The sequence below is a fragment of the Callithrix jacchus genome, chromosome 14 (assembly GCF_049354715.1).
Source record: "Callithrix jacchus isolate 240 chromosome 14, calJac240_pri, whole genome shotgun sequence".
Taxonomy (NCBI): Eukaryota; Metazoa; Chordata; class Mammalia; order Primates; family Cebidae; genus Callithrix; species Callithrix jacchus.
Window position 1 is genome coordinate 86,183,533 of NC_133515.1, and position 144,179 is coordinate 86,327,711.

Below are 144,179 nucleotides of genomic sequence, written 5' to 3' on the forward strand. Positions count from 1 at the left end.
TGGTGTCTCACGCCTGTAATCTAAGCACTTTGGAGGCCAAGGCGAGCAGATCACCTGAGGTTAGGAGTTCAAGACCAGCCTGACCAACATGGTGAAACCCCATCTTATAAAAGAAAAAAGAAAAATTAAAATTAAATAAAAATTAAACATAAACTTCCCATTCAACCCAACAATTCTGCTTCTAAGTATCTACCCAAAAGAAATGAAAACATATGTCCACACAAAAACCTATACATGAATCCCCACAGGAATATTATTCCTCTAGCAAAAAACGGTCAACAATCCATATGTCTATCAACTAGTGAATGGATAAACAAAATATGATATATCCAAACAATAAAATATTATTCAGCAATAAGCTGGACGAGGTGGCTCATGCCTATAATCCCAGCCCTTTGGGAGGCCCAGGCGGGCGGCTCACCTGAGATCAGGAGATCGAGACCACCCTGGCCAACATGGTGAAAAACCGTTTCTCCTAAAAATACAAAACTTAGCTGAGTGTGGTGGTGCACGCCTGTAATCCCAGCTGCTGGGGAGGCTGAGGCATGAGAATAGCTTCAACCCAGGAGGTGGAGGCTACAGTGAGCTGAGATGGTGCCACTGCACTCCAGCCTAGGCAACAGAGCAAGACTCTGTCTCAAAAATATAATTATTCAGCAGTAAAAATGAATGAAATATCAATATATGCTACAACATGGATATAGCTCAAGAATCTTAGGCTAAGTAAAAGAAATTAGATGCAAAACAACTACATATTGTACAATTCTATTTATATGAAATGTTCAGAAAGGGCACATTTCTAGAGGTAGAAAACAGGTGAGTAATTGCCTAGGGCTGGGTGGGAATGAAGAAAAAGTGCAAACAGGCATGAGAAAGCTTTTTAGGATGATAGAAATGTTCAAAAACTGGACTGTGGCCAGCTGGGATGGCTCAGGCGTGTAATCCCAATAGTTTAAGAGGCCAAGGCAGGAGGATCACTTGAGGCCAGGAGTTTGAGACCAGCCTGGGCAATGTAGTGAGACTCTATCTCTATCAAAAATAAAAAATTAGCCATGTGTGGTGGCACACTCCTGTAGTCCGAGCTGCTCAAGGGGCTGAGGCAGAAGGATCCCTTGAGCCCAGGAGTTCAAGGCTGCAGTGAGTTATGATCATGCCATGCACTGTAGCATGAGGGACAGAGGGAGACTTTATCTCAAAAAAAATTAAAAATTATAAAATAAAATTGGTTTGTGGTAATGATTGCACAATTTTATTAAATTACTAAAAATCACTGGATTTTTCACTTACTAAATGTCTAAATTTTATTAAAATTTTACAATTGTTAATTTTTATTGTATATAAATTAACCTCAATGAAGCTTAAGAAAAAAAGGAAAATCTTTCCTAAGATTGTTTTTTTATAGTAGTGCTAATTTTACAGAATCATCAGTGAGCATAAAACTAGTCTCAATGTATCTTCCCATAAATAACTTACGAATTTACAAAGTTAAAATAGTAAGTTTACAGTGCAGTTACTAGAATTATTCTGACTTAACTAAGCAACCAAAGTTAATATCACCAATATAGGTACAAACTGGTAACATATGACTCCTGATATGACGTCTTAGAAAGTAAAACTTCAGTAGCCTGTCTTTCTCCTTTCTTCCCTCCTTCCTTCCCTCCCTTCCCATCCTTCCTTCCTCCCCTCCCCTCCCCTCCCCTCCCCTCCCCTCCCCTCCCTTCTCTTCCCTTCTTTCCTTTCTTTCAGTTTCCCTCTTGTTGTCCACGCTGGAGTGCAGTGGCACAATCTCAGCTCACTGCAACCTCCACCTCCCAGTTTCAAGCGATTCTTCTGCCTCAGCCTCCCAAGTAGCTGGGATCATAGGCATGCACCGCCACCCCTAGCTAATTTTGTACTTTTAGTAGAGACTGGTTTTCTCCATGTTAGTCAGGATCGTTTCAAACTCTCCACCTCAGATGATCTGCCCACCTCAGCTTCCCGAAGTGCTGGGATTACAGGCCTGAGCCACTGCACTCAGCCTATTATTATTATTATTTTAAGAGAGAGTCTCACTCTGTCACCCAGGCAGGAGTGTAGCCTCAACCTCTTCGGATCAAGTGATCCTCCCACCCCAGCTTCCCAAGTAGCTGGAACTACAGGCATGTGCCACCAAAACTGGCTAATTTTTGTATTTCTAGTAGAGACAGGGTTTCACCATGTTGCTCAGGCTGGTCTCAAACTCCTGAGCTCACGTGATCCACCCACCTTAGCCTTCCAAAGTGCTGGGATTGCAGGCGTGAGCCACTGTGCCCAGGCTTCAGTGATATTTCTACCAAAAATGTATAATTCAAATCTAATCAGGAAGAAACATCAGCCAACTCAAAGCGAGGAGAATTCTATGGAATATTCAAAACTGTCAAGGTCAAGAAAATAAAGCAAGGCTGAGGAGCTGTTTTTTCTGGATTAAAGAAGGCTAAAGAGGCATGACAACTAAATGAAATGTGTGAATCTGGCTTGGATCCTAGGCTGGAAAAAACTGTGGAACACATTATTAGGCAAAATGACAAAATTTGAATGTGGCCTGTAGATTAAATAATAGCATGATAACAATGTTAAATATCCTTAATGCATTAATCTGCACTGTGTTAGGTGGGAACATGTTCTTGTTCTTAGGATATACCCACTGAAGTATTTAGGGATAAAGAGATGCCATATCTCCAATCTACTTTCAAATGTTTCGGAAGAAAGTGTTCATGTCTGTGTTGTGTGCATAGAGAAAGACAGGGAGAAGGAGAGGAAGACGGAGTGGGAGAGGGAGAGGGAGAAGGAAAGTGAGAAAGAATGAAATAGCAAAGGGATGAAAATGTAAACAGTTGGTGAATGTGGAAAGCAGGTATGGGAGACCTTTATGCAGCTTTTGAGATTATATCAACATAAAACTTACAAGAAAGGCCCGGCGCGGTGGCTCAAGCCTGTAATCCCAGCACTTTGGGAGGCCGAGGCGGGTGGATCACGAGGTCAAGAGATCGAGACCATCCTGGTCAACATGGTGAAACCCCCTCTCTACTCAAAATACAAAAAATTAGCTGGGCATGGTGGCGCATGCCTGTAATCCCAGATACTCAGGAGGCTGAGGCAGGAGAATTGCCTGAACCCAGAAGGCAGAGGTTGCGGTGAGCCGAGATCGCGCCATTGCACTCCAGCCTGGGTAACAAGAGCAAAACTCCGTCTCAAAAAAAAAAAAAAAAATTACAAGAAAGTCTTTTTGGATGCCCCCCTCAACCTCAAGCCGTACCTGCTTAGGGAATAATTGTCTGAGTCAGCACTATGTAGACTGCAATCATTTCATTCCCCACCCTGCATTCAAAGAGCCTGTTCCAGAGCCAGTCATTCCAGTGGTAGATAGCACACTCAGTACCTGAGTGGGTCATCTTTTTTTAAATCAATCTCTTTCTCTATAAAACAAAAATATTGGCCAGGCGCGGTGGCTCACACCTGTAATCCCAGCACTTTGGGAGACCAAGGCAGGTGGATCACAAGGTCAAGAGATCGAGACCATCCTGGTCAACGTGATGAAACCCCGTCTCTATTAAAAATACAAAAAATTAGCTGGACATGGTGGCGCGTGCCTGTAATTCCAGCTACTCAGGAGGCTGAGGCAGGAGAATTGCCTGAACCCAGGAGGCAGAGGTTGTGGTGAGCTGAGATCACGCCATTGCACTCCAGCCTGGGTAACAAGAGCGAAACTCCGTCTCAAAAAAAAAACCTAAAAAACAAAAAATATTTTTAGTAATAATAACAACATGAAACAAATAGTAAAAAAGATCATGAAAGAAACACATTGGTAATGTTCTTTTATTAAATTTCACATATGAAGCCCTGCCAGATAAAAAAACATAAATTAATAATAGATATCATAGCACAAAAAAGTGGGTTAGTATTTTTTAATTACATTGAAACATTTTTACAATATAGTGAGACCTCTTCTCTACAAGAAAAATAAATAAATAAAAGTTAGCCAGGGCCAGGTGCGGTGGCTTACACATGTAATCCCAGCACTTTGGGAGATGCAGGGGGGTGGATCATCTAGGCTCACTGCAATCTCCGCCTCCCAGGTTCAAGTGATTCTTGTGCTTCAGCCTCCTGAGTACCTGGGATTACAAGTGCCCACCACCATGCCTGGCTAATTTTTGCTTTTTTTTTTTAGTAGAGACGGGGGTTTCACCATATTGTCCAGGCTGGACTCGAACTCCTGACCTCAGGTGATCCACTTGCCTTGGCCTCCCAAAGTGCTGGGATTACAGGTGTGAGCCACGCATCCATTCAACAATTTATTTTACATTAAACAACATATATACAAGTAGTTAAGAAAAGTTTTAAAGATAAATTTGTCAGATTCATACAAATCCTGTTTCTCAATAAATTATAGTAATTGTAGTACTGTTTATGCCTTTGTTTCTTTGAGTAGCTTGGTAATTTATAGATGTCTCTATGGTTAAAATATTTTAAACGCAAATAAAAACACCAGTCACAGTATGACAGGATGAAGGTACCTCAAATTCTGCTGCTTCTTTATAATTGATGGGTTATTATTGTTTATTTTAAATCTCCTGTTTTAACACAGGCATATATAGTAACATAGGGGTACTATGAAGTGTGCCCATAGCAAAGCTCAAATGATTCTGAAACTTTAGGAACTTAAAAAAGAACTCTTGGAACTGCATCCACAGTGTCAGGGCCACCCTGCCCGGCCACAGCAGTATCTTTCTTAGGCTTATAATGTAAACTTGGGCTGGGTGCAATAACTCATGCCTGTAACCCCAGAACTCTGGGAGGCCAAGGCGGGCAAATCACCTTAGGTCGAGTTCAAGACCAGCCTGGCCAACATGGTGAGACCCCATCTCTACTAAAAATACAAAAATTAGCCAGATGTGGTGGCCCACGTCCCTAATCTCAACTACTCAGGAGGCTGAGGCAGGAGAACCATGGAGGCAGAGCTTACAGTGAGCCGAGATTGTGCCATTGCCCCCTAGAGTGGTCAACAAGAGCAAAACTCAGTCTCAAAAATCAATCAATCAACAAATAAACATAACAAATTGATGATTTATCACAAACTCATCATCAACATAATAGTTTCAGAGTGCAGGTTGACAATTTCACAGGGAAAACACAAGGAAAGAACAGCCGGCAATAGTAAGGCATACATAGTGACTTCTTTTTTGACTTAAATGCTTTCAGAGCATTGAAATTATGAATAAATAATATTATTTTCCAAAATGTACTAATGCATTTCATTACATGGTGTATAAAACAAAATACTTATAACATTGTGGCAGTTATTCAAACAATGGAAAGTGTTGTCATTTTCCATTTATAGTTTATTTTAAAAATCAAAGATATGTAAATTTACTTCCCATATTTTGTTAGTGTATCTTCTTTTTTCCAATTCCTGCTCCTTCTGAAATAACAGCTAAGTATCATCTGATAATACTTAAGAAATCATAAAGTAGGACCCGGTGCCATAGGCTTATAAAAAAAAATAATAAAGTAAGTATGATAAATTTGAAAACCATCAAAGGGCTCAGAGTTCAGGAGGTTCCAGCTCAGACCCATATTTGGCAATGATAATCTCCTTAATTTCAAGAATTTTATAACCAAAAATGACTTTTTGGTTATAGAAAGCCTATCACAAGAAAAAGTAGTGAGAAAAGCCGACAACTCTAGAGAATCTTGGTCATGAGAACTTTTCCCAAAGTGAGACATGCAGTTGGGGTGTGGAGAGAGCAGTTTCTTTATTCATTTTAGAATTAGAAGGGAGAAATCTGGCCCAGTGCAGTGGTGCACACCTGTAATTGGAGCACTTTGGGAGGCTGAGGTGGGTAGATCACCTGAGGTCAGGAGTTTGAGACTAGCTTGGCCAACATGGTGAAATCCCATCTCTTCTAAAAATACAAGTTAGCTGGGCATGGTGGTACGTGCCTGTGATTCCAACTACTTGGGAGACTAAGACAGGAGAATTGCTTGAAACCGGGAGGCAAAGGTTGCACTGAGCCGAGATCATGCCACTGTACTCCATCCTGGGCAACAGAGTGAGACTCTGTCTCAAAAAAAAGCAAGAAAGAAAGGAAAAAAAAGAAGGGAGAAATCCTGTTGATGGAGTTAATGGTGGCTGATGTTCTAGACAGTACCAATTAGAAAGTATTTATGTCTTAGAAATTAATAATGACTGGGCACCATGGGCACTTTGGGAGGCCGAGCAGGGCAGATCACGAGATCACAAGGTTAGGCGTTTGAGACCAACCTGGCCAACATGGTGAAACCCTGTCTCTACTAAAAATACAAAAATTAGCCAGGTGTGGTTGCGGGCGCCTGTAATCCCAGCTACTTGGGAGGCTAAGGCAGGAGAATAGCTTGAACTGGGAGGCAGAAGTTGCCGTGAGACCAGATGGCACCAATGCACTCCATCTCAAAAAAAAAAACAACACACAACTATATATATATATGGAGAGAGAGAGAGAGAGAGAGATAGTCACTCAGGCTGGAGTGCAATGTAATGACTATATATTATATATATTTGGAATTTAAGTTCAACTGTACTGTTGACCAGTTTTTCCAAGCGGTGTTACAGTACAAAGAGCATGGGCTGCTGAACTAGACTAACCAAACAGGAAACTCTGCCATGCCACTAGTCAGCTATGGATCTTGACCAACTTATTATTATTAATATATATATATATATATATTTTGTAGATGGCAATCTCCCTATATGGCACAGGCAGGCCTTGAACTCCTAGGATCAAGCAATCCTTCGGCCTGGGCCTCCCAAAGTGTCGGGGTTACAGGTGTAAGCCAACATGCCTGTTTGCCCAAATTATTGAATCTCCCTGGGCCAGTTCTTTTACTCATAAAGTGGCTTTGCTACGGAATTGTAACAGACTCTCCATAAACTTTTGCCCAGTGAACCAATATCCAGCAAAGAGGCTAGTGAATTTTTTTTTTTTTTTTTGAGAAAGAGTTTTGCTGTGCCACGCAGGCTCGAGTGCAAAGGTGGTTCCATCTTGGCTAACTGCAACCTCCGCCTCCAGGGTTCAAGCTATTCTCGTCCGTCAGCCTCCCTTGTAGCTGGTATTATTACAGGCGTGCACCATTGCTCCCGACTAATTTTTTCCCCCGCGGAATGGAGTCTAGCTCTGTCGCCCAGGCTGGAGTGCAATGGCGTAATCTAGGCTCACTGCAACCTCTGCCTCCTGGGTTCAAGCGATTCTCCTGCCTCAGCCTCCCTAGTAGCCGGGATTACAGGCGCAAGCCACCATGCTCAGCTAATTTTTGTATTTTTGGTAGAGACGAGGTTTCACCATGTCGGCCAGGCTGGACTCCAACACCTGACCTCAAGTGATCCGCCTGCCTAGACCTTCCAAAATGCTGGGAAGCTAGTTATTTAATGTTAAATAACTTTGGGCTCCAAAGGTATGTTTCCATTTTAAGCCGCTTCTATTTTGGGAGGTAAACTAGTTATATTTTAATCATAAAAACATCTATTACGTAAGCACATAGTGAATACGCGAATAGACCTTCCCGGATGGGTGGGTGAGGGGACCGGCAGATGTTCACAGCCCCGTCTAAAAGGACTTGGGGCTGGGGGATGTCCCGGTCAACTGGGAAAGGAGAGCCGGTCAGCGAGTAGCCCGTCCCACGCCGTCTGTCAAATGCATGCCGGGGTTAGCTCTACTCATACATCTTGGGGGTGACTAGGTAACTTCCGTGTTCAAGAACACAGCGAGCTAAGCCTGGGACTTCACAGCTGCACAGCGCTTTGGCCAGTTTTGTCTCTCAATCTTCCGGTCCCCAAGCGAACCTGGAGGACGTCTGTTAGCGGTAAATTCTTCCCTTTGCCCACATTCCTAAAGTGAAAACGGGCGCCTGCGCGCGAGGACATACTCCTTTGAATGGTCACTAACCCAGCAACTCACGCGACTTCTGCGCCACTGCTCCACTAGGCCGACCGCCTCCTTCGCGACGCAGGCGCAGTCGCGGAGCTGTAGAGCCCTGCGCAACTGTGGGAGCCTCGGGCTGCTGAGCCGTGCGCGCGACGGTGAAAGGAGTGGTCGCGCGGGGCCTGCGTCACTCGTCTGCGACGGCGCCTGCGCGAAACACTATGCTGATGGCGGCGCGTTGCGGTCCTGTTTTGCTATCCCTGCGGCAGGATCTCGGAACCAATTCATTCCTGCGCCGCCCGGGGCAAGAGCCCTTCAAGGGAGCTCGGTCACTGTGTTGCAGGTCCTCGCCTAGAGATCTGAGAGACAGAGAAAGAGAGCACGAGACAGTACAGAGGAAAACCCCAGGAGCAGAGTCTTGCCCATCTCTTCCTCTGAGCATCTCGGACATTGGGACTGGATGTCTTTCGTCAGTGGAAAGCCTCAGACTTCCGACGCCGCGGGAAGAGTCATCCCCTCCAGAGCGCGAGGACTCGAGCGGAGACCGGGGCCGGTGCGGTCCCGCACAGCAGGGATCCGAGGATCCCTCGATGCTGTCGCAGGCCCATTGCGCTATCGAGGTCAAAGAGCCTCATGTCTCCTCTTCTTGTTCAGCTTCCAGAGAGAGACCCTTCCAGGCTGGGGAACTGATTTTAGCTGAGACTGGGGAGAGAGAAACACAATTTAAGAAATTATTTAGGTTGAGCAACGTCGGACTCTTAAATAGTAACTGGGGGGCAGTCCCGTTCAGCAAGATCGTGGGGAAGTTCCCTGGCCAGATACTGAGGAGTTCCTCCGGTAAGCAGTTCATGATGAGGAGGCCAGCATTAGAAGACTATATATTATTGATGAAAAGAGGGGCTGCCATAACGTACCCAAAGGTAATGCGATGGAGATAAGGTGTGTATTGGTTCCAGGAGGAGCAAAGACAGATGCAGTACTCAGTCCTGATCAGTATACTCAAAGGACAGCTCAGAACGTTTGGATTTTTTAAAATTATACTTAGCCTTTTAAAATAAACCAATGGATATAACTTTTACATATCACGATGAAAATTAGAATTAGCAAACAACTAGATTTTAATTTTAACTGGGAGTCTCGATTCCCTTGTTTGTAAAATGTGGGTAATATCTCAACTTTCTGTTAGTGTGATGTGAACTCAGTAGGTACATAATAAGCACTAATTTTGTTCCTCGTTACTCAGGATTCAAGAGAATGCTGAACTCTTAGGGAACAATTTTGTAACACTATTATGGTGATATTTTAATCATATTCAGTAGGGCATGTTATGAGAGTATATTTTATCAACAATAGATACGGTGCTTTTCTTGTTAGGGAAGAAATAGAGTTTTGTATTAACATAGCTAACAGTCAACACTAAACATAAAATGACTATTCTTTATTAAAAAGTTAACTGCCTAGAGCCTACTTTCAGTCTTTTTTGAGACAAGTTCTCACTGTCATCCAGGCTGGAGTGCAGTGTCATGATCTTGGCTCACTGCAATCTCTGCCTCCTGGGTTCAAGCAATTCTCCCACCACAGCCTCCTGAGTACCTAGGACCATAGGCGTGTGCCACCACACTGGGCTAATGTTTGTAGAGATGGGGTTTCTCCATCTTGCCCAGGCTGGTCTCCAACTCCTGATTTCAAGTGATCCACCCACCTCAGCCTCCCAAAGTGCTGGGATTACAGGCGAGAGCCACCGTTCCCAGCCCTAGTTTGAAGTTTATGATAATCATCTATTGCTAGCAGTTTGTTTCAATCCTTAGTCACAGTCACAGTCCTTGAGTAGAATGTTCCTGTGTAACACAACTCTCCCTCCTTCTCCAGATCAGGATTCATTCATTATTTATTCAGCAAATAATTGACTGCCTTCCATATTCAAGGCACTATTTAGGGCGGTATAGTGTTGAACTGCAGTCCTTGCTCTCAACGTAGACCTTACACTCTGGAAGGGGTGACAAAGAACAAACATGTAAATGAAAGAATAAGGTCATTTTCAGTAGTATTGAGTGTCACGAAGGCAAATAACATTAACAATGACATCGTTTTGGGTGACCTGGGGTAGGAACATAATTATGTCAGGTGAGTAGAGATGGTCACTAAGGAGATACACTTGATAGGAATCCTAAATAAGGAAGAGCTTGCCTTGTAAAGATCTAGGAACAGAATTGTTCTTGCAAAGGGAGGAATACAGCAGCATTCCTGTTGTGCCTGAGTGGGTCAGGTGAGGGACCCAGTATGAGGTGTGGTTGGAGTATTTTATTCCATGTATAGTGAAGGACCATTGGAAGGTTCTGAGTAGGAATCCAGTCTGTATTTTAAAAGGTGTACCCAGGGACTAAGAAAACTTAGGCTGCTGAGGTATCATAAGCTTTTTTGTCTTTAAAGACAGGGTCTCGCTGTGTCACCCAGGCTAGAGTGCAGTGGCTCAATAACCTCTTACTGTAGCCTTGACCTCCTGGCCTCAAGCAGTCTTCTACCTCAGCCTCCTGAGTAGCTGGGAGCACAGGCGCATGTCACTATGCCTAGCTAATCAAAAAACATTTTTTTTGTAGAGTTAGGGTCACTCTAATTTGCTCAGACTGGTCTCAAACTTCTCTAGGCTCAAAGGATCCTCCCTTGAGGGTGCTGGGATTACAGGTGAGGACGACTGCTCCTGGCCATGGTATCATAGCTCTTGAAGAAAACTAAAAGACTTCTGTAATTTTATCTTGCTTCCCCATGTCTGCTTTCTCCCCATTAGACAAAATCAAGAGAGATTAGTTCTATTTCATGAAGTTATAAATATGCATCTTTAATGTACTTTCTGCCTTTCCATTTGTCACAGATAAAATTCCATTCTAAGAAGGAATTTAAATACTGAATTTGCTAGGTGCTGACTTCTCTTTATGGCCTCCAAATAGGCTGCAGATAGTTTGACTTCAACTTTTACAACTTTGAAATGCTTAAGAGAATACCTCCACTGATTTTTAAAAACTGATCTCCCTGTAATCCCATCTTAGTATTAAAAATATGACCAGAGGCTGAGTGCAGTGGCCACGCTTGTAATCTCAGCATTTTGGGAGGCTGAGGCAGGACGATAATTTGAACCTGGAAGTTTGAGACCAGCCGGGGCAACATAGGAAGACCTTGTCTTTAGAAAGAATAAAAAATTAGCCAGTGTGTTGGAACACACCTGTTGTCCTAGCTACACAGGAGGCTGATATGGGAGGATTGCTTGAGCCCAGGAATTTGAGGCTGCAGAGAGCCATGATCTTGCCACTGCACTCCAGCCTGGGCAACAGTGTAAGCCCCTATCTCAAAAAAAATGTTGGGGGATAGGTGTAGTCACTCACACCTATAATATCAGTGCTTTGTGAAGCCAAGGCAGGAGGATTGCTTTAGGCTGTGAGTTCAAGACTAACCTGGCCAATATAGAGGAACCCCATCTCTATAAAAAGTAAAAAGTAAAACATTAACCTGGCATGGTGGTACATGCCTGTGGTCTCAGCTACTTGGGAGGCTGAAGTGAGAGAATTGCTTGAGCCCAGAAGTTCGAGAATGCAGCGGGGTACTATTGCACCACTACACTCCAGTCTGGGCATCAGAGTGAGACACCGTCATCAAAATAATTTTTAAAATAAATTTTAGGCTGGGCACGGTGGCTCACGCCTGTAATCCCAGCATTTTGGGAGGCTGAGGTGGGCGGATCACAAAGTCAGGAGATTGAGACCAGCCTAGCTAACACGGTGAAACCCTGTCTCTATCTAAAAATGTAAAAAATTAGCCAGGCATAGTGACACGAGCCTATAGTCCCAGGTACTCAGGTGGCTGAGGCAGGAGAATCACTTAAACCCAGGAGGCGGAGGTTGCAGTGAGCCAAGACCGCACCACTGCACTCTAGCCTGGGCAACAGAGTTAGACTGTCTCGAAGAAAAATTTTTTTTTAATTTAAAAAACAGCTGTTATTACTGTCATCCATGATATTCCTGTTGTGTTAACAAAAACAATTCTTCCAATTATATGTTTGGCAAACGGGTCCTCTGATCTATTTCTAGCATAGTCTCTTTTTTTTTCTTATATAGCAGGGCTCCCTTACCCCCAGGCAGAGGATTGGTACCAGTGCGTGGCCTGTAGCAGGGAACTGGGCCACACAGAAGGTTAGCAGTGGGTAGTGAGCGTTTACCATCTAAGCTCCATCTCTTGTCAGATCAGCCATGGAATTACATTCTCATAGGAGCGCAAACTCTGTTGTGAACTGCGCACGAGAGGGATCTAGGTTGCACACTTCTTATGAGAACCTAATGCCTAATGATCTGAGGTGGAACAATCTTCATCTGCGGAAAAATTGTCTTCCACGAAACAAGTCCCTAGTGCCAAAAAGGTGGGGACCGCTGCTATATAGTGTCTTAATTCTAAATTAGAAGTTCATCATTTGGCCAGGCACAGTGGCTCATGCCTGTAAACTCAGCACTCTGGGAGTGTAAGGCGGGCAGATCACCTGAAGTCAGGAGTTCGAGACCAGCCTGGCCAACATGGTGAAACCCCATTGCTAGTCAAAATACAAAAATTAGCCAGGCGTGGTGGCGGGTCCCTATAATCCCAGCTACTCAAGAGGCTGAGGCAGGAGAATTGCTTGAACCCGGGAAGAGAAGGTTGCAGTGAGCTGAGATCGCTCCGCTGTACTCCAGCCTGGGCAACAGAGCAAGACTCCATCTCATAAATAAATATATAAATAAATAGGAAGTACATCATTTTATGCAGAGATTATATAGTAAATTCTTAACTGGTCTTCCTGCCTCTTGATTTTTCTCCAGTAGGTCCTGTATTTCTTCTGCCAGATTAATTCTCATAAAATGCCATTTATATCACCTCAGTGACATATCCCAGTTGCTTACTGGGCCAAGTTCTAATGCCTCATACTGGCATTTAGTTCTCTCCCTATCTCTCCTGAGATGAACAAGCTGGGCTCATTCTACCTCTGCTTTGTTTAAAGCTGTTTTTACCTTGTTGTTGTTCCCATAAATTGTCTACTCTTTGTCTTTAAATTTGGCCATCCTGCTGCTTCCTCCTTTCTCTGAGCGCCTCCTGATCTTATTGTCTGTAATTTTGGTATTATTCTGAAGTGTTGCATTATTTGTTAATTGATTCTTGGATCTCTCATTTCGTTAAGCAAAATATAAACTCTGTAGGCAGGTCCAGAGTCTAATTTGTTTTTCACTCCCTTCTTCTCCATATCCCCCAGTGTAAGATAAGACTAGGTGCTTAGTACATATTTATTGGTCTCTGAGTCACCCATACTGTTTTCAATCATAGGATATTAATATGCTTCTCTCAATGATGGATATCAGCCCAGGTGATACTGTTTTGGAAGCTGGCTCAGGCTCTGGTGGAATGAGCTTATTTTTATCCAAAGCAGGTAAGAGATTGGATTGAGCTGGATCTCGATAACAAAGAAAATGTTCAATTTGTTCATTAATAACAACAGAAAGTTAGAAAGATATTTGGGAAAATACCTAATACTGAGATAGCATTCTCTGAGAAACCGAATGTAAGCAACTAAGCAACTGTCTTTTTTTTTTTTTAATTAAGACAAGGTTTTACCATGTTGGTCAGGCTGGTCTTGAACTCCTGACCTCAGGTGATCTGCCCGCCTTGGCCTCCAAAGTACTTGGATTACAGGCATGAGCCACCACGCCCAGCCGCAGCTGTCTTTCTTTCCATTTTGTACATTTATTCCATTCAGTCTCTTTCTTTCTTTTCTGTTCTTTCTTTTGTTTTGTTTTGTTTTTTTTTTGAGATGAAGTCTTGCTCTGTTATCCAGGCTGGAGTGCAGTGGCACAATCTCAGCTCACGGCAACCTCCACCTCCCGGGTTCAATTGATTCTCCTCCTCCCTCAGCCTCCTGAGTAGCTGGGATGACAGGTGTATACCACCACACCTGGCTAAGTTTTTGTATTTTTAGTAGAGACGGGTTTCACCATGTTGGTCAGGCTGGTCTCAAACTCCGCACCTTGTGATCTGCCTGCCTTGGCCTCCCAAAGTGCTGGGATTACAGCATGAGCCACTGTGCCCAGCCCTTCTAGTCAGTCTCTTTCTAACCCTCCCTCCATTTTCTTTGCTCTGTCTTGTTTCCTCCGTGCTCTCTAATGCTGCTGCTTTTTTCTTAAGTATACTTTTTATTGGAATATAACATAGCTACAGAAAAGTGTGCAGGTCATAAGTGTATACCTCAATGAATCCTTGTATAGTGACCACTCGTGCACTTATTACCCAGATCAAGGTAGGGAGTGTCCCTGCCCCACAGACGCCTCCTCATGTCCCCTCCCATAATAAAAGAAATGCACGTTAAAAACTACATTAAAAGGCTGACCATGGTGGCTCATGTCGATAATCCCAGCACTTCGGGAGGCCGAGGCAGGCAGATTGCTTGGGCTTGTGAGTTTGAGACCAGCCCAGGCAACATGACGAAAACCTGTCTCTACCAAAAATATAAAAAAATTAGCTGGGTGTGATGGGGCACACCTGTTGTCCCAGCTTCCCAGCTGATGTGGGAGGATTGCTTGAGCTTGGGAGGCAGGGGATGCAGTGAGCTGTGATTGCACAACCACACTCTAGCCTGGGTGACTGAGTGAGACCTTGTCTCAAGAAAAAATGAAACAAAACTCAAAAATCTACATTAAAAATGTAAACTTTATTCACTTTTTAGATTGACACAGATGAAAAGTTCAATAACTCTTTGTCAGGGAGAGTATAGAGATATGGGTATTCTAATACATTGCTGGTTGGCATATAAGTTGATACCACTTATGTGGACAATTTAATATTGTATGAATAACTTCACATACCCTTGAGCCAGCAATTCCATTTTTAGGACTTCATCCTGTGGGGATATACTGGCTTGACACAAAGACTTAGGTACAAGAATTTTCATTGTAGTATTGTTTGTATTAGCATATGACTAGAAACAAGCTAAATGTTCATTATAGCCATACCCCAGAATATAATGGCTGTTAAAAAGAATGCAAATTTTTTTAAAAAGAATGCAGTACATCTAGACTCACTGAAATGACATTAGAAAGTAAGAAGGAAAGTACAAGACAGTGTGTATAATACACCACAATGTGTATTAAAAACAGAGAGAGATACTTGCATGCTTGTATGGGTAGTGACTATCATGGGAAGGGTAAATAACTGGTAATGTGGTTGCCTCTGAAGAGGGAGATTAATTGGGGATCAGGGATGGGAGGAAGACTTGTAACATTGAACTATTTGAATTTTTTTTTATATACATGTACCTTTGCAAAATAAATTTTTGACACGTTTTAATAAAATGATTAATCCTATGAAATATCAAATTATTTTTTACTTAAGTTGGATCACAAGGACGAGTCATAAGTTTTGAGGTACGAAAAGACCACCATAATCTGGCTAAGAAGAATTACAAACACTGGCGTGATTCATGGAAATTAAGTCATGTAGAAGAGTGGCCAGACAATGTGGATTTTATTCATAAGGATTTCTCAAGAGCGGCTGAAGACATAAAATCTTTAACATTTGACGCAGTAAGTTTTCTAACATGGGTCCTGTGTTATTGCTTTGACTGCAAAGAAAATAGGGGTCAGGCTGCTTTTGTATGGGCAACGGTCTTCCTTCATTTGCTTCATATCTATCTCTAGGGACGGAAAGAATATTTTTGTTTCATGCCTTTTAATCTCACGGTGGAATTTCGGGCAGAGAGACATACTGAGTTAGCAAGTTGGGTGATAAAGTTATCAATAAATGTAGGATAATGACCAAAAACTATGGCCAAAGGCTAGTTGAGCACCACGAACCTCAGCATTCCCAGGATAAAGAAATCGTACTTCATGGTTCCTATGATATCAGTTTCAGAAAAAGAAAAAAGAAAACATACTTTGGAAGCAGCATTGGAAGCATATTGAACCCAGCACCTAACCTGAATTGTGAGATTTTGGGGGAATAAGTAGCTTCCATTTGACAGGAAATAGGCAGAAGGCTTTCGACCGTTAAAGTCAGGATGTAAGGGCAGTGTGTTCATTGAAGATGTTGAGGACAGAGGTGTTTGTCATGGACAAAGCTCCAGAAAGTGGAGCAGAGAGATTGTGAGGAAGAGAAATAGTAGGAGGTTGACTTAGGGAAAAGAAGCAGAGTAGATGAAGGTAAAAAGATAGATGACAAGAGGCCAGGCGTGGTGGCTCACACCTGTATTCTCACACTTTGGGAGGCCGAGGCAGGTGGATCACCTGAAGTTGGAAGTTCAAGACCAGCCTGACCAATATTCTCTACTAAAAATGCAAAATTAGCTTGGCATGGTGGTGCATGCCTGTAATCCCAGCTACTCAGGAAGCTGAGGCAGGAGAATCGCTTGAACCCGGGAGGCGGAGGTTGCAGTGAGCTGAGATTGCACCATTGCTTTCCAGCCTAAGCCACAAGAGTGAAATTTCATCTCAAAAAGGAAAAAAAGATAGATGACAAGCTGTGGTGAGACATGGTGGAGATCTGACACATGGAGGTATTTGCTGGCTTCAGAGTTTCAGAATCCCAGTGTAAGTTGCCCTGTCTTTAGTGATCCCACTTCACAGTTCTTAGCTTCATACTGTGGACTGAGGTCTTGGTCAGGAGTCTTCCTTGCTTTCCTTATTTGGCTACTGGAAGGGTGGACTATTTTGGTGAGAAAGGAAGCAAAGTTCAAAGAGGAGAGAAGTTTTTTTTTTTTTTTTGGGAGACAGAGTCTCACTCTTGCTCAGGCTGGATACAGTAGCACAGTCTCAGCTCACTGCAACCTCCACCTCCCAGGTTCAAACAATTCTCCTGCCTCAGCCTCCCAAGTAGCTGGGATTACAGGTGCATGCCACCATGGCCAGCTAATTTTTATATTTTCAGTAGAGATGGGGTTTCACTATGTTGGCCAGGCTGGTCTTGAACTCCTAACCTCAGGTAATCTGCCTGCCTCAGTCTCCCAAAGTGCTGGGATTACAGGTGTGAACCACTGTGCCTAGCCACGAAAATGATTTTTATCAACACTGACTTCTAGCTCTGATATAACTAAAGCCTGTAGTATTAGTGGCACAGCTTATGGACACAAAGACCTCAGTTCTTTTTTCTCATCTTTGGGTTGCATGTTACAGCTCAATAAGGGGAAAAGGCTCTGTTAGGTCATCCATAGGAATGTCAAAAATACCTGGGAGATTAAATTGGTCATCAGAAGTTTGCTTGATGAGCATGAAACACAACAAAGGATTTTAATGATATCATTGGAGCTTTGTAGAAGCCTGCTGAACCATTCCTGATCTAAAAAGAATACGCCTTTTTAGATTCATTCAGTTAATCTCTCTTGAATAATAGTGCCAGATGATTACTCATTATGAGGGAATAGAGAAGGAGGAGCGGTGTCAGCTGCTGGGGGAGAATTATATACTGCTAGGGCCAAAGAATTATAGCTGGTGTTCATAAATATAATACAGAACTGTTAAATAGAAGCTAGATCATGAATAATTTCCTTAAGAACATTTCTAAAAATTGTACATTGGTAAGAGTATTGCTTGTGGGTAGGTGTTTGATCAAAGATCAGAAGGCATATGTTAAACATAAATTTCTTTTCACATTCCCACCATTGTTTTTTTAGTTGCTCCCTTTGTCTACTTAATTCTTCTCCTAGCTGCCATCTCACCTCCTGGGCCTTCCCTCTTCTAACCCATTCCCCTCATCTCTAGATTAATCTTCCTAAAATATACTTCTGGACTGGGTGTGGTGGCTCATGCCTGTAATTCCAGTACTCTGGGAGGCCAAGGTGGGTGGATCACCTGAGGTCAGGAGTTCGAGACCAGCCTGGCTAACATGGTGAAACCCTGTCTCTACTAAAAATACAAAAATTAGTCCAGTACGGTGGTGGGCGCCTGCAATCCCAGCCACTCGGGAGGCTGAGTCAGGAGAAACGCTTGAACCTGGGAGGTGGAGGTTCCAGTAAGCCAAGATCGCGCTACTGCACTTCAGCCTGGGCAACAAAGCAAGACTCCATCTCAAAAAAAGAAAAACCAAATATATATTCACAAATATATAAATTCACATTGTATTAAATGTTTTAATTTTTTGTGTTATAATGGCATGTTTTACATTGGCAATATTATAATACAGGAATATAGGAATCTTTCTTTGGTTATATTCATATATACATACATAGCCAAATGAATATTTCCATATTAATATTGCCAAATACAAGACATATCATTTTGATTTTTCAGTATCATCAAGTATTATGACAATTTTTTCTTCCCTGAGACAGGATCTCACTCTTGCCCGGGGTGGAGTGTGATGGCACAGTCGTAAGTCACTACGGCCTCGAACTCCTGGGCTCCAGTGCCCCTCCCGCCTCCGCTTCCTGAGTAGCTGGGACTGTGGGCTTGTGCCACGGCACCCAGCTAATTTTTTTTTTTTTTTTTTTTTGGTAGAGTCAGGGTCTCACTATTTTGCCTGGGCTGGTCTCAAACTCGGCCTCAAATGGATCCTCTTGCCTCAGCCTCCCAAAGTATTGGGATTACAGGCATGAGCCGCCTAGCCCAGCTGTATAATAACTAACATATCCTTTTGGGAACAGTAAAATGATCGTTAATAATACAACATTCTAAAACATGAAATAATTTTGAGTAATTGCTTTCCAAAAGTGTGTCATTTTACCACGGTAAGAAAACTTATGCTTTATTTAAACAGAATCAGACTGATCCAGTTCTCTTCCCCCCCACACAGGTAGCTTTGGATATGTTAAATCCTCATGTTGCTTTGCCTGTTTTTTACCCACATCTTAAGCATGGTGGTGTATGTGCTGTATATCTAGCAAAGTGAGTAACAGAACTGTTTTTCTTTGCAATGTGACTTTTAAATGCACTTTTGCTTAAGTACCAAACTAAGATATTTTTTCTTTTTGGAGATGGAGTCTTACTCTGTCACCCAGGCTGTAGTATGCAGTGGTATGATCTCAGCTCACTGCAACCTCTGCTTCTTGGGTTCAAGCAATTATTCTGCCTCAGCCTCTCGAGTAGCTGGGATTATAGGCGCCCACCACCACACCCAGCTAAATTTTTGTATTTTTGGTAGAGATGGGGTTTCATCATGTTGGCCAGGCTAGTCTCAAACTCCTGACCTCAGATGATCTGCCCATCTGCCTCCCAAAGTGCTGGGATTACAGGCATGAGCCACTGTGCCTAGCCAAAATACTCATTTGTAACTGAATAAAGTGTATGTGGCATCTTTTAAAACTGTTATAAAATGACAAGTCCCAAGTTCGTTAATATTACTAGTATTTAGTTTTAATTTTTTTCATTAATTAATTTATTTTATTTTTTCTGATATGGAGTCTCGCTTTGTCACCCAGGCTGGAGTGTAGTGTTGTGCTCGGCTTGCTGCAACCTCTGCCTCCCAGGTTCAGATGATTCTCTTGCCTCAGCCTCCTGAGTAACTGGAATTACAGGCACATGCCACCATGCCTGGCTAATTTTTGTATTTTTAGTAGAGATGGGGTTTTGCCCTTTTGGCCAGGCTGGTTTCAAACTCCTGACCTCAAGTGATCCTCCCGCCTCAGCCTCCCAAAGTTCTGGGATTACAGGTCTGAGCCACCACACCCGGCCCTATGTTACTGTTTAAATCATTCTTTACATAAATAGTAATATAAGATGCATATTTTCTTCTGATAATCTGGGAGAAAAGTTTTAAAAGTATAATGGGATTGATCAGTAATGTTATAGTCTCTGTATTGATTTACTGAGAAATCTGTGAAAGTACTTATTTTGCCTTCTGACTTGCATATTTAAACCCTCTCCTGCCTTCATTTAACTATAGCATTTAAATTTGGACACAGGGTATACGGAACTTAAATAAATGTAGTTATTATTTTAGTAGAAATGTAAAGTACATTTTTCACTTTTCTGAAAGCATCACACAGGTTATTGAACTTTTAGATGGAATTCGCATCTGTGAACTTGCTCTTTCCTGTGAAAAGATAAGTGAGGTCATTGTCAGAGATTGGTTGGTTTGCCTTGCAAAACAGAAAAATGGAATTTTAGCTCAAAGAGTAGAACCTGAAGTCAACACAAATGTACAACTACATTCTCAAGAGAAAATTGGAGTTGAAGGTGAGCCGTTTGAAGAGGATGACGATGGTGAGCTTCAGTTTTACTTTATGTATGCAGTAATAAATGGAGAATGAGCTCCTGAGTATCCTGACCAATAGATTATGAAAATATTCCTCAGTGATTTTCTATAGAAATTGAAGTGTGATATTTTTATTCTGCTAAAATATATAAGGGACAGAAAAATGACTTTTCCTGCCTTTTACATAAAACTCTAATACCTTCGAATAATTGAATAATTGAATTTTGTTTTGTGGTTTTTGTTTTTTTTTGAAACGGAGTTTCACTCTGTTACCAGGCTGGAGTCAGTGGCACGATCTCAGCTCACTGAAATGTCCACTTCCTGGGTTCAAGTGATTCTCCTGCTCAGCCTCCTGAGTAGCTGGGACTACAGGCACACACCACCCAGCTAAGTTTTGTATTTTTAGTAGCGACAGGGTTTTGCTTTGTTGGCCAGGCTGGTCTTGAACTCCTGACCTCAGGTGATCCGCCCGCCTCGCCCTCCTAAAGTGCTGGGATTACAGGTGTGAGCCACCGCACCAGGCCTAGGATTGAGCTTTTTATAGTATTCATGTTTTACTTGTCACAAGGAGCTCGACTTGTGAAATAATTTAAATATACTAAGAATGTTTTAAATTTAGATAAGTGATTATTACTGAAGGGAATGAATTTAGTGGGACCTGATAGGCAAATAGTTAATATTCCAAAAAGCAACTTCTAAGATGCTGCTGAAATTCTTGAAAGAACTAAGTTTAGGTCTTTGTTGTATATACACATTATTTAGGCCATGAACATGTTTTCAAGTATCCATTGATTTATAATATGGGCTTATCCATTTGGTTATGAAATCATCTATATTTATTATATAATCATTGACAAATTGTTTCTGTATAATAACTGGCAAAGTAGTTCTAAAATAAATGCAAGGAAAAAATGAGAGAAAAAACTTTATTATGAGAGTAATTCATATTTTAACAGTTTTTATGAAAAAAATTACAAAACATTTTATGTAGCTTATAGTACATATATTTTTTACAACAGAAGGATCACATTCTGATTTTCCATATGGATCATGTCCCTATATTGCTAGACCAGTACACTGGCAAGCTGGTCATACAGGTGAGTAATGTTTTCAGACCATATTAAATGGTGTTTTTTCATCTAATTAATATAATGACTTTACGTTTTTCTTCTCTTAAATTAGCTTTTCTTGTCAAGTTGAGGAAGGTCAAACCACAACTTAACTGAGTACTCCAGATGACAGCAACTGACTTGAAAGATGGAAAAATATCAAAATAGAACTTGTTACATTGAAAATGACCACTTTCATAGATTGGTATTTTTAACTATTACTATGACTTATATAACTTTTACATATAATTTTGAAAATAACAAATAAAGATGTACAACATGGCAAAACTGCTTAAACATCCCATTTGACACTTGTCTTGCAGTTGGTTTGACATTTTGTAGTAAAGGTTCCAGACTGGTTTAGTTGAGCCATCTCATTCTTCACTTCCTGTAAACCACTCCATAGATTTGTCTTTCTTCAAGAAATTAGTTTTTTTTCCTTTGTTTGATTGATGGTCATTGACTACTGAAATATAAAATATGCATTTAAAGATAAGTTTTATGTATCTGTCCATTTTAAATATATGTTATAATGGCTTATATATATGTCTTACAAAATAATAAGGAAATCTGGGTTACAGTAAATAATGGGAGGAAACTTAAGAATGATATAATCACCTTAAATAATGGGAGGAAACTTAAGAATGATATAATCACCTTTTGTTACAATTTTGTTAAAAATTGTAACAAAAGATGTAACAGCTCTTGAATCTATTTTATTCCCTTCAGAATTTTTTTAACCAGCTTGAAAGAACATAATCATTGTTCAGTGTTACTACATAAATCAGTGTTTGGGGGTCAGGCAGTGGCTTACACCTGCAATCCCAGCACTTTGGGAGGACAAGGCAGGCAGATCACCTGAGGTCAGGAGGTCAAGACTAGCCTGGCTGACATGGCAAAACCCTGTCTCTACTAAAAAATACAAAAATTAGCTGGGTGTGGTGGCGGGCGCCTGTAATCCCAGCTATTGGGAAGCTGAAGCAGGATAATTGCTTGAACCCAGGAGGCGAAGGTTGCAGTGAGCTAAGATCATGCTGCTGCACTCCAGCCTGGGTGACAGAGCGAAACTCCATCTCAAAAAAAAAAAAAAAAGTTTGGAGAATGCATTTTAGAAACATGAATTAATTATAAATAGGACTTATTATTATTCATAGATACCAGTTATTTAGCATTTAACACATACCATACATTGTTTTGAAAACTTTGTATGTTTTTCACTTATCTTTCAGGTTATACATATTTTACAGATAAACAGTGAAAATGATTAGGTTGCTGTTTAAATATGGATGTTTTATAGGTTTTTGGTTATTTTTTTCTGCTGTTGGTGCGTAATAAAGGTTTTTTTGTTTGTATGTTTTGTTTTTGAGATAGATTCTCATTCCATCACCCAGGCTGGAGTGCGGTGGCATGATCATGGCTCATTGCACCTCAGTCTCCCAAGCTCAAGTAATCCTCCCACCTCAGCCTCCCAAGTAGTTGGACTACAGACACATGCCACAATGCCCAGCTAATTTTTGTGGGTTTTTTGGTAGAGATGGGATTTTGTCATGTTTTCCACGCTGGTCTAAACTGCTAGGTTCAAACAATCCTCCTGCCTTGACCTCCCAAAGTGCTGGGATTATAGGCATGAGCCACCATGCCTGGCCTGTTTTATGGGCCTTAAAATAGTAATGCCGGCCGGGCATGGTAGCTCACGCCTATAATCCCAGCACTTTGGGAGGCCAAGGCTGGTGGATCACGAGGTCAAGAGATCGAGACCATCCTGGTCAATATGGTGAAACCCTGTTTCTACTAAAAATACAAAAAAATTAGCTGGGCATGGTGGCGCACTCCTGTAGTCCCAGCATTTTAGGAGACTGAAGCCAGGAGTTCGAGACTAGCCTGACCAAAATGGAGAAAACCAGTCTCAACTAAAAATACAAAATTAGCCAGGTGTGGTGGCACATGCCTGTAATTCCAGCTACTCAGGAAGCCGAGGCAGAAGATTCTCTTGAACCCGGGAGGCAGAAGTTGTGGTGAGCCGAGATTGTGCCATTGCACTCCAGCCTGGGCAACAAGAGCGAAACTCTGTCTCAAAAAAAAAAAATTTTTTTTTAAAGAAGATGCATTTAATATAGCTCACCACCAAACATCACAGCTTAGCCTAGACTACCTTAATGTGCTCAGAACACTTATATTAGGCTACAGTTGGGCAACATCATCTGGTAGTAAAGTACACTGTTGAAAATAAGTCATTTACTCTCATGATTTCATGGCTGCCTGGAAGCTGCAGCTCACTGCCTCTGCCCACCATCAAGAGAGACTATGATACAGCTTTCCACTGAATTGGTATAGTCACTATAGGTAAGTCAAGGACCAGATGTATTTTCAAACTTCTGTCTGGTATTCAGAAGCCCCTTCCTTTAATTCTCTGGGCAAAACAGGACTCAGTCAATGCCCAGCTAACATATTACTTTGATAAGCCTTCCCCAGGGCTGGGCACGGTGAATTGTGCCTGTAACCCCAGCACTTTGGGAGGCTGAGGCAGGCAAATCACCTGAGGTCGGTAGTTCGAGACCAGCCTAACAAACATGGAGAAACCACGTCTCTACTAAAAATACAAAATTTGCTGGGCATGGTGGCTGGCACATTCCTGTAATCCCAGCTACTCAGGAGGCTGAGGTAGAGAATCGCTTGAACCCAGGAGGCAGAGGTTGTAGTGAGCCAAAATCGTACCATTGCACTCCAGCCTGGGCAAAAGAGTGAAACTCCATCACAAAAAAATAAATAAAAAATAAAAAAGCCTTCACCAAAGCTCTCACCCACAGAATTAATTCTAAAATCTTTTGTGCTCCTCAGTGTTGATCATATACTTAGCATAGCCCTTATTAACTTATATGCCCTGATTATGCCTTCATTACGTGTAAAGATCTACAACCTGGATGGCTAGTATGGTGGTAATGATAAAAATAAATAAGAAAATTCAAAGAAGGATTTATTTCTGAGGAAAAGTTATTTGGTTTTAGATTATTTAACAGTTGGAATGTTACATGCCTGCCTATATGGCATAGGGTTAAGGCTTGGTATATTTTTTTCCCTTGCCTTCACTCTAATATTTCATGGGTCCTCAGGTAATACATAATATATACCTATGTTTCACATGGACCAGCCCAGGTATCATAAAGCTTACAACAGCTTATGGTAAGGAGAAACAACTGTAGTTTAGTTATTATAAAAATGTGCTATGTATTCAGATAGAACTGAGTTCCCATCTTGTTTTTGTTACTGTTTTACCTGGTCATGGTGTGACTTTTCTGAGTTTGTTTTTTCATCAGTAAAATGAATATGATAATGCTGCTTCAAGATTTCTTAGGAGCTTGGGTGTTAAATGAGATTAAGTGTCTAGCATGTGATTGGTGATTGTGATGTAAATAAATACGTAAAGAATGCTTCATCTATCCCTCCCAAAAGTAATTTTTTTGTTTTTTGGTTTTTTTTTTTAGACAGAGTTTCAGGCTGGGCGTGGTGGCTCATGCCTATAATCCCAGCACTTTAGGAGGCTGAGGTGGGTGGATCACAAGGTCAGAAGATCGAGATCATCCTGGCTAAAACAGCAAAACCCTGTCTTTAAAAATTAAAAAAAAAAGAGTTTCACTCTTGTTGCACAGGCTGGAGTGTACTCGGCTCACTGCAATCTCCACCTCCCAGGTTCAAGTGATTCTCCTGCTTCAGTCTCCCACATAGCTGGGATTACAGGCATGCACCACCGTGCCCAGCTAATTTTTGTGTTTTAGTAGAGACAGGGTTTTACCATGTTGGCCAGGCTAATCTCGAACTCCTGACCTCAGGCGATCTCCACCCCTGGCCTCCCAAATTGCTGGGATTACAGGCATGAGCCACTGTGCCTGGCCTCAAAAGTCAAATTTTTGACAGTCGTTTTACCCCATCTTGTCAAATTGAAAAACATTTTGTTCTTAATAAATGTCATAAACATATTTATCTACAACTTTTATTTAAATGTGTTTTTAAGCAAAAAATTTTTAAGGTGGGAAAACATGTTTTTACCTGAAAATTGAGGAGTTGCTGGCTTGTGTTTGAAAGAAAGGTGGAAGCACTGATTACCATCTTTGCTAAGTTTAGTATAGAAGTCTAAAGAAGAGCATAAACTTTGTGTGTCTTTCTTGGAGAATTCTGAATTCAGTTTTTTGTAACCACATATTATCAGATGATTCCAACCTTACATGGACTAGAGGAAGAAAATTTTGCTAGTAGAGGTCACTAAATCAGTAGCTGTTAGGCAGTGAGAGATTCATCCTACTCCTGTAACATCGTGTGTCCCTATTATCCTGCACTCTCCCCTCTACTCCTAAGTAGCTCACTTTCCATTAAAATTATTGGAGGAAGGCCAGGCGCGGTGGCTCACACCTATAATCCCAGCACTTTGGGAGGCCGAGGCAGGTGGATCACGAGGTCAAGAGATCGAGACCATCCTGGTCAACAAGGTGAAACTCCGTCTCTACTAAAAATACAAAAATTAGCTGGGCGTAGTGGCACGTGCCTGTAATCCCAGCTACTTGGGAGGCTGAGGCAGGAGAATTGCCTGAACCCAGGAGGCGGAGGTTGCGGTGAGCTGAGATCACGCCATTACACTCCAGCCTGGGTAACGATCGAAACTCCGTCTCAAAAAAAAAAAAAAAAAAAAACTATTGGAGGAAAATGAATGTATATTTTTAATGGTCAAATATGTATACGATCAATAATTTTCCTTTATACTGCTTACCTTCTGACATCCTGAAACCAAGAGATTTACAGTTAACCATGGGTTAATACTCAGAATAAAATGGCTATAGGTAAATATTTGTTCCTTCCTGTATAGGACCTATAAATCCTAAATCATGGCTTTTATCCAGTGACAGGATGAAAGCACACAGTTCCTTCTACAACCCCCTAAGTTAATACCCCACCTTTCATCCACAATCCCTCAAGGACCTTTATTTTTTCTCCAAAGTATACTGACTGGCAGAGCCCCTTTTTCTCTGGGTGCACTCACATTTTCTGTTGAGATGTCAAGGACTATACTACGGAGTGGTGTTACTGTTGATCTCTACAGAGGGTGGTCTGAATTATTTATATATATGTATATAAATAATATATATATAACTGCTCTGTTTTGCTTTCTGTAAATATCTGTTCAAATTCTTGGAATTCTCTCCCAGTTCACTTCATGTAGCCTTTCATAAGGGACTTGGTTCTTAATGCTTTTGCCACTTCCTTAGTAGTCTGCTAGAAGGCTTCTGTTGCAGCTTATTTTCACTGCCAATGGCAGGATATCATCAAAAGGGCAGTAAAACATAATATTTAGGAATTCAGGCTCTAGCTTAGAGTCAGAGACCTGGGTTCATATGTCACTCCAGCTCCTTGGGCAAATTATCTAACTTCTCCAAGCTTCAGTTTCCTTATCTGCTAAGTGGAGATATAGTATTTACCCTACGGTTGGCTGTGAATATTAAATGATATTATGAATATAAAATGTATTATATATTGCCTTGGACATTGTAAACATTCAGTAAAGCTTACCTATTATAAGGATCAAAGACTAAAGGAAGCTGGCAGAGGAGGGATGCTAAAAGACAATTTTTTTAAGAGATGGGATCTTGCTGTGTTGCCCAGGCTGGTCTCAAACTCCTGGCCTCAACTGATCCTTTGCCTCAACATAATAAAAAATATGCCTGAAGGTGTTGAAAGGGAAGAGACTATACTGTCATGCAAATTTGTTGAGTAATTACTATGGCCAAGAAATGGGACAATGACTGAGGCATAACCCCTACCTTCAGGAATCTGAGAGTCTAGTTTCTCCCTTAGTAAAGCTTAAGTAGCCACCATTAATCTCTTTGTAGCAAAAACAAATAGGTAAGATTCTGAAATAATGCAGATGTGTTAATTTCTCATGATAGAATTAGAAAGGACCATTAAAAAAAAAATCTGTCTACCCTGTCTTAAGATTGGTGAAAATCTGGAAGGCTTTATTAGTAAAAAGGATCACTGATAGAATATTATTCTAGTACTGTTTCTAGACATTTCTAGAAAAGAAATGTCAGCGAATACTATATATAAAAATAATTTGAATGAAATTACGGTGCAGTTGAATTTTTTCCAGCTAATACGATTCTTTTCTAATACGCTATTGTTGAAAGCCACTTAAATTCCAACAAAAATGAAATATATGAAGAAATTATGGTACTTATACCATGTCAGGATTAAAAATCAGGTTTTGGACTGGGTGCAATGGCTCACACCTGTAATCCCAGCAGGCAGATCAGTTGGGGCCAGGAGTTCGAGACCAGCCTGACCAACATGGTGAAAACCCTCTCTACCAAAAACACAAAAACTAGCTGAGCATGGTGGCACATGTCTGTAATCCCAGTTACTTCGGAGGCTGAGGCATGATAATCACCTGAACCCTGGAGGAAGACACTGCAGTGAGCCAAGATCATGCCACTGCACCCAGCCTTGGCAACAAAGTGAGATTCTGTTTTAAAAAAAAAATGTTTTTGGAGGACTCAGTAATGACATGGGAAAATCCTTTCTGATAAATGAAAAAAGCAGGCCTAGGCCGGGCACAGTGGCTCGTGCCTGTAATCCCAGCACTTTGGGAGGCCGATGTGGGAGGATCACAAGGTCAGGAGTTCGAGACCAGCCTGGCCAATATGGTGAAACCCCATCTCTACTAAAAATACAAAAATTATCTGGGTGTGGTGGTGCGCACCTGTAGTCCCAGCTACTTGGAGGCTGAGGCAGGAGAATCGCTTGAACCCGGGAGGTGGAGGTTGCAGTGAGCTCAGATGGCACCACTGCACTCCAGCCTGAGCAACAAAGCAAGACTCAAAAAACAGAAAAAAAAGAAGAAGAAGAAAAAGAAAAAAGCAGGCATAGATATAGTGTGGTTCTAATTTTGTTAGAAAAGTATACAGAAAGAAACCAATAGTTGGAAGGTGAGGTTACAAGTAAATTTATTTTCTTCTTGAAACACTTGAATAAAATAAACATTTCAACAAAATGATTCAGAAAATACTTGAAGCTCATGGTGCATTAGGTTTCAACTTAACATAGGTCACATTAAAAATCTGTTTAGGTGTTCACCACAAAACAGATAGGTACACAAAACAAAAAGTAACTGAAAGGGGAGAAAGTTTCAAGACTAATTTAACTTAAATTGTTGTAGTATGTAAATTATTATGTATCCATGACAGCAAGGGCTGACTAGAGCTCAGTAAACGACATGCATATATCTAATTCTGGCATATTATGAAATCATACCTTGAGAACAGGTATAAACTTGAGAAGGATCACCTGTTACGTCCATTGACAGTGAGTTGTGTAATTCCCGAGAATGTTTTTCCAACACCTCTGCTGTATGACTGGATAAAGACGATGATGCAGACAATCCCAGTCTAACATCTCTTCCTTTTTTACCGCAGACTGAACAATCTAGTGGTGTGGCACTAGGTCCCCGGGGCAGCTGAACTTCATCTCTGTTGTAGTTTCTGACAGCTCCACTGTGATGAACAGAGCGTTCTCTTTGCCAGATATAATGGGTTGGTGCAATGGCCATAACCTATAATGGAAAGCTTACTTTTAGAATTTTAGTAAGATTTCAAAATTTACTAAAGTTCAAAAATTGTAACTCAAAAAATGTCTCTAGGCCGGGTGCGGTAGCTCAAGCCTGTAATCCCAGCACTTTGGGAGGCCGAGGCGGGTGGATCACGAGGTCAAGAGATCGAGACCATCCTGGTCAACATGGTGAAACCCCGTCTCTACTAAAAATACAAAAAATTAGCTGGGCATGGTGGCGCGTGCCTGTAATCCCAGCTAGTCAGGAGGCTGAGGCAGGAGAATTGCCTGAACTCAGGAGGCGGAGGTTGCGGTGAGCTGAGATCGCGCCATTGCACTCCAGCCTGGGTAACAAGAGCGAAACTCCGTCTCAAAATAAATAAATAAATAAAAGTATCTAAAGTGAAGATAAAAATCCAAATCGCTGATTTAAAACCAGAACATTTTCAGATAGGTAATATTACTAAAAAGTGACTCATTGCTTGGATCTTTAACACAATAATTGACAAAGTAAATTATTTTAAACAGGAAATAGGACTGAAGCAAGCTTCCAGGTAGTCAGGGTATTTATTTTTAAATTCTGAATATTCTAAGTTTGGGAAACATAATACAGTTACTCTTAAACAATATGTAATTCTTAACTTTGCAATGTATTGGGTTAAAAAAAATTAGATGTTCCCAGCTATGTGTGTTATGTTAATCTTAAAATGTTTGCAATTATGGAAAGAGATATGGTAAGGCTGGGCGTGGTGGCTCATGCCTGTAATCCCAGCACTTTGGGAGGCCGAGGTGGGTGGATCACGAGGTCAAGAGATCGAGACCATCCTGGCCAACACAGTGAAACCCTGTCTCTACTAAAAATACAAAAAAATTAGCCAGGTGTGGTGGCACAAGCCTGTGGTCCCCGCTACTCAGGAGGCTGAGGCAGAAGAATTGCTTGAACCCAGGAGGCAGAGGTTGCAGTGAGCCGAGATTGTGCCACTGCACTCCAGCCTGGTAACAGAGTAAGACTTCGTCTCAAAAAAAAAAAAAAAGAGAGAGAGATGGTAAATAAGAACATAGGTAAGTTATTTAATCTTTCTGTTCCTCAGCTTTGTCATCTATAGTATGGAGATAATAAGTGTCTATTTTAGAGGGTTGTTGGGGAGGATCAGATGAGGCAATTTTTATAAAGCCTCACTATCTACCAGTCATTGTTCTATAAAGTTTGTTAAATAAAACATGGGCTTTAGAGTCAGGGTATACTTAGTTTCTTACCCTGGCACTGCCACATGCTAGCTGTATGAAACTGGACAAGTTATTTAGCCTTCCTGGGGCTCAATTTCTTCATCTCTAAAATGGGCATACCATCTACTTCACAGGATTATTCTGAGGACTAGATGATTTGTAAAATCATCACATAGTAAGCATCTGGCAAATGACAGTCATTTAAGAAGTCAAGCTAGGGAACTGTATGTATGTGCCAACCTCATTGCTAACCATTCTAAGCAAAAATATTTAGTTACAGTAATCCATGACCGAAAGTAAATGAGAACTGTAACATTTGAGAGCTAGGCAGAGCCTTATTAATTACCTAGACCTAGATTTTCATGTTTAGAGAGTCTAGGTGCAATGACCCACTCCTGTAATTGCCATCACACCCAGCTAATTTATGTATTTTTAGTAGAGATGGAGTTTTGCCATGTTGACCAGGCTGGTCTCCAACTCCTGCTGACCTCAAGTGATCCACCCACTTCAGCCTCCCAAAGTGGCGGGATTACAGGTGTGAGCCACCGTGCTTGGCCAAAAGCTGTTATTTTTGCAACAAGTGCATCAGTCTCTCCACAAACTAACCCAGCTAGAAAAATACACAACCACACTTATTTACTTTTTAACATGTCTACATATATTTTATATACACATAATCATATAAGTAGAATTTACTGTGATGAGTGAATTAAAAATAAAACTGTACCAGGGTCAAGAGAGCTAGATTTTCATCTTAATCTGTTATTCTGGTGGGCACAGTGGCTCATGCCTGTAATCTCAGCACTTTGGGAGGCTGAGGTGGGCAGATCACTTGAGTCAGGAGTTTTGACACCAGCCTGGCCAACATGGTAAAACCCCATCTGTACTAAAAATACAAAATTAGCTGGGCATAGTGGTGCATTGTCTGTAATCCCAGCTACTTGGGAGGCTGAGGCAAGAGAATCATTTGAACCTGGGAGGCAGATGTTGCAGTGAGTTGACATGTATTACACTCCAGCCTGGGTGACAACAGCGAAAATCGGTCTCAAAAAAAAATTCATTACTTCTTGGGCAAATTACACAACTTTCTAGGCCATTGGGTGTCTTTTATATGAGAAAACAGATCACTTAAAATCCCCCAATGCTGTGATTCTATGAAAGGGACTTCTCTGAAACACTAGTAGCAGTTGATCTACTAGAAATATCCCCCTTTTTACTTTATCTTATTCTTTCATCATTTTAATTAATTTATTATTATTATTTTTTAAAGTTTCATTATGGCTGGCCTTGAACTCCTGACCTCATGATCTGCCCACCTTGGCCTCCCTCTTTTCAATATTTGAAAAGAGCACATGTTCTTTCTTATGTCAGTACCATATAATGCAAAGAGTACTGAGTTTAAGTATGTTGGGTCTGCTACTTATTAACTTCATGGCCTTGGACAAATCACAATCCTACTAAGCCACAGTTTTTGCATCTGTGAAATGAAGAGAATACTGAAGCTATTTTTTAATTCCCAAGACAAGATATAAATGCATTTTTCTAAACTAATCAATGAGAGGCTAGATGTCACAGAAAAAAGAACACTAGGAAGTCATTAGATGTTCTGGCTCTGCCATTTCTATGATTTTGAGTAAATCCCAACCTCCTTGGTCCTCAGTTTCATCAACTGTAAAATGAGAATGCCACCACCCTCACAGCTATTTGGGTGATAATTTCTAGGAAAACATTCGTAATTTATATAGCACTATGCAAATGTATAGTATTATTAGTGTAAGCTAGTTTGTAGCTACTATCCTAACTTATTTTAGGATATAGGACTAAAGAAATGTTTTGTTTGGCAGTATGTCAGGCTTTCAGTAACAAATTTAAACGCTTAAATTTTCAGAAGTCTGTCTTACTACTTCAGGAATGGGAATGGGGTGATATAATGCTTCTTTGCAATACACTCCCAGGGCACTGAACTTGGTATGTTATTTATAAAGTAGTTGTCCAGTGAACACTTAACAGTATGAAATCTACTAGGCAAATACCTTTTCTATATGCCAACATGATTCAAACATAGGTGGTTGGAACAGCCAAAAGAACAGCTTCTCTATCTGCCACTGGAGTAAGGGGCAGTGCAAAGTGAGCTCAGTGAAGAATTATTTCATAGTTTACTGTTTCTCTATTTCATGGATAAGAAGGTATGAAAAGAATTGGAAGTTCCATTCATTTTATCAGTCAACAAATATTTATTGACTACCTACTATGTGCCAGGTACTGTTCTAGGCACTGGAGATAGAATAAGAACAAAATAAGCCTGGGGGCAGTGACTCACTCCTGTAATCCCAGTACTTTGGGTGGGTGAGGCAGGAAGATCACTTGAAATCAGGAGTTTGAGACCAGCCAGACCACCATGGTGAAAACCCTATCTCTACAAAATAGCCAGGCGTGGTGGTGCATGCCTGTAATCCCAGCTATAATCCCAGCTACTCAGGAGGGTGAAGCAGAAGAATCACTTGAACCTGGGAGGTGGAGGTGGCAGTGAGCCGAGATGGTGCCACTGCACTCCAGCCTAAGTGACAGAATAAAACTCCATCTCAGAAAAAAAAAAAAAAAAAAGGTCAGGCACTGTGACTCATCATGTCTATAATCCCAGAACTTTTCGAGGCCAAGGTGGGAGGACTCTTTGAGCGCAGGAGTTCAAGGTTGCCGTGAGCTATGATTACATATTGCAGCCTGGGTAACAGACTGAGACCCTGTCTCAGGGAAAAGAAAAAAAAAAAAAGCAAAACAAAGACCCTGCTCTCTTGGAATCTGTATTTTAGTGGGAGGAAATTTATTTTAGCCAGATAAATAAATAAAAAGGAGTTTGTTATATGATGGTTGAGTGATTTGAGGAAAATTGGAAGTGAGAAAGGGAATACAGAGTAATAGTGGGAGGAACTACTTTAAATTTTAACAGCTTTGAAATTTAATTAAAATACCTTACAATTCATCCAACTGAAATGTACAATTCAATGATATTCAGTAGATTCAGAGTTAAGCAACCATTACCACAGTTAATTTTGAAACATTTTCATCACTGTATAAATAAAGCAATCACACTCCACTTTCTCCCTTCCCTCAACCCATAGTAACTACTAATCTATTTCTGTCTCTGAATTTGTCTATTCTGGACATTTCATATAAATAGAATCATACAATATGTCATCCTTTGTGACAGGCTTCTTTTATGTAGCATAACATTGTCAAGGTTATCTGTATTGTAGCTTGTACCAGGTACTTCATTCCTTTTAATTGTCAAGTAATATTTCATTGTAGGGATAGACCTTATTTTATTTATCCATTCTATCAGTCGATGGACATTTAGGTTGTTTCTACTTTGTCTATTATGAATAATGCTATGAACGTTCATGTTAAAGTTTTTGTGTGGACATGGTTTTATTTTTTTCTTTTGGCATATAGCTAGGAGTAGACTTGCTAGGTGATAGAGTAACTCTATATTTAGCCTTATGAGGAACTCTAGACTGTTATGAAAAGAAACTTCACCATTTTGCATTTTCATGAGAGATGTATGAGGGTTCCAATACCTCCACATCCTCTCCAATACTTTTATTTTGTTTATAGCCATCACAGCAGGTGTGAAGTAATAGCTCATCATGCTTTTGATTTGTAATCTCTGAAACGGCTAATGATGTTGAACATCTTTGTGTGTGTGTGTGTATTAGCAATTTGTATACCTTCTTTGGACAAATGTCTATTCAGATTCTTTGCTCATTTATTGATTGCCTTTTTACTATTAAGTGGTGAAGCTCTTTATATTTCTAGATATAAGACTCTTATCAATAGATGACTTGCAAAAAATTTTTTTTCATTTTGTGGGTCATCTCTTCACTTGGTATCCTTTGAAGGACAAAAGGTTTTAATTTTGATGATGGCCACTTTATATTTTCTTTTGTTACTTGTTACTTTTGGTATCATATCTAAGAAACCTAATTCAAGGTCACAAAGACTTACTCCTATGTTTTTTTCTAAGAGTTTTTTTGTTTGTTTTTTTGAGACAGTCTCGTTCTGTTGCCAGCCACCAGGCTGGAGTGCAGTGGTGGGATCTTGGCTCACTGCAACCTCCCCCTCCCGGGTTCAAGCAATTGAACCTGCCTCAGCATCCCGAGTAACTGGGAGTACAGGTACGTACCACCACACCCAGCTAATTTTTGTATTTTTAGAAGAGACGGGGTTTCACCATGTTGGCCAGGATGGTCTTGATCTCTTGACCTTGCGATCCGCCTGCCTCAGCCTCCCAAAGTGCTGGGATTACAGGCATGAGCCACCATGCCTGGCCTCTTCTAAGAGTTTTATAGTTTTAAGTTTTACATTTAGGTCTTTGATCCATTTTGAGTTAATTTTTATATATGGTATAAACCAGAGGTTCAGCTTCATTCTTTTGCATGTAGATCATCCAATTTTCCCAGCACCATTTGCTGAAAAGACTACACTTTCCCCATCGAATTTTCTTGGTACCCTTGTCAAAATTCAATTGAATATAATTGAGGGTTTGTTTCTGGACACTTCTGTTCCATGGAGAAAGATACTACTCTATATAAGGTGATAAGGAAAGGTCTCTCTGAGGTGACATTTAAGCAGAGTCCTGAATGTAATTAGGAAGTGAAACATACTGATATCTAGGAAACAACATTCCAGGTTATGGGAATAGTAAGTGCAAAGACCATAAGATAGGAGTGTAACTGGTATCTTTGAGGTAAGGAGACCAGTGTAGCTTAAGTGGAAGAGCAAAGAGATGAGATCAAAGAGATAAGGGAGGAGGGCTGCTAGGCCATGTAGGACCATGACTAGGACTTTTTTTTTTACCATAGGCAAGGCTGGAAGCCACTGGAGCCTTTTGAGTAGAGGAGTCATGATTTGACTTACCTAAAAAAAAAAATTACTCTGGCTGCTGTGTGAAAAATAGATTATAGCTGCATATGGTGGCTCACACCTGCTATCCCAGCACTTTGGGAGGCCAAGTTGGGAGGATTGCTTGAGCACAGGAGTTCAAGACCAGCCTGGGCAACATAGTGAGAGCCCATCTCTACAAAATTAAATTAGCCAGGCATGGTGGCACATGCCTGTAGTCCCAGCTACCTGGGAGGCTAAGACAGGAGGATCACTTGAGCCTAGGAGGTTGAGGCTGCAGTGTGCCATGAGCACACCACTGCACTCTAGCCTGGGTAACAAAGTAAGACCCTGTCTTTTTTTTTTTTTTTAAGAGTCTTGCTCTGTTGCCCAGGCTGGAGTACAGTGGCGCCATCTCAACTCACTGCAACCTCTGCCTCCCGAGTTCAAGCAATTCTCCTGTCTCAGCCTCCTGAGTAGCTGGGATTACAGGTGCACACCACCACATGTAGCTAATTTTTATATTTTTAGTAGAGGTGGGGTTTCACCATGTTGGTTAGGCTAGACTCGAACTCCTGACCTCATGATCCACCTACTTCGGCCTCCCAAAGGGCTGTTATTACAGGCGTGAGCCATCGCGCCCAGCCAGACCCTGCATTAAAAAAAAAAAAAAAAAAAAAGGTGGGAGGTAGGAGAGACTGTTTGGAAATTTATGACAATAATTGAGGCAAGAGGTGACAACAGTACAGTAGTCTAGTGGTGAAGGTGGTAAGAAATGGTAGAATGCTGGATAATTTTTCAAGGTACGAATATAATAAAAAGAAGTCAATGGAAATAGTATCTTTTTGGGCCTGAGCAACTAAAAGGATAGAGTTGCCATTTATGAATATGTGGAAGACTGCAGAAGGAGCAGATGTGGAGGTCTGTGTCAAGGAGTCAGAATTTTAATTTTAGGCATGTTAAGTTTGAGATATCAATTAGACAAAAAATATCAGGCCATTTAGTATGCAGATCTGGAATTGGGAGAAAGTATGAGTTGTTAATGTTAAAGCCTTGAGAGTGAATGAGGTCACCTAATAAGTTAAAACCAATAGAAAGGAGAAGAGATACTAAGTCTGAGCCTAAGGGCACTCTAATGAAGTTGGTGAGGTGAAAAGGAACTGGCAAAAGTGACTTTAAAAAACGCTGGTATCCTCAAAACCAAGTGGAGACAGTGTCTCAGGAAGAAATGAGGGATAATGTCAAATGCTGTTAAGTTGAGTAGATTGAGGACTAATAATTAACCTTTGGATTTTGCCATATAGAGATATTTGGTGCCCTGACGAGTTTCTACAGAATGATGGGAAAAAGACTTTATATAACAGGTTCAAAGAGAATGGAAAGAACAGAAGTAGAGACAGAATACAAGCAATTCTTCCAAGAGTTTAGTTACAAGGGAAGCAAAGCAGAGAAATGTAGTGGTAGCTGGGGGATAAAGTTTTTGTTGTTTTTATTGATGGACATCTTAGAGCAATTGTGTATTCTGATGGCAGTGACCCAATAAAATAAAAAGTGTAAAATGCTGGAAAGGGGACAATTACTGGAATGTGATGTCCTTGAGAAGGTAAGAAAAGATGAGATCTAGTGCACAAGTAGACTTGGACAGGAACGAAGATCATTCTTTCACAGTAACACAAGGAAGGCAGAATATATGGGTACGCATGTAGGTAGGATAAACGATAAAATGTGAGCATACTGACAGTCTGTTCTACTGCTTCTGTTTTCTCAGTAAAAGAGAATAATGCATGATTGTTGTAATTTAAGTGTGAAGACAGAGATGGGAGATATTAGAAGTGTACTAGATGTTTCACTTCATTACATTTGCAGTTTATTGTTTAGACAATAGACAGGCAAATAAATAATTACAAATTTTGTTTAGTGATATAGAAGGAAAACAAAGTATTGTGATAAGGATAAAGGGACTAAATTCATTTAAATAAGGTGACCTTTTTGAAGAGGAAAAATAAGTTCCATTAATCTTTTTTAAAATGTTGATAAATTTGGGTGGTGGCGGTGTGAAAAAATGTTGATAAATTTTAAAATTATGAAAAAGCATTAGGAATAATATAACAAATATCTATATTCCTACTGCCTGGAATTAATACATGTAATATTTCTATTTTTGCTTCAAGCCTTTTTTTATTTTTATTTTTTGGGACAGGGTCTTGCTCCATTGCTGAGGCTGGAGTACAGTGGCATGATCACAGCTCACTGCAGCCTGAACTTCCTGGACTCAGGTGATTCTCCCACCACAGCCTCCCAAGTAGCTGGAACTATATGTGTGAACCACCACCCCTACCTAATTTTTTGTATTTTTTGTAGAGACAGGGTTTCACCATGTTACCCAGGGTGGTCTTGAACTCCTGGACTCAAGCGATCCAGACACCTTAGTCTCCAAAAGTGCTGGGATTACATGTGTGAGCTACTATGCCCAGCTGCCCTTTTTAAATTAAAAGAAATAATATAGTTTCTAGTAGATATTTACTAAGTACTCACTAAATCAATATATAAATGAATAAGTGGCCGGGCGCGGTGGCTCATGCCTGTAATCCCAGCACTTTGGGAGGCCGAGGCTGGTGGATCACGAGGTCAAGAGATCGAGACCATCCTGGTCAACATGGTGAAACCCTGTCTCTACTAAAAATACAAAAAATTAGCTGGGCATGGTGGCGCGTGCCTGTAATCCCAGCTAGTCAGGAGGCTGAGGCAGGAGAATTGCCTGAACCCAGGAGGCGAGGTTGCGGTGAGCCGAGATCGCGCCATTGCACTCCAGCCTGGGTAACAAGAGCAAAACTCCGTCTCAAAATAAAAGAATAAGTTAATTCTATCAAAACTATTTGCAAAGTGCATCAAGTAGCCCACATTTATCAAATTTTTCTGAACTAATACTAGAGCTTACAGTGGCCACTACTTTCCATTTAATTTTCTACTCTAGAATTTTTCTGTAGTTTGAAATACTGACTTTATTAAAAGCCAGAACATTTGATAAAATAACTGTTAAATTTTTAGTGTCCTGCTGATTTGTCCTAATAAGATTTCTTTTTTTTTGAGACAAGGGTTTCGCCATGTTGGCCAGGCTGGTCTCAAACTCCTGACCTTGTGATTAACCTGCCTTGGCCTCCCAAAGGGCTGGGATTGCAGGCCTGAGCCACTGCTCCTGGCCTTGTCCTGATAAGATTTGGCATCAAGAAAATAATTTATTCTATGTGAAAAGAGTTATTATTTTAAAGAATATTTAAATTGTATACCATTTAATATATGTGTTTCAATTTTGGGAACCTGAAATTTCACTAACTTTATTGAACAGAAATTATTATTCAACTCCAGTATTATTGTAATCCTAAATAAGACATTTTGATCTGTTCATATCACCCTTTGTTGATATATTGATGATATAGACAGAAGAAATACATTAAAAGTACTTACTATAGAAATAGGCTGCTCTGAAAAATAGAAATGACAATTTTTTGTTTGTTTTTGAAATGAAGTCTCACTCTGTCACCCAGGCTAGAGTGCAGTGACACCATCTCAGCTTACTGCAACCTCTGCCTCCTGGGTTCAAGTGATTCTCCTGCCTCAGCCTCCCAGGTAGCTGGGATTACATGCACCTGCCACCATGGTTGGCTAATTTTTGTATTTTTAGTAGAGATGAGATTTTACCATGTTGGCCAGGCTGATTTTGAACTCCTGCCTGACCTCAGGAGATCCACCTGCCTCAGCTTCCCAAAGTGCTGGAATTACAGGCGTGAGCCACTGAGCCCAGCCAACAGTTTTTAATTATGGTGATAATAAGACAGCAACATTGTAATACACAAGTTGTATTCATGGTAATGATCAATGGTCTACTCTACATATACAAAAACAAGAACAACAACAAAAAAAAACCCCAGAATACCAAAACATTAGAAGCACATTAAAAAACAAGTATAATTAGATAAACAGAAAACAAAGATTACATATATAAAGCATTTTAAAATTCTTACCTCCTCACAGCATCGTCTGCTTACAATAGCCCTATAGTCAATTCTATCCCAGAGCTGGTCCCTTAACTTTAAGAAATTAGGGAACAATTTTCTCCAGTTTTTCCCTAAAGCCCATGGAAAAATTTCATACTTGGTTTCTTCTTCATCTTCTTCAACTGTATTAGCCAGATACCTAACAAAGAAGATCACAACCCAAAAAAGAAATGGGTAAAGGACAGAAATAGGTTGTTTATACTAACAAAAAGACATAAAAGTGACTTATAAACACATGAAAGGTGTTCAACCTCACTTAAGGCAATGCAGTTCAAAAATAGAATACAGTTAATTTTACCTTGTTGGGTTCTAGGTATTTCTTATTCCTATAAATCTTGAACTTTGTTCTGGGATGCAGTTAAAGTTACTTTGAAATAATCTGATCCTTTCTGATGTTGCTTTTATGATTTTTTTAGGTGGATCTAGAGCAGTGTTCAGTCTGGGGCTAGTTATTCCTCACTACTGAGGCAAGATCTTTTCAATTCCCCATGAATTATAAATCTTTCAGTCTGGCTGGTGGGAACAGGTACTATTTGCAGCCCTATGTGAATGCTAGGCACCTTTCCTCCTAATCTTTTCTTAACATCTTTCCCCAGATTCAGGTAATTTTCTTATACACATATGAAACTCAGTATTCTGCTAAATACTTCAGGGGGACCAGCCATGCACAGAAGCAGGAAAACATGACTCATCATGAGGCGAATAACAAATCAAAATCAGCCGGGCACAGTGGCTCTTGCCTGTAATCCCAGCACTTTGGGAGGCGAGGCGGGTGGCTCACGAGGCCAGGAGTTCAAGATCAGCCTGGCCAAGATAGTAAAACCCCATCTCTACTAAAAATACAAAAAATATAGCCAGGTATGGTAGCACACACCTGTAGTCCCAGCTACTCAGGATGCTGAGGTGGGAGAATCGCTTGAACCCGAGAAGTGGAGGTTGCACTGAGCTGAGACCTGTACCATTGCACTCCAGCCTGGGCAACAGAGCAAGACTGTCTCAAAAAAAAAAAGAAAAGAAAAGAAAAGAAAAAAGAAATCAAAATCAACCCAACACTGATACCCATGGTTGACATAAAAGATAAGGACATTGTAACAGTTATAACTATTCTGTATGTTCAAAAAGTTAAGTAGACATTGAAAATATACTTCTAGAGATGAAAACAACAATGTGTACAATGAAAAATACACTGATTCGGATTAATGGCAGATTAAATACCACAAAGAAAACATCTGTGAATTGAAGACATAATAGAAACTATTCAAGATGAAATACACAGAATAAAGAGAAACGAAAATAATAAACAGAGCATCAGTGCGAGGTGCTGTGGCTCACACCTATAATCTCAGAACTCTGGGAGGCCAAGGTGGGCGGACTGCTTGAGACCAGGAGTTCAAGACCTGCCTGGCCAACAAGGTGAAACCCCATGTCTACTAAAAATACAAAAATTAGCTAGGCATGATGGGCCATGCCTGTAATCCCAGCTACTTGGGAGGCTGAGGCAGGAGAATCGCTTGAACTTGGAGGCAGAGGTTACAGTGAACCACTGAGATTGTGCCACTGCACTCCAGCCTGGGCGACAGCGGGAGACTCTGTCTCAAAAAAAAAAAAAAAAAAAAAAAAAAACAAAAAATAAAGAAAGAAAAAAATAATAAATTAAATTAAGAAAAAATAAACAGCATCAGTTTGATGTGGGACTTCAGTAAATAGGTGGAACTGGAGATGCTGACGGCCAGTATCAATAACAATGCAGGACTCTTTCAATGCCCTGTAATCTGAAAAGGTCAGACAGAAAATCAGGTAGACAGAAGACATTTGAAGGAATAACAGCTGAAAGTTTTTGAAATTTAATAAAAACTATAAACCTACAAAGCAGTTTAATGAACTTCAGAGCACATGAAACATGGAGAATTAAACCAATAAACAGCATAATCAAATTGCTCGAAACCAGTGATAAAGAGTAAATCTTAAAAGTAGTAAGAGAAAAAATAAGGATGGATTAGAGTTCTCATTGGAAATAATACAAATCCCACAGATGACGTTCAAGAAAAATGGTCAACTTACCATAAAAATATTATAAAACACATAAGGGAACAAGATACCAAGAGCAGAAACAGATACTGGAATAGACACAAAAATATAAGAATAATTATCTCCAGTATATGTAAAAAAAGTTAAAAGTACCTTGATACTATGATAAATGAATAAGTATATTTGAAAAATAAGAAAATAGAACTTTTATAAATGGAAAATTATATAATGAAATTAGCATATTAGACATAAGATGAAGATAAAATTAGTGAACTGAAAGATAAATCTAAATAAATGATCCAAAATGCAGCCCAAAGAAACATAGATAGAAAATAGCAAAGATGGGGATGGGTGCAGTGGTAGCTCATGCCTGTAATCCCAGCACTTTAGGAGGTCAAGGCAGGTGGATTGGTTGAGTTCAGGAGTTTGAGACCCAGCCTGGGCAACATGGAGAAATTCTGTCTCTACAAAAAAATACAAAATTAGCTGGGTGTGGTGGTGCATGCCTGTGGCCCCAGCTATTTGAGAGGTTGAGGTGGGAGGATTGCTTGTTCCTGGGAGGTTGAGATTGCAGTGAGTTGAGATCACACCACTGCACTACAGCCTAGAGTGAGACTCTGAGGAAGGAAGGAAAGATGGAAAGGAAGGAAGATGTAAGGAAGGAAGGAGAAGGGGAGGAGGGAGGGTGGGAAAAAGAAAGAAGCACTCCAGCCTAGAGTGAAACTCAAAGAAGGAAAGAGAGAGAGAGAGACAATGAAAGAAAGAAAGTGAAAGAAGAAAGAAGGGAGGGAGGGAGGAAGAGAGAAGAGAAAGAAAGAAAGAAAGAAGAAAGAGAAAGAAAGAAGAAAGAAGTGAGGTGAGGGAGGAAGGGAGAGGAGGGAGAGAAGAAAAAGAGAGAGAGAAAGAAAAAGAAAGAGAAAGAAAAGATCAAAGGTAAGTGATGTGGAAGACTGAGTGAGGTGTAACAATAACCGGTTTCAAAAGGAGATAGCAGAGGAAGGGGAATATTTGAAGACAGTGGATAGAATTTTCTGAGTTGTCTGTTGAAAGGCATCAATCTTCAGGTCAGGCACGGTGGCTCACACCTGTAATCCCAGCACTTTGGGAGGCTGAGGTGGGTGGATCACCTGAGGTCGCAAGTTCAAGGCCAGCCTGGCCAATATAATGAAACCCCATCTCTACTAAAAGTACAAAATTAGCCAGGCATGGTGGTGCATGCCTGTAATCCCAGCTATCTGGGAGGCCAAGGTGGGCGGATCATGAGGTCAGGAGATCAAAACCATCCTGCCTAACATGGTGAAACCCCATCTCTAATAAAAATTAAAAAAAAAAAATAGCTGGGCATGGTGCCATGTGCCTGTAATCTCAGCTACTTGGGAGGCTGAGGCAGGAGAATCACTTGAATGTGCACGGACGTTGTAGTGAGCCAAGATTGAGCCACTGCACTCCAGCCTGGGAGACAGAGCAAGACTGTTTTGGGGAAAAAAAAAAAAAAAGAATATACAGAAAGGAAACATTATAAGAAACTATGTCGAAAGGAAAAAGAACTTGAGCTTTAGAACTATGGCTGAAATATTTAATGAGGAGAACTATTGAGTCCATACAAAAAGTACGATAAGACTTAAAATGGAAATTATAATACATGTTATTTTTAATATGGAGCTTTATAATACAACATGCAATAAAATCTGACAGATAATTGTATTGCATAAACTGACTAGTGCTCTACTGATAATAACTTTACAAAACAAAAATTCATTTTTAGGCATCTAGTAAGATTTAAACTAAAGCTTCTTTTGGTTTGTTTTTAATTCTCAGGTGAAAAAACTACAAAATAAATATTGCATCAACATACAATACTGAAATATCTAAACAGAAATTTAACTTAGTGGTTGATGGCTGAATTTGGTCATTGATAAACCACTCCTGAGTTTGTGCTCCTGCTTTGCTGCTTACTAACTTGTTTGCTCTTAGAAAGTACTTAATCTTCAGCTGGGCACGGTGGCTCATGCCTGTAATCCCAGCACTTTGGAAGGCCTAGGTGGGTGGATCACAAGGTCAGGAGTTCGAGATCAGCCTGGCCAACATGGTGAAACCCCGTCTCTACTGAAAATACAAAAATTAGCCAGGCATGGTGGTGGGCACCTGTAATCCCAGTTACTTGGGAGGCTGAGGCAGGAAAATCACTTGAACCCAGGAGGCGGAGGTTGCAGTGAGCTGAGACCAAGCCATTGCACTCCAGCCTGACTGACAGAGCAAGACTCCATCTCAAAACAAAATAAAACAAAGTACTTAATCTTCCTAAGTCTCAGTTTCCTCATCTGTAAAACAGAGTTAATACAAAATTTCATAGGGAAGATTAAATGAGTTATTATATTAAATTTTTTGTGGTGCCTTGCACATAATAGTATTAGCTAATACTATTCTATTTTTCCAATATAGCAATCATCCCCAGTTTTCAGTTCATTTTTCCCTACGTACTGGAAAACATATCTCCCAAATACATGTAGAAATCAGTTTTTCCTAGTCCTATTTTTTTTCTTTCTTTTTTTTCTGACAGTGCTTTGCTCTGTTGTTCAGGCTTGAATACAGTAGTGATCAAAGCTCATTGCAGCCTTGAACTCCTGGGCTCAAGTGATCCTCTTCATCTCAGCCTCCCAAGTAGCTGGCACTACAGGCACATGCCACCATGCCTGGCTATTTTATTTTTGTAGAGACTTGCTATGTTGTCCAGGCTGGTCTTGGACTTCTGGCTTGAAGCAGTCCATCTGCCCCAGCCTCCCAAAGTCCTGGGATTACAGGCATGAGACACTGTACCCAGGTTAGTCCTATTTCTTTAATAAGTCTTTGATTCTGAATTAAATACACTTTGAGTAAAAACTTATTCTTCAGTGCTGACAGCTATTGTGGTATTCAACTTAAATATGTTTTATATGTGTTCTCTAGTTAAACACTTAAAATTATATTCATGTGGCTGGGTATGGTGGCTTACGCCTGTAATCCTAGCACTTTGGGAGGCTGAGGTGAGTGGATCACTTGAGGTCAGGAGTCTGAGATCATCCTGGCCAACATGGTGAAACCCAGTCTCTACTAAAAATTCAAAAAATTAGTTTGGTGTGGTAGCAGGCTCCTGTAATCCCAGCTAATTGGGAGGCTGAGGCAGGAGAATCACTTGAACCCAGCAGGCGGAGGTTGCAGTGAGCCAAGGTTGCACTATTGCACTCCAGCCTGGGTGACACAGTGAGACTCCATCTCAAAAAAAATAAAATAAAATAAATAAATATATATATTCACACATTCCCAACTGCAGTATTATATCCAAATATATATACATGTATATATGTATGTGTGTGTATACATATATATATATATACACACATACATTTTTTTCTGAAATGCAGTCTCACTCCGCCTCCCAGGCTGGAGAGCAGTGGTGTGATTCTGGCTCACTGCAAACTCCACCTCCTAGGTTCAAACAATTCTCCTGCCTCAGCCTCCTGAGTAGCTGGGATTATAGGTGCCCACCACCATGCCCGGCTAATTTTTATATTTCTAGTAGAGACGAGCTTTCACCATGTTGGCCAGGCTGGTATCGAACTCCCGACCTCAGATGATCCACCCACCTTAGACTCCCAAATGCTGGGATTACAGGTGTAAGCCACCACACCTGGCCAGAAATATATTCTTAAATTATACCGATTCTAAATGAATTCTGATCTATAGATTGGAAAACCATTTCACAGATTACAATGATAATATAAACTAATATAAAGTCAATGGAAGAAATGGAAAACAAACCGTATTCCTTTGTCACAGCTCAGTGTGTTTAGTAAAGAAGCTAGTGAATACTAAAGGTATCAAATATGGACAATGCCTATGTTGTAGATATAGATCCACAAAGACTATGTTTAGAGCATTTTCCACACATTGTTCAATGTAAAAGGGGAATGACAGTGATTTTTACTATATATTAATTGAAAATTTCAGAGAATATTCTGGTTTTTAAAAAATATCTAAGTCACAAAGAGGAGAATTTGGGATAATTTATATGGAAGCATTCTGGAAAATGTAAAACATCCAATATAGACTGAAGTGGAATACTAAACAAGAAATCTTAGGCATATAGCATGATAAGGTAAGTGAAAAAAAGCATAAAACTATCCTAATAAAGTAAAGAATGTATAGCATTTATACAAGACTATTCCAAGATATACATAAGGTTTTAGACAGCCTCTGTTTTAAATAAGGTGTCATATTTATAATAAATAACACAAAAAGTCACTTAGTATAAAGTATACTTACAGAGCAATAAAGAAATTTATCCTGGTATGCTCACTTATAGTAAATTTAGCCCTCTTGAAATAAACAAAGGTCATAGCCAAAAGATACTATAAAGAAAAAGGTTAAAAATTAATATTTTGCTTTCATAAATAAAACTTCTTTAAAATAGTTAACTTAAAATTTTCTGATGAATATGCTAAAACAATAAAGTGTTACTTATAATTGTGTACTTACATTTTGACTTCCTGTAATCCACCATGTGAACAGTGAAAAGTAGTTCTTGACTATTTTTTATATCATTATTAACTAGAATGGGTTTTATTATAGCCAATAGTTTTTTGAGCTAAAATCCCACTTTTACTTAATTTAAACTTTAAACCTATAGAGAAATTGAACAGCAAAATGAATAGCCATGAATCCTCTTAGATCCACCAAATTTGCCATGTTTAATACCTCTACTATTTGTGTATATGTATGTGTATATATAATTTTTTCTAAGCTCTTTGAGTTAGTTGCAGACATCCATACTCATTTTTTAAAATGACTTTTAAAAATGGCTTCCAAATGACTTCAGAAATTAGAATAACAAGGCTCTATTTTCATGGGCAAGACTGAGTTTTAAATGTATTATTAAGAGAGATACATCTCTAGCCTGATAGTTAGGATATATGCCAGGTTTTGTCCAAATTAAAAACAAGTTATAATAATGTATCAGATTATCTCTCATAAGACATTTATTCATCCTATTGTAACAGGATTTGCCACAAAGGTGATACCAAGTTTTCACAGTAACTTCAGTAAAGGATTCTTGGAATAGTGTTAAGATACAGTACCCTTGGTTAGTTACTTTTCAAACACTGCCCCCTTCTGCGCAGCAACTTTAATGCACCTTAAAATCACAAAATTTAGCCGGGCGCCGTGGCTCACGCCTGTAATCCCAGCACTTTGGGAGGCCGAGGCGGGTGGATCACGAGGTCAAAAGATCGAGACCATCCTGGTCAACATGGTGAAACCCCGTCTCTACTAAAAATACAAAAAAAAAAAAAAAAAATAGCTGGGCATGGTGGCTCATGCCTGTAATCCCAGCTAGTCAGGAGGCTGAGGCAGGAGAATTGCCTGAACCCAGGAGGTGGAGGTTGCGGTAAGCCGAGATCGCGCCATTGCACTCCAGCCTGGGGAACAAGAGCGAAACTCCGTCTCAAAAAAAAAAAAAAAAAAATCATAAAGTTTAAAACCATAACTCCACATGAATTGGATATTTGATATTACAGCATTACTGTTAATTTTTTAAAGTGTCATGACATTGTAATTGTTTTAAAATATCCCTTAACTTTTAGTGATACATTATGAAATGTTTATGGATAAAATGTCAGAAAGTCTGGGATCATCCTCAAAACAATCCAGTTTTTTTGGTGAGAGGCATTAGAAAAAACAAGAATGGTCACAGTTGATGATCTATTGTAGCTACATGAGAGGCACATGGAGGCTCTTTGCTCTATTCTATTTACTTTAAATTGTGTATGTTTTAAATTTCCCAAAATGAAATTTAGAAAATGGTATAAACCTTCTTCTAGTGTATCCCTGTCATCTTAAGCTTAAATAAAAATGTTCACCCCAGTGCTAACTTTGTGAGTATAATCATAAGCTAACCTTCCATTCATTCCCTTTACTGTTGGCTAGCAGTGATGTAAAGTCACACTTAATTTTCAAATATGACTGCCTGGTATACAAAGGCACTTACAAAGCTGAAAATTCTTTGACTAGATAGCATGAGGAAGTTTTCTCTAAAAGAAAAAAATTGAAAAATACAAAGCTGAAATTTTATTTCATTACTTATTTATTTATTTTTGAGACAGAGTCTTGCTCTGTCACCTTGGCTGGAGTCCGGTGGCACAGTCTTGGCTCACTGCAACCTCTGCCTCCTGGGATCAAGCAATTCTCTTGTCTCAGCCTCCCGAGTAGCTGGGACTATGGGGGCAGGCCACCACAGTCCAGCTAATTTTTGTATTTTTTAGTAGACACAGGGTTTCTCCATATTGGCCAGGCTGGTACTGAACTCCTGACCTCAGGTGATCCACCCACTTCAGTCTCCCAAAGCACTGGGATCACGGGTGTAAGCCACAAAGCTGAAATTTTAACCATTCAACAAAATCTAAAGAACATAGAAACATTGCTGCTCCCAGTGTGTAAGTTAGACATTCTTTTATAAAACACTGATTCCTAAAGAACATGTTAAACTAATTTTACCCTACAAAATTACTTAGATTTGTTTTCTCTGAGTTACTTACAAAATATTAAAATGCAGACTGCCTTAGTAAAGTAAATCTCAAGACTATTTTTTCTCCAGAGCCTGATAAAAGGTAATAACTGATTAAAATGTATTGTCTATAGTGATTTTTTGTTTGTGGTTTTTATTTGTTTGTTTCTGAGACAGGGTCTTGCTCTGTTACCCAGGTTGGAGTGCAGTGGTGGAATCACAGCTCACTGCAGCCTTGACTTCCCTGGCTCAAGCAATCCTCCTGCCTTAGCCTCCTAAGTAGCTGGGACTACAGGTATGAGTTACCATGCCCAGCTAATTTTTTTTTTTTCCTAGAGCCCAAGTCTCCCTATGTTACCAAGCCTAGGAACTCCTGGGCTTAAGTGATCCTCTTGTTATGGCCTTCCAAAGTGTTGAAAATCCAGGTGTAAGCCAACACACCTGTTTTATTTTTCAATCAGATACAGATTTAAGGTCATTTAAATGTAATCAATAATATTCAACAATTCCTCAAGTATAGGCTGAATCTATGCTATATGCTAATTACAGAAATTAATGTGTAGGGATTCTACTTTGAAGGAACAGTGCAGGCTAGCTCTTTTTTAAATTTTAACTTAATTAATTCATTTAGAGACAGAGTCTCGCATTCCAGTTTTCCAGGCTGGAATGCAGTGGCACAATCGATCATAGCTCACCGTATCCTCCAACTCCTGGGTTCAAGCAATCTTCCTACCTCAGCAGGGTGGCTGGGACTACAGGTGCATGCTACCACACACGGTTAATTTTTAATTTTTTTGTAGAGATAGGGGTCTCACTATGTTGCCCAGGCTGGTTTCCAACTCCTGGCTTCAAGTGATCTGCCCACCTCAGCCTCCCAAAGTGTTGGGATTACAAATGTGAGCTGCTGTGCCTGACCGCTAGCTCTTTTCTTAACCATAACTAATAAGATAGAAAGTTCCTATAAGGTCTCATTAAAGCTCTAATGGTTACAAACCACAGGAAAAAAAAAAAGCAGCCCCAATGGTTCAGTTACATTATAATGCTGGTTAATGGTTATACTGTTACAAAATTTACCTTGTCTGCAATTTTACAGCAGCAGTCCATCCACAAGAAATCTTGAATTAAATCGTCATCTACAACAAAAGACAGCTATAACTTCTCTTTTAAAAACAGAATGTTTCTTTTGAAGAATTAATTTTTATGTCAAGAGATTATACACAGTACTTAGAAATAAAACAAAAATGAATGAACTAGGGTTGCCTAAGGTATGGTTTTCAGTTAATGGGTGTATTTACCATTGCAAGGATTGTACAAAAAACTACTGTCTTATCCTTCATAATCTCATCTGATTTGCCTTAATATATGTCTCCGATTGGAAGGGGAATGGTAGAAGTGTTTGGTTTACTGAATATCCAATAGTATTTTTAGTTTTGCATTCTTCTCTCCTATTTATTTCTGTTCCACTTTCTGTTACTCAAATACATATGAAAATGTCTATATAAAAATGATTCATAATTCATTAGTTATTTATAATTAACATTTTGAAAAAAAACATTAGGATAAAATAACCAACAAACACATTGTTTAAAGTAGTAACATCTAGAAAGTAGGTAAAATATTTATTTCAATTTTAAAGGGCTAAACTATATAATCTCAAAATATATTAACAGTTATCAGAATGTAATCTAGAAAAATCTGCTTTTTTTCCATCCCCCCCTTCCCCATCTTTTTTTTTTTTAGACACAGGGTCTCACTATGTTGCCCAGGCTGGCGTTGAACTCCTGGGCTCAAGTGATCCTCTGGCTTCAGACTCCTGAGTAGCTGGAACTACAGGAACATGCTGCCATGCCAGGCTCCTCTCCCTCATTTTAAGAAAAAAGGCATAACTTCTATTCATTTGTGTATACTAAACTATCATCAGTGTTGTCAAATACATGGAAAGCTCCAAGAATAACTACTGATTTCCCAAGAATAATAATTTCTGCCATGTTAATTTTTTTTCCTTTTTTAAACAGGGCCTCACTTTGTTAACCAGGCTGGAGTGCAGTGGCATGATGTTGACTCACCTGTAGCCTCAACCTCCTGGGTTCAAGAGATCCTCCCACCTCAGCCCTCCAAATAGCTGGGATTACAGGTGTACGCCACCATGCCCAGACAACTTTTTTTTGTATTGTAAAGAAGGGGTTTTGCCACTTTGTCCCAGGCTGATCTCGAACTCTTAAGCTCAAGCAATCCACCTGCCTCAGCCTCCCAAAGAGCTACAGGCATCAGCCACCACACATTTTCTTTTCTTTTTCCCTTTTTGAGAAAGAATCTTGCTCTGTTGTCCAGGCTGGAGTGCAGTGGCATGATTTCGGCTCAACTGTAGCCTCAACCTCCTGGGTTCAGGTGATTATCTTGCCTCCCTCCCAGGTAGCTGGGATTATAGGGGTGTGCCACCATGGCTGATGGGGTTTCACATTGTTGGCCAGGCTAGTCTCAAACTCTTGGTCTCAAGTGATCCACCCGCCTTGTCCTCCCAAAGTGCTGGGATTACAGGCATGAGCCACCTCGCCTGGCCTAGTGATTTTGTTTATATTTCTTAAGTTATCTAAAATGGTATAGCCAGGTATTTTCCCTTGTATCTCATGATGAGTTTTGGGTACTAAAAAAGTTTGCAGGTAGTAATTTTCTTCTGCTCTTAATGAAAAGGAGAACTTTTATTAACATTCTAAATCCTGATGGGGAAGCATCTTCATATCTTTTTCTACTTACATTCCTTATATTTTTCATCTTTTTTTGTCCAATCTCATTTTTTCATTTTGCTTTTCTTTGAATCATAACTAGCTTGTTTTAAGGCACCTGACCTTCCTCTAGAAACAAGGAAACTTGTTACCTAGATCTACCAGACTGTAGCATCTACTTGACTTGATTCATGACTTCAATTATTTTTCAGAACTCATCTATCCTACCCCTTTTTCTACCTCAAAAAGAAAATTCCTCTCTTTCTTTGTTAGGAGTTCAGTACTATAAAGAAATTTCTTTTTGCCAGTGTTACAAAATGTATCAGTAAAGTAGCACTGTCTCATAACCGAAACAAGTTCAAACGTAATTTCATTATGTGGACATGATAAAGCATAATTTTTAACAATATTCCCAGATTGTTATCCTGAAACTTCTCTAGTGTGACCAAGCTCCCTAGTTTTCTTGGGTTTAGCAGAGAAAGTCCTGAGAAACCCCTTAGGCTCAGTCAAACTGGATCAGTTAGCTCACCTGTCTTTATGTAGTATTTTACTTTAGGTCAAACAAACCTCATACCATGGGCTATGAAGTTGAATTGTCCAGAATTTACATTTGGCATATGGATTTAAGTAGTCTAGAAGCTAGATGAATATGAATCTTTAATTCATAAGAAAGCAAAACAAACAAAAACCCAATATTAAAAACAAAAAAAGACTAAGTAAAACAAAAACAAATTTGGTTGGAGATGGGAAATTTAATACAAAAATAATGATATCCTCTTTGATCAGTATGAAAACAATTAGGTGTTTACATTCTAGGTTTTTAGTTCTTTATAACTACCGCTATTACAATATTTTAAACCTACCAAATAATTTAAAGAAAGCAGTCATTTCCTGACGCTGTATAACCAGACAAGGTCCTTTGGGGCGTTTAGATTTGTTGTTATTATGTGTATTTTTATCAGATGCTTGCCAATTATCTTTAATAATAGGACGCTTCAGGGTAGTGGCCTTTTTAGGCGGATGTGATCTATTTGACCCTGATTTTACATAAACAGTGACGGTAGGTGGTGTCTCACAACACAGCTGATTGTGCCTCATTTTGGTTTTCCAATATTCCTGTAAAAATAAAACATACAATTATTCATCACATGCATACATTTTATATAAAACAACTGGATGATACTACCATATGAAGTCATAAAATGTTACTAAACTTGCCATTAAAATGTTATTTGTGACAGTGACCCCCATAAAAATTGCTTTTGAAATTCAGTGCTAGGAAAAGCTATGCTTCCTTTGAGTAACAAATATACATCCTCTTCCTAAATAATAAGATACTGTATGCCATTTTGCTTTGGCTACAGAACTCAAGACCAAACTGAAAGTTAATTATAGAAATGATGCTGACTTTATAATTTATTTGTGGTCTTTTTTCCTGCTAATATTTTCTATTCTGTTTGAACTGACATAATTTTATCAGAAGGTTGTTATAGGCTACCTCAAATTTTTTATAAACAAGGAAAACTAGGCTGGGCACGGTGGCTCACGCCTGTAATCCCAGCACTTTGGGAGGCAGGCGGATCATGAAGTCAAGAGATCGAGACCATCCTGGCCAACATGGTGAAACCCCATTTCTATTTAAAAATATATATATATATCTCTCAAGGAAAACCATTTCCAGAACTTATTATCAAGTATTATATTACAAAGCACCCCCCTACACACAAAAACCCAATATCTCCTTATTGGTAAACTCCTTGATATATTATAAAATGCACCTATTTAATAAGCATTTTTTGGTATTTGTTTAAATCAATTCTAGCAAAAAACATAGAAGTGCTTTGAAGGCTTTTCATAATTGGTCTAATTTTTATTTTACTTATTGACTTGTTTTCTTCTTTTCCTTTTTTTCGTGTGTGTGTGTGTGTGTGTGTGTGTGTGTGTTTGAGACAGGGTCCTGCTCTGTCACCCAGACTAGAGTATGCTCGCATGATTACAGCTCACTGCAGCCTCAACCTCCTGGGTTGAGGAGGCTTCCTTATAGCTGGGACCACAGGAGTGTGTTACCACACCTGGCTAATTTCTTAATGTTTTTGTAGAGATGAGGTCTCACTGTGTTGCCCAGGCTGGTCTCAAACTGTTGGGCTCAAGTAATCCTCTTGCCTCAGCCTCCCAAAGTACAGGAATTACAGGCTTGAGCCACCATGCCTGCCCTGGTCTAAAGTAAGAGTATGACAAAGGTATTTGAGTGACTGATTATAAGTGTATATGAATGAATGTTGTTATAATCTAATAAAATTTGAGACATGGCTGTGCATGGTTGATCACGCCTGTATTCCCAGCACTTTGGGAAGCTGAGGTAGGTGAATCACAAGGTCAGGAGATAGAGATCATTCTGGCCAAGATGGTTAAATCCCATGTCTCCTAAAAAAAAATACAAAACTTAGCTGAGTGTGGTGGCATACACCTGTAATCCCAGCTACTTGGGAGGCTGAGGCAGGAGAATGGTTTGAACCAGGGAGTCAGAGGTGTCAGTGAGCTGAACCTGGTGCCACTGCACTCCAGCCTGGCGACAAAGGGAGACTCCATCTCAAAAAAAATTTTTTTTTGAGACAAAGTTAATCTATCATATTTAACAATATATATAATCATCACCTTCTTTGGTGGTGATTAGTTCACATAATTACTACAGTTAGTATTATTTTTGTGGTCAAATATTTCTAGCATAATGGGAAGTGGAGGTATGAATAAGCAACACAGAAAGCTACTCTAGGACCCTATTGAGAACCTCTGAATGCAATTTCACAGTGGCTCAGACAGCCATACTTGGTGTTCAAGGAGTGAGGTACAGATTCCCCTTCCTGACTCTCAGAAATTTCCCTGTTGAAGGAAGGACTGGAAAATAAGATTGGATACAGTGAGGCTAGAGCAGCCCTATCCGATACAATGCAAGCCACATATGCAATTTTGTATTTAGAGCCACCTTACAAAACAGATAAAATTACTTTTAATAATATAGTTTATGTAATCCAATATGTCCAAAATACCATTTTAACAAGTAATCAATATAAAAATCAATGAGAGGCCGGGCGTGGTGGGTCACACCTGTAATCCCAGCACTTGGGGAGGCCAAAGTGGGTGGATCATGAGGTCAGGAGTTCGAGACCAGCCTGTCTAACATGGCAAAATCCCATCTCTACTAAAAATACAAAAATTAGCCAGTTTTGGTGGTGAGCACCTGAAGTCTCAGCTACTTGGGAGGCTGAGGTGGGAGAATTGCTTGAGGTTGCAGTGAGCCAAGATTGCACCACTGCACTCCAGCCTGCGCAACAGAGCAAGACTCCATCAAAAAAAAAAAAAAACCAAATCAACAAGATAGTTAACATCCTGACTTTGAAATTTGCTGTATATTTTCCACGTACAGCATATATCAATTATTTTTTTTGTTAGTTGAATATGATTACATACAAATCTCAATTCTGACACTAATTTTTCAACAGTAAAAGTGAAATCCAGTCCTATTTAAAAAATAATTTGTAAGAAAAAAATATGTTCCTTCAGTTTTCAGGTTTAAAGTAAAAATTAAATTATTCAGTTTCAAGTGTTTAATAGCCACAAGTGGCTACCATGTTTTTTAAAAAATTATTTTTTGTAGATAGAACAGGGCTACATTTTGAAGAACTAGGCAGAGAAAATTATACTTATTTAATTGCTCCTCTCATCCCATCTTTCTTCCTAGATCCTAAGGTCCTGCCAAATTGAAGGCAATTATGTACTTGGGGTGTGGGATATAAACTCCATAGAAAGAGGAATAGGTGGTAAATTGAGCCTTGAGACTTAAGAATTTTCTGCTCTTTTCCGCCCATCTCGTCTGGAAACAGCTGGAGGCCTCATCTGCACATTTTTTTTCAAATTAAGAGCAGCCTTAAGTCTAGATAGAAAAAACTAAATAGTCAGGCTTCTCAAATTCTAGGGTGGAGTTATCAGTGGTACTGGTAGCTAAGAATTCTGCTTCAAATTTGAGTGTTGGGGCTAGACTTGGGTGGAATGTACCAGAACACAAACAACTGTGGTACATTTTCCAGGAGGTTTTATTCAATGGTAAGTAACCTAAAATAGTGCTTTTATATTAAAACCACCATGGATATATCATAAATTATAATCCAAATTTTTGATCAATCAAAAAGTTTAAATATGTCCACAGTAGGCGTCCTTATTCCACTAAACCCTTGTGTATGTGTTGGGATATTTCATACAAAATTTCAGAAAACTGAATGAGAAAAAAATGTCTGAAATTCTCCAAGTAGAAATTCATTGATGTTAATAAGCAAATACTGGCAGGAAAGTTGTGTAGAACAAGCTGAAGGAGAGAAGCTATCAATGCTACACAGTCTTGGTAAAGTTCTACCTAGGGGTATCTTTTTTTTTTTTTTTTAATTTATAAGACAAGAGATTTAATTAGCTCACAGTTCTGCAAGCTGCTAAGGATATCTTTTAATTTTGCTCTTCATTTAGATACACTAAGAGAATGAGAGTTCTGATAGCAAGAGGAAAAGTATGAAAATCAAAATACGAGGCATTTTTGAAAGGGCAAGAGATAGGGAAAGAAGTAGGAGAAACTATGCTCACCAGTAAAATCTTTCTGTCTTTCTGAGACCAAGTTTTGCTCTTGTTGCCAAGGCTGGAGTGCAATGGCACAATCTCACTGCAACCTCCGCCTCCTGGGTTCAAGTGATTCTCCAGCCTTAGCCTCCCAAATAGCTGGGACTACAGGCACCTGCCATCACTCCTGGCTAATTTTTGTATTTTTAGTAGAGATGGGGTTTTGTTTCTATTTTTTATGTAGGACTGGATTTCACTTTTACCATTGAAAAATTAGTATCAGAATTGAGATTTGTATGGAAGCATATTCATCTAAAGTAACAAAAAACTTTGCCAGACTTCCCAAAGCGCTGGGATTACAGGCATGAGCCACTGCACTTGGCCTCCTTTAATCAATTTTTATATGGATTCCATGAACATTAAAAAAAATCATGCCAGAATTCATACTTGAATAGGATGTCTAGATTTTTTCCTTCTCTCTCTCTTTTTTTTCTTTTTTGGTAAGTAAATCACAAAAATTCTAGAGGCATCTGAAATAATCTGTTCTCTTGGGGTTAATATAAAGGGTGGTGGTTCACAGCCATAAAAGGAAACAAGCAGTTGTTTGGGGATTCATTTGCCTATATGAAAAACCTACCAGCAATATCCATTGGCAACTCAGTCAGGACAGGCAGGTAAGCTTTTCCTTATGAGTGCAGTCACACACTAAGAGTATGTACCAGACATTCTTGAATATGTTACATGCATTATCTCATTTAATTCTCAAAACATCTCTATGTAGTAGGTATTATTTTATCCTTATTTTCTAGATGAGAAATTTGAAGCTTAGAGAAGAAATTTGGCTCATAATTAGTAAGTGATAAAGCTAGAATTTGAATGCAGAACTGATATCAAAGTCCCATATTCTTTAACCATTAAATAAGTTTTAAATATTAAATAAAATCACGTGTAAAACTCTTGACACATAGTAAGCAATCAAATTTTACTTATTGTCTGTTACTCTGCCAAGGAAACAAAACCAGCTAACCGTAGCTATAAGGCTACTCATTCATATATATATATATATATATATATATATATATATATACTTTTTTTTTTTTTTTTGAGATGGAGTCTTGTTCTGTCACCCAGGCTGGAGTGCAGTGATGTGATTTCGGCTCATTGCAACCTCATCCTCCCGGGTTCAAGTGATCCTCCTGCCTCAGCCTCCCAAATAGCTGGGATTACAGGCAAGTGCCATTATGTCAGGCTAATTGTTTTCTCTTCTTTTTTCAATTGTTTTTGAGACGAAGTCTCCCTCTGTTGTCCAGGCTGGAGTGCAGTGGCGCAACCTCCACCTCCTGGGCTCAAGAGATTCTCCTGCCTCAGCTTCCTGAGTAGCTGGGATTACATCCCAAGTTTCCTGTGATGATTAGTATCCACCCTCGACCACACCTGGCTAATTTTTGTATTTTTAATAGAGATGGAGTTTCACCATGTTGGTCAGGCTGGTCTCGAACTCCTGACCTCATGATCCTCTCCCCTTGGCCTCACAAAGTGCTAGGATTACAGGCGGTGAGCCAAGCTGGCTGCAAATGTAATTTAAATGTTAAAATTTTATTGATAACAGAGATGCTGTATTTAAAACATAATATAATTTGTAAATAGATATGATCCTAGTGTCTGCAGAGCATGGGCTTATCAGCGTTTCAAAGACTGACTGACAGGGTCTCGCTCTGTCGCCCAGGCTGAGGTGCAGAGGTGACAACATAGCTCACTGCAGCCTCCGCCTCCTGGGCTCAGGTGATCCTCCCGCCTCAGCTTCCCGAGTCGCTGGGACAACAGGTGCATGCCACCGTGCCCAGCTAATTTTATCTTTTTTTTTTTTTTTTTTTGAGACGGAGTTTCGCTCGTTACCCAGGCTGGAGTGCAATGGCGTGATTTCGGCTCACCGCAACCTCTGCCTCCTGGGTTCAGGCAATTCTGCTGCCTCAGCCTCCTGAGTAGCTGGGATTACAGGCACGCACCACCATGCCCAGCTAATTTTTTGCATTTTTAGTAGAGACGGGGTTTCACCATGTTGACCAGGATGGTCTCGATCTCTTGACCTCGTGATCCACCCACCTCGGCCTCCCAAAGTGCTGGGATTACAGGCTTGATTTTATCTGATTTTTCTGAGATGGAGTTTCACTCTGTTGCTCAGGCTGGAGTCCAGTGGCACGATCTTGGCTCACGGCAACCTCCGCCTCCCGGGTTCAAGCGATTCTCCTGCCTCAGCCTCCGGAGTTGCTGGGAGTACAGGCGCGCCACCACACCCGGCTGATTTTTTTAAACATTATTTCTTGTAGAGACAGGGTTTTCACTGTGTTGCCCAGGCTGCTCTTGAATCCTGGCCTCAAGCCATCTGCCCGCCTCAGCCTAAGGCTTTTTAAAAGTTTGCGGCTAGGGGGGCCTCCTGTTCTACTGGTTGTCATGTAAGAGAATCATTAATTCTGAGACATGGTCTAAGGGCCTGACACTGAGACACAGCAGCTCAGATCTCAAGATTCTGGGCAGGTGTTTAATGGGACACAGGAGGCAGGATTTATTAAAAACACCCCCAGAACTCCATTCCCCCCACAGTAAAGGCGGCGGGCACACGTGGAGACGGGAGCGCCTGCCCAGGGCCCTCCCTCAGGGCAGGCAGCCAAGCTTCGGGAGCAGCCTCGGGTCTCGGCCCTGCCCATTCTCCCCCTGGAACCTCCGCCCGCTACGCCGCCAGGCAGAGGGCAGTCAACGCCCCAGCCTGCGCGGCCACTGCCGCCTTCGCCAGGCCCCGCAGCCCAGAGCCCGTCGCGGGGAGCGCGTGTGTGATAACCGCGAAGGCAGATGAGGGCGCCCAAGGGAGGCGGCGTGAGGATGAGGCCGGGGAGCCGCCTTCTCACCCAAGGCGGGCGGTGGGGTCGGTGGCGAGAGCGAACTCAGGGACCTGGCACACTCGAAAATGGAGATTCGCCTGCGAGGCCCGTCCCGGGGGCGAGCACGGGTACCTGAGTAAGCCTGGGGCTGCGCGGGAGAGGGCCGGGCCGCAGCGCGGTCAGCCTCCGCCGGAGCGCTCCGGGCCTCAGACGGTTGGTTGCTCGACGGTCGCTGGCCGGCAGCTGGACCAGCTCGAAGACCTCCCGCCAACCCGGAGCGAGTGAGCACGAGGCCGGCAGGGGCCAATCAGCGTGCAGAGCCGGACGAGGGGGCGGGGCCTGCCTGGGGGCGCTCTTCGGCGAACAGCGGCCCTACCCGCTACCCGCCCGAGCCTTGGCCGCGGGCCGCCCTCTGCCGTTATCCCGTCCACCTGCCCAAGCAAAACTCATACCACCCTGCTCATTCGACCACCTCCCCTTGGGCACGTCTCGCAGTCAGGCTTGCGTTGGGGCCGTTTACTTCCCTCCGACTAGACGGACAGGCCCCGCGGGGCTGGGGCTGCGGCTTTCCCTGCCCGCCCGGCACGCGCGGGCACGGCGCGGTTACTGCGGTTACTCAGAAGGAAGAGGTCGGCTGAGCAGAAAAGCACAGCGCGTGAATACGGTGGCTTCTTGTGAGAACGGGCCAGTCTATTGTGACTGAATCTGCAGCAGGAATCTTTTTGGCTTCGTCCTAGCCTTTGGCTAAGTAGGTGCTTAACACATGCATGTTGAGTAAGAATTCTTCACAGCTTTTTGATCCCCCCCCCATCCTTTCCTTATGTCCCTTCTAATGTATACCCGGCTTTTTTTTTTTTTTTTTTTCTTTTTGAGACAGTCTCGCTCTGTCGCCCAGGCTGAAGCAATGGCGCGATCTCGGCTCACTACAACCTCCGCCTCCCAAGTAGCTGAGACCACAGATGCCACCACGCCCTGCTAATTTTTAAACAAGGATTCCTTGTAGAGCGGAGTCCTGCTATGCGGCCCAGGCTGGCCTTGAACTGGACTCAGGCGATTCTCCCACTGGGATTATAATCCTCAGCCACCACACCCAGTGTAACCTTTGCGGTTTTTTTGGTTTCCATATCACAGTTTTCTTCATGCTGCTAGTCTTTCTAAACATTTTCCATGAGTGCCTAATATTCCAGAGTGGATGGATCATTTGTCATTTCGATATTTGGACTGCTTCCAGATTTTTTGGTTAATACAATTACTCTTTTTTATAAACAACTTTTTATTTCTTTTAAAAAATAGAGACAGGGTTTCACTATGTTGGCCAGACTGGTCTCGAACTGCTGACCTCAGGTGATCTGCCCGCCTCGGCCTCCCAAAGTGCTGGGATTACAGGAGTGAGCCACCAAGCCCGGCCTATGATTACTCTTAAAAGGCAACCTGGCTCTGCTACTTGTGGTACTTCCAGCAAATAGATCCTCAGTCAGCAGTTCTGAAGAACGGGCTAATTCCTTCTTTCCTGTACTTCCACACACATTATGATAATGGTAAATTCAACAAGTATGAGAAGGGGGCCAACTGGGAACCTATTTTTCCTTACATATGCCTTTGACTCTTTCTCCCTGGCCTGTAAATGGGAGAATGGGCCAAGAAGCCCATTCACTGGTTGTTAAAATCTTGAGGAAAATGGCTGCTTCAAGCTTCATTCCTCTGGCTTTTCCTAAGGATCCTTCCTGACTTCTCCCTGCCCCTCCCCCTTATTTTTGCAAGGTATCAGTGTTTCCTGTGATGATTAATATCCAGCCTTGAGTATAAAACACTGACTGAACAATCAATGTCCACTACATGGAAAACACAAAGTGGAAGGCATGCAAAGTACCACAATGACGCAGCCATGGCCTTACCCTTCTAGAACTTCCAAGCTAGACTGATACAGACACAACTAAAATACAAGGCATGCCGAGTTGTGCCATGAGGAAAATGCATGTGCCTGTATAATGCAGAAAGTATAGTTACAAGAAGGTTCCTTAGGATCCCAAAATCTTCACAAAGGAAATGTAAAATTGGCATATAAAAGTCAGCAAATACACATAAATGTTCATTAAGCTATTAGGGAAGCAGCAGCTTAACTGCTTAAGTTTTGACTTCAAATAAAGTGTTACTACCAACTAAGCCTTCTTGAGTGTTCTCATTCCTGAGGTTTTTGTTGTTTTAAACTATTGGTGTATGGAGAAAAGTGAATATATTTTAGAATAATACACTTGGTTTTAATTCAGGTACTTCCATTTTACTAGCTGTATGAATGTGGTCAAATCATTTAACCCCGGCACATCTCACTAAATGTCAAAGTAGGGTGATACCATCAACTCTGTAAAATCATCTGGGGCAAAATTCACAGTGAGCAAACTAGCAGTGCACTGGTCCATAGTAGGTGTTGTTAGTTTCCCTCTTGCCTCTTTCATTTGACCTGGGATTGGATGAGGAGAGCTCAAGCATGGCTTTCCCCCGATGAGGAAAGCACTGATTGTCCGTAACTTGATCATCTGCACTGTGACCCGCAGTGCCTCCAGTCTGTCACCATTTTATTTTCCTATCTCTCCTTTCCTAAATGTATCTCCCCCCTATTATCCAGTAAGAATTGTTTACTCCTGAGTTACTCATACTTGGTTTCTCTGAATATTTTGAACTTTTCCACTTTTTTGACCTTGCACATATACTGGAGTGTGCTCTCTTCATCATTCTCATTTAAATTTTCTCTCTGGTATCCATCCTTTAAGACCCTGCTTAAATTAATCAGCCCATCATTTGAGTGCCTACGAAATGCAGGCTCTGTGCAACTCTTGAATTCCTGTAGCATTTTTTGAAATTCCCATTTAGGTAATCATATTAACTAGCTATCTTTTAAATAGAAATGTGTATACAGATACAATAATATAAATCAGATCATAAACACACTTTAAAAATGTACAAAATAATACATGTAGACTATGTGGAAGCTGATACATACTCAAAATGTGATGCACCACCTACCAAAACACATGAACCTAACATCCGAGAGACAGGACATCAACAATACTGTTGAGATTCTATATGCTCCTCCTTCTCCCATAATGATCCCAGGAGGTGACTGTTTCCCATTCCCTTGCTTTTCTTTGCATATCCTAAAACACGTTTTATTTGTGAACTTTTTTTTTTTTTTGAGTGAGTTTTGCTCTTGCTGTCCAGGCTGGAGTGCAGTGGTGCGATCTTGGCTCACTGCAACCTCTGCCTCCCAGGTTCAAGTATTTCTCCTGCTTCAACCTCCCTAGTAGCTGGGATTACAGGTGCATGCCACCACACGTCACTAATTTTGTATTTTTAGTAGAAATGGGGTTTCTCCATGTTGGACAGTCTAGTCTGTAACTCTTGACCTAAGGTGATGCACCCGCCTCGGCCTCCCAAAGTGCTGGGATTACAAGCATGAGCCACTGTGCCCAGCCTATATGTGAACTATTCAACCTCAGTATTCCTCATAAAGTTAGCCATGCTAATGCGTAACACTGTGAATCATTTCACTGTTGCTTTCTGTTCAAGAAATATACCATAAGAAGCTGGGCGCAATGGCTCATGCCTGTAATCCCAGCACTTTGAAAGGTCAAGGTGGGTGGATCACCTGAGGTCAGGAGTTTGAGAACAGCCTGGCCAACATGGTGAAACCCCGTCTCTACTAAAAATGCAAAAATTAACTGGGTGTGATGGTGCACCCCTGTAATCTCAGCTACTTGGGAGGCTCAGAAGAGAGAATTGTTTGGACCTGGGAGGCAGAGGCTGCAGTGAGCTGGGATGGCGCCACTGCATTCCAGCCTGGATCACAGAGCGAGACCTCATCTCAAAAAACCAAAAAATGCAACAATCATTCTAACAAGATAATAGAACTGTATTAAATTTGTCTAGAAGTTTTCTCCGCTGTATCACTTTCTTACTCCTTACAGAAAAGATACTGTTGATGTTTCTTCATACTGCTTCTGCCTAGCCTATGACATAATACTTGTGCTAAATGAGGTTAACAGCCTCTCCAAGTATGATTCCTAGTTTTAAGCACTCATACTTATTGGGTGAATTCTGGAAGACAAAATATTACACAAACTATACAACTTTCCAAAAAATGTGAGGTAGCTCACTACAAAGGTGACATTAAGATCAATAAAATAGAATTGAGACTACAGAAAAGGGGAGGCAAGAAAGTAATCCTAAGGATCTTGCAATGTGTGTTCTCAGTAACAGACAACTTCTCTGTGGCTGTCAGGTGCTAGCTGCAAAATGCTCTAAGTAACTGAACACTTTTGGCTTCTTCGTTTTTTTTTTCCTTTGAGACAGTCTTGTTCTGTCACTCAGGCTGTAGTGCAGTAACATGATCTCAGCTCACTGCAACCACCACCTCCCAGGTTTAAGCCAACTCTCCTGCCTCTGCCTCCCAAGTAGCTGGGATTACAGGTGTATGCCACCATGCCAGGCTAATTTTGTATTTTTAGTAGATGGGGTTTTACGATGGCCAGGCTAGTCTGGAACTCTTAACCTCCCAAAGTGCTAAGATTACAGGTGTTAGCCACTGTGCCCGGCCAACTTCTTACACTTACCAATATTTTACAAAATAGGGGCCAGAGTTTTAACAAACCATTTATTTTGGCAGTACAGATTCGAAACAGCTTTCTCTATGAGACTTCAGCATTCTTGTCCTAAGAGACAAAAGCAGTTACATGAGGATAAAGAAAACCTGGAATTGTATTATTTGTGGTTAATTTCTTCAGGTCAAGGTGTCAAAATAGTAGGACAAGTAGACATTTTTGAGACTCATTTGCCATTCATTAAGCGAATATCTGCATGCCTCCTATGTGGCAGGTGCCACTCTCGGATGAGGAGATATCAGTGAACAAAAAAGGAAAAAAAAGACCTGCCTGGGTGCAATGGCTCACGCCTATAACCCCAACACCTTTGAGATGCTGAAGTAGGGATCACTTGAGCTGAGGAGTTTGAGCTAGCCTAGGCAACATGGTAAAACCCCTGTCTCTACAAAAATTAGCAGGTGTGGTAGCACATGCCTGTAGTCTCAGTTACTAGGCAGGCTAAGGTGGAAGGATGGCTTGAACCCAGGAGGTTGAAGAGAGCTAAGACAGTGCCCACTGTACTCCAGCCTGGGCACCACTGCAAAACCCTGTCTCAAAAGAGAGAGAAGGAAAAAAAAAAAAACAACCCTGCACATAAGAGCAACATTCTAGTCATATACAAGACTTATCTAGGCCTCATGGCTCTTAGAGACAAATATAACAAAGTTTTAAAGGAGAATTCAACATCCTAATGGATCTGTATAAGGAATAATTGATGATTTATTAAGATTAAAATAGGCTGGGCATGGTGGCTCATGCCTATAATTTCTCCCAGCACTTTGGGAGGCCAATGGAGCAGGACCACTTAAGCCGGGAAGGCTGAGGCTTCAGTAAGCTGTGATCAGCCTACTGCACTCCAGTCTGGGTGAGACAGTAAGACCCTGTCTTTAAAAAAAAAAAAAAAAAAAAAGGATTACAACTTTTGTTAATCTGTCAGTGAGCACACCCAAAGAGTTTGGGGAATTCGCTAAAGATTAGGGTCTCCCACTCAAAGTGAGCTTTTGAGTACAGTAATAAAAAATTTTTAACCTAGTTCTTTAATATGACAAATTCGGTGGACTTATCAAGCTCCAGTTAGAGATGTGCTACAAAATCTGAGGCAATTATACTGAGAGGCAGAGAACTGTATTTCTAAGATTTCTTAATCAAGTCAGGTAAGTTATAATGTGCTGGGCCCAGTTCCATGTTAGATCCTGTGCTTCACAAAATACTTCCTAATTCCTTATTAAATGTGGTAAGCTATATTTCCTAATATGTAGCTTATTAATTTTTAAGTTGGTAAATTGTGTAGTTATGAGTTCTACAAGACATTTTCTCCAGCAACTCCACCCTACACATCCTCCTTTCTCAGGAATTTTTATTAAACTAAGAGCTAGAGAGACAAAAGTTTGTATTTATTCAAGACTGGAATAGGTGTCAGTCTGTCCATAACCTGCTGGTAAGCATCAGCACTGTCAGAAACTATGCCAATTACAACTTTGAGTTATATATTGGAGGTAGCATTTCATACTCTGGTTTTGTTTCCTTGCATTTTTTTTCCCCCCCCAAAAAAACTTACTAGGAGATTTAAAACTGACTTGAAATTAAACTAGTTATATTCCTGGCCAGGCGTGGTGGTTCAGGCCTGTAATCCCAGCACGTTGGGAGGCTGAGGTGGGTGGATCACGAGGGCAGGAGTTCGAGACCAGCCTGGCCACCATGGCGAAACCCCGTCTCTACTAAAATTACCAAAATTAGCCAGGCATGGTGGAGGGCACCTGTAACCCCAGCTACTCAGGAGGCTGAGGCAGGAGAATTGCTCAAACATGTGAGGCGGAGGTTGCGGTAAGCCGAGATCGTGCCATTCATTGTACTCCAGCACAGGGGACAAGAGCAAGACTCCATCTCAAACATTTTTTGGTTGCACTGTATTACTTGCCTTTATGGCTTTGTTGAGGATCCATGTTTACATGCTAGACCACAAATTAGTGTGCCTTTAAATAAATTTGTACAATAATCTATGAAAATTCTAGATGTTCAGCTCTGATGTCACTGCTTTTGGAGAAAAAATTTGGCCTGCAAATCTGTTGAATCATTCCGATTAGGCAGCTGTAAAAATTAATACACACTTTAACCAGCGGATCCTAGGGCAGGCTTGACTGAAAAGCCTCCAGTAACAGACCTTAGGTTCCCACCTTTTGGCATGTAACAACCAAAAGGAATGCTGAACCTATTAGCCTCAGGCAGTTTCTTCTCTCCCTTAAACATACACACACACCCTCCCTACACACACGCCCTCCCTACCCGCACCCCCTGTTCACTTGCTTTCTACCCTATATACCCCAATTTGGTGTTATAAGATTTCATAATCGCATAAGCTAGCAAAGATCCTTAAGAGGAAAGAAGCAAAGATTTGTGGTCATTTTTGTAAAAATAAGGTTTAATAAAACATCGGCAATCTGCATGAGAAGGCAAATTACAGTGAAAAACTTAAAAAGCTATAGTCTAAGTCAACCAATGTAGAAGGTAGTGGTTGAAGAAAACAAGTTTTGACTTTTAAAATTTCCTAACCAGGGGAATTTATTTATAAATTCTGGCATTCAAATTTACAGGTAAACTTCAATTTAACAGATCAAAATTGTTTACACTAAGTTTCACTTAGTATCTAAGTATCCAATCACAATTGTATCTAAGTTTTACTTTCGTTGAAGAAACATTATAAAGGCAATTAAAACTCTAGGTGTATACTTACATGGAACTAGTTTATTTCCTATTTAACTATTGATCATTGTGTAAAGTATGTTGTCCTAATTTTTAGATGTTTTAAGAAATTATAAAACATTAAGATCTACTAGGAAGAGGGACGGCCTATTTCTAAGCAATACCATTAGTACAGTCAGGCTTGTATTAAGTCTCTTCTCAGGTGCAGCTTTGATTTAGGCATGGACTCACAAGGAAAACAGGAAGTGGATTTCATTAGGGAGCAACAGCAAATTCAGCCTGACCATTTTCCTACTCTAAACACGTTTTCAGCAAAACGATGTAAAAAAAAATTCTTTTTGGTTCAAAAGTTATGGTTGCCATGGAGATAAAAAGAATATACCTGAATTTATAAACTGAGACATATTTCAGCTCCTTGGCTTAAAATAATACATATTTATATTCTTAAGAGACATATCTCAAGATGTTCCTTGCTTTGCCTTGAATAAAAATTTTTTTGAAAAGCATATGCTTCTCCTGAATACACTCATACTTCAAATTTACCACCTATTTTAAGCTTTAAAATTCTTCTTGCCGGCATTTTTGAGTTAAAAAGAAACTTCACAAATGTTTAGGTATTTTATTTTTTACAATAAAGGGATATGGCAGCATGAATACTGAGTAGTCGGCTAGGCTCTTAATACCTGATGACTCAATGCTTTGCACAAACCAGTCTTGGTGATGATTAAAATTTGTCCCTGGGCAAAATTAAAGCAAAGAATGTTAAAACTTCAAATGCAAAGGATTCACTGTAGTTGATTCTTTCAAGAATAGAAACTGACCATAATCTTGCTTTATAATTCATGTGATACACCACATTATAAAAGATATCTACCGTGTTTCATGATTTCTGAATGTTGTAACATCTGGGTTAAATTGTATACAAAAAAAATCACTAACCTAGAAAATCAGAGGGAAGAACAATATAAATTAGTGACACTGGAATTACAGAATAATTTTGTCCTAAGAAACAAAGTTTTATTTATTTCAAGTAGCATTACCAAGCAAATGTTTGTAAAGAACACATTTTTATGACTGGAGGCTAAGTGGTTTTAAGAGTACTTAAATGATTTTTAAACATGATAAATTTCCACCCTTTAAATTTAATGACCAATATTAATTTGCTTAAGTAGTGATTATTTTTTCACAGTCTTAAAAAAAGAAAAGATTCCTATTAACCAACATACTTAATCTTGACCTGGATGAATTTATAAAAGCCAGACAATGGGATGCAGATCAATGTGGTTTAACTAACACTGAGATTAATCAACACTGCCCTTTTTCCCTGCCAAAGGCTTATTTTCTGGACCTGCTTCACTATGACTACTAAAAGAGCATAACTAAAGTTTTATTAGAAATTGCTCAACTTACACACTCCAATCAGGAAGTTAATTAAATCACCTCAGATAAAAGCCTGTGTGACCTAACCTAACACATCATATGCAGATCATGAACACTTTCAGAAAAGAATCATTTTAATATACGTCAAGGACATAGTAACTGTGAATAAAATGTGTGTTTAAAGGTCTCACTGTAAGAAAAAAAATCAGTCAAGCTTCATATCAATTAGACAACTTTTACTAAATGAGAAAACTACATTTAAAATGTGTTTTAAAACAAAATGGTATTAGAAAAAAAGACATATGCATTTTAAAGAACTTTTGCACTGTGCCGAAAATGAAATATCTCTTGCAGTAATACAATGCGCCAATTCATAAAATGTAAGTTAACAGGTTTCTCAATTTAACATTTTCAAAGACGATATTAAGGTCAAAAATGTCACATCTATGGTAGCACATATAGAAGAAGGGCATTATAGATATGATGTCCATCCCTATGCAGCTTCCAAATTTGACAATGCTCAATAAAAGCTTTTAGAAACACATCCAATAGTGTCACAGCCAAAGAATCACAAATCCGTGTCCTGTAAGTTCTCTCCTTCTAAGATCTTTATGTTAACTTTTCTACTCGTTGCCATTTGTTAATACTAATCCTTAAAAAAAGAGAGAATAGGAAAAGAAAGGCTGCAATAAACTCTTGATCAGGTACAGAAATTATTGCTACTATAGTTCACTACAAAGCATGTCTATACAATATCATATGACCTTTGATTATGAAAAATCAGAATAAAATCTTTAGTGACAAAAGCCTTACAATCGTATACAACATTCACATGGCAATATTAGACAGTTAAGCACCCAATACCCATAGTTGACAAAATGTCCCACTGACCAGCATTCTTATTTAAATACATCCTTCGTATAGAGGGAGAAAAAAGAGATAGTGTCAGCTTTCCAAGGCTTGTCAAAAAAGGATTCTCATGTACTGTGGATCTAAAAACAAACAACAACAGTAACAAAAAACTCAAAAAAACAAAACCAATGTAGGTGAAGGTGTTACCAGGAAGTTAAGCATGCCAAAAGGTGTTCCGTGCGAATTAAAACCTAAAGCCAAGGTACCACATAATCACATTACCAACTAGTTGGGTAATACTATATGAGCCTTATCTTAAAGTTAAATGAAATGCTACTGCACAATAGAGCATCAATAAGTTAAAAATTAGAGTGCACAAATCCAAATCAGTGGCAATTTCGGTATAAAGCAAAATATTCACTATCAGCTGTAAAGTTTTCCCAGTCAAACTGTATGATTAAAATCACTGGATTGGACAGTGTGCATATTTTTTAAAAATCAATCAATCTCTAAAATTCCTTTTTAATGTACTGAGGCATAAGTTTTCTTAGTAAGATTAAACAGGTATCTAAGTAGATAAGCAAGGGAAAGTAATAGTTGGTGAATGTCTTTAAAGCTCTTCCCGTATTTCACTTTTAAAAATGTTTACGGAAAAAAATTATAAGTATTTGCCATTATTCTAGCGAAAAAAACAAACAAACAAACAAAAACAAAACAAGCTAAAAATAAACAACCAAGCAACACTAAAACCACATTACACAGATGGATCATCATGCTTTCATCTGGTTTAACTATCACATCTAGTTTAACTGGGATGCTTTTCAACTTTAAAAATTGTGATACGTGAAGATGTAACTTTCATGGATAATTTTGAATTTGGATTTAACTTTGTTGACTATAACAGAGTATACTTATTACAATACAGTGTAGCACATCTTTCTATTAGAAAAAAGTTTAAGATCCTTTACCCGTCTCCTTAAGTTAAAGGTGTGACATCATAAAGGGTGTCAAATGGCTGGATGGTTTTACAGTGCACACTTATATATTATGAAGTATGTCCTTAACAAATCTGATGGTTTCTTTACAGAATTCCTTTCTTCACCTTTTCTTCGGTGGATTAGCTGTTCGAGGTGGAGTGACAGGACGTCCTGAATTCAGTCCACCATACTGGTACTTAGCTTTCTTTTCAGATGGTTTCAATATCTTAAAGTAAATTATTAACAAACAACGTTATTCTTTCAAGTACATAGGTTTAAGAAAATTGTTACAATTGTTTTTTCAATAAACGACATAAATTGCAAAAGTGCAATAAAAATGTAGAATAGCAAAGTTCCATAAACTTTCTTATGTTTAAAGAGTATCCAAATGTCTCAACTCTGTTGTCACTCCACTCATATTTTATTTCTTTATTTTTAATTTTTATTATGTTTTTTGAGACGGAGTCTCACTGTCACCCAGGCTGGAGTGCAGTGGCAGGATCTCAGCTCACCGCAACCTCTGCCTCCTGTGTTCAAACAATTCACCTGCCTCAGCCTCCCGAGTAGCTTGGATTACAGGCACCCACCCACCTAGCTAATTTTTTCTTTTTCTTTTTCTTTTTTTTCAGGGCAAGGGTGGGGGGCGCTAAGGAAGGACAGCTAAACACACCACAGGATCCTAGATGGGATCCTGGGACAGAAAAGGGACATTATTCAGAAAAACTGGTGAAATTCAAACAATGTCTGTGGTTTAGGTAATAGGAGTATGCCAGTGTTAATTTCTCAGTTTAGATGATTGTGCTGCAGCATCCAAACTAAGAAACTAACATTGGCATACTCCCAACCCACTGGAGAAGATGGGTTAAGGAGGGTAGACAGGAACTCTAGTGATTTTTTTTTTTTTTTTAGAGGGAAAAAGAGAGAAAGAAGGGGAAAAAAAGAAAAAGAGGGAAAAAGGAATATTACTTCATTCCTAAAATGGGTTTCAATAATGGCCGATCAATATTTTGAGTGTTTAAAGTGGTTAATGCATATTTTATGTTTAAAATGGAGACCTCTATTGTGTTTATTTGTTCTGGCTCTGAGTTCATCTTTTTTTTTTTTGAGACGGAGTTTCGCTCTTGTTACCCAGGCTGGAGTGCAATGGCACGATCTCAGCTCACCGCAACCTCCGCCTCCTGGGTTCAGGCAATTCTGCTTCAGCCTCTAGAGTAGCTGGGATTACAGGCATTTGCCACCATGCCCAGCTAATTTTTTTGTATTTTTAGTAGAGATGGGGTTTCACCATGTTGACCAGGATGGTCTCAATCTCTTGACCTTGTGATCCACCCACCTCGGCCTCCCAAAGTGCTGGGATTACAGGCTTGAGCCACCGCGCCCAGCCAATTTTTGTATTTTTAGTAGAGATGGGGTTTCCCTATGTTGGTCAGACTGGTCTCGAACTCCTGACCTCGTGATGTGCCTGTCTCTGACCACCGCACCTGGCCTCCATCAACTGTCTAATCCTTAGATTTAAGTAAAAACTTTTTCGAATTAGTGTTATCTCTGTTGTAAGGAAAGAACACTGGTTTAAGAGTCAGAAGATCTATGTTGTCATCTTAATTCTGATATATTAAAATTTAGGACAGAAATTAACCTACAAGTCACAAACTCTTCAGACCTCATTATTTACATATAAATCGATCTTTTTATTTTAAAATAGCTTTATTGATATAAATCTAATTTTAGAACATTTCTGTCACCCTAAAAAGAAAGCTTGTTCCCATCAGTAGTCACTCCCCATTCCTGCTCTCCACACCTCCCCAAACCCTCCAACTCTAAGCAACCACTAATCTACTTTGTCTCTACAGATTTGCCTATTCTGGACATTTCATATAACTGGTATCATACAATATGTGGTCTTTTGTGATTGGCTTCTTTTGCTTAGGGTTTCAAAACCAGTTTTGAAGTATTAGCACTTCATTCCTGTTTACTGCTGAGTTGTACAGTGTACAATCCATTGTATGGATGTACCACATTTTATTTATCCATTCAGTAGCTGATGGACATTTGAATTGTGTCAATTTTTCGGTTATAAGGAATAATGCTGTTATGCACATTTATGTAATAGCTTTTGTGCCAACATGTTTTCATACATCTTGGGTAACCTAGAGGTAAAACTGCTGCATCATATGAGAACTCTATTTCCACCATTAATGTATGAAAATTCTATGCCTCCAAATCCTTGCAAAAACTTGTTACTGTATGCCTTCTTTTTTTTTAATCATACTCATTCTGGTGGATATAAACAGAGCTTTAACCTACATTATACATAAAAAAGTCATGATTTTCCAAAAATAAAACAGTATGGAAAGATTTACAAAGTAGTATTTTTTTTAACTATTTAGAACATAATTGTGCCTCAGTGAAAGAAATGTATTAATCCAACACCACTATGACAACTACTGGAAGGATAAGGTATGGTTACTGTATTTAATTTGTAAATGAGCAATCAACCATTTACCATTCAATTATACTAATTGATGGAAACAGTATTATACAACAATGAGAAAGAGAAATAGGAAAGCCCCAGTGCATTTTAAGAGAAATATAATGTGTATACATCAAGGATACAGAATAGCCTTTGCAGAAGCAAAGTACTGAAGCTGTTGTACTCAGTGAACAAGAATGATTTATAGTAGCACACTAAAGCTAAAACTGGTCTCCTTTTTAAGATGTAAATGTTGAAACCAAAAGTTGGTTCTTCAAAAGAATAAACAAGATAGACTGCTATTTACGAGAAGATCCAAATAAGCATAATCTGAAATTACAAAGGTGACATTACAACCAACCCCACAGCCATACAAAATATCTTGAGATTATAAACACCTCTGTGCACACAAACTAGAAAACCTAGGAGAAATGAATAAATTCAAAGACAACACACATGACCTCCCAAGAAATGAATAGATTCATAGAAACACACACAACCTGAACAGAAAAATAACAAGTTCCAAAACTGAATCAGTAATAAAAACCCTATAAACCAAAAAAAGCCTTGGACTAGAAAGATTCACAGATGAATTCTATTAGATGTACAAAGAGCTAGTACCAATCCTACTGAAACTATTCCAAACAATCCAGGAAGAAGTCCTCTCTAACTCATTTTACAAAGCCACCATCACTCTAATACCGAAATCCAGCAGAAGCATAATGAAAAAAGAAAACCTCAGGCCAATATCCCTCATGAACACAGATGCAAAAGAGTCTACAAAATACCAAGAAACCGAATACAGCAACACATCAAGCAACACTTGATTAACTTACCACAATCAAGAAGGTTTTATTCCTGGGTGCGAGGTTTCAACATATGCAAATCAATAAAAGTGATTCACCATATAAACAAAATTAAAAACAAACACAATATGATCATCTCAGTAGATGCAGAAAGGCTTTCAATATAATTCAACATCCTTTCAGGTGAAAAACCCTCAACAAATTAGGGATCAAAGGAACATACTTCAAAATGACAAACAGCCAACATCATACTGAAAAGGGAAAAGCTAGAAGCATTCCCCTTGTGAACAGAAACATGAGACAAGGATGACCATTCTCACCACTTCTATTCAACAGACTGCTGAAAGTCCCTGCCAGAGTAATCAGGCAAGATAAAAAAAATAAAAGGCATCTCTTTACTACAAACAACTCTATGCACATAAACCAGTAAATCTAGAAGAAATGGATACATTCCTGGACCCTTACACCCTCCCAAGACTAAACCAGGAAGAAGTTGAATCTCTAAATAGGCCAATAACAAGGTCTGAACTAGAGATAGCAATCAATAGTCTACCAACCAAAAAAAGTCTAGGTCCATACAGGTTCCAATTCTACCAGATGTACATAGAGGAACTGGTACTATTCCTTCTGAAATTATTCCAAACAATACAAAAAGAGGGAACTCTCCCTACCTCATTTTATGTGACCAACATCATCCTGATACCAAAACCTGGCAGAGATACAACTAAAAAGAAAATTTTAGGTCAATATCCACGATGAATATTCAACAGGTCATAGAGGAATTTAACCATTTAAATATCTGAATCAAAAATAATTGACATAACTTAGGTTCCCTAAAATGGTCATATTTGATCTATACCAAAAATGCTGTAAACTTTGTGACTGAAAATAGAAATATCTAATGAGTGAGTGGTAATCACTTCTGAATTAAAATGACTTTCAAAACTTGCTCAAGGAAAGTTTGCAAATCTAAAAGGAATTCTGCTAATAGTTTTTATTAGATTTCTAGTTCTTATAAATTTATATTTACATCTTACCTGAAAGGAACACATCAAAGTTTCATCCACACTCATCATTCCACCAGCATTATCAAACTCGCCACAGTAATTTGGGGCTGAAAATAGGGTGACCAATTGTCGTTTAGCAAAAAATTCATATCCATCTTCCACCACCTGTCAAGGGAAATATCAGAAGAAAAAACATTTAGTGGTAGGTAATTCTGAATCATCTATACTAATTAAGAGTAATGTGGCTTAAGACTTGTGCCCTACTCTCCAAAAAACAACCCTGTTTTGTTTTGGAAGCTGCAATTTTTATTCTTAAACATGAACATTAAAATTGGTGTGCCTTTTCTATAACGGCAACAATTAATCTTAATTGGAATAATAAATTCATCACTCCTCAAAGCTTAAAAATCATGCCATTTCCAAAACTCCCCACGGATAAAAAATAAAATATGCTAATAGGTATAATGAGTACAGGGAGCTGGGACACTAAGTACTTTTGTTTTTTTTTAAGTTTTAAATTTATTTTAATTAATCTACATTTTTTGGGAGGGATACCAAGTACTACTTTGATGAGGGCATTATAATCCAACTACAGAAATCTTAATTAAATGAGCAACAACTAGACAATGGAAGACTTTGCAAAGAGCTTACTTCTTGCTTTGCTTAAAAAATATCTATCATTGTTATATGGCTATGCATTGAAAACATTACTAAGCTGAGTTTAATTTACACAGATCATGCTCCTTAAATCAACTGCCAAAACTGTATTTTTATTTTTTGAGATGGAATCTTGCTCTGTCACCCAGGCTAGAGTGCAGTGGCATGATCGCAGCTTACTGCAGCATGTGCTCCCAGATTTAAGTCATTTTCCTGCCTGAAGCCTCCCAAATAGCTGGGATTACAGGCACCCACCACTAAGCCTGGTGAAGTTTTGTATTTTTAGTAGAGATGAGGTTTCATCATGTTGGCCAGCCTGGTCTTGAACTCCTGACCTCAGGTGATCTGCCTGCCTCAGCCAACCAAAAGTGCTGGGATTACAGGCGTAAGCCACAGTGCCCAGTCTTGATGAGTTACCATTTCTAGAACCAGTTGTCAATTTCTGAGTAATTTAAACAATGTGTCTCTCAGTTCTACAAATCTGAGGTAAGCAATAATATGTAAATATTTTATATTTATTTACGGTAGGCAAGATTACTTTTAAGTCTATTTTAGATATCCTTTAATTGGCAAAATTATCCTACACCACTTGCTAATACAAAAAAGCAATTACAAAGATATTTACTTATTAAAATAACTCCTACCTCAGTATTAGGAACATGCTTCTGTTGAAATTACCTTATGGTACAATTTAGATTATTAACCTTTTCTCCTAAGACCATAGCCACCTTATTTAACCCCTGTAACCCCGCTCAACATAGCACATGGCACTCATGTTTTTAGTTGTTTCTGTGTGTATGTGTGTGTGCGTGTGTGTGGAGACAGGGACTCGCTCTGTTGCCTAGGCTGGAGTGCAGTGGCATCATCTTGGCTCACTGCAGTCATGACTTCCTGGTGCTCAAGCGATCTTCCCACCTCAGTCACTTGAGTAGTTGAGACCACAGGTGTGTGCCACCATGCCCAGCTAGGTTTTTTTGTATTTTTTTTTTGGTAGAGATGGGGTTTCAGGTTTTGCCATGTTGCCCAGGCTGGTCATGAACTCCATGTTTTTAGTTCTTGGTTTTTTAGTTTGCTTACATGTTCATCTTTCATTAAAAAGGGGATATTTGTAGAATTTTGGAGATAATATTTGAAAATAACACAAAAGGATTTTGGCAGTTTCTGGAAAAGAAAAGACCAAGGAAACCTGTATAGTTCAGTAACCTGATTTTTTAAAATTGTCATTTATTTCTGAAAAGACCACTGACTAAAGACCTATGGCTGAAAAAACTTATCAGGGGTCATTTTAGTTAGATAACAGGGCAGAATTGCTAAGTTTCCCAACAGAAGGCATATTTATCAAAATCATAAACACAATTTTACTGATTTAAAAAACTACTTTGCCAAAAGCAATGGATGTGGGAACATGACCTCATTTCAACGGAACTACCAAGAAATCCTGCTAAATAAAAGTGGCATGTAATATATAATATGCAAAGAATAAAAAGCCACTCAGGATAAAAAAAAGGCAGTAGTAAAGTGTCACATGAAGTAAAGCCCCAGAAAAAAAGGGAAGTACTGTGGGATAGCATATACTTAATTAAATATGCTTTTCTAAGTAATTCAACATTATGTGTGCATGATACAATATGCTACAATGTGAGCCACTGTACAAAGCAATCGAAATTCAAAAACAAGTCATAATCCCTTCCTTAGACAGTATGCTATCTAGTAGTGGAGGACATAAAAGACAACCAAAAACCCTACTGTATAAATGCTTTTATAATGAAAAATTTAAACATACACAAAAGTAGATCAAGATTTCAATTAACTCCCATTAACTGATCACCCTGATTCAATACTTACCAGGATTTTGCTACACTTGTTTCATTTATCTTCCCCCTCCCCTTTTCTTTCTGCTGATATGATTTTAAAGCAAATCCCAGGCATGTTATTTTACCTCTACACACTTGAGTATGCATTCCTGGAAAAATACAGACATTCTTCTTAAATAACAATAACGTTTATGACACAGCTAAAATAACTGATACCAGCTGGGCACAGTGGCTCATGCTGGAAATCTCAGCTACTTGGGAGGCAGAGACTGTAGTGAGCCGAGATTGTGCCACTGCACTCCAGCCTGGGTGACAAAGTGAGACTCCATCTCAAAAAAAAAAAAATCCAAATAATGTCTACAAAGCTTCTAAGAAGCACTGCAATTTTTGTTAGGGTTGCTGTATACTAGAAAAATACATTCTTTTTTTTTTTTTTTTTGAGACTGAGTCTTGCTCTTTTACCCAGGCTGGAGTGCAGTGGCATAAATATGGCTCACTGCAGTCTTCACCTCCTAGGCTCAAGCAATCCTCCTACCTCAGCCCCTCATGTAGCTGGGACCACAGGTATGCACCACCACACCCAGCTAAATTTTTGACTTTTTGTAGAGATGGGATCTCATTTTGTTGCCCAGGCTGTCTCAAATTCCTGTGCTTAAGTAATCCGCCCACCTCAGCCTGCTGAAGTGCTGGGATTATAGATGTGAGCCACCATGCCCAGCCCCAAATGTTTTGAAATGTTTCCTCTTTTAGGGTGATAAAAGGTTAACAAATCATTAGATTGTTAAGTGTGAGATCCAGGAAGTGGCTCTGCTGCCTCTCCTACTGCTTTCCTTGTACAAGTCACTTAGCTTTCTTGGATACATTTCCTCAAAAAACAAAATAAGAGGGCTTATGTGAAGTTAACAAATAATAAGTGTTTAAGAGTACAGGTATGGTGGCACAAGCCTATGCTCCCAGCTACTTGGGAGGCCGAGGCACGAGAATTGCTTGAATCTGGGAGGTAGAGGTTGCAGTGAGCAGAGATCACGCCACTGTATTCCAGCCTGGGCAACAGAACGAGACTCTGTCTCTAAAAAAAAGAAAAAAGAAATTGAGAGCATCATATTTCATACCTGATGAGCTCGACAAATCAAATCTAAATCATGACGATTCAGAAATTTACTGACTACATCAGCTCCAAAAGTAAAGGAAACACCACGATCATTTTCTCCCCAGCCTTGCACATCCTTATCTGGATCAGACCACAGCAAATCACAGAGCAAACCTTTAAAGGACAGAAATACAGCAATTAAGAAAAAAATTTATAGATTCATAGAACATAGCAAATCTACATCACATTTCAGTTCCTCTCCTGCCCTCTTACCTTTTACTAAACAATGACAATCACTTGCCCAAATATTCCAGCCTATGTAACTTAACACTTTTGGGAAAGCAACCATACAGATATAATCTTCCATGGCCTCTTAAGGTAGAACTTTCCAACCCTTTCCACGTATAGGAAATATGTGTATGGCACACTTACAACAACAATATATGGAAAAGGCTGTTCATCTTTTGTGTACAGTTTCTCCATATGAATAACGAATGAACCCAGCGGTTATTTCCTCAATAGTTCATCCTTTCTTTATAGTTCCACTGTTTCTGAGCACCACAGTCTATTCCGTTAGTCTATTTTATTTATCCCTGAGCCAATAACAGACTAGAGCTTTTAACAAGTCTTTATATTTGGTAGGGGTAGTATCCTTTTTTTTTTTTTTTTTTTAAATTCAGGATTGTCTTGATTACTTTTTGATCCTTTATTCTTCCATATAAACGCTAAAAACGATTTGCTTAATTCCATAAAAAATTCAATTGTGATTTCAATGGAATTGTATTCGACATATAGATCACTTGAGGAAAAAAAAACATTTTCTACTAAGGCCCTGAGGATTTTTTTTTTTTTTTTAGTGTGGAGGAATAAAATCCGATCAGATCCTTGACTTTAGTAATGTTTGCGGCCCTGAAAAAGAGGTCAGAGTTAAAAATATTTATCTGGGTATTGTCATCATATTAATGGTAGCAGGTATCTTAAGAAGGGACCCAGACCACCTTGGGAATACAAAGTGAGAATACCAGTAAATTAATTTTGAGGAATTCAAACATTTAATAGGCAGGCAGATGAGGGAGAATGAGCATAAATATTAGGGAGAATGAGCATAAATATTGGGAAGGAATGATCCAGACAAAGAGATGAGTACAGTAAAGGTTATCCTTAAAGGGGACAGAACCGCCTAAAAGCAGGAAATGTGCCATGAACAAGTAGACAGGACAAAGACCAAAAATGTGCCACTTACAATTATATCATCAGACTTTAATGAAAGCAGTTTCTTGGTAATTGAGTGTAAGAGAGTAGGTAAAAGTCCAATTGCAGTGATATTAAAAGTAGGGTGAATGTTGAGATGGTGATAGTAAGTGATTTTCTAAAAATTACAGTGGCTAAGAAAAGATATTTTTTAAAGAGTAAGTCAGTTTTAAGAATTTTAAAGAATCCATAAAAATCATAGTATGGTTTAGGAGGAAAGGGCATCTTCATTTTCAGTTACATCATATCCTGATAGAGGAATTATAAAACCATTTGCAGAATTAGTGGCAATGTACTCTTAATTTCTATTGCTGATATGTCCCAAGCTCCCCCTACGATGTTCTAAGAAATTCACTAGCACACAAAATCCACTGGAATCAGTCAATCGCAATTTGTATGCCCCTTCTGATTGATGCTGACTCTTCAAAAATACACACCCACCCAGTGCTTAATAATGCTCTCACACTTTCCAGCCTGTTTCCAGAGATGAACCACTGAGTAGAAAGCTAAGGTATTAAGAATCTATAATTGGCCAGGGGCAGTGGCTCATGCCTGTAATCCCAGTACTTCGGGAGGCTGATGTGGGCAGATCACGAGGTCAGGAGTTCGAGACCAGCCTGGCTAATATAGTGAAACCCCATCTCTACTAAAAATACAAAAAAAAACTAGCCAGGCATGGTGGCATGTGCCTGTAGGCCCAGCTACTCAGGAGGCTGAGGCATGAAAATCGCTTGAACCCAGGAGGCGGAGGTTGCAGTGAGCCGAGATTGTGCCACTGCACTCCAGCCTGGGCAACAGAGGGAGGCTCCATCTCAAAAACAATAACAACAAAAAAAAACCAAAAACAACGACAAAAAACCCCCATAATTTCAGTGACAATAAAACTGTATAAAATTAGGTTTAGGAAACAGAATAGTCTGGATGCATTAAAAAATCAATGGTGGCAACAATAATCTGAAATTCTTTAACCTTAACAGAATCAAGGTAAAAATTTCAGAGTCAAGGTTCATTGTTTAATTAACTAGCATCACAATCAACTAGGCTACTGTTTCAAATAAGATATTAATTTATAAATTAAATTTCTAAAGGTTACAGCCACTATCAAAGAGTAAAGTAACCATTTTCAGCATCTCAACTTCTCATTAAAATATGCTAAAATAAATAAAATAGCTAAAAATAGAAGCCTAGCATGTAACACTCGAAATTTGTATCTGAACTATAAACAGAAATTCTGAAGAATGACCAGTAATACATATTTATACACCTTATTTTAAAAACAATATTTTAGGTGTTTTTTTTAAGACAGGGTCTCACTCTGTCACTCAGGCTAGAGTGCAGGGCACAATCACAGCTCACCGCATTCTCAACTTCCTGGGCTCAACTGATCCTCCTCCCTCAGCCTCCTGAGTAGTTGGAGCGTCACCACACCTGGCTAATTAAAAAAAAAAATTTTTTTTTGTTTGGTAGAGATGGGTGTTATGTTGCCCAGGCTGGTCTTGACTCCTGGTCTTACGTGATCTTTCTGCCTCGGCCTCCCAAAGTGCTGGAATTACAAGCATGAGCTAGTGCACCAGGCTAAAAATAGCATTTTAAGATGCCGTTTAAATACTAGTTTCTATTAGGTTTAGTCAAATGTATTCTATAATTACAATAAAATGTATACTTTAAAAAATAACACAAGTTGTGTTATATAAAAAAGCTCATAATACAATTTATTATAACATACAGTGTAATACATGGCTACTGACATCAGAGGATCTATACCATTTATAATGGTTGATGCGTAGTCTCAAATAGCATTTTTTGCTGTTATTTTTTCTTCCTTTTTTTTAATTTTTGAGACAGTTTCACTCTGTCGCCCAGGCTAGAGTGCAGTGGTTCGGATCTCAGCTCACTGCAACCTATGCCTCCCGGGTTCAAGTGATTCTCGTGCCTCAGCCACTCAAGTAGCTAGGATTACAGACAATGCACCATCGTACCCAGCTAATGTTTATATTTTCAGTAGAGACGGGGTTTTGTCATGTTGGCCAGGCTGGTCTCAAACTCCTGATCTCAGGTTATCCACCCGCCTCAGCCTCCCAAAGTGCTGGGATTACAGGTGTGAGCCACTGCTCCCCATCTTCCCACAGATTTTCAAATCTAATTTTTACAGAATTGTTTGCAGGTCTCTAGAGCCTAAGAGCTCTAAAAATCTAAGCCAAGCTTAGCACACGCCTGGAGTCCCAGCTACTCAGGAGGATGAGGCAAGAGGACTGCTTGAGCCTAGGAATTCGAGGCCAGACTGGGCAACAGAGTAAAATCCTTCCCATATCCCACTGAAAAAGGCTCTAAAAATCTGAAATAGAGGATATAGAAAAGAAAAAGCTACTAGACAACTGAAAAGAAGGTAGCTGTATCTTTGTCTAAGAAGCAAAGAACAGATTATTTTAATTGAAAAATCTTTTGGCTAATTTAACAAGTTTTTGAAAAATATAACCAATGCCAATATGAATAAGAAAATTCAGAAAAATAGGAAGATATGAGGAATCAATACCAAGATCTTTTTTGTAATCAACTAAATGTGATAAAACCATATGACTATAAATAAAAGGTTCCACATTTTGAGGATTAGTGCAAAGTAAAAAATTTTGTATTACTGTAAATAATCTGTAGTTAGCTTACTGACTATAAAAAGAGCTCCGTTATTTATTACATAAATCAATCCTACTTCCATTGAATATAATCAGGTTCGAATATGCCAACATTTCACACGAAACAATTAATTAAACTTCTCTCTATACTTACCTGTATCAGGGACATCAGTAGGTCTCATAATTCTCCGAATCTGCTCCATAGATTGCAGGTCTGGTGACAATCCTATAAATAAAAAGATGAGACACAGTCCTGATAGCTAAACATTTTAATAGTCGCTGAATAAAAAGTATTTATTCAAAATAGATTCACTTTGTGAAATTAAAAATACCCCCCCCCCCCCCGGAATTCAGGAACTGCTGTTCAGATTCTTAAAAATACTTAAAGTATTCCTTTTAAAGGTCAACAGAGTTATTATGAATCCCATGTTGATATAATAGAGCATTACAGTTACGTTGTTTTTTCCATTTTTCCCTATCAGGGAAATGAAATTCCTTTATATTTCAAAAGAAATTTCGCAAGGAAAAAAAGCCCACCATTCTTTTTTCCAACTATTCCCTGCTTTCACAGGAACATAATCAACTGCAACTCTTCCTACCACTTTTGCCACTTCTCACCACTGATCTTAAACATTTTTACTTCCAAGTTCAAATGTCTCACTTGGTTCCCCCTAAGACCTTCTTTTCGAATCCCACTCCAACATGTTTATTATTTTCATGAAGTCATAAACTATTAATCAGAAGGATTAACAGGAAAATCTCATAAAAATAATTTGCAATCTTTAAAGTTGCACATAAATATAAGCTATTATTTCTCTCAGGTAGGCAATCCAAGTATGATCACAAGGAATAAAGGTAAACATTCATATCCATACTGCTACATTTCTAACCTTAGCTAAACTAATGTACAAGAACTAAAATTCATTACATGTTTAAGTACCTACTGGAAAACATATTTCAAGTAATATAGTGAGTTATGTTCTGCCAGAGAATAAACCATTGATTACCTCAGGCCTAGGCAAGTGCATCTATCTTTTCAGTGTTTTTTCCACTTTAATTCTTCCTGTATATTGATGAAAAACTAATTTTCTTACACTATTTCCATTAAATACTTCCCTGTGCAAAAACCCTATATGGTTATTAAATTATTCAACAAATTCCTTTGCTCAATATTCAAATCTCTATAATCTGATCCCATCGTTTTCCAGCATATACTTGACATTCTAGTCAGGCCAGTTCTTAAACATACCCTATCACTAGACAACGAAGAGTGTCTCAATTCCTTTTCACTTCCCATGCCTCACACATGTATCCAGTCTATCTTTCCTCTTCCTGACTTCTCATAATTACTGTCTTAATAAGTACTGATATATTAAATACCTTTTATTACTCTATTATCTGCTTCATAAATATATCTTGGCAATAGGTTAACTCTTCAAAATGGTCAGATCATAAACTATCTACATATTTTCATGGCATCTAAGCAGGTGTTAGACATATACATTAATTTTTCAAATAAACTTTCAAAATAAACTTCAAGCTTATTTCATAAGCCAAAGTAACTTCAAATCTACCAAAAATTATTTTATTATTAAGGCTAAAGCAGACATATTATATGAAGCCTAGAATTCCTGACATATGTGAATATTAAACTCAATTTATTTGGATTCTGTTCAAAGATTTCAATACAGGCAGGAAGATAACAATACTCTCATTTTTACTAATAAACAGCAGAGGTGTCTTTCTGTCAAAACTCGAGGCAAAGCAGACTTTCTTCAACAACTCCAGTTATCCTCTTCATATGTGAAACTATATTTAAAGCATTACATTTTCATTTATAAATAAATCTGTAATTATTAAAAGAGGTTTTAGCCATGTTTAAAACAGTTTTAAATCACTTGAGCTTTCACACAAGCACTGCTTTGTTTTCCCACAGTCTAATTATTGTAGGTATTTTCTGAATAATAAAATAAGAAAATCTGTAAGGCAAATTTGCTAGTCTACCTCCATGACAACAGAAGATCTTCTCATCCACAATGGCTGCTATAGGCAGACAGTTAAAACAATCAGTGAAGGTCTTCCACAATTTAATATTAAATCTTCGTTTGCCTATAAAAAGAATAGTTAGAATAAATTAAAAAATCTAAAACTGTTCTCATCTGTTATCTCAAAGCCATAGCATTATGAATGATTTCATTTCTTTCTTCATGTTTATCTATACAGAACTTTTTCTATAATGCATAAATGTTATTTACATACTTTTTAAAAGGCAACAAATATAGTAAATATTCAATACCTTCAGTAAAGTTACCAAGACTTCAAAGATTATGCTGGGGTAAGGGTGGGATGGGAAGATGTTGGTCAAAGAATACAAAGTATCAGTTGGGTAGGAGGAATAAATACATAAGATCTATTGTACAACATAGTGACTATAGTCAAAACACTATATTGTATCTTTGCAAAATACTAAATTATAAGTGTTAACCTTTTGAGATAATGCATATGTTAAATCAGCTAGATTTAACCATTCTGCAATGGTTATAGGCAGGAAGATAAGATCCTCTCATGATGTTCAAAACATCATGTTGTCCATCACAAATACATACAATTTCTGACAACTTAAATAAACCTAATCAAATCTAACACTTTAAAAAACCCACAGATTGTGCTAAGGGTTTTATGAAATTCATCAAACAGTCTGCCTGTTAAGATCATTATAATATAACAATTTTTTTTGAGATGGAGTTTCGCTCTTGTTACCCAGGCTGGAGTGCAATGGCACGATCTCGGCTCACCGCAACCTCTGCCTCCTAGGTTCAGGCAATTCTCCTGCCTCAGCCTCCTGAGTAGCTGGGATTACAGGCACGCACCACCATGCCCAGCTAATTTTTCGTATTTTTAGTAGAGATGGGGTTTCACCATGTTGACCAGGATGGTCTCGATCTCTTGACCTCGTGATCCACCCGCCTCGGCCTCCCAAAGTGCTGGGATTACAGGCTTGAGCCACCGCGCCCAGCCTATAATATAGCAATTTTTAAACAGTCTAATAGGCCTCATAGTTCATTTTTTCCTCTCCAATGTGTGAACTAGCCAAACAAGCAAGCAAAAGGGAAAGGTTGCCTCTGGAAACTGTCCATTTAACAGTGTATTGAGAAACACAGTATAAACTTATTGCCAATGAAGGAAAATTTCCAAGTGTTTAACTGGTATTCTCCTTTGTGTGAATTACAACTTGGCACTATAGCAAGTATGGTGCCAAGGCACAAAGGCTATAATTTTCCTATAGCCTAGTATAAAAAGCTACAACAAAGACAACCTCAAGTGTATGTTCACCTTTTTAGAGTCATTTGATTTTCCTGAATTTGGTAATAAGGTACAACTGCTAACCTAGGGAAGAGATGAAAGACGTAAGTACTAACTTCCTGTGCTTTTATGCCACAGCCTGCTCCTTTATAAGTATATAACTCAAAGTATTGTTTACAAGTTGCTCTCCTATACATTATTTTATTTGATGTCATTTCTATCCCCAAGGACATTCCTGCCTATCTTTTATCCTTTAAAAATATACCTCCATCTCTGATGTAGCTTTAGGAAGAATGTTGTAGTTTGATGTACTCAAACCCACTTTCTCTCTTCTAGTCTGATTTAAGTAATTCAAACCACACAGCACATCTCAGAAATAAAAATATAATATAAAATCAAATGCAGAATCATTCCTATTAGAATGTAAGCTCCATGAGAACAGAGATCATCTGTATTGTGTAGTGCTTCATGCACAGTGTTCACAATAGTGCCTGGCACATATACCCTCAAACTTTGTCAAATCATTATATAAATCGAGAAGACGACTTTGAATAAGTCTCTAACAAAATTAAGGATTAAAAAAAGAGCAAAAGTAGATTCTAATAGGGAAAACAGCAATGAAAAGAAATCAATTTGAAAATCACAACTGATTCTAAGTTGTAATTAACCAAACATATACTTTTGCACTCTTATCTAATAAAACCAAAAGACCACATTTGAATCTAGTAGGGTATTTTAATAATAATACTTGGAAACATTACTGCACAAAACGAAATCAGTGATTTGCTACTAATGAAAAAGAGAATAAAACTAAGGATACCCCAGAGTATTCAGTATCTTTGTCTTTCAAGGTTTATAGACACAGATTTAAATTCTAATAATATTAAACTTTGACTTTTAAATAGTTTCATAGAACTTCTCAATAACTCTTGTGACACAGGACTAATAAGAGCTTTTGTCATACCACAAGAATGCTGAGAGCTAAAACCTTAATGGACAATAGAAAACCAGAAGCCACAGACTTCTGTTTTGCCTGGATGGTTTACTAGATAAACTAATTTTAAAAGAACCTCTTCAGCCAGGTAAGCTGCAGTCAATCTGGAACATGACCAAGGATATCTGAAGGAACCAATTTAATTAGTGACGTTTCCCAGTTTCAGGTTCCTCTTCCTGGCGTATGCCTGATAGATCTTATTTTGAAAAAACTCTGAATCAAAGGAACTCTTCTGAACCAGAAAATTATTTGGCAATCCTTCCATGAATTACTTTTCTAAGTCTTTATTTTCACTTACATTCATCATAGAATCCATAAATGCGATTGATGCTAGCACACTCATGGTTTCCTCTTAAGAGAAAGAAGTTCTCTGGATATTTTATTTTATAAGCCAATAGCAAACAAATGGTTTCCAAAGACTGCTTTCCTCTGTCCACATAATCTCCTAAGAAAAGGTAGTTGGCTTCTGGTGGGAAACCTCCATATTCGAATAATCTCAGTAAATCTGTATACTGTCCATGAATATCTCCTAAAAAGAGAAAAAGTCAGTTTTACAAAAATTGGTTACTGTTATAAGCAGTTTCTTTGAAATGATTCCCAACGTTTACATCCTGTGTAATCTTCCCCTGCCCTTGAGTATGGGCTATATTTAGTAACTTACTTCTAACAAGCAAAAGTGAGATGGGCTGTCACTTCCAAGATTAAGTTACAAAAGACTGTGACTTTCATCTTGTTTGCACTCTCACCTTCTTCATACTTGCTGATGAAACCAGCTATCTAATGAAGAAGCATCCCATGTAGCAAAGAACTGAGGGAGGCCTCTGGCCAACAGCTCATTTGAAGCTGAGGCTTTTAGTCCATCAGTCTATAAGGAACTGAATCCTTTCATAGTTCAACCTTCAGATGACTGCAGCCCGAGATCACACTTAATTGGAGCCTTGTGAGAGACCCAGAGCCAGAGGACCCACTAAGCTGACCCACAAAAATTGAGATGGTAAATTAATGTTGCTGTAAGCCGCAAAGTTTTGGAATGATTTATTATACAACAATAGACAACTGACACAATCTTATTACCTGGCAGTTTAACTTAGGTCACTTTTTAATGCCAAATATGGAGACAAATAATAAAATTTTAGAAATATGTAGTACAAATAACTTCTATTACCTTCAAAGTTATTTCTATATTTTAAAGAACACCTTCAAATAATAATTCTAATCATTTTGAGATCACCTTTAAGTTATTACATTTGCTTCATTTAAGTTTAAACAGGGGACTAATTATTCCCCCTGAACTACTACCTCTTACTTTGAAGGTGTGAAATTCTACACTAATTGATCCATTCAACAAACATTTACTTAGCTAGTATCTCTTATGTGCTGGGCACTGTACAATGAACTGTTAAAAAGCCACTTGTAAAACTTAAAAGAATACAAGTTATAAAGTAGTATAATCTTCAAAATAAATTTAACATCAAATTTAGAAAACCACAGATATTGCCAGATAGACCCCCTAAATTATACCTGTTTTTTCCTAACCAGTGTACTAAAATGCCCTTTTCTTGACATCCTTGACAACATTAAACATTAATCTTTGGTATTTTTTGTGTAATCTGACTAGATCTGGAGACTTGTTTTAAACTGCACATCACTGATTACTAGAGAGGCTGAGGACCCTGTGGTGTTTACTGGCCATTTGAATTTCTTCTAAGATCTTCCTCTTTCTTTGCTATTTTTATATTGCAATGTCTTTCTCTTATTTATAAGAACTCTTTATATATTATAAACAGAACAAAAGTACTTTTACCTGTTGTAAATATAGCAAGTACTTTCTTCTTGTCTGTAACTTGTCATTGGTGTAAAGATTTCAATTTTTATACACTTTTATTTAGTAAAGCCTACTGATCTGTTTTATACAAAATTTTCAGAAAATGTTTTCTCTAGCTCTTCTTCAACATAAACATGGGAGGAAAAACAGGATTCAAAAGAGTTTTTTGCAACTTTACCCGTTTACATACCACAAATTTTCAGTGGTGCTTCCAATTCCAAAAGAATAGGCTGGCTGAGAAAGATCTCCCGAGACTTGATACATAAACCCCGAACTTCTGCTTCAGTCATCTGCACAATCTTTCCTGGTCGACATCCGCGTACTGACAAACAATAAATACAACAGTCAGTTTTCTAAAATTTACTTATATAATAACAATCTTTTAAAAAGAGTCATGCCCATATTTTAAAAATCAGAAAAGACACAGGCAGCAAACTACCCTATTTGGTCCCATGGTTTAAAATAATGTTGGAAATTCTATGATCTTTGACTTCTATTTCCATTGTTACTGGCTCCTGATGATGTGCCTCAAGTCTGCTGCTGATGAAATCCAGTCCTGTTCTTTGCTGTCGCATGGCCAACTTGGGGCCTAGTAGCTGAAGAGACCTAAAAGACTTCAGAGCCAGCATCCTTTAAGGTTTGGCCTGCCTTCTCATCTTGCATGTAGTAGGATGCCAGAATAGCATCACTTAGAACAATGTGCTATGAAGAAAGGGAGATTAAATAGTAATTGTCAGTAGGTGATTTAGCTTCACACACTTTCTTAGAATGTTATCAGGAGTCCCCAAAACTTCAGCAACCAGTATCTCCACTTTCTGATCAAAACAAATACAAAAAGATATCAACTATGTATTAAATTTTAACATACTGTTATAGTCCCACTAGAGTATCATATTAAAACCTCTAAAGGCTATTTAGATGGAGTGAGGCATTTTTCCATTACTGAACAATAAGGTAATATGGTTTCCAGTAACTTGCAGGATGAAGTGGAGTAGAATGGTACATAGAGAGAACAGTTTCTTATTTGCCCTACTGAACTCAACTTGTAATCATCTCCATTCATGGCCATCTCCCCTGTCTCCCTTTAACTTTATATTTACTGCTGAGCTCTCATTTGATCTTGAAATGGCATTTAAGAAAATAGGCTGGAAGCAGTGGCTTGCACCTGTAATCCCAGCACTTTGGGAGGCCAAAGCGGGAAGACTGCATGAAGCCAGGAGTTTGAGACCAACCTGGGCAACAAAGCAGGGCAACCAGCCTGTGTCTACAAAAGATTAAAAACAACAACAACAAAATTAACCTAGCATAGTAGCAGGACTGCTTGGGGCCAGGCGGTTGAGGCTGCAGTGACCTATGGTGGCACTAGGGCATTCCAGCTTTGGTGACAGCAAAAACCTGTCTCTAAAAAAATAAAAATAAAGGCTGGGCATGGAGGCTAACACCTATAGTTCCAGCATTTTGGGAGTCTGACATGGGCAGACTGCTTGAGCTCAGGAATTCTAGGTCACCCCGGGCAACATGATGAAACCCTATTTCTACCAAAAATACAAAAAATTAGCTGGGCATGGCAGTGCATGCTTGTGGTCCCAGCTACTCAGAGGCTGAGGTGGAAGGTTCACTTGACCCCAGGAGGCGGAGGCTGCAGTGAGTTGAGATTGCGCCACTACACTCCAGCCTGTGTGAGAGTGAGACTCCATCTCAATCATAAAATAAAAGTCCAAATGTTTCTTGCTAAAAATTGCTGATTCCTTTTTCAAGTCAATAAGAGGCTTAAAAAAAAAGGCCTCCACATGCAAAAGCTATATATTCCATTAATATAAAAGTAAAAAGGAGGCAATAAAGAGGAGACACAGATAATATTCAAATGTACTTCAGCAAATATGCTGGTTTATAAGACTACCACTGAAAATCAAAACAATGATCAGCTTTGGGAGGCAGAGGTGGGTGGATCACGAGGTCAAGTGATCGAGACCATCCTGGTCAACATGGTGAAACCCCATCTCTACTAAAAATGCAAAAAATCAGCTGGGCATGGTGACATGTGCCTGTAATCCCAGCTACTCAGGAGGCTGAGGCAGGAGAATTGCCTGAACCCTGGAGGCGGAGGTTGCGGTGAGCCGAGATCGCGCCATTGCACTCCAGCCTGGGTAACAAGAGTGAAACTCCGTCTCAAAAAAAAACACCAAAAACAAAAAAAAAACAATGATCAGCAGAACTGCTTTTATTATGAGAATATAGCTTCCTTAGTGTTAGCTCTCAAACATCAATTACCTACTTCTGAGGCACATTTGGCTTTTTCTAACACCAAAAAGACATCTCAGCTTTAGTTTTAAATGCTTTTTTTAGTTAAAGAAAAAAAAATGTGGCTGGCCTGGGGCTCACACCTGAAGTCAGGAGTTTGAGGCCAGCCTAGCCAACATATCTACCTGGGCATGGTGGTAGATGCCTGTAATCTCAGCTAGTTGAAAGGCTAAGGCAGGAGGATTGCTTGAACCCAGGAGTGGAGGTTGCAGTGAGCCGAGATCGTGCCACTGCACTCCAGCCTGGGAGACAAGAGCAAAACTCCGCATCAAAAAAAAAAGTATTCACCTTGGAAGAATTAAAGGTCTCATACTGGCTTTAGACAACAAATACACAGCTAAAAGTAATTACTTACAAACGGTATTAAATCACTCAACAAATGCTTGTGAGGTTACTGTGTATTAGTTGCTTACGGATAATAGCAATGAACAAGAAAAACAGTGAATTGCCAAAACTTAGTTGTAAGTTGATGGCAGTCACTACCAAGTCAAAAGACTAATGTGAGTCACTTCAGCGTGTCCATTTAAAATAGCCAAATGAAAGTGATGAATATTTTACCTAGTATTTATTTTACTTCCTCTGTATAATTTTGACTTCCCAAGTGAGTAACTGTGTAACTCGAGCATTTTTACAGAGCTATAAAATGTTTCAACTTGTAAATCGTGCAAATCCACAGAAACTAAAAATTTACCAAAACAAAAACACACTGCACAGAAACTTTTTATATTTCACTGACTGTAGGATGCACATTTCTCCCTTAATTAATATCTCTGAAGATGTGAGACTCTTGCCATTAAAAACTTCTTACAATTATAATTGGTAGTCCTCCCCCCGCCGACTTAGTGGCACATAAAAGTGCATTTAATAATCGGTCACATCTTAAAAGTTGATGAATGCAGTTACAGAAGCTAAAGGTTAGCCCAATGGTTACAACTCTGACAAGGGTTTTAGGAATTAGAAATAAATTAGCCAAAGGTTTGACAGAATAAGGCAGATGTCTCAGGCCAACTGCCGGTGTCTTCCAATTCAAAAGTCCTGCTCCTTTATGTACTCTCAAGATTTCTAAGAGCACTTCAAATTTCTCAATTATCTGAAAAAAGGAAGAAATCATCCAGGCAACCTGTTACACAGGGCAATGAGACTGCTATCCCAACATCCAGGAGGGTTTCCAGTTTTTGGATATAAGAACCTCGCTGGATTATAAAGATACTATAAATCAGCATACTTCATTAGGTGCAAAGCACCTTCACATCAATCATTTCATTTAATCCTTTTCACACTTCAGGCACTGAAAAGGGAAGTTATTATCTCCACTGTATAATGACAGAGATTCAATAACTCGCAGAAGATCACAGTACCCAGGTTTGATAAGACTGGAGGGAGGGAGAAGTAGCAGAGATGGATTCAGAACCAGTCTTCTAACTCAAAGGCCAGTACTTTTTCCACCTCACCATGTAAAATTTCTGAATCAAAAATTTCCTAGAAATTTTCTGCATGTAGTAATTTCAGACCAGATAAAATCCCATTATAGCAAAATATCTACCATACTTATTACTGTTTAGAAAATATTTTAACATATTACATACATATAGTATACTAACTTTATAGGTGTAACTCAATGCATTTTTAACTATCTATATACCTGAGTAACCACCACCCAGATCAAGATACAGAATGGTTCCTGCAACCCTGGAGATTCCCCGTGTCCTAACCAATGACAGTAACGCCTGAGGTTACTATTCTTACTGCCATCGGTATATATTGATGTGTTTAATTTGACTTTTAGATAAAAAGAAACACAGTAATGCTCTTTTGCTCATTATTGCATCTGTGAGATAAATCCATTTAATAGTGTTTAACAGTCATTTGAAATATAGGTTGAATATCCCTAATCTGAAATCCAAAATGCTCCAAAACCCAAAACTTTTTTAGTGCTAATATGATGCTCAAATAAAATACTCATTGGAACATTTCGGATTATAGGATTAGCAATGCTTAACTGGTGAGTATAATGCACATTCAAAGATCTGAAAAAATCCCAAATCCAACTGAGCTGCAGTAGCACTTAAAAAATAAATAAATAAATAATCCCAAATCCAAACACTTCGGGTCCCAAGCATTTTGCATAAGAAATATTCAACCTGTATTCCACTGTATGAATCTATGACAGTATCTTTACTATTTGAATTATTCCAGTTTGGGGTTATTACAAATGCTATGTATATCCATACACATATTTATCTTAGGTATATAACAAAGAAAAACTGCTCGGGTCACAGAGAAAGCTTATTTTATTAAGAAGTAGATACCATCAGTTACCCAAAATGTCTATACCAATTCATAACCCTCCTAACACTGCTGCTCTACCTCTTTACCAATACTGCAAATTATCAGTATTTTTACTTTTAGTCATTTTGTGGGGTGTATAGTGGTATTCATCGAGTTTAATTTGATTTCCATGAGGACTAAGGTTGTTGAATAACTGTGTGTGTGTGTGTGTGTGTGTGTGTGTGTGTGTGTGTGTGTGTGAGAGAGATGTAGTCTTGCTGTGTTGCCCAGGGTGGAGTACAGTGGCACGATCAAGGCTTACTGCTACCTCCATCTCCCAGGTTCAAGCAATTCTTCTGCCTCCCGAGTAGCTAGGATTACAGGCACACACTATCACACCCAGTTAATTTTTGTATTTTTGTAGAGACAGGTTCACCATGTTGCTCAGGCTGATCTCAAACTCCTGACCTCAAGTAATCCGCCCGCCTTGGCCTCCCAAAGTGCTGGGATTACAGGCGTGAGCCACTGCACCTCATCATTGAGTACTTTTTCATGTGCTTAAGAGACCATTTATGTATCTTTTTAATTTTTCTGGCAAAATTCATTTTAAGTCTTTTGTTCATTCTTTAAAAGTGGACTGTCTTTTTCTATCTCTTAATGCAACTTTTTGATAAACAGAAGTGCTTTAATGAATTTAAATCTGAAAAAACCTTAACTTAGTCAATATTTTTTTGGTTTAGGGCTTTCTGCATCTTATTTAAGAAATCTTTGCCTTCTCTAAAGCTATTTCCTTATATTTCCTTCCAGATGTTTTACTGTTTTAGCCCACTTCATTCTATAACCCATCTCAAATTAATTTTATGTATGGTTTGATGTAAAGGTCAAGGCTTTTATCCAAGCAGATATCCAGTTGATTTAGCACCATTTATCATAAAGATCATCCTCTTCCCCACTGAACTGCAATGGTAGCTTTGTAGAAAAATCAAGTGACCATACAGGAATATGTCTGTTTCTAGCCACTATACAGCCAATTACCCATTTGTCTATTTTGGCATCGATACCATAATGTCTTAATTATTGTAGATTTTTATAAAGTCTCAGTATCTGGTAATATAAATATCCCAATTTTGTTCTTTAGATTTTCCTTTTTCAACTATGTTTTAAAATTGGCTTGTGTCTATCCCCTCTGTCCCCAAACTTGTGAGGTTTTAAATTGGGAATAAGACCAGGTACGGTGGCTCACACCTGTAATTCAGCACTTTGAGATGCTGAGGCAGGTGGATCACCTGAGGTCAGGAGTTTGAGACCAGCCTGGCCAACATGGTAAAAATCCATCTCTACTAAAATTACAAAAATTAGCTGGGTGTGATGGCGGGCACCTGTAATCCCACCTACTTGGGAGGCTGAGGCAGGAGAATCACTTGAACTCAGGAGTCAGAGGTTGCAGTGAGCCGAGATCACGCCATTGCACTGCAGCCTAGGTAACAGGAGTGAAACTCCGACTCAAGGAAGAGAGGGGAAAAAAAAAAGATGCGGGGGAAGGGGGGTGGAGAGTAAGTAGGTAAGTCTAGAGATAATTGACATATTAACAATTTCAAGTCTTCCAACCCACGGATATGGTATCTCTCCTTTTATTTCTCTCAGCAATGTCCTATAGTCTTTAGTATGGCAGTCTTTCACATTTTTCATTAAGTTAATTTTGGCTGACATCTGTGATTTCATTTCTTTCAAATTTACCGAGCTCTGCTTTATGGTATAGTACATGGTATATTTCAGTAAATGTTTCATACATATTTGAAAAGCATATATATCCTGCAATTATTGAGTGAAGTGTTCTATGTCTGCCAATTAGGTCAGGGTGGCTGTATGGTTCAAATCTTTATCCTTGCTGATTTTTTTTTTCCTGTTTGTTCTGCTAGTTACTGAGAGAGGGGCACTGATCTACTATGGCTGTGGTTTTGTCTATTTTTAAGTTTTTTATAATACCTGTCAACCTGTCCTTTTTTAGGCCTATATTATTAGATATATATAAATTTAAGGTATTTTCCCGTTAAATCTTTCCTTTTAGCCTTAGGCAATGCCCTTCTTTACCTCTAGTGTTATTTCTGGTTGCAGAGCTTTTTCCAACATAAATACAGCCAAATCAGATTTCATTTGCTTAATGTGTGAATAATTTCTCCCCTTACCCCCCTTTTTAAAATTTCCTCATTTGTGTCCTTAGATTTAAAATAAATCCCTTATAAACAGTAACTATAATAGTTAGGTCTTCTGAGCTTTGCATTAATTTCAATGTTTGCTCCCTTCACATTTAATATAATCATTGATTAAGTTGGGTTTAAGCCTACCATTCTGCCATTTGTTCTGTTTGTCCCATTTGTTCTTCATTCCTTTCTCTTTCCCTGAATTTCTTTGGAGTAATCAATTACTTTTTACTATTCCATTTTCTCCTCTATTAGCTTTTAGTTATATATTATTTTTTCATTTTGAGGTTGCTCTAGAGATTACAAACACACTTTTGACTGATTATTATCCTCCAGGCTTTTGTTCTACAGTTGTTATATTTTTGTTTCCACATATTTTAAATCCCACAAGCTACAATTATTATTTTAAATAGTCAGAATTAATTTGTATTTATTAACATTTATCTTTGCTATTGTTCATTTCTTTTTGCAGTTCTTTGCTTTTATCTGTTCTTTTCTTTCAACATGAAGAACTTGCTTTAATATTTTCTAGCGCCAGCCAGCTTATCAGCAATATATTTTCTCAGCTTTAGTTTGTCTTTATTTTACTTTACTATTGAAGGATATGCTCACTAGATTTAGAATTCTACACCAGCCTGACCAACATGGAGAAACCTCATCTCTACTAAAAATACAAAAAATTTGTGGGGCATGGTGGTGCATGCCTGTAATCCCAGCTACTCGGGAGGCTGAGGCAGGAGAATCGTTTGAATCCGGGAGGTGGAGGTTGCAGTGAGCCGAGATCATGCCATTACACTCCAGCCTGGGCAACAAGAGTGAAACTCCATGAAAGGAAGGACAGAAAGACGGAGAAACGGAAGGACGAAAGAACCTTTGGAAGGAAGGAAGGGATTCTAGGTTGTCATTTTTTTTTTTCTTTCAGTGCTTTGAAGAGAATGCCATTCTATTTTCTTCTATCTTCCAAAGTTTCGGGTGATAGATCAGCCACCATTCTTATTATTGTTCCCTGAAGCTAATGACTTTCTTCTTCTGGGAGAATTTAAGATTTTCTCTTTCTCTTGGATTTTCAGCAACTGTGTTCAATATGGTTTTCTTTGTATTTATTCTGCTTGGAATCACACAGCTTCTTCAATCTGTGCTTTGGTATCTTTCTCTGTTTTGGATAATTATTAGTCAATTTTTCTATCCCATTGTATTATCTATCTCCTCTCTTGCTGGGATTCTTATACATGATAGACCTTTCCACCGTCTATCAGCAATATATTAGTCTCTCATGCTCTCTTCTGTATTTTCCTTTTTTTTTTTTCCTGTCAGCACTAGATAACTTCTACTGGACTCATTTCTATTTGGTTTTTGGCCAATTCAGTTTCATTAACTTGTCCAAAATAGCATATCCTATTTTGGTGAATGAAATCCTGAATTATGGACAAAAAACTGTAAAGTTTTAGATAACGCCTTCCTCCAAAGGTTGTTTCCTTTTAGCAGCAGCACAGCAGTAACACATTTTCCTGAGGTCTGGTCTGTTTTGCTTCTGTCTTCAGTCTTAGGAGTGGTCATGATGGCGTCACAATGGAAAACTCAGGGTGGAATAAGGCCCCTCTAACTTGGCAGGAAGGATTTGAACTTCCATTTTTGCCTCTCTGGCACTAGAGAGACACTGAAACGTCTGTTCAGATCTTTAGCTTCTTAGCTACTGTTTTCTGCTGTGTTTCTTCTTTTGCATATGTGTACCTCTGAAGTCTGTCAATGACTTTTTGTTTGGGATCTATTTCCCTTATGACACAACTAGGAAATGCCTTCAAGGAAAAAGCCAAGGTGATTCAAACTATATGCTTCCCTTCTGTCAAAGGTCAAACCTCCTCAACAATTTTCTGTGTTGACTTCCTCTTTGACAACACAATCAATGGCTGCTGAGAGGCACACAAAATGTGACTGTGCACACAGTAGAAATTCAGATTACATTAAAAAATTTGAGGAATGACTTGTCAAGGGCTAGACACCATGACTCCTAACCCCAATTTATTTCACGTGACTTAGTCACAGAACTGTGGTGGGAGCACCAAGGTTTCCTGACTACCAGTAAGGTAATCTTTCTATAATTATGTTTACATTAAGAAAGGCAGAAAAATTACACCAGTATTCAGCGAAGGTCAAATCTAGCCCAATGCCAGTGTTTGGATGGCAGGTGGCCTAAGAATAATTTTTTACATTTTTTTAAATGATTGAAAAAAACCAAAACAAAAGAATCCTTTGTGACATAAAAATTAAATGAAACTCAAATTTTAGTGGCCATAAAGTTTTACTGGAGCATAGTCACTTATTTATCACTGGACACTCATGCTACAATGGCAGAGCTGAGCAGTTGTGATAGGCCACATACGGTACTCTCATCACTTCACACTGCTTTTTGGTACATCACAAATTACAGAGATGCAGTTACAACCTGGCAGTGTCATGATTATTGCTGTATTGCAACATTTTATTTACTTTTATTACCAGTGCATTCTCATCATGTCAAAAAGCTAGACAAGTGGACTTTGAATGCTGTGTTTTTAAGATACAATAAAGTGTGGATTATTTTATTTAATTGCATGCTAAGGCATTGCGGTCATTATGTAGCTGTGCTAAAAAAAACCCACAATATATACTGATGTTACCAGATTAAACACTCATCACAGCAATCCCAATTCATAGTAAAGCAATGGTGAGGAAAGTTGTAAAAAAATTAAAATGAAATCTCATCACAGCAGAATTTCTTCACAAAAATAAAAATGAGTCTGCAACTGAAGTTTCCAAGTGGCCCATTAGTTAAGCAAGTTATGTCATTTATCAATGGTGGGTTAATTAAATTGTACCTGACTGGAAAAGCTGAAGAACTATGTCTTGAGACAATAAGCTTTTAAAGGCCATTAGCCTTACTGTAAAAAACAGTGCTTGGAGAGTTGAGGACATTGGGAACAAAATTAGTAAGCAATTAAAACACAAGACAGGCTAGATGTGCTGGCTCGCACCTGTAATTCCAGCACTTTGGGAGGCAGAAGGGGGTTGATCACAAAGTCAAGAGATTGAGACCATCCTGGCTAACATGGTAAAACCCCATCTCTACTAAAAATACAAAAATCAGCTGAGCGTGGTGGTGTACACCTGTAGTCCCAGCTATTTGGGAGACTGAGGCAGAAGAACTGCTTGAATCCTGGAGGCAGAGGCCGCAGTAAGCTGAGACTGTGCCACTGCACTCGGGGACAAATATAAATAAATAAATAAATAAATATATATATATGTGTGTGTGTGTGTGTGTGTGTGTGTGTGTGTGTGTGTATATATAAATAATTTGTGTATACACACACACACAAATGGTTTTGAGTGGTTTTTCCTTGGCTCTTGAAGACAGGTGTTACCAATAATTGTTACTTGGGGAGCCAATCCTGATTTGAAGTGACTTAAAAGTTACCCTCTATAAAAAAATCTATGTGGAACAACTACAGACAAGAATATTTCCAAAGCAGCTGAGAATTATAGTAAAATCAAAAGTGGAATCTGCTAAGATATGTCACAACTGATTATGGTAAAGTAGAAAAATACTTAGCTGGACTATTTTACAAAATCTGTGAAAATGTATGGTGTTTGAAGTCTGGTGCAGTTTTGTGTGGAAAAATATCTTAATCAGGTATTATGTAACCAGAAGCATCAATGGTCAACTTCATTTGCTCTCATGAACTTAACCACTATAAGTTTCATGGGTATTTGTTAGTAATAAAAGCTGAATATCCTAATCCGACCAACGACACAGGATGTTGATGGCTTAGCAGTGACAACTTTATTGTAATTTATTTGTGTTCAGGGCTGATACTGATTTTTTTCTAAATAAGAACCACCACCCTCAATCACTATCACTAAACACAGAAGGGTTTTAGAAATTAGATTTTGCTGCAAATCTAAGTAATTTTTTTCTCTTTTAATTCGAAGTAGCCTCCATTCTACAAAATAGAATGAAAGCTCCCTGAATGTTTTCTAACAAATTCAACCTAAAATTATAAGACAAAAAATATATATATATATGAGAAACATATTATGGTAAGTTATTCCGACAACTAATACTGCTTGAATTGAAGCAAACTGCTTTATTTTTAACTTTTTGAGATGAGGTCTTACTCTACTGCCCAGGCCAGAGTGCAGTGGTATTATCAGGCTCACTGCAGCCTACCGGCTCAAGACATCCTCCCACGTCAGCCTCCCAAACAGCTGGGACTATAGGCATGTGCTACCACACCTGGCTAATTTAATTTGTTTGTAAAGTCGGTGTCTTACTATGTTGCCCAGGCAGGTCTCAAACTCCTGAGCTCAAGTGATCCTCCTGCCTCGGCCTCCCAAAGTGCTGGGATTAAAGGCGCGAGCCACTGTACCTGGTCAGCAAGCTGCTTTATAGATAACTCATGCTGTCAAGTTAAAACAAGTGAGATCTTCATTCCCACACAATTTTGAAGCAGACATATTTTTCAAACTGAAACTAGCGTTCTTCAAACCTTGACTCAAGTGCAAAAAAAATTTCCATATATCAAAATCCATTTAACTGTGCAGCTTCCATCTAACCCTCTATTGGAAGTGATTAATCTGCAATGTAATGACATGCTAAAAGGCAAATATCAGGAGAATTCTATAAATGCTTTCCAAGCAATGAATGTACAGTATGTCCCTATGTGTGTAAAAAGACATCTTCTGAGATGAAATACATAGAATCTCACTACAGATCAGCGTCAAGAGATGACCACTCGCAATCAATTTCGATGACAAAGAACATTAACTTTGAATTTCAATTAAGCAAAATGTATATCCTCTCCCAAAAGAATTCTGTTCTTTACTCAACCATTATATTTCACATTTTGCATCAGTGTAAAAATTTTCCAACGCAGGTTTGTCTTTTCAATGCACAAATCCAAGGGTATGTGATACATGTGTCTATCTGTGTGTTGTGTGTATACTATATTTTATTTTTCACTAAACTTCTGCTACTTCCTCTGGCAAGTTCTTACTTATAACTGCCTTCTCTAAAACAGAATGGCAAGAAAAAAGCACTAATTCCAACACCTATGCATGGTGTCTCATGAATTTTTCTTTTTTGAGACAGGATCTCACTCAGTCGGCCAGGCTGGAATGCAATGGCATGATCTTGGCTCACGGAAACCTCCACCTCCTGGCTTCAAGTGAGTCTCCTGCCTCAACCTATTAGGTGGGTGGGATTACAGGTGTGTACCACCATGCCCAGCTATTTTGTTTGTATTTTTATTAGAGACATGGTTTTACCATGCTGCCCAGGCTGGTCTCGAACTCCTAACCTCAAGGGATCCATCTGCCTCGGCCTCATAATATTTTTAATAATCTATATGATAAAATGGAAAGTGCCCATAAAGCACTCCTGCTGCATCCCAAAGTACAATGGCTGTCACAAAGGAAAGCACTCCCGTGACTGTTTTAGTTCCAAGCTGACCTACACACTTTTTTTCACGAAATACTTTTACTGGGAAGTACAACTGACAAACTATGATTATTCAGACTTAGGTATTTAACTGATACTCCTGAAAATGAACAAAGTGTGCCTGTCATTTCAAGGAAAACAACTGACAGTACTTGTTGCCAATGACAGAATTCAAGCTTTCAACCTACAAACTAAAATCCTAGAAACCTTGTAATTAGCACCATGAATCTGACAGCTTCTCCATAACTAAGGACTCTTCTGATGAGATCTTGTAACATTAACAAATGTCATTTCTGGATACTGTATTACATAATAAGCTGTTTCAACATCTGGACAGCTGTATAATTCAGCTGAATCAGTATTATCCAAATGAACAACACATATTATAAAGTCATGTGTAAGAGCCATTTAAAGTACAAGAAAGATCAATGGATTTTAATGTGAGACCAAAAAAAATTCATGGATATAATTTCAGATTCCACATCTCTTTTAAAATTAACCTTTAAAAAACCACCACTTACTCATTTTTAGTGTAAACATCAGAGAATACACACAATTATCTAAAAGAACTATTAAAATACTCCTCCCTTTTCTAAATACTTATCTGTAGAAATACAGATTTTCCTCATATTCAACCAACGCAATGTATCAAAACAGACTGAAACAACACAGAGATGCAAATTCACCTGTCTTCTGTTAAAAAGACATCAGATTTATGTAAAATGGTGGCACTCTTCTCATAATTTTGATTCAGAAAAGTTATTTTCACAAAAAAAATTTATGCTAAAATGTAATAGGCTGCTACTTTAAATAAAGAACAGAAATTTTATTATTCATTTATTTTGAGACGGAGTCTCGCTCTGTTGCCTGGAGTGTAGTGGTGCACTTGCTGCTCAATGCAACCTCTGCCTCCTGGGTTCAAGCAATTCTTGTGTCTCAGCCTCCAGAGCAGCTGGGAATAGAGGCACATGACACCACGCCCAGCTAACTGTTTTTATATTTTTAGTAGAGATGGGGGTTTCACCATGTTGCCCAGGCTAGTCTCGAACTCCTGGCCTCAAGTAATCCACCTGCCTCAGCCTGCCAAAGTGCTGGGATTACAGCTGTGAGCCACCACGCCCAGCTGAAAACAGAAATTTTAAAATGCTCAGTTTTAACTTCCAATGCAATATTGTTAAATACCTCACATAAATAAAAGCTCATTTTCAATTCTTTATATATATGGAGAATATGAGCGTAAGCGGGTTTCAAGACTCAAAAGTATAAGATACATTGCCCTATAGTTCCTAGCCAAAAGCAAGACACAACAGCACTAAAATCACTTTTCACCATTTTATCCTACCTAGAAATACTTTTCCCTCTCAGCACTGGTATGTCAAGCCAGATTATAAACTCTGGATAATGGGAATAAAGAGACTGTTATACATACTTACATACTCACAAGCCTTCTCAAAATTAGTATGGGGAAGTTCCACGGCTCAGTGGCACAAAGAGCTCTCTGTTACATATTTCCTAGCTCAGGTTTGTACTAAGCAACAATGACAGCTAACATTTTCTGACCTTTAATGGGCCAAGAATTGTCTGAAGGCACTTACTATCACATATGAAGAAGAAACTGGGGCAAAGCTGAAATACACCCAGAATCTGTGTCCTTAATCATTATATAAGATGGCATCCCAATGTATCAATACTTACTAATATTTCTTGAGTAAACACTTAACTGAGTAAACATCTGAATATCATTCAGGATTCACATAATTCTAGTAGTTGGGGGTCTGAAATTCACAAAGCTATCCCTTTCTGCTATTACCTAAAATTAGACCTCACTCTTTCTCACTGACAGGTTTGCAAGTTTCTCCCTCAGAAATCTGGTCTTGGCCCGGGGCACTGGCTCACACATATAATCCCAGCACTCTGGGAGGCTGAGGCAGAGGTCAAGAGTGTCTCTACAGGTGGATTACCTGAGATCAGGAGTTTGAGATCAGCCTGGCCAATATGGTGAAACCCTGTCTTTACTAAATATACAAAAATTAGCCAGGTATGGTGGTGTGCAGCTGTAATCCCAGCTACTCAGGAGGCTGAGGCAGGACAATCACTGCAAGACTCTGTCTCCAAAAAAAAAAAAAGTCTGGTCTTTAATTCAAATAAAAGGCTCAATTCAAACCATATAGATGAAACATACAAGTACCTATAAAGATTCCTTCTTGATTTACTATGAAAAGTTTTAAAATAAGCTATTACAACTGTTAGATATGACATTAGTGAAAGCCATGTAATATCCGATATCCCTAACCTAAGTAAGCTTTTGATTTCTCCAAATCTGGGGAATGAGAGGTAGGACTAGGGGGAAGGTTAAAATGTGTCAGACCAAGTACAGTCACGCACCAAAGGGATACACCTGAGAGATGCAGGGTTAGGTGATTTTGCTGCTGTGCAAACATCACAGACTGGACTCACACAAACTTAGATGGTATGGTCTATTGCTCTTAGGCTAAAAGCATGTTGCACAGTATGTTACTGTACTGAATACTGTAGGCTACTGTAACACAATGGGTGCTTGTGTGTCTAAACATAGAAAAGGTACAGTACAGTAATAAAAATAAAAATATTTTTCTTTAATAGTAAATCAACCTTTGTTTACTGCTTTTACTTTATAAACTTAAAATTTTTTTAAAACATTTTGACTTTTACAGTAACAATTAGCTTAAAAAACAAAAACATAAAGCCATACAAAAAAAATTTTCTTTCTATCCTTACCCAATAAGCCCTTTCCTATTTTTAAAATATTTTTTACTTTTAAACTTTTTTCTGTTAAAGAACAAAAAGACATATACGTACACATTAGCCTAGGCCTACACAGTCAGGATCATCAATATGACTATCTTTTACCTCCACATCTTCACTGGAAGGTCTTCAGGGGCAGTAACATGCATGGATCCATCATCTCCCAGTATACCAACACTTTTTTTCTGGAATGCCACCTGAAGGACCTGCCTGAGGCAGTTTTAAGTTAACTAGTTTTTAAAATAAGAATACATTCCAATGATTTAAAAAAATTATAGTAAATACACAACATAGCTATTTATTACTATATAGTAAATACACAACATAGCTGTTTATTACCATTATCAAGTATTATATACTCTATATAATTGTGTGTTACACTTTTTTTTTTTGAGATGGAGTCTTGCTCTGTCACCCAGACTGGAGAGCAGTGCTGCAATCTCAGATCACTGCAACCTCCCGGGTTCAAGTGATTCTTCTGCCTCAGCCTCCTAGGTAGCTGGGATTACAGACACATGCCACCAAGCCCAGCTAATTTTTGTATTTTTAGTAGAGACAGGGTTTTACCATGTTGACCACGATGGTCTCGAACTCCTGACCTCAAGTGATCCGCCTGGTTTGGCTTCCCAAAATGCTGGGATTACAGGCATGAGCCTGTGTGCCTGGCCTGTGTTATACTTTTACACAACTGGCAGTGCAGTAGGTTTACATCAACATTACCAAAATGTGAGTAATGTGTTGCACTATGACATTATGACTATGATGTCACTAAGTGACAGGAATTTTTCAGTTCCATTATAATTTTACAGGACCACTATCTTACATGAAGTCCACTGTTGACCAAAACATCATTTGATGTAGCATATGACTATAGTCAAAGTAAGAAAGTGTTTTGGTCACCTTGTAACTGACCAGACGGGAACTTGTTACTCAGGGATATTCTGATTAACATTCCTGGAATAAAATTCCTTTATGGTGAAATATGCTATGTTAAAAACTCCCAATTATGCAAGTGTGGGCATGCATAAAAAACCAAAGATGTGCACATAGCATCAATATCTCCACTTGTCTTTGCACAGATGCAGGTAAATTTGGGAAGGGAGGGTTCTGAGGCCAGTGATTTTCACGAAGGTTACATATACTCTCATAAATCACTGTGATCTACATGTGAAGAGTGCAGAGGAAGAATATAAGGACAACCATCCCTTCCCTTTTTCCTACTGTATGACAAATACCAAGGACTGAATTCCTGTATTAAACCAGGAAAAAACTGGCTACTGGTTATTCGTACTTGAATAAGCCTTGAAATGGCTAAAGCTGCTAGAAGCAGTGGCTGCTACCTAAGGGCATAAATTTTATCCAATCACAAATCCTAGAAGACTCGACTGGGAATCCCCATCTACCACACCACTGCTAAATCTATTGACTTTTGCAAACCATTTCTTGCCCTCGGCTTCCTATATGCTACCAAGATTTCAGAATAACCTTTTAGAAATACATAACAATTTAAGTAAATAATTCTAAATATCTTAACATTCCTTCATAACCTGTACTATTTTACCTCTGTTAGAAATGTTTGAAAATGGAGCTGGGCACCTGTAATTCCAGAACTGTGGGAGCCAAGGTGGGAGGACTGCTTGAGCCCAGGAGTTTGAGATCAGCCTGGGCAACAAAGTGAGATTCTGTGTCTACCAATTTTTTTTTTTTTTTTAGTGGTACATGCCTGTGGTCCCAGCTACGTGGGAGGATGAGGTAGGAGGATCACTTGAGCCCAGAGGTTGAGGCTGCAAGTGAGCCGTGTTCATGACGCTGCACTACAACCTGGTGACAGAGCCAGACCCTGCCTCCAAAAATAAAAAACAGGTTAAAAATGCATGCCATTGGAATGTACACTCTTTTAAAAATAAGAAATGTGGAGAATAAGAAAGAAAAAGACCTACTAGATGCAACTATCTTCCCCACTAATCCTGAATCTTAACATAACTCTATCTCCAGACACAATTTAAATAATGTATAAATCCCAACAAATCTTTATCTTACATGTAGATATTTACCAGAAAACCTCCAGGTCTGCATTTAGATAGCAAAATAAAAACACCTCTGGACTACTTCTTCAAACTGTCAGTCTCCCTTACTTGCTGAACTAATTCAGAGAAAACAAATTCCTAATCTCTGAATCAGTTAAAAAAATATGTCACGATCTTTATGTCTCTTCTAGTACGTCATCCAGAAGAATCAAGAGGAAAGATAAATATTCCTTGAGTGATCTCCCCCATTCCCCAACATGCTTTTTTTTCTACCAAGTGTAGCTGTGGAGACACACAAAACACTTCCACTACAACTCGAGGTTGTCAGGAACAACTGGCACTTCTTTCAACCTCCCTAGCCTTTAGGCTGCTGGGTCAGAATTAAACAATAGTAAAGAGGCCTTAAACAATCTGGTAGTTCCTCAAAAAGTTAAACACAGGGTTAGCACATGACCTAGAAATTTCACTCCCAGCTATATACCCAAGGGAATTAAAAGCATATGCCCACAAAAAAAACTTGTACACAAATGTCGACAGCCGCACTACAAGTATTTACAATAGCAAAAGAAGAAAACAATTCAAACGTCCAAATGATGAATGGATTAAAAATGTGGCATATACATATAATAGAATATTATTCAGCCATAAAAGGAATAAAGTATTGATATATACTACAACAAAGATGAATATTACAAACATTAAAAGAAACAGTCACAAAAGACAACATATTGTATGATTTCATTTGTATGAAATGTCCAGAATAGGTAAATCTAAGAGACCAAAAAAAAAAGTAAATAGGTGGGGGCCGGGAAAGAATGGAGAGAAATGAGAAGTGTCTGTTACTAGGAAGAGGGTTTTTTGGGGTGTGTGTGTGAAAACGTTAGAAAGTTCACTTTCGTGATGGCTGCACAATTCTGTGATATACTAAAAATCATATAAACAGGCAAACTGTATGGTATGTGAATCACATCTGGATAAAGCTGTCATTTTAAAACAGAGGGCTTTAATATGCTTTCGTTAACCTATTTCACTTTTCAAATCCATTCATTTATTTTTTAACCTTCAAAAGGACACTAAAAGTTGGTGCAGCAGCTTGCACCTGTAATCCCAACACTTTGGGAGGCCAAGCCTGAAGAATTGCTTGAGCACAGAAGTTCAAGATCAGCCTAGGCAACCAACATACGGAAACCCCATCTCTACCAAAATAAAAAAAATTACCCAGGCGAGGTGGCACATGCCTGTTGTCCCAACTACTGGGGAGACTGAGGGAGGAGTATCACTTGAGACCAGGAGGTCAAGGTTGCAGTGAGCCATGATCAAGCCACTGCATTTCAGCCTGTCTTGAAAAGGAAAACTTAAAAGTGCAGTCTATCAGCCTAACTAAATCTTATGAGTACTATACATGTTTCATAAGAAAGAAAAGGGAAATATCGACACTAAAAGATCACAGGAGTGTCACAAATTCAGACATCTGAATGGTCAAAGTTAAGTGAAAAATGAATTAAAAAAAAAAAAACAGGTACAAACACATCTCAAGATTTTCATAAAACTGTAAGTGGGCCAAAAATATAACACAATCACATTTTGCTATGGAACTTTACACAATGCTAATATTCCACAACTCATACTTTAATAGTCTAGTTCAGCTTTGTGGTAATATGTTTAAAAATACTTTAAGAAAAACTTTTCTATCACACAGCAAATTGCTTTTGGGTATTTTTGAAGACATTTCAATGACAAGGGAAAATGTTCATGATGTAATACTACATGAAAAAACTAACTCATAAAGCTATGTAAATAATATTCTAATGATGTAAAATTATACATTAAGTATACTTTAAACAAAAATATATTAAAATTTCAACAAGGGTTATCTCTGGACTGTGGAATTACAAGGGACTTTTTTTCTTTTAAACCCTAGTTTACAAGTTTCCTACAGTAAGAATGCTGTCCTTTCATAATCAGAAAGCAAATTCTAAACAGTTTCATATTACCACATATATGATACATAATAATAGACATGAATCAACTGGTACATCCCAGTTTTTAAATACCTGGATCAAGACTGTAGTTGGGAACAGAGCCGGCACTATCTTACTCACCCTGCAGCAGTTTTCCACACTAACCTCCCCAACCCATTAGATTCTACTCATTCCACTTCACGTCCGCCAAAATAAACTTAGCACTTACAGTTTGAAGTTCCCCAGGTGATTTTGCTATACTCTCATTCTACCCCCTTAACTCCTTTGAGAACCACTCATCTAGAAGCTTTTACTGGATTTTCCAGGATACTCATACAACTAGCTTCAATTTAAATGATCAAAACAAGATGATAAGCCACAGAATGTGGTCAACAGGGTCACTACAGGGAATAAAGCAGAAATCTTTGGTTTTTAGTTCTAAGCAAAACTTAATCCAAGAAAATATATCAAAAGAATATGCACCATCCAAATAATACGATCGATATTTCTGTTTTACATTAAGTGTCAGACATGTATTAATATGTCCTAAAGGCTCTTTGAAAATATCAAGGTTGGGCAAGGTGGCTCATGCCTGTAATTCCAGCAATTTTGGAGGTCAAGGTGGGTGGATCACTTAAGGTCAAAGTTCAAGACCAGCCTGGCCAGCATGGTGAAACCCCATCTCTACTAAAAATAGAAAACTAGCCAGGTGTGGTGGCATGCAACTGTAGTCCCAGCTACTTGGGAGGCTGAGGCAGGAAAATCGCTTGGACCTGGGAGGCGGAGGCCGCAGTAATCCAAGATCACCCCAGGGCACTCCAGCCTGGGTGACAAGAGTGAAATTCCATCTCAAAAAAAAAAGTTATAACAATAATATGCTCACCTAAAAAAGAAAAACAAAAAGCAACTCATAAAATGTAGTCACCAAAAGTGTGTATAGCTGATTGGTGATTTAATATACTAAAAAAGAAAAAACAATCAGGAATATGTTGTGGGGCTACAGTCAGCATTAATGAGATCAGGCCCTGCTGAATGTTTTCCCTAAAGCAGAAGAAATTCCTGTCAAATTTTTACTTATACTTTCATTTGACACTAAAAAACAAAACACTAACCATAGTTATTCTTGATAGGCAGCTTTACAAAATACCATTAACTCGCATGTAACATTGAAAATCCAGGGGACAATTTTTTTTTAAAGATTAAAAATTATTATTTTACCTTCAAAGCTACTACAAATCAATAAAAATAATTATTTACTAGAAAATTCAAGTCTGCTTTGGACAAGTCTTTCTACAGGTCTAGATTTGAGAAGGAGGTGAAAAACCTAGAATATTTAAGAATCCCTGGGGGGGCACTGTCAAACTAAATATGCTTCCGTAGGATGTAGAAATAATGAAACTCTACTGATAGAATACTACTCTCTGTCTTATGATGAGCAAAGGACAGAGAGGAGGCTGAAAAAGCCTGAAAGTCACTTGTTTATACTGGGAGCTCCTTGAGTGAAGAGATTGTGTCTTATCTTTGGATTCCTGGTGCCTGGTAAGGAGGAGGTCAACATGTTAACGCCTGCTAAATTAAGAGAGAAATGTGTCTGGACTACAATTCTTACGCCCCCCAAAAATGGAAAAAAGATTGTATAAAACCAATTATTCAATTTGAATTCACAAAAACAAACGGAATCCCTTAAGCTATTTTTCCCAGTGTCTTTTTTTCCAGTAACCTTGCACAACTCACTCATGAAGTTTCTGAAATACCTATAATCATAAAAGGTGCATCTAACCTAAGAGGATACAAACATTTTAAAACAAGTCTGGTTTATGCCTATAAAATATATGGAAAATTAAATAAAATATAAAGAAGTTGAGATACAAACATACTTTTAAAATATTTAAATTTACAAGCAAAGTTTAAAACATACAAAAATGGGATGGGTGCCATGGCTCAAGAGGTCAGGAGTTCAAGACCAGCCTGGCCAAAATGGTGAAACCCTGTCTCTACAAAAATACAAAAAAATTTATCCGGGCATGATGGTGGGGTACCTGTAATCCCAGCTACTAGGGAGGCTGAGGTGGAAGAAGCGCTCGAAACTAGGAGGCAGAGGTTGCAGTGAGCCAACATCCTGCCACTGCACTCCAGCCTAGGCGACAAAGCCCTCCAGCCTGGGCCACAGAAGGAGACTCTGTCTCAAAAAAAAAAAAAAAGTAGGCCTATCCTTCCCCAAATGTAAATAAGACATACACATTTTGAAATTAACTGCATTTCCCTCATAGAACAGTTAGAAAATACAAATTTTTTCAAAGCAAATTTCCTCAAAGAACCAGCAAGATGTTCACATCTGTTCACAAAGTCTTACGTAGTCAACACTGACTGCAGGCACCAGGGGGCCTCCCAGGAATAACTTGATAGTAAAGGAAGAGGTAAATAAGAGTTCCTGGTAAAACTTTTGCTTCAGTCTTAAGACTGCTGGATGGCCTTCACATCTGGAGCAAATATACCCTAGTTACACAACCAGTACTCAAAAAACTTGTGTTTTAGATACCAACACATTCGTTGAAAAAAAGGAAATACCCCTTCCCCATCACAATCTTCTTTGATGATTTTCCAATTATAAGTACATTTTGCTTCACTGTAGCAAACAATTATCTTCAGGTAATTTGAAAGCAAACAGTACATATGCAATCCTTGGACGGCAGCTAACAGAGGCCTCCAAATTGCTAAAAAAGGTTTAAAGGCTTTTCTACACACTCACAAATTAGTGATGACACAAATTTTAGGGTAGAGGACTGTTTGGCAGAAGACTGCATTTAACTTGGAATAACATCCTGCAATGAATCAATAACATTGAACTCCTGGCTAGTCTACCTCTTCATTTTCCCCCCTTACCTTCCCACCAGCATAGAACTATTCAATCAAAACACTAGGGCCCAGAAAGCTCAAATGCTGCGTAGACTTGCAGATACCTTTTGAACATAAGGCAGGCTTTAAAAATAGGTATTCACTAAGTTTGTGCAGAAATTAAGCTCTGCTCAAATCAAACGCAGAAGCCTTCAGCAAAGGCATCTCCATACTTCCCATGTCTTACGTGCATCTTCAACCTGATCACATATTTTGTCTTACAAATTTTTTTTTAGGCCAAGAAACAAATGGCGGAAAAAATTCCCGCTAATTTTATCCTCTCTTTAATAAGAATCCATTCTGTAGCATCACGTAAAAATGCAGAGCAGACGAAGCAGTCCTCATGACAGGTACATATATACACACACATAATTCACTCCCGAAACGACAAACGGAGGCAGCCAAGGGCAATGCACAAAGAGAACAGAGAAGAAACGGATTCCATCGACACAAAGCCCGGCGGCAGGCATCCTCTCTGCCACCTCGGAGGGGTCACCGGAGGCGAGAACGACGGCGCGCGGAGCCCGGCGGCCTTTCCGAAAGGCTCTTCCGTAGACCCGCTCCGCACAGCCTCCAGCCAGCGCACCTGGCCCCCAAGGGTACGCGGGGACGGCCCCCTCTCCCCCGATCGCACTCCCGGGGGCCGCTCCCCAGCGTCCAGCAGCCTCCTCGCCCCGCCAGCCGCGCCGCGCTCCCAGAGACTCGTCTCGGGGCGGGAAAGGGGTCCCGTCGCGTTTCGGCGGCGGAGGGGGACGCTAGGGGTCGGCGGCGACGCCCAGCCTCCCTCTGTGTCGCGGCCCGGCGCGCACTCACCCTCCAGCAGCCGGGTGATGAGGCTGTCCACGTTCAACTCCCCGTCCGCCATCTTGTCGGCACAGACTCTCCTTCCCGGCAGCGGGAACAAGGGCTTCTCGGCGGCGGAGGCTTCGGCGACGGCTCGGCGTTCTCTCACCTACAAGTCACGCGGCGTTTCGACCCCGGCTCCAACTCCCCCTTTTCCCGGGCCCTCCCCCCACCCCCTCCCCGCCGGGTAGCAAGAGCGCGCGCACAGTCGGAGGCACCCACGGAAAATAAATAAATAAACAAGAGGGGCCCCCACGAACAGGGCCGCGTCAGACCCAGGCCGCCACCTCCTCCTCGGCACCGCCCAACTCCGCAAAGCTCACCAGCGCCGCCGACGGCCCCACCCGCAGCGCCACTCACTCCGCACGGCCCTTGCCCGCCGCCGCGCAACGCAGTTCTCTGCGCAAGCGCGCGGCGCGCTCCTCGCCGAGGTTTGCCTCGACGCCCGGGCCGCCGCGCAGTCGCACTGGAGCGGCTTCTCCCGTCGCCGTCTTCGCGCAGGTGCGTCGCCCTCTCTCTCCATGTCCACGGCGCCAAGTCTCGCCGCGGCGGCGCAGGCGCCCGGGAGGTTCCCCGGCTTTGCAGCGCTAAGGAAACCCGGGTTACGCTGGGCGCGCTGGGGCAGGGCTGACCTTCCCATTTCTCTGCTCCACCGGCCCTGGTTTCTCCGCAGACTTGGTGGTTGCGCCCTTTCGGCCTCGCTTTTCTTTTCTTGGCTTCATCCCCTGCACCTGCAAGCAGTTCCTCGTGTTTCTTTCGTTAGCCGAGAAACGCGAACTGCAGCGTTTAGAACCCGGCTTTGCGCGTGTGGAAAGCAATAAAGGGTTACTCTGCTGGAGTTCGACATTGCAAATAAAGATCTTTATCCCCTGCGGTTCCACAAAGCTAGTTCCGCAGGCATTCTGGTTGAAGGAAGAGTTAAAGTGGGCCCTGGAGGAGTCAGCAATAATACAGTATTCATGGGTGCAGATGACTGCCTGTGTCTAGCGCTTTCTCTTATCTTAAATCTCCATCCACACCGTGGGTTTTTTTTTTTCCACGGTGTGTTTCTGTTCCTGTCTCCAGTATATTGCTTAATCGTCATCCTACCTGGTAATTATTTTTCCTTTTTTCTCCCACTCTCGACTCAGCTCCTAGGTGATAAAAACACACTAACTTACCTTTATGCCCACTGCACCCACCAAGTGTTTCCATCCCATAATACCGCCTCTAGAAAGGCAGGAGGAGAAGCAGTCAGGCTAAGGATCTAGGCAAGCCTAATCTTTTGTCCTGTTTTAGGAGGTGGCCAGCCCTTACTCATTCCACAGGTGTTTTTTTCCAGACCTGATGTTGCCCCAAGCCCGAAGCAGTGCCTCCCCAACTCATGTATCGCTTATAGTAGCTGACATTTGTTCAGATCCCTGGATGGGCTCTGGCACGGTTGTGTGTGTGTGTGTGTGTGTGGTTTTCACTCACGTTGTTTCACTCTTGTTGCCCAGATTGCGGTGCAGTGGCGCAATTTCGGCTCGCTGCAACCTCTGCCTCCTGGGTTCAAGCTATTCTCCTGCCTCAGCCTCCCTAGTAGCTGGGATTACAGGCGCCCGCCACCACGCCCAGCTAATTTTTTGTATTTTTAGTAGAGCCAGGGTTTCAGCATGTTGGCCAGGGTGGTCTTGAACCCCTGACCTCAGGTAATCCACCTCCCAAACTGCTGGGATTATAGGCGCACTGTTTTAAATATTACACCCGTGTTACTTCGTTTAACCCTTAGACAGCCCTGTGAGGTAGGTGCTATTCATATCTCTACTTTGTAGATGGGATTCATTGAGGCACAGATGGTTAAAAACCTAGCCCAAATCACACAAATAAGCAGCAGAGCTGGGATTCAAACGCAGGCATGTAGTACGAGAGTCTACATTCTTAACAATTGCGATATTCTCCCTCTCCCTAAATGTGGGCTGAGTTGCTGAAACACGCACGTGCTCTGGGGGAGAAGAAGCTTTGTCCAACCTAGTGCTTTCTAATATCCAGATGACCTAGAGCTAGGATTTCTAAGGCCTTTTTTTCAACCTTAGTTTTCTCTCCATTTCGAGACTGAGTGTACAATGATGGTGAACACAACAGGCAGCAAGCTGCAATGGTGGTCCTGGCTGGAGGAGTTTTCACAGACTCTGCAGTCATCTGTGGAGGTGAACTGGCAGCTCTGTAGTTTTCACAGATCACTGCTAGCTCATTTCCAGGCTTATAGGAGTGAAGACCTGGCTCATTATCACTCTTTGTTGTTTTGTTAAATTTATTTACACCCTACTTCATTCCAGAGGAAAGGATTTAACGTAGTTTACATAAATGCATACAGCAGGGTAAATTAAAAATAAGTACAGAGAAAAATAGTACAAAAGAAAACTGTGAGTGGGAAAGATAAGATGAAGCCAGCAGTTTTGTATGCAAAATTCATAGTGTAAGGTCCTATTGGTTTGCTGGAGATAGGCCACATATATGACTCTCAGTTTTCTAGCAACCAAGGAGAAGATCAGTTACAAGTAGAGTAGGTGTTTTGGCTAAGCTGGAACTAGGACTTGAATATAGCAGCTTGTGGAGTTAAATGCCACTTGCCCACATCTCTTCCATGAGCCTCAAGTGTAACAGAATGCCTAGGAGCACAAAAATAGGTGCCTACTTAGCCTCTAGTTTTCATAGGGACCATGAATCCCATGAAAAACAGCTTCGAAGGCTGGGCACTGTGGCTCACTCCTGTAATACCAGCACTTTGGGAGGCCGAGGCAGGTGGATCATGAGCTCAGGAGCTGAAGACCAGCCTGGCCAAGATGGTGAAACCTCATCTCTACTAAAAATACAGAAATTAGTTGGGTGTAGTGGCAGGTGCTTATATTCCCAGCTACCTGGGAGGCTGAAGTAGGGAGAATAGCTTGAACCTACTGCACTCCAGCCTGGATGACAGAGTGAGACTCCATCTCAATCAATCAATCCATCAATCAATAAAAGAACTTTGAACCCTGTCCACAATTAGGGTTTAAGTATATGCAGACATGTTTAAAGGACAAGGAACACTCAAAGGAAATGATTGCACAGAGAGAAAGTGAGCATCTGAGAGAAAATCACCATCACCGCAAGTGAGCAGAGGGAGGCTGGTCTCAGCAGAGTTTTGAGTACTTGACTGCCGATGTTACTTTCTCCACCCCCACCGGGTTTTCCAGTGCCTTCAGTCCTGGGCAAGAATGGGCCACTGTAAAAATGAAAGAGCTTTATCACTAGGGGCCCAGCCAACTTTTCTGTGGGATCTCCCTCCAAAATAATTAAGAGTTCAGAATGCTTCAGATTTTGAAGTGAAACTGGTACATATATTAAATGTTACTTAATAACCCAACAGTTTCTGGGGCAGCTCACCATAATCCCAAACATTAGCCACCACCCTTAACCCCTTCAGAGTAAAATGTATTTATTGAAAGAAGTTGGGAAAATGAAGGAAAAAAATATAAAAATCACCTATAATCTTACCATAGATGGCAGTTTCCCTGTCTTATTTCTGAACCTGAATAAAGGTTGTTAAACATTTACCAGCACACCATTAGGCTTAGGGAGACATCTTAATTATCATGCATGTTAATATTCTTGGGTAATTCCAGAAATGTCTATGAAGGGAAACTTCGGTTCTTTATCTGGACTTCCTGATTGCAGGGTGTTTGGGCACCATGATTTAGGGGTCTTAATAAAATTATTGTTTTATTTTTACTAATAGGTAATGTCTGCCTATTAGATAAAGGCAGAGTAGTGCTCAGAGGAACCCAACCATCTCTGTATTGAGACCAGAGAGCTGTCTCTATGGATTATCCTCAGAGCAGGCATTTTGGAACACAGTAAACAGCAGCCTCGTGACTCGTTAGTAAACACAATAAAGACTTTCATAGGGATGTTTTTCTTTTCTTTCTTTTCTTTTTTTTTTTTTTTTTTTTCTGAGATGGGGTTTCACTCCTGTGGCCCAAGCTGGAGTGCAGTGGTGCGATCTTGGCTCACCATAACCTCCACCTTCCGGGTTCAAGCAATTGTCCTGTCTCAGCATCCCAAGTGGCTGAGACTATAGGAATGCGCCACCACGCCCGGTTAATTTATTGCCTTTTTAGCAGAAACAGGGTTTCACCATGTTGATCAGGCTGGTCTCAAACTCCTGACCTCAGATGATCCGCCTGCCTTGGCCTCTTGAAGTGCTGGGGTTACAGGCATGAGCCACAGCGCCTGGCTGGCTCTCAGTATTAGCCAGTAGCCAATCTGGTATGAAAGTGAGTAGGTTAGGTAGCAAAATGTGGAGGTTGTGTTATATAGTTCTTTGCTGCTCTGGCTTAATCCAAGATGACTTTTAAATGAATGAATCAACATTCATTGGGCTGTCTTTCCATAAATATGATTCTTCTCAATCAAGTGTTTAATAAAGTCTTAAGTAGCAGTAAGTTTAAATTTTACTAGTTGTATCTGGAGGGCAGCCATTCTTTATGTCACATGTCTTAAGCTTTTATAGTCAGCTTAATTCAAGAAAATTGAAAAACCAGACAAAGATATATATGCATCTGTAGGAGGCTACCCCTCTCAATACAGAGCCAGGCCTAGGTGGTACAGCCAGGCAAGGCCAAGATTTGATCTTAAGATTTACTTTTGGTTTCATCTCAGTACACATATGAGAGTAATCCAGATGCCAGAGTTATTGGTCAAGCCATAAGGCACATCCTCAGCCATTTTAGGCCCACCAAATTATAAAGCAAATATAAATAAATGCTGTCTTCCCTGCCCGTGGTCAGTAACCTCCCCCTGCTGCCCCAGCACACAGTCTCTCTCTCTTTTCTCCCTCTGTTTGTCTTAAACTAACTCTAGTATATCCCTATCCTTCAAGATAAACTGATTGAAAAACAAATGTATAGTAATTGAAGGAGTTAATTGCCTATTTAGAACTATTAACTATAAGGCAATTAAAGCTAGATGAACAGCTGTCACAAGTAATGACTATTGAATTGTTGAAGAGTTGATCTGTGGCCTTTCTTTTTTTCTCTTAATTAGATTACAGGGCCAGTTGTCTATCTAGGGCAAGCAGCCCTAGTTTGTTACAATAAAACCGTGTCATCTACACAGGTAAGAATGTTTCTCTTTCATTGCTTTCCCCCTCCAACACACCATCCTGCTCATTGAAACAGATACCAGGAAATAACTGTTTGGTGAAAAGTAAACTATACGTGAATGTTTCAAATAAAACAAGGTACTGTAAATCTTTTGTTTCTTGTTGCTCTGTTCTTCCTATAGTATATCCAAATCACATTTAATTCACCTTTTCAGTTGGAGGTTTACTTCTAAATGGCTTAATTTTTTTTTTTTTTTTTTCCTTTTTGAGACAGTCTCACTCTGTCACCCCGGCTGGAATACAGTGGCTCATTAACAGCTAACTGTAGCTTCAACCTCTCAGGCTCAAGCAATCCTTCTGCCTCAGCCTCCCAAGTAGTAGCTGAGACCATAGGCACTTGCCACCACGCCCAGCTAGTTTTCTTATTTTTTAGTAGAGACAAAGTCTCACTGTGTTGCCCAGGCTGGTCTTGAACTCCCGGGCTCAAGAAATCCTCCCATCTCAGCCTCCCAAAGTGCTAGGATTACAGGTGTGAGCCACTGTACCTGGCCCTAAAAGGATTTTATAAGTCTCTGTTTCAATTGGTTTTGGTAGATAAGACAAGGAAAGCATTAATTTTTTATGTAGTTATAAAATGAGTAGCTTCTCATAATATGTGAGACCACATTACAATTAATAACATATGCCTGCTAAAACTAAAGCCAAACTGTTTGTGAGCTGTGAAAAATGTTTGTCAGAGTTACATCCAACACCAATAGGTCTTTTATATAGGAAACACCGGTTAAATAGAAGATTTATTAACTATTATTTTAATCTTGATTTCAACCAGATCCAGTCTATCATAATAAATTCTTAATTGAAATGCCCTATGGTACTTGTTATTTAAGAAAACCTTACAGTGAATAGACCTCTGAAGCAAAAAGAATAATGAATCAATTAAGTATTTGTGAAACACTTAGTGAGTTTGAGTGTGTTGAAGAAGGCATGACTTCCCAACTTTCAAGTTGTTTAATGACTATATGGGAAAATGACCACAAAATTACTTGAATAGTAGGAAAAGAATTGGCTTAGAGGTGAGAGACCAAAGCAGCTAAATAACCGTAGACAATTCTATCTTTCTGAACCTTGGGTTCATTACGTACAAAATGTGCCCATTAATAAATGATCTCCAAATCTTTCAGCTCAAACAAGTCTCTGATTCTAAGACACACAAACAGATCCCAAAATGTAACATAATATTGTACATGCCGTCCCCAGCTCAGGAACTGGATCAACTCCAAAGGGTCAATTGTTTGCAACATGGAATATATTTTCCCACAGAGACTGTGGTACAAATGGTGGTTAAACTCCCAGATCAGTCTGCAAAATCAATTTACTCCTTAATGTAACTAAAGAAGAGTGTCCATGGCAATATGGACTCTAGCCACCAATTATAACAGAGTTTGTTTGGGAAAATCTATTGAGGATTCAATGGATTGAAATGAAAATCTATTTGGCATGGCTGAAAACATCTCTCGGTGTTTTCTACTACCCTGAGCAATAGGTGTGAAGACAATTCTAGTTCCAATTTATGTACAGACCTCGGCCCTATATGGGAGACAAAGGTTGGGCTGGCAGCATGGAGAGTAAACGATGCTCTGAAACCTCTGGATCCATGGGGGGCATGGGGTGGGGGGGAAACACAGGATGTGGTGGGTTGAGCACAGTTCATGATGTCTAGGAGTTTGATTGCTAGGAAGGAGCCAACTCCCAAACCAAAGGATGGGGAATGTCAAGGCAGAAGGAAGAAAGGGAGCGAACATACTGTGCTGGGAGCTTTTTTAAAAAAAGATACAATTACTTTTAATCTCACTCACTTTGCTATTGAGGAAGTTGTGATTTAGAAAGGTTAAATTATAGCTGGGTGTGGTGGCTTATACCTGTAATCCCAGCACTTTGGGAAGCCAAGGCAGAAGACTCACTTGAGCCCAGGAGTTCGAATCCAGCCTGGGCAACATAGCAAGACCTCATCTCTACTAAAAAATTTCAAACTTGGCCAGGCCCCGTGGTGTGTACCTGTAGTCCTAGCTACTTCTGAGACTGAGGCAGGAGAATCCCTTGAGCATAGAAGGTTGAGGATGCAATGAGCTATGATCATGCCACTACATTCCAGCCTGGGTGTCAGAGCAATCTCTAGGGAAAAAAAAAGTTGCCATGATTTACCAGCAAAACTAGGACTTGAATCTCAATCTCTCCATCTTCAGATTTTTACTTGAAAGCCTTCATGCTGTGCAACCAACAGCCTACTCTTTTCATCCCTCTCCTTCCTGTGCAAGAACACCCTAGAACCCAGGGTCCCCTGCCCACCTTTATTCTTATTTTTTATTCTCTGCTCTTCAGGGCAACCTGGTCAGCAATTAGCACAGCATTTTTCTGTTTTGCCTCTGTGTGTTTTAATGGTGCCATCAGCTCAAAGAATGACTTTATTGTTGCTAAAAAGAAGTTGTTCTGGCCCCTCATATTCCAGTTCAGGCCTTAACAAACCACTCAGAGAATGTGATTGAGAGATCCCAAGCTGTAGGAACATTTGGGTACTTCTAGTAGTGACATTTGTATTAAGACAGAGCCCAACCTGGTTGGGAATCCTATGTCCGAATGCCCAGGTGACAGGCATTGCTCCTTTGTCAGAACGGTTCCTGGCTGGAGGTTTGTAAGTGTACCATGTGCTGGGAATTTTTACTGACACGATCACAATTAATCCCTCAGAAAATCCTGTGCAGTAAGTAGTTTCCCTTTTATAGATGTGGGAATGAATCAAGGCTCAGAAGCTTTGACTTGTCTCTAGGCGCCAGGTCAGTCCAATTCCAAAGCCCTGGCTGGAATACCCAGGCAGTATGATTTTGGAGAGGCTGGGCTAGTCAGGTGGACTAGCGCTGACACTCTGTGGTGGGAAAAGGTGAGTGGAGGTGGGGTGGGGCAGTGAATGTAACTTGATGGCAAGGATTGTTAACTCACAGCAGGAAAGTGGGGGAGGCAGAGCAGAATATGGGTGGTTCTGGCAGTGGGACAGAGTCTTTAGGAATGAGGAGAAGAGGTCATCCCCAGCTATCTCCAGGGGAAAGGTAGGGAGTGCCTTTCCTGCATATCCAAGGGGGCTCCTTGGCCAGAAAAACATTCACAAGAAGCAGCTGTCTTTTGTCCACATTCCATTTCTAAAAATTTTGATTTTTGGTTTGGGGGTACATGTTAAGGTTTGTTACATAGATAAACACATGTCACTTGGTTTGTTGTACATATATTACATCACACAGGTAAGTACCTGGGGTTTGTTAAGGCCTGAACTGGAATATGAGGGGCCAGAACAAATTAAGCTTAGTACCCAATAGTCCTCTTTTCTGCTCCTCTCCCTCCTACTCTCCCCTCTCAAGTAGACCTCAGTTATTTCCCTATTGTTATTTCCTTTTTTGTGTTTCTAAGTTCTTATCATTTAGCTCCCACTTATAAGTGTGACATGTGATATTTGGTTTTCTGTTCCTGCATTAGTTTGCTAAGGATGATAGTCTCCAGCTCCATCCATGCATCCATGTTCCCTCAAAAGACATGATCTTGTTTGTTTGTTTTTGAGACAGAGTCTCACTCTGTCACTTAGGCTGGAGGGCAGTGGCACAATCTTGGCTCACTGCAACCCCTGCCTCCTTCAAGTGATTCTCCTGACTCAGTCTCCTGAGTAGCTGGGATTATAGGCATCTGCCACCATACCTGGCTAATTTGTGTATTGTAAGTACAGACCGGGTTTCACCATGTTGGCCAGGCTTGTCTCAAACTCCTGACCTAAGATGATCCCAAAGTGCTGGGATTACAGGCATGAGCCACCGTGCCCAGCTTGATCTTGTTCTTTTTTTTTTTATGGCTCCATAATATTACATGATGTATATGTACCACATTTTCTTTATCCAGTCTGTCATTGATGGGCATTTAGGTTGATTCCATGTCTTTGCTATTGTGAACAGTGCTGCAATAAACATTCACATGTATGTGTCTTTACGGAATATTCCTATTCCTCTGGGTATATACCCAGTAATGGGATTGCTGGGTCGAATGGTAGTTCTGCTTTTAACTCTTTGATGAATTATCATACTGCTTTCCACAATGGTTGAATAAATTTACATTCCCACCAACAGTGTATGTATAAGGGTTCCCTTTTCTCTGCAACCTCACCAGTATCTGTTATTTTTTGACTTTTTAATAATGGCCATTCTGACTGGTGTGAGGTGGTATCTCATTGTGGTTTTGATTTCCATTTCCCTAATGATCAGTGATATTGAGCTATTTCTCTTATGCTTCTTGGCCACATGTATGTCTTCTTTTGAGAAGTGTCTAGAAGTGTCCTTTGCACACTTTTCAATGGTGTTGTTTTTCTCTTGTAAACTTAAGTTCCTTATAGATGCTGGATATTAGGCCTTTGTCAGATGCATGGTTCACAAATATTTTCTCCTATTCTGTAGGTTGTCTGTGTACTCTGTTGATAGTTTCTTTTGCTGTGCAGAAGCTCTTAAGTTTAGTTAGATCTCATTTGTCAACTTTTGCTTTTGTTGCAATTGTTTCTGGTGTCTTTGTCATGAAATATTTGTCCATTCCTATGTCCAGGATAATATTGCCTAGATTGTCTTCCAGAGTTTTTATAGTCTCGGGTTTTACATTTAAGTCATGAATCCATCTTAAGTTGATTTTTGCATGTGGTATAAGGAAGAGGTCCAGCTTCAATCTTCTGCATATGGCTAGCCAGTTATCCCAGCCCCATTTTTGAATAGGGAGTCTTTTCCCCATTGCTTGTTTTTGTCAGCTTTGTCAAAGATCAGATGGTTGTAGATGTGTGGCCTCATTTCTGGGCTGACTATTCTGTTCCCTTAGTCTATATGCCTGTTTTGTACCAGTACCATGCTGTTTTGGTCACTGTTGCCTTGTAGTATAGCTTGAAACCCAATTCAGCAGCACATCAAAAAGCTTATCCACCATGATCAAGTAGGCTTCATTTCCAGGAAGCAAGTTTGATTCAACATACAAAAACCAATAAATGTGATTCATCACATAAACAGAACTAAAGACAAAACCACATGATTCTCTCAATAGATGCAGAAAAGGCTTTTGATAAAATTTAACCTCACTTCATGTTAAAAACTCTCAGTACTCTAGGTACTGAAGGAACGTCATACCTCAAAATAATAAGAGCCATCTATGACAAACTCACAGCCAACATTATGCTGAATAGATAAAAGCTGGAAGCATTTCCCTTGAAAGCTGGCACAAGACAAGGATGCCCTCTCTCACCACTTCTATTTAACATAGTATTGGAAGTCATAGCCAGAGCAATCAAGCAATAGAACAAAATAAAGCATATCTAAATAGAAAGAGAGGAAGTCAAACTATCTCTGTTTGAACACAACATGATTCTATATCTACAAAACCTCATAGTCTCAGTCCCAAAGCTCCTTCAGCTGATAAACAACTTCAGCAAAGTTGCAGGATACAAAATCAATGAACAAAAATTACTAGTATTTCTATACACCAACAACAACCAAACCAAGAGCCAAATCAGAAAGTTAATCTCATTCACAATTGCCACACAAAAAATAAAATACCTAAGAATGTAGCTAACCAGGGAGGTGAAAGATCTCTACAATGACAATTGTAAAACACTGCTCAAAGAAATCAGAGAAGACACAAACAAGTGGAAAAACATCCCATGCTCATAGATAGGAAGAACCAGTCTCATTAAAATGGCTATACTGCCTAAAGCAATTTATAGATTCAACACTATTTCTATCAAACTACCAACAACATTCTTCGTAGGTCTAGAAAAAAATACTTTAATATCTATATGGAACCAAAAAAGAACAGCTAAGACAATTCTAAGCAAAAAAGAACAAAGGTGGAGAAATTTTGTCCACATTGCTATGCCAGACCTGTATGTATGACAAGTGCTCAGAGGTGTGGTTCAGATCCTAAGCCTTTTAGAATCCCAAAGGTGGGGGAGGAGGGCGCAGGGGATGAGGTCAGACAAAGCCTTAATAGCAGTGATGCCACTAAAGGATTTGAACTGGGTTGTGAAATATTATGAGATTTGGATCAGTGGCTTTCTTAATACATAATACTTGTATATTTATGGGGTATGTGTGATATTTTGATACATGAATACAATGTGTGATGATCAAGCCAGGGTGTCTAGGATATCTATCACCTGAAACCTTATCTTTGTGTTGGAAACATTTCAAATCTTCTCCTCTAGCTATTTTGAAACGTATAGTATATTGCTATTAACAATAGTCATTTACTGTGCTATTGAACACTACTACTTATTCCTTCTAGCTAACTGCATTTGTACCCATTAACCAACCTCTCTTCACCGCCATCCCCCAACCCTTTCTAGCCTCTAGCAACCATAATTCTACTCTCTACCTGAATGAGATCAACTTTTTTAGCTACCACATATGAGTGAGAACATTCAATATTTGTCTTTTTCTCTTCTGGTTTAGTTCACTTAAACTAATGATCTATAGTTTTGTCCATGTTTCTGCAAATGACCATATTTCATTCTTTTTTATGGCTGAACAGTATTCCTTTGCATAATATATATCGCATTTTCTTTTTCCACTCATCCATTGCTGGACTAGATAAGTGATTTTTTGATTAAAGTAGCTGCATGTTTGTTGGCAGAATCACCTAGGGAGCTTTTTCAAAATACCAGTGTTTGATTTCTCCTCCTCCCCCAAGAACATCATAACTATTTCTCAGCATTGGGAGTGGAGGAGAATATATTTTGTAACAATACTCAAGGGAATTCTGATAGGGACACATTCATCCCTCATGCCTTTTCACTGATAAAGATTTAAAAAAATAAAAGATGTAAAAGAGACCAATTCAGCTAGAAGAGACAGGGGAGGGCTCTTCCTGTGAAGGGGTTGTAAAAAAGAGGAGACTGAGGTGCCTGGAGCAGAGGGTGCATCAGAGGAAGTAGTAGGAAATAGGGTGGGGTAATTAAGAAGGGAGGTCAAGAAGAAATTGGAATGCTAGGTCAGAGAGTTTAAACCAGATGTTGTTGGAAATCAGAAATTATTCATGCATTCGTTTGTTCAATAAATATTTATGAGCACCTACTCTTGTCAGGCACTGTGTCACGTGCTGGGGAAACAGCGGAGAATGAAGTAACGCCCTTTCCTGCATAAAGCTTATGTTCTACTAGGAGAGGAGAAGAGATCAATCTATCCCAGTTTGCCTGGGACATTTCTGTTTTTAGCACTGAAATTCTGCCCAGGAACTTCTTGGATAAACCAGAATGGTTGGTTCTCTAGGAGATAAGACTGTGTGTGTCCGTGTGTGTGTGCCTGTATGTGCATGTGTAGTACTAAAGCCCATGAAGATAAATGAAGCAGGGTAAGAGGTTGGGATAAAGAAGGATGCTACTTTAGATAGGGTTGTCAGGGAAGATCTCTCTGAGGAAGTGACACATGAGCAGCAATCTGGCCAGGTGCGGTGGCTCACGCCTGTAATCCCAGCACTTTGGGAGGCAAGGCCGGGTGGATCACTTGAGGTCAGGAGTTCAAGACCAGCCTGGCCAACATGGTGAAACCCCATCTCTACTAAAAATACAAGAAGTAACTGGGCATGGTGGCAGGCGCCTGTAATCCCAGCTACTGGGGAGGCTGAGCCAGGAGAATTGTTTTAATTCAGAAAGTGGAGGTTGCAGTGAGCCAAAATCATGCCACTGCACTTCAGCCTGGGCAACAGAGTGAGATTCTATCTCAAAAACAAAAACAAAAACAACCCCCCAAAAAGCCAAAATTGACAAGTTGACTCTTAAATGTATAGGGAACTGCAAAAGATCTAAAGTAGACAAGACCATCTTGAAGAGAAAGAACAAAGTTGGTGGATCATGCTATCAGATTTTAAATTTTAATATGAAATCACAGTAATTAAGACAGTGTAATATTAGCACAAGAACAGACAAATAAACCAACAGAAGAGAGTATAGAGTCTAGAAACAGACTCACACATATACAGTGGGGGAAAAGATGGTCTTTTCAATAAATGATTCTGGAGCAATTGGATAGTCTTATAAAAAAATAATGAGCTTTGGCCTTTTTCATGCTATATGTGAAAAATTAACTTGAGATAGATTGTAGACCTAAATGGCAAAACAATAAAGCTTCTGAAGAATACATGGAAGAATATCTTCATGACTTTATGGCAGTCAAAAATGTCTTTTATTTTTTTGAAATGAGTGTCATGCTATTGTCCAGGATGGAGGGCAATGGCGCAATCTTGGCTCACGGCAACCTCTGCCTCCCAGGTTCAAACAATTCTCCTGCCTCAGCCTCCTGAGCAGCTGGGAGTACAGGTGCCTGCCAACACACCTGGCTAACTTTTGTATTTTTAGTAAAGATGGGGTTTCACCATGTTGGCCAGGCTGGTTTCAAACTCCTGACCTCAAATGATCCACCCGCCTCAGCCTCCCAAAGTGCGAGGATTACAGGCATAAGCCACCATGCTTGGCCAGATTTCTTAAACAAGATATAAAAAACGAAAACCTAATCATAAAAGGAAAGGCTGATACATTGGATTCATTAAAATTAAGAACTTTTGTGAAAGGGCAAGTCACAGACTGAGAGAAGGTATTTGCAATCCAGCTCTCTCTTTCTCTTCAATGAAGAATTCAAATTCTATAAACCAATAAGGAAAAGACAAGCAACCCAACTATAAAATGGGTAAAACACTTGAACAAGCATTTCATAGAAGAGGATGTCCAAATATCCAATAAGTAGCTGAAAAAGGCACTTAAGACATCATTAGTCACAATGCAAATGAAAATCACAGTGAGATACCAACCCACACTCTCCTGAATGGCTAAAATTAAAAAGACTGATGACATCAAGTGCTGGTGAGGATATAGAGCAGTTAGAACTTCCACACATTGCTGATGGGACTGTAAAATGGTGCAACCACTTTGGAAAACCGGCACATCTAGGAAAGCTAGATCTAAGCCTTCTCTATGGCTTAGCACTTCCACTCCGAGGTACATACCCCCGCAAAATGAATGCATATGACCACTAAAAGATGTGGACAAAATGTTCATGACAGTTTTATTTTTAATAGCCAAAATTTGTAAATAAGCCAAATAACTCTCAATAGAGGAATTGATAAATTATAGTGTATTCACATGGTAGAATTTTACACAGCAAAAACAGACAAAAAAATCTACTGCTACATGTAACAGCATGGATAAATCTCACAGATATAATGAGTGAACAAAGATTACATAAAAAGTGCATATAGGCTGAGCATGGTGGCTTGCACCTATAATCCTGTACTTTGGGAGGCCAGGCGGGAGGTTTGCTTAAGCTCAGGAGTTCAAGACTAGCCTGGACAACATTGTGAGACCCCATCTATACAAAAAATAACATTAAAAAGCCAGGGAGGTAGAAGCTACAGTGAGCTGTGATCATGCCATTGCAATCCAGCCTGGACAATAGAGTGAGACCCTTTAAAAAATATGATTTCATTTTTATGAAATTCAAAATAGGTAAAACTAATCAAAAGCAATATAAGTCAGAAGAGGATTTATCTCTGGGTCATAGGGATATTGACTGGGAAGGGACAAATGAGAACTTTTTGGAGTGCTGGAATGTCCTTTTTTGCTTTTCTTTTTTTTAAGATACAATATTGCTCTGTCACCCAGGCTGAAGGGGAGTGGCATAAACATGGCTCACTGCAACCTCCACCTCCTGGGCTCAAGTGATCTTCCTGCCTCAGCCTCCTAAGTAACTGGGACCACAGGTGTGTGCCACCATGTCCAGATAATTTTTTTTTTTTGAGACGGAGTTTCGCTCTTGTTACCCAGGCTGGAGTGCAATGGCGTGATCTCGGCACACCGCAACCTCTGCCTCCTGGGTTCAGGCAATTCTCCTGCCTCAGCCTCCTGAGTAGCTGGGATTACAGGCACACGCCACCGTGCCCAGCTAATTTTTTGTATTTTTAGTAGAGACGGGGTTTCACCATGTTGAACAGGATGGTCTCAATCTCTTGACCTCGTGATCCACCTGCCTCAGCCTCCCAAAGTGCTGGGATTACAGGCTTGAGCCACTGCGCCCGGCCCAGATAATTTTTAAATTTTTTGTAGAGATGGTGTCCCACTATGTGCAGTCTTCTTTATATTGATCTGAGTGGCAGTTAAACAAGAATATTCTTACATAAAAGTGTACCAAAATGTATATTTAAGACTGGTGCACATTGCTATATATATTATATCTCGATAAAGAGTATTACAGAAAATTTTAATTTTCTTCTTTTTGCTGTTTTCTAAATGGTCACACCCTTTTCTTGGCTATATTTCCAAAAGTCTAAATTGAAGACCTAAATAAGAATGAGAAGAAAAACAACAAAGGTTATTATTTTTAAAACACTAGAGCTGAATCTCAGCTTCCTATCTAGATCCCTTGGCCTGAGCCCTGGACTCAGCTAAAAATAGTTCAGAGCCTTGCCAGCTGGGAGCTGGGCCATGTTTAGCAGAAACTGGCATGCCGGTGAAATGGGTGGAGCCAAGTGGACACTTTGGAGCTGGTAGGCTCTCCCTCAGCAGAATGTTTAGGCCATGCCTGGCATCAGTAACTCCGGCTGTTTCCCACACTACAGGCCAGCACTGTGGGTTCTCAGTTTATTGGGAAGTGGAAATAAGAGGGTGGGACAAAAGTCCACTGGGAAGCAGACTGGACAGAAAGGAACTCTGAGTAGCTATACTCTGGCTAATCCCAGGGTATACCTGCCTTTTCTCTTCACCTGGTTAGACTTTAAATTTTGATTTGGTAAATTTGGATTCCTTTCTCAACAACTCATGTAAAAATGTTATGTTTATGTTTGGGGAGGCTGGGTATGGTGGCTCATGCCTGTAATCTCAGCACTTTGGGAGGCTGAGGCGGGTGGATCCTTTGAGGTCAGGAGTTCGAGACCAACCTGGCCAACATGGCAAAACACTGTCTCACCTAAAAATACAAAAATGAGCTAGGTGTGGTGGTGCACACCTGTAATTCCAGCTACTCAGGAGGCTGAGGCAGGAGAATCGATTGGAACTGGGAGGCGGAGGTTGCAGTGAGCCCAGACTCTGCCACTGCACTCCAGCCTGGGCAACAGAGTCTAAACAGAGGCAACTCAAAAGTTATCTTTATGTATGCTTGGGGAAATCAGGTGCAGAATTATTAGATTGCAACGATGAAAAGTTCCCTGGGTGGTTTTGCTGCTGAATCAGCCTAACCTGGGGAATTCACTTCAGGTAACCTCCTCCTCCTTTACTGTGGTCATCTAAAAAGGCAGGGATGGCTAGTATAATTATCCACGTCACAGGGATGCTTGGAGCCTTCATTAACATTCAGAACCCACTTTGAAGTACTCAGATGAAGAGACAGTTGATAGAAATGGTGCTGTTCTAAGTTCTACTTACAAACTCTGGCAAGTTACAAAACAAACATTTGAAGTTACTTTGTGGTACTCCACTTCCAAATATACTAGCAGGGCAACTCCAAGATTCTCCCTGATTTAGTTAGAATCACTTTTACTCAGACAATTTAGAGAACTCTATTTCTACATTTTGTTCATTTTTAAATTAAAAAAAATTTTTTTTCGAGATGGAGTCTTGCTCTGTCGCCCAGGCTGGAGTACAGTGGCGCGATATTGGCTCCCTGCAATCTCCGTCTCCCAGGTTCAAGCAATTCTCCCACCTCAGCCTCCCGAGAAGCCAGGATTACAGGCATGTGCCACCACACCCAGCTATTTTTTTTTTTTTTTTTGTATTTTTACCAGAGACAGGGTTTTACCATGTTGCCCAGGCTGATCTTGACTCCTGACCTCAGGTGATTCGCCCGCCTTGGCCTCTCAAAGTGTTGGGATTACAGGGATAAGCCACTGCGCCAAGCCATTTTGTTTATTTTTTAAAAGGAAGGTATAAATATGAAGTGATTTATAACAAGTGGCATTTGGGGGGAATGACACTAAACCAATTGGTTTGTTGCTACTGTCAGCAAACAGAGAATCTTTAGCCCACAACTAAGATGCAAAGCAACTTTCAAGATAGGGAAGAAATGTGCCAAACTCTGAGATCAAATGTAAGCTTTAAGCCAAACACTATGAATACCATTAGAAACTTTGATTTATTTTTTTCCTTTAGAGGCAGGATCTTGCTTTGTTGCTCAGGCTGGAATACAACGATGTGATCATAGCTCACTCCAGGCTTGAATTCCTGGGCTCAGGGGAGCCTCTTACCTCAGCCTCCCAAGTAGTTAGGACTATAGGCACATGCACCACATCTGGCTTTTAAAAATATTTTGGACAGATGCGGTGTTGCCCAGGCTGGTCTCAAACCCCTGCCTTAAGTGGTCCTCCTGCCTCACCCTTCCACACTACTGGGATTACAAGTATGAGCCACAATGCCTGGACTAGAAATCTAAGATAAATCCATCCTGCTTCATAATTTTGAGATGGCTTAGGATACTATCTTTTCCATTCCTGAGAAGCAGAAACCCTGAAATATCGTCAATAAAAAACAATCTGGGAAATGGCACTGAGACTCTGTCAAGGGTGTGGTCTCTCTTTATGTAGTAACCAATGCATTTGGCTTTGCTTGATTTAAAAAAATTAAAGTCTATGTGCAAACAAAAATGTAGTGGGCTGAATAATGAAAATCAAAATAATGGACCAGGCGTGGTGGCTCACTCCTGTAATCCCAGCACTTTAAGAGGCCAAGGTGGGCGAATCACCTAAGGTCAGCAGTTTGAGACCAGCCTGGCCAACATGGTGAAACCCCATCTCTACTAAAAATACAAAAAATAGCCAGGCATAGCGGTACATGCCTCTAGTTCCAGCTACTTGGAAAGTTGAGGTAGGAGAATTACTTGAACTGGGAAGGCAGAGATTGCTGTGAGCTGAGATGGGGTTTAAATATGAAGTGATTTATAACAAGCGGCATTTGGGGGGAATGACACTAAACCAATTGGTTTGTTGCTACTGTCAGCAAACAGAGAATCTTTAGCCCACAACTAAGAAGCAAAGCAACTTTCAAGATAGAGGGAAAAATGTAGCCTGGGCTACAGAATGAGACTCCATCTCAAAAAAAAAAATGATGCTAATGGTGAAAATAATAACAGCCATCATGTATTGAAGGCTTACTAGGTGCTAGACACTGTTCTAAGAGCTTTATATATCTTGACTCATTTGATGCCACCAATAACCCTAGAAGATAGAACCTATTATCCTTATTTTACAAAGAAACTGAGACTTCGAGAAGTTAAGTGACTAACTTGGCTACAGTTATACAGCTTACCAGCTAGCAGTGGTTTTCCAAACATTAGTGTGCATTACACTTCTCCAGAAAGCTAGTTAAAACTCATATCTTAGCTCAAGACCAGAAATTCTGATTTAGAAGTGTGAGATTGGGTATAGAAAAATGCATTTTGGCCAGGTGTGGTGGCTCATACCTGTAATCCCAGCACTTTGGGAGGCCAAGGCAGGCAGATGATGAGGTCAGGAGATTGAGACCATCTTGGTCAACATGATGAAACGCTGTCTCTACTAAAAATACAAAAATGGGCACAATGGTGCATGCCTATATTCCCAGCTGCTTGGGAGGCTGAGGCAGGGGAATTGCTTGAAAATGAGTTGGAGTTTGCAGTGAGCCAAGATTGTGCCACTGTCCTCCGGCCTGGTGACAGAGGAAGACTTTGTCTCAAAAAAATAAAAAAAAAGAAAAAATGCATTTTAAAATAAATCCCTGGCAGCCTGGGCAATATAGGGAAACCATGTCTCCAAAAAAATTAAAAAATTAGCTGAGCATGGTGGCACATGCCTTGTCTCAGCCACTCAGGGGGCTGAGGCAGGAGGGTCGCTTGAGCCTGTGAGGCTGAGACTGCAGTGAGCTGTGATCATGCCACTGCACTCCAGCTTGGGAGACAGAGTGAGATCCTGTCTCCAAAAATAAAAATAAAAATAAATCCCTGGGACCAGGTGTGGTGGCTCACGCCTATAATCCCAGAGCTTCAGGAGGCTAAGGTGGGAGGATCACTTGAGGCCAGGAATTTGAGACCAGCCTGGGTAACGTGGTGAGACCCTGTGTCTACAAAATGTTTGAAAATTAGCTGAGTGCGGTGGTAGAAACCTGAAGTACCAGTTCCTTGGGAGGCTGAAGTGGGAGGATTGCTTGAGCCCATGAGTTTGAGGTGGCAGTGAGCTATGATTGTACCACTGTACTCCAGTCTGAGTGATAAAACAAGACTCCTTCTTTAAGAAAAAAAAATAAACAAAAATAAAAATAAAATAAATCTCCAAGGCAAATCAACTGTAGGAGGCCATTAGACCACTCTTTGGGAAGTAGGGGCCTAGACCTGGGAAAAGGAGAGGCTGAGAGTTGAAATTTTTCAGTGTTTCTCCAGCATTGGCCTTTTCTGTCCAGCCAAGTAGCAGTTCATTGGCCTAGCTGGGACTGTATGTCCTTGTAGTGAAAAAAGGCTATATCAGGCTTCCAATGCTTAATGAAAATAGCCTTTCAAAACATCCAACTTGATTTGTTCAGCTTCCATATATAGCATTTAACCTTCTGACTTTAATTTGGTTTCTTAAATAGATTTTTCCAACAGGAAGAGCATGGGCTGACCAACAGACATGAATTTCAGCCTGGTAGTTGTAATATTCACAGGTAATGAATAAACTGAATTGTATTTTATTAATCAGTCTATTATAACTCTGATTAATGTAAATCACTTCCCCAGAGCCAGCTCTCTTTTAAATAAATGGAGAATGATGAGTTTTATGAATCTGCAATCTTTGGGCCTAGCACACATTTTGAGACCTGGTTTATGCTTTCCTTACTGTACACCCATCACTAAACTGGAGGCACATTTTGAGACCCAGAATCCTGACACCTCCATGCCTTCAAAAGGGGAAGTTTATCAAGTTTAATAAGACAATTCATAAAACATCACTCACCTGGGTCTTCCTCCTCTACACCTCTGAAAATACCTCTTAGGTAATGAGGGGCATGGTGATACATTTTTAACATCTTTGCCCTTTTGCTCTTTTCAAATGCCACTTGTGGCTGGCTGAGTGTGGTGGCTCACGCCTGTAATCCCAACACTTTGGGAGGCTGAGGCAGGCAGATGGCATGAGGCCAGAAGTTCGAGACCAGCCTGGCCAACATGGTGAAATGCCATCTCTGCTAAAAATGCAAAAATTAGCCGGGTGTGGTGGCACATGCCTGCCATCCATGCTACTTGGGTGGCTGAGGCAGGAGGATCACTTGAATCCAGAAGGCAGAGGTTGCAGTGAGCTGAGGTTATACCATTGCACTCCAGCCTGGGGCGACAGAGCAAGACCCTGGCTAAAAAAAAAGCAAAAAGAAAAAAAAACCTGCTACTCATCTGATTTGGTATGAGGTACAACCTGGTAAATCTGGAAAAACATGCAAATGAACTTTGCCAGAGACAAAGCTATGGAGACTAAACCAACCCATATTACACACCAAACTTTCCTCATATATTTTTTTGTAAGGAAAAAAAAAAAAAAAAAGAGGCAGGGTAAAGCAATGACAATTTCCACAGTCTCTGTAAATGAAGAAATTGTCAAAGGTATTTGCCACTGATACATTGAACATCCTGTGCTTTTTTCTTTTTTTTTTTTTTTTTTGAGATGGGGGTCTTGCTCTATTGCCCAGATTGGAGTGCAGTGGCATGATCATAGTTTACTGCAGCCTCGACTGCCTGGGCTCAAGTAATCCTCTTTTTTCCTGAGTAGCTGGGACCACAGGTGCGTGCTAGGCTAATTTTTAAATTTTTTTAGATACAGAAGTCTCCCTGAATTGCCCAGACTTGTCTCAAACCCTGGCCTCAAGCGATCCTTCTACCTCAGCCTCCCAAAGTGCTGGAATTATAGGTGTGGGCCTCCTTGCCCACCAGCCACACTCTGGCCGCATTAGCTTTCTTGTTTTTCCCAGGACTTCCCAAGCCTGTTCTTCCTTTTGGGTCTTTGTCTGGGGCCTGGCCCTAGCTGTAATGTTCTTTACCCCTAGATACTCATGATAGGCTTCTTCTTACCCCTAAGTCTTAGCTAAAATGTTATTCTTCAGAGAGGCCTTCACTGATTATCCATCTAAAGTAATTGCTATTACACCATTTTCTTTGCATAGCATTTATCCATTGCTGATACTTTTATTATTTGCTGTTTTTTTAATAGTCTGTCTCCTGTCAACTAGAATGTAAGCCCTGGTAGGGCAGGACTCTTTTGTTATACTACATTTCACTATTATATCTACAGTGCCAAAAACTATGCCTACCACAGGGGAAATGCTCTATACGTATTTGCGGAGGAGGGAGGAAGGGAGGGAGGGAAGGAGAGAGGGAACAAGGAAGGAAGGTGAGAAGAAAGGAAGACAGTTGGGGACGATGTTTCTGATCTGAGGCTGATTGTTGAAGGCATCCAACTGGCTATTATTTTGTTTAACAGCAAAATATTTTTATTCGCCTCCTTTGGAAACAATAAGAGATCTTAAAGATGTGTCGAGTTAATTACATAAGACTATTTCACAGCGGTTATGAAAACAGATGAATTATCCTGAGAGGCTTTACTAGATATTTGTCATCATGAGCTCAGTCTTACAAGTTATTACAATAGGAAATCAGGAAAAACTGCTTCTGTGTTTGAATTCAAGTAGCTAAGTCTCAAAATATAATAAAAACAGTTGCACTACAGATTTGCTTTCAAAATAGCTCAAAAATACCTTGTTGGTAGCAAAGGGTGTAATAATAAAATATCTTCCAAAAACCCTGAAAATAGGAAATAAATTTGCCTTCTGAGAGTCAAACCAGTCAGATACACACAAACACAGACACCCACCCACACACACGCACGCACACAAATTTGCACACATGTGGACATGCACAGAATCACATAGAAATTAGGCTAAGCTCACTGAAGGAATAAACTGAGAGATAACCAGTGTTACCCGAAGACTTTGGGAGCACCCCTAATTTCAGTGACCTGGGGGTAATCCAGGAAGGCAATCATCAGAATGTCTGTTCATTTAATAGTTGTATGGAGAAAGTCTGGATGAACAGAGAAGGAAGACAGAGAAGCTGTCCTCCTGTAGCCTGGAAAACCTCAGCCTAAGCAAGTTGTGGGTAGCACACTTTCAAGTACTGTTCAACAGAGAAGGGGCCTCAACCTAAGGATCTGAGCTCTCAGGTCTCTGTGGCAAGTGTATCCTTGGATAAATCATCTTACCCACCTCTCCTTACTCAGAGTAAATGCCCCGCATGGCTCCCTGTGTGCTCAAGCCTGATGATAGGAAGCAAAGACTGGTCTGCTGATGTGAAGGCTCACCTGTTAGCTGGCTGCACTTATGGTTAAAACGGAATGAATTTGAATTCCGGCTGTACAGCAGTCTCTGTGAGCTTGGGTAAGTATGAGTTACCGTGAGATAAAGTTCCAGAGCAGAGTGACTTGCAACTTGTGTTGGGCGCATACTACACAGCAGAGAGTGGACCAGAATTTATACCATAAATGTAGGTTGACTCTGAGAAGACACCGCCACTAAGGGCTGATCTAAGCTCAGTTCCTCTTCAAGTTCACCAGTTGTATGACTCACATGACATTGAGTGAGGAGAAGACTAAAGGTCAGGAGTGTGACACTAGTGGACTCACCTTCTTCAAGAACCCAAAAGGCCCCAACGGGTAAGATGTGGACACTCTAGTCCATGGGTCAGCAGATTTTTCTGTAAAGAGCCAGATAACAAATCTATTAGGCTTGTGGACCACATACAACCTCTATTACATATTTGTTTTCTTCTTATTGTTGTTGTTGTTGTTGTTGTTGGAGACAGAATCTTGCTCTGTCACCCAGGCTGGAGTGCGGTGGTGCAATCTCTGTGCACTGCAACCTCTGCCTCCTGGGTTCAACGGATCCTCCTGCCTCAGCCTCTGAGTAGCTGAGATTACAGGCATGTGCCACCATGCCCAGCTAATTTTTTATATTTGTAGTAGAGACAGGGTTTCACCATGTTGGCCAGGCTCATCTCTAACTCCTGACCTCAAGTGATCCACTTGCCTCGGCCTCCCAAAGTGTTGGGATTACATGCCTGAGCCACCGCGCTCAGCCTTATTATTATTATTATTTTGAGACAAATTCTTTCTCTGTCACCAAGGCTGGAGTGCAGTGGCATGATCTCAGCTCACTGCAACTTCCACCTCCCAGGTGTAAGCGATTCTCCCGCCTCAGCCTCCAGAGAAGCTGGAACTGCAGATGTGCACCACCATGCCCAGCTAATTTTTGTATTTTTAGTAGAGATGTGTTTTTGCCACGCTGGTCAGACTGGTCTTGAAGTCCGGGCCTCAAGTAATCTGTCTGCCTTGGCCTCCCAAACTGCTGGGATTACAGGCATGAGCCACTGTGTCTGGTCTATTATTTATTTTTCATACAAACCTTTGAAAATATAAAAACCATTTTTTTGCTCCTGGTACAAAAACAAGGCTCCTGGTCAGATTTGGCCTGAGGGGTGTAGTTCACTGACCCCAGCTCTAGTCCTGAGCTGGCCACTTATTCATGGGGAGACCACAGACAAGCTACTTTAATTAGTTTATTCATAAACAAACAAACAAACAGTACATTCATAATTTGCCTTATTCCTCTCCAGTTAGTGTGCCCACTAACTTTGCCAGTCTGTGAGGCCAGATAATCAAATATGAAAAGTAGATGGGTCGCACTGTAGAAGCTGGAGTCTGAGAATGTCTTGTACTGGCAGGTTGGGGGTGGCCAGCCAAGGAGACCTGTGACCCCAAGAGGGGCTGGACAAGAGCTGCTGTCTTGGAGAACACTTAGGAGAACAAGCATTGTCTGAATAAAGTCTCAATGAAAGATGAGGCTTTCTAGAGAAAGCTAAGGAGAAAGTGCTCTTGGCCAGGAATCTAAAAGATCTCTGAGACATTTCCTAAGGGCTTCCCAGCGACACACTTGCCCTTCTGTGAGCTTGTAAATACCTGGCTCTGTGGGACCTATCAGCTCTCTACCATTCATCCAGGTAAAGGAACCTGCCCTAGGAGTTTGGAGAACATATCCAGATTGCATCTCATGGATGAGCATCACTGGAAACTCGATCATCTGGAACCCAGCTATAGTTTTTATTTTGGATAAGTTTATAGGCAGTCTAAATATATCATTCCTATTACAGCTTTTCTATTACATATTTCATTCTTTGAAAAATTTGAATCACTTTAAATTTTTATTCATTTTAACTCAAAATATGCACATGGGCAGATTAATGTATTACGAAAAGGTAAACCAGGATCACAGAGCAGCCGGAGAGGCCGTGACGGAACCATCAGTAGAACCCTGGGCTCCAGACTCTAACTCCTATTTTTACTCTTTATTTTAGTGATTCTTGACTGCTACTACAGAGAGGGATGGGGACAGGGGTGGGGTGGGGAGCTTTGTGTAGTTTGACAAAGATTTTATCCCTCCTAATTCCCGGTAGAAATTCACTGATCTACAATTCATCTGATTTTGCCTTGGTTTTCTTGAAACCTCTTCAAACAAAACAAATAATGGCTTTACAACTCAAGCTGGAGAATGGTTCTACTTATTCAGAAGTGGCCAGCAGAAGGGTCATAGAGAACAGAGTGATCCCTGAATCAGCAAACCCCATGGGCTTGGATGATTCAAAGCAAGCGGCTGTGGCCGGATCAGCCTCATTCACTGGTAAGAACCTGCCCAATAAATCGCAAGATAGAAGCAATTTAAGCCCTCTCTTTTCTAAAATAGAAGAGAGGAGTGTGTCTCCAACTCATTGCGTTCATTTCAGAAGGATCAAAGACAAGTAAATTTTTTTAGAATCTGAATCTGTGGCAAATCGGTAACTTGAATAAGATAAAATCATTCTCTATCAAAAGGTGGATTGAAGGGGTACCACACTCTCAAAATACCCACAACACCTCCACCCAACAAATAAAATGTATATGTGAGATTTTAAGTAGGTTAATAACATAAAGAAAACACTCAGAGGAGCCAGGAAGAGACTCTGGCATCAACATTATAGAAGTACTATGGCTGGCCAGGCGTGGTGGCTCACACCTGTAATCTCAGCACTTTGAAAGGCAGAGGCAGGCAGTTCATTTGAGCTCAGGCTGGGCAACATAGTGAAAACCCATTTCTATGAAAAATAAAAAAATTAGCTGGTCGTGGTTGTGTGTGTGCCTGTAATCCCAGATACTTGGGAGGCTGAGGCACAAGAATCTCTTGAACCCAGGAGGGGGAGGCTGCAGTGAGATGAGACTATGCCCCTGCACTGCAGCCTGGGCAACAGAGTGAGAGCCCTTCCCAACAAACAAACAAACAAACAACAAACAAAACACAAAGCAAAGAAGTAACTGTAGTTGCAGACAGTGTAGCTATTAAACACCTTATCTGAAATAATATGAGCCGCCAACTAGAATCATATACATTTTAGAGTTTGGATCAACCCTAGAGAAATTATCTAGGTGAAGAAACTGAATCCATCCTTTCTCTGGACTCAGAATCTGAGGCTGGGCTGGATCAGGAGCCTTGTGCATGCCTCTAGCATAGCACAGCACATAGTGTAGAATGCTCTGGCCTGAGCTCCTGGACTGCAGACCTTATTCTTTCTCTTTCAATTCCTAACAGCTAGTAAAGTGTCTGGCACTTAGTAGGTGTTTAGTAATGTTTCATACACCACCGGAAGAGGCAAGAGTGTAAATCCCAGGGCAATAGGAGAAAAACTTCAGAGGAAAAATCCTCCTCTGATCTTTCAGGGCATGGTAGAACCAAATTACCCAAAAAAGCAAAAGTGAACTTGACCTCAGTGTGGCTTTTTTTAGGTGAACATCTCAGTCACAGGTAAGCATTTGCCAGACTGCCCAGAGCGATCACTTCCGTCATTGCTATTAATAACACAGCTTGCTTATTTTGTCTTATTGGAGTATTAGAATGAGTTCACTTGCAATTAAGTTCCCTGCTTTAATTACAGCAGAGATAAAAAATAGGTAGGCAAGTGACTTTCATTCAAGTATTTCAGATATGTTTCACTTTTGAAGTCTGAAGTATGAAGGGTAGATTAAAAACATCATCTTATTTGAAGTTAAAAGTACAGATTATCTAATCATGAAAAAGATTAAATCATAATTCCATCTACCTTATGATTAAAATGGCTTGTCAGATTTTAGTGGCTGCTGGGAAACAATCATATCTTTTCTGCGTCTAAATTGTTTGATTATTTTTCCTGAAAAGACAAAAAATACCATGAACCCTTAATTTCAATAGCACAAAGAATTGTGCCTCTGATATTTATAAACCAGCCATAGGACAAAAGGAAACAATATGGAATTAAATATTACATTCGCTTAAGAAATATTTTCTTTCAGGGTTACATAAATATCTTTGTGCTTTTCCATTTTCTTTTTGAAACAGAGTAACCTTATGACATTTCAAAGTGAAATAGCTACACACAGTTTTTATAGAGAGGCTAGGATGACTTTTTTTAGAACAAGTATAATTAACCACACACAGCATATTATTCATTGTCCTATGACCTTTGTTATTTAATTTCATATTCTGAAAATGTTTGCTTCTAAATTTAGTCAGGAAAAATGAGGAAATGTTACGGTTGCTTTGCTGGCTGTATATTACAGTGAAGTATACCCAGCATAGTTTTCGAATGTGGATGTTAAAAAATATCCGCTGTTTGCCTGCTTTGGCATGTGAAAGGTTTAACAAGAGCATAGTAATTTGGATTTATCAAAGAGACCTCCAGCCAAGGTCTTGACGAATCCTAAGTAACTATAAAGTATGGTGCCCAGTGGGGTCAAGGAGAGGAGCACACCCACTGGAGTAGGGGACAAAAGCCAGTGGCTGTGGATGTCCCTAAAAAGTCTCCCTCTCTCCCTGCCCTCCCCAGCTCCCACTGCTGCCCCTTTTATTCCATTGCCACCAGAGACCATGATATGGCTGTGTGGCTGGACTAAATCAGGGGTTGCGTGTAAATGTATTTTTTTTTTTTCTTTTTATTTTGAGACAGAGTTTCGCTCTCTCGCCAGGCGCCAGGCTGGAGTGCACTGGCGCAATCTTGGCTCACTGCAACCTCCGCCTCCCGGACTCGAGAGATTCTCCTGCCTCAGCCTCCCAAGTAGCTGGGACTACAGGCACGTGCCACCATGCCCAGCTAATTTTTGTATTTTTAGTAGAGACGGGGTTTCCCCATGTTGGCCAGGATGGTCTCGATCTCTTGACCTAGTGATCCACCCGCCTCGGCCTCCCAAAGTGCTGGGATTACAGGCATGAGCCACTGCACCCGGCCTATAAATGTATATATTTAAAGTTATACCATATTGGCCGGGCTTGGTGGCTCACGTCTATAATCCCAGCACTTTGGGAGGCTGAGTTGGGCAGATCACGAGGTCAGGAGTTCAAGATCAGACTGGTCAACATGGTGAAACCCCGTCTCTACTAAAAAATACAAAAATTAGCTGGGCATGGTGGCTTCTGCCTGTAAGCCCAGCTACTTGGGAGGCTGAGGTAGGAGAATTGCTTGAACCGGGACCAGGGAGGTGGAGGTTGTAGTGAGACGAGATCACGCCACTGCACTCTAGCTTGGGCTACAGAGTGAGACTCTATCTAAAAAAAGAAAAAAAAAAGTTATGCAATATCTTCCACTAAAACAAAAACATAAACAAAACCCCTCTATTACACAGTAGGTGAAAGAGACCTGCTGTGGTTGATCTGTGGTTTGGGGATGGGGGTCAGAGGCACCTCAGTGGAACCTAGGAATATATGAAACAAAATTTTGGAATCTCCACTCCAATGTGCCTGCCACTAGAAGTTGGGTCACTTTCCTTATTCTAATGCGAGGCCATTGCCTAGGTCGGAGTGCAGGTTGTGCCCTGAGCCAGGTGCCCAACCAACAGGGCCATTAGGGATAAAAATCCAGCCCTGGCTTCTCTTGCTGGGCCTGGCTCCCTGGCCCAGGGCTGATTTCGTTATGTCTGCCCAGAGGGGATGTGGTTTTCTTTCTTTCTTTTTTTTTTTTTTTTGAGACAGAGTCTTGCTCTGTCACCCAGGCTGGAATGCAGTGGTATGATCTCAGCTCACTGCAACCTCTGCCTTCCAGGTTCAAGCGATTCTCCTGCCTCAGCCTCCCAAGTAGCTGAGATTACAGGCGCCCACTACCACACCCAACCAACAGGGTTTCATCAGGCTGGTTTTGAACTCCTGACCTCAAGTGATCCACCTGCCTCAGCCTCCCAAAGTTCTGGGGTTACAGGCATGGGCCACAGCACGAGCTGAAAACCAAAACATTTTAAACAAAATGTGCTCTATACTTCAATCTTGACAAATCCATAACATTATTAGAAACATTTGCAAAGCTATGTTGTTGATAAAGTATTATGAAAGACAGCAAAAAAGATGACGGCTTTTTAGTTATTATTGCACGTTTAGAGGAGTTAGTGACATTTTGTATGATTAATAAAAGACATTATTTATGTCTTTTTTTTTAGAAAAGGAAAGAAAAAAGGAGTGAAGGAGAGGAAGAAAGTGGAAGAAAAAGAGGGAGAGAGAACGAAAATGTTGCTTTATTCTAAAAAAATGGGTATTAATAATGGCCAATCAATATTTCATTTAAACCTATGAGTAGGTGTGATGTGGTATTGACAAGAATGTATATTTTGTGTATTTAAAGTGGAGAGCTCTATAAATATTTATTAAGTTTACTTGTTCCGGATCTGAGTTCGAGTCCTGGATATCCTTATTAATTTTCTGTCTCATTGAGTCTAAGTCTCTATGTATCTGGGTGGTAGGACCGTTAGCTCTTATTGTTGCATTGATCCTTTTACCACTATATCTTTGTTGCTTTAAAATCTATTTTATCAGATACGAGAATTGCAACTCCTGCTTTTTATTTATTTATTTATTTTTGCTCTCCATTTGGTTGGTAAATCTTTCTCCATCCCTTTGTTTTGAGTCTTTGTGTATCCTTGCATGTGAAATGGGTCTGGATGTAACATACCATTGGGTTTTGGCTGTATCTTTTGATTGGGGGATTTAGTCGATTTAAATTTAGGGTTACTGCCATTTGATGTTAACTGGCTGTTTTATCCATTCGTTGATGTAAATGCTTCTTTATGTTGATGCTCTTTACTTTTTGGTATATTTTTAGAAAGGCTAATACTGGTTGTTTCTTTCTATGTGTAATGCTTTTTTCAGAAGCTCTTGTAAAGCAGGCCTGGTGGTAATAAAATCTCTGAGTACTTGCTTGTTTATAAAATGTTTTATTTTTCCTTCAGTTGTGAAGCTTAGTTTGGCAGGATATGAAATTCTGGGCTGAAAGTTCTGTTCTTTAAGGATGTTGAATATTGGCCCCCACTCTCTTCTGGCTTGTAGAGTTTCTGCTGAGAGATCTGCTGTAAGTCTGATAGGCTTCCCTTTGTGGGTAACCTAACCTTTCTCTCTGGCTGCCCTTAGTATTTTCTCCTTCGTTTCAACCCTGGTGAATCTAACGATTATGTGCCTTGGGGTTGCTCTTCTTGAGGACTATCTTTGTGGTGTTCTCTGTATTACCTGGGGTTGAATATTGTCCTGCTTTGCTAGTTTAGGAAAATTTTCCTGAATAATATCCTGAAGAATATTTTCCAGCTTGGATTCATTCTCTCCGTCACATTCAGGTACACCTATCAAACGTAAATTTGGTCTTTTCACATAGTCCCACATTTCTTGGAGACTTTGCTCATTCCTTTTCATCCTTTTTTCTCTAATCTTGTCTTTTCATTGTATTTCATTAAGTTGGACTTCGACCTCTGATATCCTTTCTTCTGCTTGAACAATTCGAGTGTTTAAACCTGTGCATACTTCTCAGAGTTCCTGTATTGTATTCTTCAGTTCCATTAATTCACTTATATTCCTCTCTAAATTGTCTATTCTCATTAGGATTTCATCAAACCTTTTTTCAAAGTTCTTAGTGTCTTTACATTGGGCTACAACATGTTCTTTTAACTCACAGAAGTTTCTTATTATCCATCTTCTGAAGCCTGATTCTGTTAATGGGATGTGCTTGTTCTCCATCAAGCCTTGTTTCCTTGTTGATGAGGAACTGTGATCCCCTTTAGAGGGAGAGGCGTTCTGATTTTGAGTATTCTCAGCCTTTTTACGCTGGTTTCTTCCCATCTTTGTAAATTTATCCACCTGTTGTCTTTGTAATTACCAGCTTTCAAATTAGGTCTCTGAGTGGACGTCCAAGTTGTTAATTCCCAGGGCCGAAATATGAGCAACCCACTGCACTGGCCAAAACGGTGGCGTTAAGACTGATGGTGCTTTTCTGCCCGGGAATCTCCAGTCTGGCTTCCTTCTTGAGTCCGTAATAGGCGACTCTGACTTCCCGGAGCTCCAAACGTCGGTCAGAAGGGGAACCAGTCCTGTTTACTCTGCACCAAGAGCTGCCATGCTGAGGTGCTGGCAAAACCGCTGCGCCAGCCACAAGAGTCGCGCTGGTGATCCGTGGGGCTCCTCTACTGGGAATCTTCTGGTCCGTGAGCGACAAAAATTTGTCTGAAAGTGTGGCGTCCTCTCGTTCTCTGCGCTTTCACTGGGAGCTGCAATCCCGAGATGTTAGTGATCAGCCATCTTGGATCATTCTATTTATGTCTTTATTTATGTATGCCATCACATCTATTTTATTTTCTCCATTTCAGAAAAACTACTGTGTTGTTACAATAAAGATTTTCATGTAATTTGTGTTCAATTGATAACAGTAATGCAATAAGTTAAAAATGAAGGTAATTGTGTTTAAAATTTGAGTATATTTTTATCAAATGTAAGTTAAAGTAATTGTAAATTTAAAAATCATAATTACTTTGAAAATTATTATTTTAAAATATTTATAATAGCCATTAAAATTGGAAGGCAAAATAAAAAATAATTTATGAACACCAACATTTTAAATAAAAATCGTTTAAATAAAGCTGAACCTTTTTTGTATAAAATTTTGTTTCTAAAAATTTATTGAACCAGTGTTAAAGAAAAATTTAAAAAACATAAAACTATCTCTATTTTTGCTATTCTAATACAATAGTTTCACTTCTCTGCAATTCGTTCTTTACTATACTTTCATTTAACATATTTTTAACATAAACATTTACAAATTTATTTATTTATTTTTGAGACAAGGTCTCACTCTGTCACCCAGGCTGGAGAGCAGTGGCACAATCTTGGGTCATTGCAACCTCTGCCTCCCGAGTTCTAGCAATTCTCTGCCTCAGCCTCCTGAGTAGCTGGGGCTACAGGTGCATGCCATCATTTTTGTATTTTTTGTAGAGACAGGGTTTCACCATGTTGACCACGCTAGTCTTGACCTCCTGAGCTCAAGTGATCTACCTGCCTCAGCCTCCCAAAGTGCTGGGAATACAGATATAAGCCAGTGCGCCTGGCCAAAAATTTACAAATTTAAACTTTGTATTTTGGGAGACTGAGGTGGGAGAATTGCTTGGGCCCAGGAGTTCCAGATCAGCCTGAGAAACATAGCAAGACCTTGTCTCTTCTGAAAAATAAAAATAAAAAATTAACTAGGCATGGTGGCGAGCACCTGTGGTCCAAGTTATTTGGGAGGCTGAGGCAGGAGGATTGGTGAAGTCCAGGAGGTTGAGGCTGCAGTGAGCCATGACTGTACCAGTGCACTTCAGCCTGGGTGACAGACAGAGCAAGACCCTATCTAAAAGAAAATAAATAAATAAATACATTTTGTTGGTTTCTTTTTACATATCCTATTAGAAATATTTTTTCCTTGACATTGTATAAGATTGGTGACTTAGTTCATTCAAACTGCTGTAACAAAAATAGTATAAACTAGGCGGCTTATAAACAACAGAAATTTATTTCTCACAGTTCTAGAGGCTGCAAAGTCCAAGATCAAAATGCTACCAGACTTCATGTCTAATGAGGGCTCATTCTGTTTTATAGAGTATGTCTTCTTGCTGTGTTCTCACCTCATGGAAGGGATGAATAAGTTTCCTTGGACCTCTTTTATAGGGCACTAATCTCATTCATAAGGGCTCCATCCTCATAACCTAATCACCTGCCCAAACCCCCACCTCTTAATACTATCATATTAGGGAATAGGTTTCAACATAAGAATTTTGGGGGAACATAGACTTTCAGACCATAGCAGTTGGTAATTACTATGTTAAATGTTTAGGCTGGGCGGGGTGGCTCACATCTGTAATTCCAGCACTTTGAGAGGCTCAAGGAAGCTAAATACTCAGACCAGGACAGTTAGTCTGTTGTATAATACAGAATTTGTCTGGTCTTTGGTCCTGGTTCCTGAGAGATAACCTCTAAATCCTTGGAATTTCCTGAGTTATACCAGTGTCTTTTTTTTTCTTTTTATTGCATTTTAGGTTTTGGGGTACATGTGAAGAACATGCAAGATAGTTGCACAGGTTCACATGTGGCAGTGCGATTTGCTGCCTTCCTCCCCTTCACCTATATCTGGCATTTCTCCCCACGCTATCTCTCCCCAACTCCCCACCCGCCGCTGTCCCTCTCCTATTCCCCCCAACAGACCCCAGTGTGTAGTGCTCCCCTCCCTGTGTCCATGTATTCTCATTATTCAACACCAGCCTATGAGTGAGAACATGCGGTATTTCATTTTCTGTTCTTGTGTCAGTTTGCTGAGAATGATGGTCTCACTATGTTGCCCAGGCTGGCCTTGAATTCCTGGCCTCAAGCTATCCTCTCACCTAGGCCTCCCAAAGTGCTGGGATTCTAGACATGAGCCACCAGCCTGGGCAGTATGGTGAAACCCCTTCTCTACAAAAAATGCAAAAATTAGTCTGGCATGGTGGCTCATGCCTGTAATCCCAGCTACTTGGGAGGTTGAGATGGAAGGATGGTTGAGACTGGGACACAGAGGTTGTAGTGAGCTGAGATTGTGCCACTGTACCCCAGCCTGGACAATGGAGCCAGATCTTGTATTGGAAAAAACATAAAAAAGTAGTAAGAATGTCCTCAGTCACAACGCACAGTGTGCAACCATTGCAAATGCCACTTAATTCCCAAGCACCGCTAGAACTCGGAGTTGGAAAACAACTCTGAGAAGCTGGAAAAGGGATCCTCAGCATTCCTAGCCAATGATACTTAATTATGCAAGAATCTATTGCATTCACATTCTCTGAGAGGAATATGACAACTTAATTAATTTGTCCTACCTTAACTAAGAGTTTCTGCCACTCAAATCTTTCCAAAGCCGTTTTTCCCCCTAATGTCAGCAGCAACACAACTCAAAAAGCTTTTTGTTTTGAAGACATAAAACAAGAGAGATACAGAAGTATTTCTGTGAATCCTGAATGATGTTATCTCCGGAAGAAATGTTTAGGGTCATGGGTTGCACTGGACAAGCATGGAGGGCTGGATCCCAGGGCCAGAAGCACCCCCAAGTCTTTTAATCAACTTTGTGTGTGTTTGTTAAACGTGGAATACAAGTCAGAGGTTTCTGTTGTCTGAGTGCTACAGTTTAGGAGAAATCATTCTTTTAAAAAAATGCTGTGTCAGGCTGGGCGCGGTGGCTTACGCCTATAATTCCAGCACTTTGGGAGGCCGAGGCGGGTGGATCACGAGGTCAAGAGATCGAGACCATCTTGGTCAACATGGTGAAACCCCGTCTCTACTAAAAATACAAAAATTAGCCGGGCATGGTGGTGCGCGCCTGTATTCCCAGCTACTCGGGAGGCTGAGGCAGGAGAATTGCCTGAACCCAGGAGGCAGAGGTTGTGGTGAGCTGAGATCCTGCCATTGCACTCCAGTCTGGGTAACAACAGCAAAACTCCGTCTCAAAAAAAAAAAAAAAATGCTGTGTCAGAATTCAGGCACAGATATTTACATGGTAGAATGCCCACCTTGATTCTCAAATTACAAACAAAAGTTGTGCTGAAATTTTGCTTCTCGTTTTGCTGTGAGAGTAGTTCTTTTTTGTTCTCTCCCCCTCCCTTTTCCCACCTTCGATTCATGCCATCATGAATCTAAACTGGTTTGGGGTGGGGCATGGTGGCTCATGCCTGTAATCTCAGCACTTAGGGAGGCTGAGGCAGGCAGATTACTTGAGGTCAGGAGTTCGAGACCAGCCTGGTCAACATGGTGAAACCCATCTCTACTAAAAATACCAAAGTTAGCCAGGTGTGGTGGTGAGAATCTGTAATCCGAGTTGCTCTGGAGGCTAAGGCAGGAGAATTGCTTGATCCTGGGAGGTGGAGGTTGCAGTGAGCTGAGATCGCACCACTCCAGTCCAGCCTGGGTGACAGAGTCAGATTTCGTCTCAGAAAAGTAAATAAATAAAATAAACTGGTTTGGGATCAATCAGTCAGTTTGTGTTCTGACCTTCATGCCAGAACTCTTCTTTTGCGGGGTGGGGGGCATAACAGTTTTCTTGAGATATAATCCACATACCATAAACTTTACCCATTTTAAGTTTACACATCAATTTTTTGTATATTCATGGAGTTGTGCAATCGTCACCACTATCAACTTTAGAACATTTTCATCATTGAAAAGGAAACCCTGTCAGGCACTCTCCACTTCCCCTCAAACTCTCTCCCTCGGCACTGCCGTAGGTAACCACAAATCTACTCTCTGTCTCTATAAATTTACCTATTCTGGACATTTCATATAATTGGCATACAATATGTGGTCTTTTGTGACTGTCTTCTTTCACTTATGCCTTCAAGATTCTACCATGTTGTAGCAAGTATTGGAACTTCATTTCTTTTTATTGCTGAATAATATGCCACTGTATGGATAAACATTTTGTCTATTCATTTATCAGTTGATGGACATTTGAATTGTTTCCATTTTTTGGCTAATATAAATAATGCTAATATGAAAATTCATATACATGTTTTTTGTGGACATATGTTTTCATTTCTCTGTATACATAGGAGTGAAATTGTTCAGTGATATGATAATCCTATATTGAACTGACTTATTCTTTCTCTGTTTTCCCCCCAGACAGAATCCTGCTTTGTTGCTCAGGCTAGAGTGCGGTGGTGCAATCATGACTCACTGCGGCCTCAAGCGCCCTAGTTTAAACTATCCTCCCACCTCAGTCTCCCAAGTGGCTGGGACTACAGGCATGTGCCACTATACCCAGCCAAGTTTTT

At 39.9% G+C, this 144,179-nt stretch overlaps 3 protein-coding genes across 25 annotated transcripts; 1 reads left to right on the top strand and 2 right to left on the bottom strand.

Moving 5' to 3' along the window:
- The first annotated feature begins 8,126 nt into the window (after positions 1 to 8,126).
- Positions 8,127 to 21,701, top strand: TRMT61B (tRNA methyltransferase 61B). 2 transcript variants are annotated; one of them, XM_002757905.6, is made up of 7 exons: positions 8,127 to 8,833; positions 13,251 to 13,353; positions 15,309 to 15,499; positions 18,699 to 18,790; positions 19,881 to 20,107; positions 21,119 to 21,196; positions 21,282 to 21,701. In XM_002757905.6, the coding sequence occupies exons 1-7, from the start codon at positions 8,135 to 8,137 to the stop codon at positions 21,323 to 21,325; spliced, it is 1,434 nt and encodes a 477-aa protein (XP_002757951.1). In that variant the 5' UTR covers positions 8,127 to 8,134; the 3' UTR covers positions 21,326 to 21,701. The 2 variants fall into 2 exon arrangements, with proteins under 2 accessions (XP_002757951.1, XP_008979195.1); XM_008980947.5 differs by having other exon boundaries at positions 19,881 to 20,080; positions 21,282 to 21,496.
- SPDYA (speedy/RINGO cell cycle regulator family member A) lies at positions 21,012 to 58,335 on the bottom strand. Of its 21 annotated transcripts, none has more exons than XM_078349612.1 (9): positions 57,858 to 57,975; positions 56,953 to 57,147; positions 51,111 to 51,363; positions 48,599 to 48,657; positions 45,289 to 45,374; positions 38,926 to 39,097; positions 28,505 to 28,802; positions 23,157 to 23,275; positions 21,012 to 21,674 (listed from the first exon to the last, which is right to left on the bottom strand). In XM_078349612.1, exons 3-8 carry the CDS (start codon positions 51,343 to 51,345, stop codon positions 23,169 to 23,171), a joined length of 957 nt encoding a protein of 318 aa, XP_078205738.1. In that variant the 5' UTR covers positions 51,346 to 51,363; positions 56,953 to 57,147; positions 57,858 to 57,975; the 3' UTR covers positions 21,012 to 21,674; positions 23,157 to 23,168. The 21 variants fall into 21 exon arrangements, with proteins under 21 accessions (XP_078205738.1, XP_054101081.1, XP_054101080.1 ...); XM_054245093.2 differs by lacking the exons at positions 56,953 to 57,147; positions 57,858 to 57,975 and adding exons at positions 39,833 to 39,949; positions 58,181 to 58,335 and having other exon boundaries at positions 21,594 to 21,674; XM_054245100.2 differs by lacking the exons at positions 56,953 to 57,147; positions 57,858 to 57,975 and adding exons at positions 39,833 to 39,949; positions 58,178 to 58,335 and having other exon boundaries at positions 21,594 to 21,674; positions 28,538 to 28,802.
- Positions 58,336 to 66,054: 7,719 nt separating this feature from the next.
- PPP1CB (protein phosphatase 1 catalytic subunit beta) lies at positions 66,055 to 109,277 on the bottom strand. Of its 2 annotated transcripts, none has more exons than XM_008980948.5 (9): positions 109,192 to 109,277; positions 108,839 to 108,977; positions 86,306 to 86,437; positions 84,589 to 84,819; positions 81,998 to 82,102; positions 80,148 to 80,219; positions 76,135 to 76,286; positions 72,582 to 72,716; positions 66,055 to 68,494 (listed from the first exon to the last, which is right to left on the bottom strand). In XM_008980948.5, the coding sequence occupies exons 2-9, from the start codon at positions 108,888 to 108,890 to the stop codon at positions 68,390 to 68,392; spliced, it is 984 nt and encodes a 327-aa protein (XP_008979196.1). In that variant the 5' UTR covers positions 108,891 to 108,977; positions 109,192 to 109,277; the 3' UTR covers positions 66,055 to 68,389. The 2 variants fall into 2 exon arrangements, with proteins under 2 accessions (XP_008979196.1, XP_078205741.1); XM_078349615.1 differs by having other exon boundaries at positions 109,091 to 109,277.
- Between the last annotated feature and the right edge of the window lie 34,902 nt (positions 109,278 to 144,179).

Excerpts from the sequence above, each read along its gene's own strand:
- TRMT61B (XM_002757905.6), top strand. The coding sequence starts at position 8,135 with ATGCTGATGGCGGCGCGTTGCGGTCCTGTTTTGCTATCCCTGCGGCAG. Across the intron at positions 18,791-19,880 it reads TGTGCTGTATATCTAGCAAA|CATCACACAGGTTATTGAAC; the intron begins GTGAGTAACAGA and ends CTTTTCTGAAAG. Across the intron at positions 20,108-21,118 it reads GTTTGAAGAGGATGACGATG|AAGGATCACATTCTGATTTT; the intron begins GTGAGCTTCAGT and ends TTTTTACAACAG.
- SPDYA (XM_054245092.2), bottom strand. Across the intron at positions 39,950-45,288 it reads ATAAATTTCTTTATTGCTCT|TCTTGCTCTGTTGCCCAGGC; the intron begins GTAAGTATACTT and ends TTTTTGAGACAG. Across the intron at positions 23,276-28,504 it reads AGTTTATACCTGTTCTCAAG|AGTTTCGCTCTTGTTGCCCA; the intron begins GTATGATTTCAT and ends TTTTTGAGACAG.
- PPP1CB (XM_008980948.5), bottom strand. The coding sequence starts at position 108,890 with ATGGCGGACGGGGAGTTGAACGTGGACAGCCTCATCACCCGGCTGCTG. Across the intron at positions 82,103-84,588 it reads TTATGGATTCTATGATGAAT|GCAAACGAAGATTTAATATT; the intron begins GTAAGTGAAAAT and ends TTCTTTTTATAG. Across the intron at positions 72,717-76,134 it reads TGATTTGTCGAGCTCATCAG|GTGGTGGAAGATGGATATGA; the intron begins GTATGAAATATG and ends TTCCCTTGACAG.